The 126671-nt window shown below is 52.9% G+C and overlaps 12 protein-coding genes across 24 annotated transcripts; 3 read left to right on the top strand and 9 right to left on the bottom strand.

Moving 5' to 3' along the window:
• Nucleotides 1-7116: 7116 nt before the first annotated feature.
• Ppt2 (palmitoyl-protein thioesterase 2) lies at nt 7117-26125 on the top strand. 5 transcript variants are annotated; one of them, XM_057751709.1, is made up of 10 exons: nt 16764-16854; nt 17453-17693; nt 17943-18133; nt 18355-18508; nt 18857-18952; nt 19040-19147; nt 20541-20624; nt 20713-20797; nt 25122-25176; nt 25361-26125. In XM_057751709.1, exons 3-10 carry the CDS (start codon nt 17951-17953, stop codon nt 25502-25504), a joined length of 909 nt encoding a protein of 302 aa, XP_057607692.1. In that variant the 5' UTR covers nt 16764-16854; nt 17453-17693; nt 17943-17950; the 3' UTR covers nt 25505-26125. The 5 variants fall into 5 exon arrangements, with proteins under 5 accessions (XP_057607694.1, XP_057607693.1, XP_057607692.1 ...); XM_057751711.1 differs by lacking the exons at nt 16764-16854; nt 17453-17693 and adding an exon at nt 7117-7213; XM_057751710.1 differs by lacking the exon at nt 17453-17693 and having other exon boundaries at nt 16744-16854.
• Prrt1 (proline rich transmembrane protein 1) lies at nt 11869-16334 on the bottom strand. The gene is made up of 6 exons (XM_057751707.1): nt 16203-16334; nt 15741-15842; nt 15266-15348; nt 13797-14335; nt 13033-13218; nt 11869-12902 (listed from the first exon to the last, which is right to left on the bottom strand). The coding sequence occupies exons 3-6, from the start codon at nt 15282-15284 to the stop codon at nt 12726-12728; spliced, it is 921 nt and encodes a 306-aa protein (XP_057607690.1). The 5' UTR covers nt 15285-15348; nt 15741-15842; nt 16203-16334; the 3' UTR covers nt 11869-12725.
• An 821-nt stretch (nt 26126-26946) lies between the features above and the next one.
• On the top strand, nt 26947-29298 carry Egfl8 (EGF like domain multiple 8). The gene is made up of 9 exons (XM_057751713.1): nt 26947-26994; nt 27395-27516; nt 27694-27816; nt 27898-28007; nt 28112-28207; nt 28309-28479; nt 28556-28635; nt 28728-28881; nt 29046-29298. Exons 2-9 carry the CDS (start codon nt 27416-27418, stop codon nt 29087-29089), a joined length of 879 nt encoding a protein of 292 aa, XP_057607696.1. The 5' UTR covers nt 26947-26994; nt 27395-27415; the 3' UTR covers nt 29090-29298.
• Agpat1 (1-acylglycerol-3-phosphate O-acyltransferase 1) lies at nt 29212-37725 on the bottom strand. Of its 2 annotated transcripts, none has more exons than XM_057751716.1 (7): nt 37465-37725; nt 31877-32079; nt 31576-31709; nt 31118-31293; nt 30912-31007; nt 30744-30816; nt 29212-30305 (listed from the first exon to the last, which is right to left on the bottom strand). In XM_057751716.1, exons 2-7 carry the CDS (start codon nt 32068-32070, stop codon nt 30121-30123), a joined length of 858 nt encoding a protein of 285 aa, XP_057607699.1. In that variant the 5' UTR covers nt 32071-32079; nt 37465-37725; the 3' UTR covers nt 29212-30120. The 2 variants fall into 2 exon arrangements, with proteins under 2 accessions (XP_057607699.1, XP_057607697.1); XM_057751714.1 differs by lacking the exon at nt 37465-37725 and adding an exon at nt 35876-36170.
• A 539-nt stretch (nt 37726-38264) lies between these two features.
• Rnf5 (ring finger protein 5) lies at nt 38265-40688 on the top strand. Its single transcript, XM_057751718.1, has 6 exons — nt 38265-38582; nt 39529-39547; nt 39642-39754; nt 39843-39897; nt 39972-40089; nt 40169-40688. The coding sequence occupies exons 1-6, from the start codon at nt 38443-38445 to the stop codon at nt 40264-40266; spliced, it is 543 nt and encodes a 180-aa protein (XP_057607701.1). The 5' UTR covers nt 38265-38442; the 3' UTR covers nt 40267-40688.
• Nucleotides 40689-40862: 174 nt separating this feature from the next.
• Ager (advanced glycosylation end-product specific receptor) lies at nt 40863-44115 on the bottom strand. 2 transcript variants are annotated; one of them, XM_057751694.1, is made up of 11 exons: nt 44000-44110; nt 43706-43812; nt 43408-43600; nt 43169-43233; nt 42984-43071; nt 42730-42912; nt 42488-42618; nt 41691-41832; nt 41440-41466; nt 41195-41318; nt 40863-41103 (listed from the first exon to the last, which is right to left on the bottom strand). In XM_057751694.1, exons 1-11 carry the CDS (start codon nt 44052-44054, stop codon nt 41007-41009), a joined length of 1212 nt encoding a protein of 403 aa, XP_057607677.1. In that variant the 5' UTR covers nt 44055-44110; the 3' UTR covers nt 40863-41006. The 2 variants fall into 2 exon arrangements, with proteins under 2 accessions (XP_057607677.1, XP_057607678.1); XM_057751695.1 differs by lacking the exon at nt 41440-41466 and having other exon boundaries at nt 41195-41288; nt 41816-41832; nt 44000-44115.
• Nucleotides 44116-44526: 411 nt separating this feature from the next.
• Pbx2 (PBX homeobox 2) lies at nt 44527-48974 on the bottom strand. Of its 2 annotated transcripts, none has more exons than XM_057751697.1 (8): nt 48754-48974; nt 47915-47988; nt 47470-47717; nt 47058-47384; nt 46823-46976; nt 46420-46508; nt 46139-46225; nt 44527-46028 (listed from the first exon to the last, which is right to left on the bottom strand). In XM_057751697.1, exons 1-8 carry the CDS (start codon nt 48972-48974, stop codon nt 45936-45938), a joined length of 1293 nt encoding a protein of 430 aa, XP_057607680.1. In that variant the 3' UTR covers nt 44527-45935. The 2 variants fall into 2 exon arrangements, with proteins under 2 accessions (XP_057607680.1, XP_057607681.1); XM_057751698.1 differs by lacking the exon at nt 48754-48974 and adding an exon at nt 48361-48716.
• Nucleotides 48975-49770: 796 nt separating this feature from the next.
• Gpsm3 (G protein signaling modulator 3) lies at nt 49771-51768 on the bottom strand. 3 transcript variants are annotated; one of them, XM_057751721.1, is made up of 5 exons: nt 51715-51768; nt 51112-51160; nt 50817-50919; nt 50453-50652; nt 49771-50319 (listed from the first exon to the last, which is right to left on the bottom strand). In XM_057751721.1, exons 2-5 carry the CDS (start codon nt 51151-51153, stop codon nt 50182-50184), a joined length of 483 nt encoding a protein of 160 aa, XP_057607704.1. In that variant the 5' UTR covers nt 51154-51160; nt 51715-51768; the 3' UTR covers nt 49771-50181. The 3 variants fall into 3 exon arrangements, with proteins under 3 accessions (XP_057607704.1, XP_057607702.1, XP_057607703.1); XM_057751719.1 differs by having other exon boundaries at nt 51112-51243; nt 51715-51733; XM_057751720.1 differs by lacking the exon at nt 51715-51768 and adding an exon at nt 51698-51702 and having other exon boundaries at nt 51112-51243.
• Nucleotides 51769-52553: 785 nt separating this feature from the next.
• Notch4 (notch receptor 4) lies at nt 52554-77740 on the bottom strand. Its single transcript, XM_057751691.1, has 30 exons — nt 77558-77740; nt 76761-76842; nt 76374-76669; nt 74195-74542; nt 73975-74097; nt 73637-73873; nt 73372-73527; nt 72310-72504; nt 70593-70706; nt 69906-70019; nt 69714-69836; nt 67669-67828; nt 66467-66612; nt 66094-66246; nt 65367-65484; nt 65053-65140; nt 64074-64224; nt 63523-63707; nt 59954-60206; nt 59637-59749; nt 58108-58631; nt 57302-57685; nt 57028-57203; nt 56429-56654; nt 56237-56309; nt 55766-55889; nt 54946-55241; nt 54492-54639; nt 53959-54056; nt 52554-53797 (listed from the first exon to the last, which is right to left on the bottom strand). Exons 1-30 carry the CDS (start codon nt 77625-77627, stop codon nt 53186-53188), a joined length of 5886 nt encoding a protein of 1961 aa, XP_057607674.1. The 5' UTR covers nt 77628-77740; the 3' UTR covers nt 52554-53185.
• A 14777-nt stretch (nt 77741-92517) lies between these two features.
• Nucleotides 92518-93418, bottom strand: LOC130862217 (dr1-associated corepressor-like). The gene has a single exon (XM_057751717.1). It carries the CDS (start codon nt 93343-93345, stop codon nt 92713-92715), a length of 633 nt encoding a protein of 210 aa, XP_057607700.1. The 5' UTR covers nt 93346-93418; the 3' UTR covers nt 92518-92712.
• A 2123-nt stretch (nt 93419-95541) lies between these two features.
• Nucleotides 95542-99953, bottom strand: LOC130862209 (H-2 class I histocompatibility antigen, L-D alpha chain-like). Of its 3 annotated transcripts, XM_057751699.1 has the most exons (8): nt 99841-99953; nt 99366-99635; nt 98760-99035; nt 96743-97018; nt 96506-96616; nt 96291-96323; nt 96095-96142; nt 95542-95954 (listed from the first exon to the last, which is right to left on the bottom strand). In XM_057751699.1, the coding sequence occupies exons 1-8, from the start codon at nt 99911-99913 to the stop codon at nt 95950-95952; spliced, it is 1092 nt and encodes a 363-aa protein (XP_057607682.1). In that variant the 5' UTR covers nt 99914-99953; the 3' UTR covers nt 95542-95949. The 3 variants fall into 3 exon arrangements, with proteins under 3 accessions (XP_057607682.1, XP_057607683.1, XP_057607684.1); XM_057751700.1 differs by lacking the exon at nt 96095-96142 and having other exon boundaries at nt 99841-99920; XM_057751701.1 differs by lacking the exons at nt 96095-96142; nt 96506-96616 and having other exon boundaries at nt 95542-95751; nt 99841-99920.
• A 16028-nt stretch (nt 99954-115981) lies between these two features.
• Nucleotides 115982-119870, bottom strand: LOC130862211 (H-2 class I histocompatibility antigen, L-D alpha chain-like). 2 transcript variants are annotated; one of them, XM_057751705.1, is made up of 8 exons: nt 119797-119870; nt 119322-119591; nt 118858-119133; nt 117077-117352; nt 116834-116950; nt 116620-116652; nt 116424-116471; nt 115982-116284 (listed from the first exon to the last, which is right to left on the bottom strand). In XM_057751705.1, the coding sequence occupies exons 1-8, from the start codon at nt 119858-119860 to the stop codon at nt 116280-116282; spliced, it is 1089 nt and encodes a 362-aa protein (XP_057607688.1). In that variant the 5' UTR covers nt 119861-119870; the 3' UTR covers nt 115982-116279. The 2 variants fall into 2 exon arrangements, with proteins under 2 accessions (XP_057607688.1, XP_057607687.1); XM_057751704.1 differs by lacking the exons at nt 116424-116471; nt 119797-119870 and having other exon boundaries at nt 115985-116284; nt 119322-119595.
• Nucleotides 119871-126671: the final 6801 nt, after the last annotated feature.

Below are 126671 nucleotides of genomic sequence, written 5' to 3'. Positions count from 1 at the left end.
TGCCTCTGTGAATCTACCTGGAAAATGTAACCCAGAGGGAACCCAAGCCCGGTTTCTGCTTTTGTAACACTTGCTTCATTACTTAAAAACATAACTTGGGCCGGGCGGTGGTGGCGCACGCCTTTAATCCCAGCACTTGGGAGGCAGAGGCAGGTGGATCTCTGTGAGTTCGAGACCAGCCTGGTCTACAAGAGCTAGTTCCAGGACAGGCTCCAAAACCACAGAGAAACCCTGTCTCGAAAAACAAATCAAAACAAAACAAACAAACAAAAAAAAACCAAAAAAAAAAAAAAAAAAAACATAACTTGGGATGGTAATCTAAAAGACACCTGTAAACCAGGTGTGTCAGCACACGCTTTTAATCCCAGCACACGGGAAGCCAAGGCAGACAGATCTCTGTGAGTTCAAGGCCGGCCTGCTCTACAAATTGAGTTCCAGGGTGACCAGGACTGTTACACAGAGAAACCCTGTCTCGGAAACAAAACAAATGAAACAACAGTGTTGAACAGTGTCACAGACCTGATTCTTTTTTTTTCTCTCTAAAATTCTATTTTTGGCTTTGAGCCAGAGTAACCTTAGTCCATTGCCTGCATGACTAATTCTTGTGGTTCTTGGAATCCCTGGAATCTTACTGAGAATTGATCCATCTTTCCTCTGAGGGATTTCAAGAGAAGTAGGAAGTACAGAATGGTTTTACACTCTAATCCTTGGACAAAGAAACACCACCTCCCAGGAGTATATCCCTTTGTAATATCCTCTTGTTGCTTTGTATGTATATATTTTAGCTCCAATAGATTCCACAGGGAAGTGACTTTTGCGTGTGTCTGTGTGTCTGTGTGCGCATGTGTGTGTAACGCCTCCAGCAGGTATTTATTGAGCAGCTGCTGTATCTAGGCAGCTGCAAAGACTGGGGATATGTGCGTGTGCATGCACACGCGCTTGTGTATGTGTGTGTGTGTGTCTGTCTGTCTGTCTCTGTGTGTGTTTGTCTGTCTGTCTCTGTGTGTGTATGTCTGTCTCTGTGTGTGTCTGTCTCTGTATGTGTGTGTGTCTGTCTCTGTGTGTGTGTGTCTGTCTGTGTGTGTGTGTGTCTGTCTCTGTGTGCGTATGTCTGTCTGTCTCTGTGTGTGTCTGTCTGTCTGTCTCTGTGTGTGTGTCTGTATGTCTGTCTGTCTGTCTGTCTCTGAGTGTGTGCGCATGTGTGTGACTCCTCCAGCAGGTATTAAGTGAGCAGCTGCTGTACCCAGGCAGCATGCTAGGACTGGGGATACAGAGGTGCGGAGACAGACAGACAGATACAGCCTCTGCACTACGGAAAGAAAACACGGAGGTTAAAATGTGCTGTGAGAGTGAGCTGTGGGGCAGAGTGAACAATCCTTGTGATAACAGTTTTGCTGATATCTATCAAGGGAGCTGGAGATGGGCGTGATGACTTCTATAATCCCCACCCCTAGGAAGAGGAATGAGGATCAGGAGTTCAAGATTTTCTCAGCTAAATAGTGAGCGAATTTGAGGGCAGCCTGGGCTATATGCATGACAAGAAAGAGGAGGAGGAACCAAAATGACTTGAAGGTTGAACCTCAAACACACATGTGACATGTATGTCCTGTGGAAACAGTGAGCCCTTAACCACTGTGCCATCTTTCCAGTTCCTTCCTGAAGGTTAGGGCATCCCTCAGAGTACATACATGGTGTACAATCTCCAGCGCCACACCCCAGATCCTTACTAGGTCCTCAGGATTCATCAATGAAGAAAGTAGACAAATGCAGAGATCCCCATGGTGGGGGGAACGTTCTGTTTCAAAATGCCCCAGATGCCAGGGAAAGTGGGCTGGGTGGCCAGGCCTTTGTGATTTGGCTTCTCACATGGGGGCGGTCAGATTGCTGAGCCTTGAAAGGTCGCCATTGTTTTGACATGCAGAGATTTGGGGCATTTATTTCGGCAGATGCAGCAGGAGGCAGCGCCAGCCTTGTGGGCCCAGCCTTGGGCGCTTCTGGCGTCAGTCTCAGCTAGCCCAGGCTGTTCCAGCTGCGCGCATGCTGCCCCATCACAGGGCCTGGAGCCAGCGGCGGTTCTTCACACCGTCAAACACCGCGCATTCCGCACTGCAAGGAACCAAATGCTGTCCTTATGCTTCACTGCTCCGCCGTTTAGCATTGGCATGAGGGACTAAGAGTCTAGCTTCCCAGAGGTTAAGCAAATGTACCCTTCTGTTTAGTTTTGGTGGTTTCTGTGGTTTTGGGTTCTCCTGGAATTTGTGTCAAAAGTGTTCCTCTTTCTTCCCAAAGTTTTTTGACTGGGCTTGTCTTGCAGGCGGGGTTTTCTGGCGGGGGGGGGGGCGACAAAAAAAGCCTTTCTGCAGTGAAACATGTCCTAGGACGTGCCCCTAGTAAGCCTGGTGTGAGTGACGGCCGCGACAGCAGGCTTTGTGCTGACGGACAATAGTCTTTGCTCAGACCCATTAGCTAATATGTATTACCTCATTTCTCCCAGCTTAACTCACGGAGCTATTTATTCATTCGGCCTTGTTTCCCCTTTTGTGATGGCGGGAACCAATTTCCAAATCTCTGTGCCTTGGCTTGCTCTTCATCACTAAGCCACAGCCCCTCCCCAGCGCCTGTCCAACAACTTATCCTTTTGTTTGGCTGGGACTGGAGAATGCACTGGCTGCTTTTGCAGAAAACAGGGTTCAGGGCCCGCCCTCCACATGGTGGCTCACAACCCTTGTTAATTCCAGTTCCAGGGTATCCAACGCCTTCCCCCTCCCCCATCTGTTATGAATGTCATGGACATTTGTTTCTGGTCACCTTCTAGCTAAGCTAGGGTCACAGGCTGAGGAACAGGCAAAACCTCACACCATTACAACAGAAGAGGTCAGGGAATAAAAACCTACTGACAAAATGTCCTACAATGTCAGTTGCTCAGGTGAGATGAGCCAATAAAGCAGGGTAAATAGGTAGGAAGGGTTCTAGGTGTGTGTGTTGTTTTTAATCCAAAGCTGAGGGCAAAGTCTCCTCATGGAGTTGGTCCTGTGTCTAAAAGGATGTATGGTGACCTATGGGGGTGGGGACAGCTCAGTGGGTGGAGTGCTTAACGAGGGGCTGGGTATAATTCGATAGTTGGCTTATACAAGGCCCTGTATTTTTTTTATTGATTTTTATTGAGCTCTACATTTTTCCCTGCTCCCCTCCCTGCCACTCCCCTCCCCTTCAACCCTCCCCCAAAGTCCCCATGTTCCCAATTTACTCAGGAGATCTTGTCTTTCTCTACTTCCCAGTAGATTAGATCTATGTAACTCTCTCTTAGGGCCTCATTGTTGTCTAGGTTCTCTGGGATTGTGATTTGTGGGCTGGTTTTCTTTGTTTTATGTTTAAAAACCACTTATGAGCGAGTACATGTGGTAACTGTCTTTCTGGGTCTGGGTTACCTCATTCAATGCTGTTTTTCAGCTCTACAGTTTGACAAGGCCCTGTATTTAGTGGGAAGAGAGTTGAGGGGAGGAAAAGGAGGGAGAAGAGAGGAGGTCGGGGAAGGGAGATAGAGAACACTGAAATCTTAATCTCCAGAATCCAGATAAGGGCAGAGGTCAAAAACCAACTTCGCAAGGCTGTCCTCTGTCTCTAAAGAGGCACCCGGTGCACACCTAAGCACGCGCACCATACTCCCCTCACAATGATAATATTTATTTTTTGAGGTGTCTCACTGTGCCACCCTAGTTGGCCTGGAGCTCTCAGGCTGCCTCTAACTCATAGAGATCCACCTGCCTCTGCCTCCAAAACTGGGAATAAAGGTGTGCATTGCCACACTTGACAATAATAAAATCTAAAAAATTAAAAACCAGTCAAGCGAACAAAGAAAAGGAAAGTCAAGTCTTGGGTTGAGCTGGACATAATGAGGCAAGACTGTAATCCCAGCCCGTGAGAAGCTAAGGCCGGGGACTCCTGAGTTCAAGGTCAGCATGGGCTATAGAGTGAGACCCTGTATCAGAAAAGGAGAAAGAGGGGCTGGAGAGATGGCTCAGTGATTAAGAGCATTGCCTGCTCTTCCAAAGGTTATGAGTTCAATTCCCAGCAACCACATGGTAGCTCACAACCATCTGTAATGAGGGTTGGTGCCCTCTTCTGGCCTGCAGACACACACACAAACAGAATACTGTATACATAATAAATAAATAAATATTAAAAAAAAAAGAAAAGGAGAAAGAGGAGGGCAGGGGGAGGATGTGGGGGGAGGGGAGGTGCTGCAACTGCAGCAGCTCAGAGGTAGAGGACCTGCCCTGCGTAGTGTGCACAAGACCCCTGGTTTGACCTCTAGCACCGTCAGTGAAGATGAGAAGCCTTTTCGGTACCGTGGCAACAGCCTGCATACTTCTTTCCAAATAGCATCAATCAGAATTCCCTTCCTGACAGAGCGCAGGCACTTTTCACAGTGTCGTGCCCATGCTGACTTCTTCGCGAGGCTCTCTTTACAGAGGTAAATGGTACAATGATGGACGTGCTTCAGTGATGAAGAAAACCCGATGATTCGGGACAAAGGGGATGACTTAGGGAGTCCCCCAGCTCTGGCATGCGAAAGCTCTGGAATCCCTGGGCGCAGAGGAACTGGGCCAGAAGCAAGAAAACCTCTGCAGCAGAAAAGGCCCAGTGCACTGGATGTATGTGGAGAAGCTACGAGGAAGTTCTGTTCTGGGTGGTTCTGTTTTATCGCTCTTTGGAAGGAACATTGTCATCTTGTGGTCTCACGGGGTGGGGTGGGGAAGGGCACTGAAGAGGGAAATGTAGGCTGGCAGCTGTGCAGATGGCTCTCAGGAAGTGAACCATGCAGTATGACTGTGCATTTTCCTGGGCTCTGGTCAGCTGGTGGGTGAAGTGTTAGCAGACAGGGTGAGACCGAGCCAGAGGAAACTGTATAAAGGGAGAGGAGCCAAGAGAACAGGCTAAGGCCTCAAGGTGCTCGCAGTATTCAACTTTGAGAGCTGTACGAGGTAGATTTCTATTGCTGTGATGGAATGACACCATGACCACAGCAACTTGGGGAGGAAAGGGTTATTTCAGCTTACACTTCCAGGTAACAGTCCAGCACTGAGAAGTAAGGACAGGAACTCATACAGGGCAGGGACCTGGAGGCAGGAGCTCCAGCAGAGGCCATGGAGGGGAGCTGCTTACTGCTCACATGGCTTGCTCAGCCTGCTCTCTTATAGAACCCAGGACCATCAGCCCAGCGATGGCACCACCCACCATGAGCTGGGACCTCCCACATCAACCATTAATTAAAAATATGTCCTACAGCTGGGATCTTTCTTTCTTTCTTTGTTTTTTGAGACAGGGTTTCGCTGTGTAGCTTTGGAGCCTGTCCTGGAACTCGCGCTGTAGACCAGGCTGGCCTCAAACTAGCAGGGATCCACCTGCCTCTGCCTCCCAGGTGCTGGGATTAAAGGCGCGTGGCACCGCTGCTGGGCATCCTACAGCTGGACCTCATTCTCTCAATTGAGTTTCCCTCCTTTTAGATGCTAGGTTGTATCAAGTTGACATAAAACTCTCCAGGACAGAAGCTAAAATGAGAAACGAGGAAAATGAGATTTTGTTTTGTTTCTGGAGATAGGGTACCACTGGTCCATCCTGGCCTTGAACTCACGGTAGTGCCCCTGCTTAAACCTCCCAAATTCTTAGGTTACAGGCATGACCCATCATACCTGGCCTGAAAATAGAAAACCGAGAAAATCAAACAACAATAAAAGCGGTGAGAGCTGGAGAGATGGATCAACTGTTAAGAGCACTGGCTGCTCTTCCAGAGGCCCGTGGTTCGATTCCCAGCATCCACATGGCAGCTCACAACCATCTGTAATTCCAGCTCTAGGTGATCTGATGCCCTCTTCTGCCTCCATGGGCACCAGGCAAGTGTCATACAAGCGTACATGTAGGCAAAACACCCATACACATAAAATTAAAAAGAAAAATTAAGTGATGGACAAAGTCAGTGGGTGGGTGGTCCAAATGGAGCTGGGGATTTTTCAAGCTGAAGGATGACGTGAAAAGACTGTAAGTGAGATGTTTGGGGTGGGGGCGGCTACTGGAGGTGAGTGGGCAGGACTGGTGGGTGGTGTGGGTAGGAGAGGGTGGGTGGCTAGATCATTGATATACAGGAATATCAAAGGCATCAAAGGGCTGGAGAGATGGCTCAGTGGTCAGGAGCACTGGCTGCTATTCCAGAGGTCCTGAGTTCAATTCTCAAAAACTGCATGGTAGCTCACAACCATCTGTAATGATATCTGGTGCCTTCCTCTGGACTGCAGACATGCATGCATGCAGAACACTGTATACATTATAAATAAATAAAACTTTTTAAAAAAGATATCAAGGGGCCGGAGAGATAGCTCAGTGGTTAAGAGCACTGGCTGCTCTTCCAAAGGACTTGGGCTCAATTCCTAGCACCCACATAGTAACTCACAACTGTAACTCCAAGATCTGATACCCTCACACAGACATACACGCAGGCAAAACACCAAGACACACAAAATAAAAATAAATAAATTATTTTTTAAAAGATATCAAAAAGCCAGGCGGTGGTGGCGCACGCCTTTAATCCCAGCACTTGGGAGGCAGAGGCAGGCGGATCTCTGTGAGTTCGAGACCAGCCTGGTCTACAAGAGCTAGTTCCAGGACAGGCTCCAAAACCACAGAGAAACCCTGTCTCGAAAAACCAAAAAAAAAAATAAATAAATAATAATAATAATAATAATAATCAGATGAGAGGTTCAGAATGTAGATCCCTGGTACAGCATCCAGTACAGCATTTGTTGGTCACAGTCCTGACTTCAATCCCCAGCACCACAAACAAAAACAGCATAATAAACCATCAGAGAGAGAAGAGGTGGAGGCAGTGAGCCAGAGTGAGGGAGCAGAGTCTCTGCTAGAGGATTCAGGCTGTCACCGCCGGCAGAGGCACAAGAGCTGGGACTCTGTGCACAGGGGAGCTGAGGCCAGCCAGGCAGGGAGGAGGAGAATCACGGGAACATGGGGTCTCTTGCCTCTCGGTGGGGGCAGAATCTGGGTGAGAGGAAGAGACGAGAAGTGGTTTTTACTCACTTCTCCTAATTACTTTCAAAGAGTTCAAATATTAGTGGGAGAGATTTTGCCAGATGAGGATCTGAAAAACAGAAAGGAGTGAGGTTTGACACCAGATTCCAAGCGCGGTGTGCGGCATCAAGACCAGGTGAGAAGCTGGGAAAATGCGGGTGCATGGGCTTCTGATGCAGAAACTCTTTCCTAAACAAAGTTGCTGTAGGGCCTGAAGAGATGGCTCAGGGGTTAGGAGCACTGACTGCTCTTCCAGAGGACCCAGGATCAATTCCCAGCACCCACATGGCAACTCATAACTGTCTGTACAGGATCTAACACCCTCACACAGACATACATACACCAATCAGTGCTCATAAAATAAAAGTAAATTATTTAAAAAAAAAGAAAGAAAGAGGAAAAGAAAAAAGAAAATTACCTTGGCTGAAACATTTTTTAGGTTTTCTTTCTCCTCCTCGGGAGGTCTCTGAGGTGACCCCACCCTTGGGTGCTATTTGGAATCCTCTGGGGATATCAAGTATTGGCACTTGAGTCTCTCCATCCAGAGATTCTGATTTCAAGACCAAGGATGTCACCTGAGCTTTGGGCTTTAAAATTGCTCACCTCCAGCCCCAGGATCCTACCCTAGAGAGTCTTGTGTGGTGGAGTGAAGGGTGAATTGTTTGGGCCTTGAAGGATAGGAACAAAAATAAATACAGGAGCTTCCTGGAGGAAGCCCAGGGGTGGCCTAGAGCCCAGGGGGGTCAGAAACTCACGATGAACTTCAAGGGGTTTGATTCATGCCTGGCCCAGTCTAGAGAAGCGGGCCTGAGATTTCGGTGCTGCTGGTTAAAGTCGTGGAGGGGAGAATGTGGTTGAAACTTGGGAAGAGTGAGCTCTAAATTACAAAGCACAGACAGACTGTAATTTGGTAAACAACTGAATTAGCAATAAGCAATCTTGAAGGATTCCCGACCCTTCAGTGAGGATTGCTGTTGACCTAGTTAATGTTATCACTGGAGGCTCCCGTTCCTGTGGCCCAGGGGATAGGTTTTTCGGCTGGGGTGGTGTTGCAGGCTTTTAATCCGTGTCTTGAAAAGCCAAAAGAACTACAACGACAGAAGCACGCGTGGCCCTTCTGCAGCGGGGGTGAGTGCCCTGCTGATGCCCACTCCTCTCCCCCACTTTTTATTTTGAGCTGGGTTTCGCTAAAGTTGTTTAAGTTGATTTTGAAATGGCTCTGCCGCCCAGATATTGCTATTATGTGTGTGTCGATGTGTTTGCCACGTCACGTGTGTGGAGTTCAGATTTTGAAAGCAGGGTCTCTCTTGAGCCTGCTGTACTGCATATTCCTGGCTGGCTGGTTTGGAACCTTCCAGATGGTTGTTCTGTCTCCCGCAATATGGATCAAACTCAGGTAGTCAGACTTGCTTGGTGAGTGTTTTGCATCCCTGAGCCCCTTCATCAGCCCCCAGACAGGCCTTGAACTTTGTCTGTCTGTCCTTGAACTCATAAGGATAAACCTGGCTCTTCTCCCCAGTGCTTGGGACTAAAGGCATGCACCACCACGCCAGGCTGGTCTTCCTGCCTCAGCCTTCCCAGAAGGTAGAACTACAGGCCCCTACCACCAGGCCTGGTTTCTGAACCCCCTTTATTTCTCTCTCCTCTTTGGCTGGGGATGCAGCTGGGTGGTAGAGCACCTACCTAGCATTCGTGAGGTCTTGGGTTTACTGCTCAGTACAGAGACAGCTGACCAGCCAGATTGGTCTCTTCAAGCAATCTTCCATTTTGAGCAGCAGTTCCCTAAATAACTTTTTAGCTTTTTTGCTATTATTGCTGTTGTTCTGGCTTTCCTGGAACTCACTATGTAGATGAGACTGATCTGCCGCTCAGAGAGATTCCTCTGCCTCTGCCTCCTGAGTGCTGGGACTAAAGGGGTGCACCCCACACGTGGGCCCCTGACTTGAAGATGTTTGAGTTGTGGAGTCATGTAAGAAGCAGGACTAGAGAGGGTTAGCTGACAGTGCTGAGAGAGACAGTGTGTGGAGGAGGTGGGGAGCCCTTTCGGGGAGGCCACTGCAATAATCCAGGATGAGGTAGGTAATCCCAGCAAGGGCTGTTGGGGAAGGGTGGTACCAAAGCATGCTACGGTTGTGGAGCTGATGCAGCTCAACAGCACGCCTTGAGACAGCAGGCATGAGATGGATAATGAGGGTGGCTGGCGCATGCTGTCACCAAAGGGGCCAACAAAACACAATGTGATAGCATTTCACAAAGTTGGTTTAGAGCAAAAGGAGTGAAGAGCCCAGGCACGGTCCCCGTGGCTAGCCGTGTTCCTCCATAGACAGGCTTCCTGTGGTACGGTCCCCGTGGCTGGCCGTGTTCCTCCATAGACAGGCTTCCTGTGGTATGGTCCACGTGGCTGGCTGTGTTCTTCCACAGACAGGCTTTCAGTGGCATGGTCCCGTGGCTGGCCGTGTTCCTCCATAGACAGGCTTCCTATGGTATGGTCCACGTGGCTGGCTGTGTTCTTCCACAGACAGGCTTTCAGTGGCATGGTCCCGTGGCTGGACGTGTTCCTCCATAGACAGGCTTCCTGTGGTATGGTCCCCATGGCTGGCTGTGTTCCTTCACAGACAGGCTTCCTGTGGCATGGTCCCAGTGTGTGAAAGAGCGCAGCCAGCCTCTGGAGGAAGGTCTGCAGGTGCAGTGTTCTCTTGGAAAGGTGTTGGGTCAGTGGTTGGAATGTAACTGTGTGGTGAGGTGTTTGCTTAACACATGAAGATCTGGGCTCAAGATCCATTGCCAGAAAGAATGAACAAGCCCTTCCCAAAACTTTTAATCCCAGCACTCGGGAGGGAGGTACAGGCAGGGGGATCTCTGTGAGTTTGAGGCCAGCCTGGTCTACAGGGTGAGTTCTAGGACAGCCAGGGCTGCAGAGAGAAACCCCCTCTCAAAAAAAAGCAAAGCAAAGCAAACCAAACCAAACCAAAAAATCTAGACACCTGGGGAAGGGGAAAGAGAGGAAGGGGTTATTAGCGGCTTGTGTGGGAAGGAGATAAACACGCCACTGAGCCAGAAGGTTAGGGAATTCCCAGTCAGGAGATAGGTGTGCCTGACCCAAGGTGACACACCTGTAATCCCAGCATTTGGGAAGTGGAAATACTTTTCAGGAGACAAAGGTTATCTTCCGGTAAACAGTGAGTTTAACTTAACTATGTGAGATACTGTCTCAAGATAAGTAAATGAATAAAGGGTGGGGTGGGCAGGCGGACAGACAAGTCAGGCAGGAAAGGGCTGGGGAAGCAGAGTATTTTGAAAACATCACTAATTTTGTGCTGTGCAATCACCGGGTATTTGAGATTCCAGCAGAGTGAGGAATGGAAGTGTATTTCAAGGAGGCAGGAAAGAGCAGGTTTGAAGGAAAGACAGAACCACAGAGACGGTTTCCAACTCAAGAAGAAAGCTGAAGAGGAATGAGGCAGGAGACACTGCACATATGAAATCCTTCAAGAGAGCACTGGTGGCGGCTGCTCAGGGGCTATGATCTTGCTGCTCTTTCAGAGGACCTGGGTTTAGGTCCCAGCACCCACAGTAGGTGTGGCTCACAACCACCTGTAACTCCAGCTGCAGCGTATCGGAGGGTGTTTGTGGGTATCGGCACACATGCTTGTATACATACACAAGCACACGTGTAATACACACATATATAAAAATAAATCTTTTTTTAAGATTTTTATTTATTATGTATATAGGTTTCTTCCTTCATGTATCCTGCAGTACAGAAGAGGACACCAGATCTTATTACAGATGGTTGTGAGCCACCATGTGGTTGCTGGGAATTGAACTCAGGATCTCTGGAAGAGCAGCCAGTGCTCTATTCCTCTGAGCCATCTCTCCAGCCACCATAAAAATAAATCTTTAAGAAAATAACTATCGCTAGGAAAGGCATTAGACCTGAAATGTCTCAAGGGGAACCAGCGATACCTGTGCCTCCCCCCCCTCGGCCTCAGCGCATCCCCCCCTTCCCCCAGTGCAAGGTTTTCTGCCTGGATTCGGTCACAGCCTGGTCTGAACATATGTCACCAGCCATCCTGTGTGTCACCGCCATGCCTCATGAATGAACAGCTGGGACACACCCTGCTTTACTTGTGTGCAGTGAAACCAGGCACCCGCTCTGTTTGGTCCCCATCCCCTCACAGAGGGGTCACTACAGGCTTAGCCCTTTTCCCAGGATTCCCACAGGTCTCCGCTCCTTGTCTGAGCTTGCCTTCCTGCGGGACTCTGGTGCAAGTCGTCCAGCCCCAGGCCAGGAACACTGTGGGCAGATGATGCTCTTTCCCCTGCTCCTGTTGCCCCAGCCTTGACCAGCTTCACTGTGGTCTGCCATCTTCTTCCTTCTTGCCTTCTAGAAGTCTCCCTTCCCCCAAGCCCTAAACCCAACCTAGAAGGGAATGGGAAAGCAGGGCTGGAAAGCCCGGGAGAATGACACTCCAGGTCTTCCTCTGGCTCCATCGCTCTCTCTTGACATAGGGTTTAGTACAGCCCAGAATGATCTCTAACGTGAACACTTGACTCTTCCCCCCAGACGCTAGGTCTATAGACCTACAGCAAGCCTGGCTAGGGAGACCCTCTTTTCTCTGCTGTCGTGGAAAATTATCTCCTCCCACTTTTCTCTTGTGGGGGTCAGCACCCCTTCCCGCCCCCCGCGGAGTGGAAAAAGAAAAACCAAGATGAAAAGTGAAAAGGGAACAGAACGCCAAGGGCCAAGGTGTTCTCCGAACTGTGGTCTTTGGAACTGCGGGTGATAAATCCACTAAAGTGTCTTTAATACCGTCTTTCGGAAGTTCACACACACGCACACACAGATCAAAATAAGTCTAGGGCTGAGGGAGCCGGGGAGCGCAGGCTCCCTCCCTTAACCCTTCTGCCCCGCTGCCCAGGGGTTGGCACAGATAGAAAGAGTATTTACACTGCAGGGACTTGGTTCTTTTTCCAGGGTGAGGGGTACTAAACCGGAAACTTCCCACATCTCACTCCGAAAGCAACAAAACGGGAGTTCTGAAATTAGCAAGAAAATAGGCAGAGAGACCCGGATGGAGAAGGGAAAAATCCGCACTGGCAAAGATCCGAGCCAGAGTAGGGTTGCAGTTCTCCCAGGGCTGAGCCCTTTTAGAGGGGTAAGGGGAAAGGGTGCGTCCGACTGCGGGCTGGGCCTGAATTTACAAACCCAATCAACAGACTGAACTACCCCGCAGGGAAGAAGGCGGAGCCTGCCGACCTGGAGGCGGGGTTTGTGGGAGTTGGGGCGGGGCCTCTAGAGGAGGCGGGGCTTCGAGGATCTGACTCCCTACTGAGGATCTGAGAACTGGGGAGCTCCGCCCCCGCGTTGCACTTGATGGGGTGGAGAACTGGGGCGATTCGGGGCTCGGGGCTTGGCACGGATTCCAGTGTCGCTGGGGATGTGGGTTTTGGATTTGGAGAGGTTCCTGAGGAACTGGATTCGGAGCGTAGTCGCTGGGCCCGAGGTTCCTTGGGGGCGGAGTTTATGTCTGGAAGTCCAGCGGCGCCACAGGAGGATGTGCAGGGCGCGCGTTGGATTGGCGGCAGGACTGCACGACGCGCCTGGGAGGTTGGGGGCACGGAGTGGGGCCGACAGGGGGCTGGTTTTAGGGATCCCAGTAGTTTTCGTGATGCTGGGCGGCGATGATGATGACTACGGTGAGGATGGTACAGAGCACCATGGCTGCGATGCCCACGGCCAGGGAGATGAAGGAGAAGTTCCGGGCCTCGCGTGAAGCGATCTCGGCGGACACCATGTCTCCGCGGGCCAAGGCCGTGCGCACCTACCACCGGGGAGGGATACGGGAAGGCGAGGGTCAGAGAGCCGCTGCTCACCCGTATGTCCAGAATGCCCTGGACTAAGGAAGCCCGGGGCAGCCCGAGCTTTTTCTCTCCTCCCCCCACCCCACACACCTGCACGGCCTTGAAGATGGCGATGATGCCTGTAGGCCAGAAGCAGCAGATGGTGGTCAACACAGCGATGGGCATGTAGTCGTGTGGAGGGCGCCTGGGCTCCAACAGAGCCAGCCCTGGGGCCTGGGGCGGCGGGGGCAGAGTGGAGGTCACTCCCGGGCCCCCAGGGGTCCCGCCTGCGTAGGGCTGTGGGAAGGACAGTGGGGGAAAGGGACGTCACGCCTACACTCTTGCTGCTTGCCAGCGGTTGGCCAGTTGGCAGAGAGGTTTCTACAAACCCGACTCTAAGGTTTGGAGGGGAGGGAATTAATGCCCCATCCTTCCTGATAGTAAAATCGGCCTAGGCTTCCCCTCTTTGTGTTATTAAGCCCCATAGTCGTGCAAGTTCCCACACCGTCTTACAAGGTCTGGGTCTGTCTGCACTTCAGGTCTCGTTTCCACGCTCCTTGGCATCCCCAGGCTCAGGCTTTGCCCTCTTCTACCCTGGCTTCCCAGTTTCCATTTCTTTCTCTCCCTCCAAGCGGTTTCCGTCCTGAGTTTTGAACCACCTTCCAAACCTTGACCTCTGACCCCCAAAGATAGCCCCCTCACCAGGTCCACCACTTTCCCACCCGCAGCCCCTTCCCTCTCCACTCTTCTGTCTTGTCTAGGGTTTGTTACCAGAACACCGCTCGCTCTGGCGCTATTTCGCTCTCTCCCAGCTTCCCGTGTGTCCCTGTTGCACCTGCCTCCCTCCTCCTAGGTCCCGTCAGCCTCACACTCACCGTGCCCACCGGATACACCGGAACATAGGCAGTGCAGGGCTGCAGCTGCAGCGGGTAGCCGGGCGCCACGTAGCCCCCCAGCGGCAGTGTGCCCACCGCCCCCGTGTGCGTGGGCACCACAAAGCCCGGGGCTTGGGCCGTCGGGGCTGGTGCTGGTGGGGGCGGGGCGGCGGCCGCCGGCGGCGGTGGGGGAAGTGGGCCCTCGAAGCGAGTCTCCTGCAGATAAGGGTCGGGTGGCATGCGGGGTAAGGTAGCACAGCCGGGTGGAGGAGCCCCAGCGCCGGGACCGGGTGGGGCATGGTGGGGGGGCCGCGGTAGCGTGGCGGAGGACGAAGGACCACGCTGAGCGCTAGCCGAGGCAGAGGCCAGCCCACCTGCCCCTAAGCGCGGGAGGGTGGCAGTGCCAGACTGGTGGTAGTGGTGGTGGTGGTGATGGTGCGAGGAGGGGGCCGTTTGTGGGGGCGGGATGGGGGGCTCGGCCGGAGGTTGGGGGGCATTGTAGGGCGGCGGCGAAGTGTGGGGAACTGAGTCTGGAAGACCTGGCCACAGAAAGCGGAGGAGAGGATAAGGGGAGAGAGAAGACAGCAGAGATCAGAAGGGTGAGAACCAAGGCAGTCGGAGAAGGAGAAATAGCCAGGGAGAGAGTGGGGTGGCAGATCCCAGTCTGGGGTCAGGGAAGCGGTGGATCTAGGCCACCTGCCCTCCAATCCAGTTCTGCGGTCACAACTGTCACAACTCTCCTCCCGCGCCCGCCCCCCCCCCCCCCCCCCCCCCCCCCCCCCCCCCGTCACCCACAGCTGCCAACCACACATCCTCATCCAGGGCTGCCTCAGAGCTGTCTCCTCTGAACTGCGTGCTCGCTTTAACAGTTTTCATGTGGAAGACATTTCCACTTTCCTCCAGTGGAGAAATGGGCCAGGGGTTACCTGGGAATCTCATGGCCTCAGTTAGGGTCCATGAAAACGTCTCCTGGGACTAGCCATGGTGGCTCAGGCCTGTAATCTTAATACTTGTGAGGCAGAGGCAGGAGGATGAAGAACTAGGGAGTTCAAGGCCAGCCTGGGCTACGTGGAAAATCTTATCTCAAAAAAAAAAAAAAAAAGTCTGCTAAATTCTACTTCCCCAGCAACCCCATCGGATCAAGTCACTGATATTTCTCCACTGGGTGTCTCCAAGCCATCTGTCACTCCCAGGGATGGTGTCCCTGGGTACCTGGCTGTGCCTTCCTCTCCTCCTCAACATGCCCCCCCCTCGTGTTGTTGACATGGCAGAGGCAGACTGACCCAAAGAAAGGAAGAGAAGGATGAGCTACAGGAAGAGGAGGGGGTGGGGGTCTGAGTGCCTGGAAGTGGAATGGGACTGAGTCACACAACACCCCAGAAAGGGTCAAAGAAGGGGGTTAGGGCAAGTGGGGGATGAGACCGGAGAGGATGGAGGGGCTGTGCGGCTATTGGGATTTTTTTTTTTACCTGACTTTTCCGATGACATGTTTGCAGTAGCTGGAGCAGGGTCTCTGAAGCTGGAGTCAGGGCCCCCTGGCCGGTGCAGAAGTCTGGGTCCGGGATGGCGCAGCCGGCAGCAGCAGCGGCGGTGGCAGCGCAGAGATGGAGAGACGAAGACAGTGTCGGAGGGGGGGGGGCGGGCAGACGGAGAGTGGCAGAAGGAGCGTGGCAAGGGGGGGAGCTTAAAGGGACCGAGGCCAGGGAGGGGGAGAGCTTCAGAAGTCCCCCCCCCAACACACACTCGTTCTCGCTCTGCTCTTGGACCACCTCTTCCCTCCTCTCACCCTGGCATTCAAGCCCCCAGTTTAGGCTCCCTTGGAGTTGTCATGGAAACCGGGAGGCAAGACCAGGCAAGGCGGGTGGGACTAAATGAAGGAAAGGAGGGAGAGAGAGAACTCTCTCGAGTCTCTCAAAGACGCGCTGTAGTGATTCACCCACTTACCTCCAGACCCTGTTCACACAGACCCGGCTCACCCAAGGGGTTCTTTCCTCAGTTCCCCTCCAGTTAGAGACAGAATCAGGTGCGAGAGAAAACTGTGCAAAGCTGGGAACCAAGAGAGCCTGAAAAGTCCCCCAGACATACAGCCTGGGCCTGCCCTTGCCTCACGGAGGCAAGAAGCTCAGGCCTGTAATTTGAAGCTGGCTGAGAGAAAGCACCTGTGGGGGTACATGGGCACCTTCTTCCTCTAGGGTTAAGAAGCTGAAATGCTTTAGCAGAGGGGAGCAAAATGTAATTGCTTATTTGTGATGGGCAGGTTTGAAAAAGCCTGCTTGTGGGGTCTCTAGAGTTCTTGGCCCGTCAGCATTCATATCCCTACCCTACAGCACCCCCTGTCCTCCACTCCTCCTGCCCCAAGACGCTGATCCACCCCCGGAGTCAACCCGAGATGCTAGGGTGACTTACAGTCTTTTTATTTGCTTTTTGTGTCTTGGAAAGGCGTGGGTGGGGAGGTGGGGTGAGGATAGGCAGTCTGCAGAGATTACACCAGTTGGGCCTTTTGCAGAAACCCAGCAGGAGAATCAGAAATGCCCTCCCATTTTAGAATTTCCCAGTCTTCGCCTGAGGCAGTCGCCCTAGGACATGGCCCCTCCGGTGGTGTCCTGGAGGGCAGTCCCAGGCCCCGGCTTGAGCCGGTCCCAGGTCTGAGAAATTTTTGCATCACGGCCTCAATACCGGTGATTCTGGTTTTTCAAGCGTGGATGGATCAGAGAGAACCCCGGATCTATTCCTCCCACACCGGCTTCACTACACGCGTCTGGTTTTATTGAGAGTCGAGTTTAGACTAAGCAAAGACCCTGCATACAGTCCGAGCGGCTCAGGCACGCTCAGAAATCCTGGAGCCTTATTTAATTGCTAAGTAAATGCCCTGACGGGTAAAGGCCAGCCAGGAGCACTCGGGCGCGCGCAAGGGTCACGGCTAGGCTGAGTGGTGCCAGCACCCGCAGCGCAGAAGTCTGGCTGCAGTAGCAGGGTCTGTGTCGCTAGCTGCCCGCTGAGATCTGAGGAGCAGATTATTGGGATCGCTCAGGGCTCAAAGACTGGTGGAAATCCGTTGGTGAGTCCCTAAAGCCCCCGGGGCCCTCCGCCCATGGAAGGTGGGTCTTGAAGGGTTGGTCGTGAACGCAGAGATAAAAGTAGGGCCAGAGAAACTGGGCCTGGCTGCACTTCACTCAAGGGGCCTGAAGGACTCTTGGCGTCTCCGGAGACAAGGTCACAACACGCACTTCAAAGTGAAGAGTTGTAAGGCGCTGATCGGGAGCGGGAAGAGGGGCGCTCCGGCTGGGGTCGGCCTGGCACGCTGCCTGCCACTCGCCTGGCGTCCAGCTAGACGCTGGGTTAGCCTTTCGTCCGTCCTACCCCCCCCCCCCCCCTTGGGAACAGAAATTCGGGCTCTGCTGCAAAGCCAGAAAACCTGGCTAGATTGGAAAATTGGGCGCATCAAGGAGGGGAAATCGTACCCCTGGGTGGCTGAATGCAGCCGACTCTACGAAAGCCTTCTTTATATACCCATGATTTGCTATTGCGTCTCCCCTTCCGGTTGAATGGATCGCTCCGCCGCCTGCTTCCTCCCCAGCTCCCTGTGTGCAGTGGAATATTCCATTGCCCCTCCGGTCCGTGGTTCGTGTTGCAGGGGACGCTCTCTCTGTTGTCAGGGAAAGCCCCGGACGTGACGGCTTTGCGCGACCCCGAGCACCCCCCTTCCCATCCGTCATCCTCCTGCGCGCTCTCCTGGTCCCCCTTTCCCTCCTACCCGGTGGATTGCAGACTGGGTACAAGTAAACAGCTGGCGGAGCGAAGCCTCCAGACCCAGGCCAGGTGGGAGTTCCCACTCTCCGTTGGGCCTGGGCTGCTGCTTCGGGGCCCTTGCAGAACCCGCAGTTGTGCATGGCCGAGGTGATGCTTACGGAAGATCCTGGGCCTAGGGACCAAGTCCCTTGGGCGCCAAGTTGGGGGCGGGACTTAGGGTGAGCATTAGTGCGGCGAGGTGGTAGGGGGTGTGTTTGTGCCGAGCCAACTGGAGTAAGTAAAAAGTAGGCTGTTGTGGTTAGGACCGGAGCGGAGGCCGGAGGGTTGCTTGCTGGGAGTCTGTTGGAAGCCGAGGGGTGGGGGTCACTTCCCTTACAGCCCGTCATTCCTTCTCAGGTAGGAGCATGCCGGGGCTATGGAGGCAGAGGCTTCCTTCGGCGTGGGTTTTGCTCCTCCTGCCATTCCTGCGGCTGCTGATGCCCGCAGCTCCCGCACCCCACCGCGGGTCCTACAAGCCAGTGATCGTGGTGCACGGGCTCTTTGACAGTTCCTACAGCTTCCGCCACCTGCTGGACTACATCAATGAGGTCTGTCACGGGACGCCGGATGGAGGGTGTTGGAGCAGCTATAATGGCTGGGGAGGAAGCGTGGACAGCTGAAAGATAACCCCTCTAGGCCAGTTCCTCAGAGTATGGCTACTAGTGTGGGGGAGACTTGGGGGACGGGGGTTCCAGGTTCCAGCAAGCGCATTGAATGCACGTGGCCTTCATAGTCCAACCCCAGTGGCTGCATTGCCCCCTTCCCACAGACACACCCCGGGACTGTGGTGACAGTGCTTGATCTCTTCGATGGCAGAGAGAGCTTGCGGCCCTTGTGGGAGCAGGTGCAAGGGTTCCGAGAGGCTGTTGGCCCCATCATGGAAAAGGCTGCTGAAGGGGTGCATCTCATCTGCTACTCCCAGGGTAGGCAACACACACTCCCAACTCCCAAGCCCTGTAGGGACCTGGCCCTGAAGGTGCTTTCCAGCGGTTGCTTCTCTGCCCTGCATAGCTCTGGTCAGAGGCCTAGTACAGGAGCCTCCACCACACCCATTTTCTGGCTTCCCAAGGGGAGGGAGGCTCCCCTCTGACCTCATTTTCCATGGCTTAGAGTTGACCAGAGACCCAGACTCTTAGCTTGGCTGTCACGTGACCCGCAACTTGTTGGCCTAGGGTGTGCCGTCAGTCTTGGATCCCATTCTTTTAAGTTTTGAGAGACCAGAGGCAAGGGTCACTGGGGTGCCCGTTCCAATGTTGGCGCTCTGCCTCCAGGGGGCCTGGTGTGCCGGGCGTTGCTGTGTGTCATGGATGAGCACAACGTGGATTCTTTCATCTCGCTGTCCTCTCCACAGATGGGGCAGTATGGAGGTGAGTGGGCACTGTGGGGTGCACAGAAGGCGCCATGTCCGGGGCACAGAGGGTTGAGGCTACTTGGCGCTGCTGTTCTTTTCTCAGACACGGACTACTTGAAGTGGCTCTTCCCGACATCCATGCGGTCTAACCTCTATCGGATCTGCTATAGTCCTTGGGGCCAGGAGTTTTCCATCTGCAACTACTGGCATGGTAAGCCAGGGGGAGGGGCCCGCGTGGACACGGCCCTGTGATCGGTGAGGCCCGTGCCCACCTCTTCCATAACCAAAGCAATGGTTTCCATTTATCCACACTTACTAATCGAATAGGTGTTATTCAGAATGTCATTGGCTAGCCAGCCACCCAGGTACCTCAGAGCGTGTGGTCTGGTGCAAAATTTAAAAATAATATTAATGGATGATCATTATTATTCGTCTGTGTGTGCGCGCGTGCAGTGCGCTTGTGTGTTCTCATTCATGAACCATAACACACACATGGAGGTCAGAGGACAACTTTCAGGAGTCCATTCTGTCTGTCTGTACCATTGTTCAGCTGCTGCAGCGTGAACCGTAGCCCACATGAGTGAGTGACTTTATTTACAGTAACAGGCAGCAGGTTTGGTCCTTTGGGGCCAGCCTCTAGTGCAGGGTAGTGTGCCTGGATGCTGGGGCCAGATTAGTATCATTAAATTAGTGAGAGTAAGACACTTTTAACAATCACTGGCTCACACTGGGTGCCAGATAAAAGTACCTTCCAGGCGGGGGGTGCTGGTACGCACATTTAATCCCAGTACTTGGGCGAGAGAGGCAGGAGGATTTCTTGAGTTTGAAACCAGCCTGAATTATATGGGAGTTCCAGGACAGCCAAGACTAAATAGACCCTGTCTCAACAAACAAACGAAACAACAGAAAACCTCAGAAAGTGCCTTTGATTGTACTGACTGTTATTTTTATCCTTCTGTTATATGGCTGGGTGTCTGGCTTCACTGTTAGGTTTATGTATGTATTTTATGTGTATACTTTGCTTGTTCATCTGCATACCAGAAGATGGCATCAGACAGCTGTGAGCTGCCCTGTGGGTGCTGGGAATTGAACTCAGGACCTTCAGAAGAGCAGTGAGAAATCTTAGCCACTGAGCCATCTCTCCAGCTCTGGTCTTCACTGTTACTGCAGTCTCCTGACTGGCCGTCTGCTCTTTCCCATTACACTTTTATTCTTTCTTCCTTTTTTTTTAAAAGTTTTAAATTTTATGTATATAAGGGTTTTTTTGCATATATGTGCAGCACATACATGCCCATTGCCTGTGGAGACCAGAAGATGGCATTGGGTCCCCTGGGACTGTAGTTACAGACAGTTGTGAGCCACCATGTGGGTGCTGGGAATTGAGCCAGAGTCTTGGAAGAGTAGCCAGTGCCCTCAACCACTGAGCCATCCCTGCAGCCCCATTGACTCTCTGTAGCCAAGGATGGTTTTGAACTGATCTCATGGGACATCCTGAGTGCCGGTGTTGCAGGTGTGGGCCACCCATGCCCACTTATGCAGTCCGTGGGGTCAAATCCCATGGCCTCAGGCTCCTGGCTGTCTCCCTAACTGCTTTTTGTACTCAGATCCTCACCACGACGACCTGTACCTCAATGCCAGTAGCTTCCTGGCCCTCATCAACGGGGAAAGAGACCATCCCAATGCCACTGGTAAGGCCCAGCTCCCACCTCTGTCCCTCTTCCGCTTCTACCCTGATTTGCGTCCTGTGACTGACCCCATCTCTCTCCATCTCCACAGCGTGGCGAAAGAACTTTCTCCGCGTGGGCCGTCTGGTGCTGATTGGGGGTCCTGACGATGGAGTCATCACCCCTTGGCAGTCTAGGTAACTTGGCAGTCGGGATTGTAGAGGCTGAAGACCTGGCCTGGTAGTGCCCCTGGCATACAGTAGATGTTCATTGAGAGACAGGGGCCCGGTGTGTAGCCCAGGCTTGACCTCTTGCCTTTGCTTCCTGAGTGACAGGCACTATTACCACATCTGCATCTCCCTCTTCCGTTCTGGGAGTGCTAGGGACCAGCTCCAGGGACTTACACACTCTAGGGAAGTGTTCTGCATACCTGACTCTTGTAGAACATGTTTGAGCCTGAGGCAAGAAGATCACTTGAGCCCAAGAGTTCAGGATGAGCTTGGGCAAGATAATGAGACTGTTTCACCAAACACAAAAGCCTGATAGAAGCCGGGCGGTGGTGGCGCACGCCTTTAATCCCAGCACTCGGGAGGCAGAGGCAGGCGGATCTCTGTGAGTTCGAGACCAGCCTGGTCTACAAGAGCTAGTTCCAGGACAGGCTCCAAAACCACAGAGAAACCCTGTCTCGAAAAACCAAAAAAAAAAAAAAAAGCCTGATAGAGCTAACCCTGGGACTCAGGAGGCAGAAGCAGGTGGGGCTCTGTTTCAGGCCATCCAGGGCTGTTTGTTTGAGACCTTGTGTCAAGAAACAGCACCACCGCCACTGACAAGCAGGAAGCTTGTATAAAAAGTCTGATTCTGGCAGCTGGAGATGTGGCTCAGCTGGCACGGTGCCTACCTAGCGTTCCCCGGGTTTCATCCCAGCACTCAGGACAGAGGAGGAAGATAAGAAGTTCAGGGTACTACATCGTGAATTTGAGGCCAGCCTGAGCTACTGAGACCCTATTTCAAAAACCATGCACGAGCATTCATGCACATATAATTCTGAAGTAATCATGGATTCTTAGGAGGTTGCAGAGATGGTTTATCAAGGTCCTGTGTGTGCGGTTCCAGAGTTTACCGAGTATTCTGAGTGGAACACAGCATCCGACTCAGACCTCTGGGCGTGGTGGCGCACGCCTTTAATCCCAGAACTTGGGAGATAGAGGCAGGTGGATCTTTGAGTTTAAGGCCAGCCTGGTCTACAGGGCTATGTAAAAAACAAACAGACAAACAAACAAACAAAAACCCAAAAAGCAACGCCACTACCTTGTGAGTGTGAGGCTCCAGCCATTTTCTCTACCATTCAGTGCCAGGCCCGGTGAGTGTCCACCTCAGCCCGTCTCCCTCCTCTGGAAAGCGGATGGCTCTGCAGCCCCGCACACCTGCCTCTGTTGCGTCATGAGGTTGACCCAGGAGGGTCACCTGAAATTTACTCAACAGATACTTATTGATCAGTGTGTGCCCGGTGCCGTCCTGGGCCCTGGGGAAGCATCAGCAAAGAAGTCCCTGATGTCGTGTTCTTTACACACTGAATTAGAAATAGTATGGCAGGGACAATGAATAGAGGCAGGGGCCAGTTGTAGCTGGTGGTCAGGGGAGTGGTCCTCGGAGGAGCTGCCATCTGAGCAAGCCTGAGGAAGTAAGGGGAGGCTTGTGCCATGGGAGCCTAGCAGAGCCCTGTGAGGATTGGGGAAGGAGGTAGCTGGGCATGGTCTCCTTGAACTCTCGTAGGTCAGCGTCAGGCCCTTGAGCCGTTTCTTACTGTGACAGACAGTAGCGTGGAGAGGGCACAACTGTAATCCCAGCACATCCGAGAGGAATGTTGTTGTGTTTGTGGCCAGCCTGGGCTACCAAGTGAGACACTTCACAAACAAAGAGCTCATAACTGATAACAGAAAGCCGAGAGGGTGTAGCTCAGAGTTGTTTTTGGAGACGGGTGTAGTCCTGACAAGTCCGGCCTTGAACTCACAGAGATCCTCCGGCCTCCGTCTCTCGAGTGCTGGGATTAAAGGCGTGCCCCTGACTCCTTGGATTCACCCTCAGCACCAGGAGGAAAGAAAGACGGCAGATAGGTGGGTAGGTAGGCAGAAGTTATTTAGCTTTTTGCAGATAGGTGGATAGTTTGGTTTGAGACAGAGTGTCATGTGTTCCGGGCTGGGCTCAGATTTGTTGCATAGCCAAAGACACAGACATTAGTTACCATGATAGTTGATGCAGTGCTGGGGTCAAACCCAGGACTTCATGCATGCTAGGCAGTCACTCTACCAACTCAACTGTGTACCCGATCTTAGAAATTACGTGTTTTTTTTTTTAAGATTTTATTTAGTTTTATGTGCATTGGTGTTTTGTCTGCATTTATGTCTGTGAGGGTGTTGGATCCCCTGGAACTGTCGTTACAGTTATGAGCTGCTACATAGGTGCTGGGAATTGAACCCGGCTCAGCAGTTAAGAGTGCTGTCTGTTCTCAGGGACCCAGATTTGCTCCCCACCCTCCACATGGCAGCTCACCTCCGCTCGTAACTCTCGTCCTAGGGATCTGCCATTGCCTTCCGGCCTCCTCAAGGCACCGGATGCTTGTGGTGCTCATACGGATATGAAGGCAAACCACCCAGACACATGATATAAAAATAAATCAGGCTGGGCGTGGTGGTACCCGTGTCTAATGCCAGCGTGGGGGAGGGAGAAGCAGGTGGAGCTCAGAGTTCAAGGTCAGCTTGGTATACACTGTGAGTTCTAGGACAGCCAAGCAAAGGCTGTGTATAACCTGTTTAAAAAAAATAGCTAATAATAAGTCTAAGTGAGACAGTAGGGTGTTGGGAGGGTTGAGGAAGAGGTGGCACCATCCAAAATAAAAACAGTACAAGACTAGGGGTGTCTTTTATGTACATAATGTCATTTCATATTAGTAACCCATGGCTGTAATAGCTCATGGTTATATCTCGTATGGCATGTCCCAAAGCACTGTTTTAGCCCCCCAGCTTTTTTGTAAGGATTTATTATTTTCAGGTTAGTCACATACTTAGTCTGCACACGTACCACCGCACATACTTGGGGATCTGAGGACAACCTGCAGGGCTTGGATAGCCCCCACTGTATGGGACTGGGGGATTGAACTCAGCGAGTCAGGCTTGGCACCAGGTGTCTCTGCCTGCCGAGCCATCGGCATGATTTAAAGTCATGTGTGACAGTGTGGGTGTGTGAGTTCAGGTCCCTGTGGAGGCCTGAAGAGGGGTTACAGGCAGCTGTGACCAACTGCTCCCATCCCCACCATGCTCTTAACTGACAGCTCTCTAGCTTCTCCCCTTCTATTAGCTCACTCCATCCTTGTAACAACCTAGTTGGGGTGATCACTGTATTAGGACACGTGAGGGCAGACTCCTCCAGCCGCTGCCTCCTGAGCGCTGGAATTAATGCATACACCAACTGCATCTGGCAATATTAATTAAAAAAAGTTGGCTGAGTCTGTAAAGATGCCTGGCCACTTGATCCCTGGATCAAAACAGTGGGAGAACTGAACCCACAGAGCTGGCCTCTGCCCTCCACATCATGTCATGGCATTGCACCCACAGTCAGTTAAATTTTAGCTGGGCATGGCTGGCTGTGCACCTGGAGCCAGAGGCCAAGGCTGCCTCAAAACAAACAAAAAGCCTATCCTCCCTGCACTCACGAGGAGGAGGAGGCAGGAGGATCAGGGTCAGTGTAGGGTTCACAGTGAGACCCTGCAAAAACGACTAGCTGGCTTCTTTGCAGCAGCGAGTGTTGAATCTAGTATCGATGCTAGGCGTGTTTTTCTGTGTTTCAATTGTTTGGTTTTTGAGACAGGGTCTTTCTACATAGCCCTGGCTGTCCTGGAACTCACTATGTAGACCAGGCCAGGCTAGCCTTGAACTCACTGAGAGCCTCCTGCCGCTTGAGTGCACCACCACGCTAGGTTCTCCAATCATGTGTGGGTGTGTCTACATGCGGGTGTGTGCATGCAGGAGTGCATGTGCCCTCAGGGAGACCAAAATGCTGAGCCATCTCTCCAGCCCCCAAACTTATTTTTTTTTTACTGAAAGAAGTATGTATATGAATGGTTTGACTGCATGTACCACGTGCATGCCTGATGTCCAGGGCAGCCATGAGATGGCATTGATTGCCTGGAACTGCAGCTACAAAAGGTTGTGAAACTCCATGTGGATGCTGGGAATTGAACCTGAGTCCTCTGGAAAAGCAGCCAGTGCTCTTAACAGCTGAGCTAGCTCTCCAGCACTTAAATCCTTCAAGTGAGGAATTGTTCTTGGCTTTTTGTTGAGACAGTTCTTACGCAGCCCACTTTGGCCTTGAACACTCCACACTCCCCTCTCTAAGTGTGTCCCTGTGCCCAGCTTCTGTCAAAGATTCCGAGTGTCCACCAGGGGGCCTTAAGTTTCTCTGGGACACTAGCACACATTGGTTTTCCTAGCTCTCCTGATATTCTCCCTGCACATCTTTCTATAGCTTCTTTGGTTTCTACGATGCCAACGAGACGGTCTTGGAGATGGAGGAGCAGCCGGTAAGCCCCTGGGAACAACTTCCTGTCTCCCTCCATTGGGTTTCTGCCTCTGACCCCTGAGCTGAAGGGTCTGCCTCATAGGTCCGGGGCAGCGGGGGCAGTGGGGGTCGGGGGTGATTTGGGCAGCAGCAGTACCTCACTTTATCTTTTTCTGTGTCTCCATGCCCCTCCGCCCACCTTGAAGGTTTATTTGCGAGACTCCTTTGGGTTGAAGACTCTCTTGGCCCGGGGGGCCATAGTGAGGTGTCCGATGGCTGGGATCTCTCATACCACCTGGCACTCCAACCGCACGCTCTATGATACTTGCATCGAACCATGGCTCTCCTGAAGATGCCCTCAGGAATCCCCCAGCCCAGAGACCAAGTGGTGGCCTTGGGAAACAGATGCCAGGCTCCCACACTGCCCCACCCCACCAGGGCTCCCTGAATCCTCCCCTCCCTCCTCTGTGAATGACAAGTCCTGGTCCCCTACCTCATGTCCTCTTCTGGGGTGTCTCCACACTCCTTTTCTCCCACGGCTGAGGTTGGGAAGCGAGCACCAGGTTTTTAACTGGCTTCACCGCGGCTGCTGCTCCTCCGGGTCTGGCTGTACCGGAGGAGAACCCAGCCCCTGCCCACCACAGGGGCCCTTCCAGGCCACTCAGGACATTTTTAGCTTCTGTTTAGTGTCCCACTTTTCTCGACTTCCCTGTCGCCAGCCTCCCCACCAAGAGGGACGCCCGTGAGGGGTTCTGAGGTTCCCCTATGGGGACAGCTCACTTCTGAAGTGTCAGTGTTGGGGAATATCTGTGGCCTGCAAGGCCCATCTCAGGTTTGGGGATCCCCCAGTCCCTATGATCAGTGTTGGGGTACCCCCTGGGAGCCTAGGTTCTTTAAGGCCCCAGCCCCTCTTTTAACGACCCCTGAGTGGGTGTTCCCTGTATTTATAAAAATAAAGTTCCCTTTCCTCAGTGTGGCTTGGCTTATTCCCAGGTGAAGGGGACCTGGGCTCCCCAAAGAGGGTAGGGATGGAAAGCCTGGGGCCTGGGTGCCCAGATGCCTGCTGTGGGGTGGGGACTCCCTTGGTGTTTCCGTCCTCTCAATGCCCATTCTGTTTAGGTTCCTGACTCTGTGTGTTCTTTCCTGCTGAAGACAATTCTCTTCCTGTCCCGGCCTAGGGTTAGGGGGCTGAGCCTCAGCCTCATGGGTAGAATTGGCCTGCCACCCCCGGACTAGACGAGGGGGCTGAGGGGTCAGGGTGGGCATGTGTCGTGCCCTTTGACCTTTGTCGGTCAGGGCTGGGTGAGGGGCTAATACAGTGAGTCTCCCTTTGCCTGGGAGGAGGAATTCACACTGAGACAATAGAGCCCTGTCTGTTCTGGCTTGGGGGTGGTGTCCCCCAACTCCCAATAAATGCCATCAAGTGATGGAGGCAGTTTCTCCTGGTGCCTTGGGCGCCCTTGCCCTTCTGTGACCGCTTTCTTTCCTCAGCTGATATTGCCTGCTTGGCCATGACCTGCCCTTGCTCAGCTCTCCCGTCTCCCCGTCCTCACATTCTCCCACAGTCTGTGTGAGGTTGAAGGGGGTGGGTGCTGGTTGCCACTAGAGCCAGAAACTTCTGATTTGGGGACCTTCAAAGGTTATGTAGGTTCTTCTGAGCAGCTTGGCTGAAGAAAGGGTGAGGGAGGCAGGACTGGCCTGAGACTGAGAGCCTTGTGGGAAGGAGAAGTGGGAGAGCGCTGTCTGGGACCGCCCCCTTGCCTTTTCCAAGCTGGAGAGGCCCACCCACCAGTCTGGGCGGCTGCTGCTGGGGCTGCAGACTCCTTGGACAGGGAAACAGGTAGGGAGCTGGCAGGTAGGGAGCCGGGGAAGTCAGTGGAGGACGGGATTGCTTGGCCTTAGGATGGGTAGGAGCTGGGAAGGAGGCTCCTGAATGAGTGTGTCTGGTGTGTATGCGATGGTGTGGGAGAGGAATGGAGGCAGAGCTGTGTGACATGAAGGTGTAGGCTCTCTACAGTTTGGAGGGAGCACACTGAGAAGGGCTGTGTGGGAAGGCTGGCCATGAGCTCCAGGCTAAGGAGAGCCTGGCTGATGGCAGGACATGTCCGACAAAATGCACTGGCTGTTGCAGACCATGTGAGTGCTCGTTTAGAAGAGTGAATGTCCTGACCTCAGGAGATTGTTTTAGCAGGGCTGAGGCTAGACCAGCCAGAGAGAAGCCTGTAACTGCTTGTCTGCAGCCCACAGAGTCTGGAAGAACCATGGGGCTCAGGGCTGAGCTGGGTGCTTTCCAGATTGGACTCTCGCTCCTCCTGCTACTGATGTCAGGCGAGGGGCGCAAAGGAGGAGCTTTCAAACAAAGGTGACAGCAAAGGGGGAGGGCCAAGGTGAGGACACGGGGGGGGGGGGGGGGGGGGGGGCGCAGACTTGGCTGGACGTAAAACAAAACTGAACATTTAGAATGAGGGCACCGGGCCTCAGCAGCTGCTGAGGGCCGCCACACTCAGTGCCTCCCACCTCCACCCCGACATGGCTGCAGTGTGGGGGTCTGCTCCAACCAGACCCTGGTGGTTCCACTCCGATACAACGAGTCCTACAGCCAACCGGTATACAAGCCCTACCTGACCCTGTGTGCTGGCAGGCGCGTATGCAGCACCTACAGGTGAGAGGTGCCGCCCGAGCACTCCCCCAGAATCAAGCCTAGGATGGGTACCCGGAATCTTGACCCGGTTCTATGTTCTAGGACCACTTACCGCGTGGCCTGGCGGGAGGTGAGGCGGGAGGTTCAGCAGACACACGTGGTGTGCTGCCAGGGCTGGAAGAAGCCACATCCAGGAGCTCTCACCTGTGAAGGTGAGTGAGGCTGGGGCTTGAGGCCTTCATGGGAGGCACTGGGTGGTGCTGGGGCCTGGCACTGAGCCCAGGTCTTAACTCTCTTTCCTTTCAAATGCACCCAGCCATCTGCTCCAAGCCTTGTCTTAATGGAGGTGTCTGCACTGGACCGGACCAGTGCGAGTGTGCCCCAGGCTGGGGAGGGAAACACTGCCACGTGGGTGAGCAGGCAGGTTGCCCCATAATGGGGGCGGGTGCTGGGATGGCCCCACCCACCATGGCGCCCTGCCCCCTTCAGCCCCCTCTGTTTTCTGGTAACTAGATGTCGATGAATGCAGGACCAGCTTCACCCTCTGTTCTCATCATTGTTTGAACACCCTGGGCAGCTTCACGTGCGGCTGTCCGCACCCCCTGGTTCTGGGTTCGGATGGGCGCACCTGTGCAGCAGGGCCTCTGGAATCTTCAACAAGTGCCAGCATCCTCAGTGTGGAGGGTGGGTATGGGATGCCTGTGGGGTGAGCCTGGGTACTCGTAGTGGGCGAGGCCATGCTCAGTCTCCTCTGTCCTAGTACGAGAAGCGGAACGTGAGGAGCAAAACCTGAGGTGGGAGGTCGCAGAGCTGCGGGCCCGGCTGGAGCGGCTGGAGCAGGCGAGCAGTGGGCAGAGGCACGGGGGTGGGGTGGGGGATGCGCATGCACCCGGGACCCCGCCAGAATCCTGAGGTACCACTTTCCTTTGCAGTGGGCCACACAGGCTGGGGCCTGGGTCCGAGCAGTGCTGCCCATGCCGCCCGAGGAGCTGCAGCCAGAACAGGTGGCTGAGCTGTGGGGCCGGGGTGACAGGATCGAGTCCCTCAGTGACCAGGTGCTGCTGCTTGAGGAAAAGCTGGGTGCCTGTGAGTCCCCCCTGCTCCTCCTCCACAACTAAAGACATTGTCAACTCAGCACCTCACCTCAAAACCCTCCACCTCTGTCCTTACCCCAGACCCTTTCCCCGGGGTCACTTGCTTAGTGTTGGGTGACCTGACTACAGCCACCCTGCCTCTCTGCCATTAACCAGGTGCCTGTGAGGACAACAGCCTGGGCCCAAACTTCCACGGCTGACAAGGAACTCCCACAGCAGCCTGGATCCCTAATTTATACAGAAACTGCCTTATCTGGGATTGGTAGATGGGGGATCGACCACCTGACCGCAGAGGTGCAAAGAGCCACAGGAAGCCCCCAGATCTCTCTTTCTCTTTATTTTCAGTTGCTTGCTGTTACCCCATAATAAAAACCAACCACACAAAACTGGATCCCACTCGTTCCTTCTGCCCCCCGCCTACCTCCTGGGTCTTAGGAATGGGTCTAGAGTGGGAGGCAGGGGAGTGGCCAGTGCCACTGGGAGGAAATGAAAACTGGCTCAGAGGGGGAGGCACCTCAAAAGAAAGAGAAATAAATTAAGCGCCCCCCTCTCCCTCTCATCAGGGTCAGGTTCTTCCCAAGGCCCCAGGGAGCAGAGAGCGCAGCTTCTAAGGGCCGCCCCTCCGGAATTTGGTTAGATGGTGCTGGGCCAGGACCCTGGAGACCTCTACCAAAGGGACGGGGAAGCAGGATTGGCATTTGAAGTGTGTTCAGCCCCTGGCATGGGCAGGGATGAGGCCTCCGAGTTAGACGAGCCCAGCCCTGCTGAGGGTGACAGTGCTGAGTTCCCTAGGTGAGCTGGGGAGTCCTCACAGCAGATGGGTCCACTCGATCTGTGGACTTGGCGTGAGGAATGGATTGTTCCACACAACAGATGAGTCCATTGTCCAGTGTGGGGTGGAGAGGAAGAGAAGGCCACAAAGAGACCATTGGGGAAGGATGGGATGGAATGTCCCCACCCTTGTATCTGATGAGCCACTTGAGATGAGGGGAGGCAACTGCCCCACAAGACAAGATGGCAGGTGGGGATCGCAGTGGAGACTGTGCCCACGCGGGAAGAGTCCGTGGGTGGGGTGGGGAAGGACATGGAGTGATGCTGTATCCATATTCACTTCAGAAGTTGAAGACTCAAAAAGGAGAGTAGGGAGTGGGGACCCAGGAAGAGGGCCTGGCCCTGCTTCAGGCTCTGGGTCAGAGGTGTGGGGAGGAAGAGGGGAAGGGTAGGAGGAAGCTCAGAGCCGGGCCTCGCCCGCTCCCCCAGGCTTTTTCAGACAGTCACCGCCACCCAGGCCATCAGTGGAGATCTCCCGGAAGACGGTGAGCATGGAGTGCCGGACTCTGTCCGCCAGAGCTGGGACATCATCCGGTGTCAGCCCTTCTGTGGGCACTGGGGACAGCACCCGCACCTGACATCGTCCTGGGGGGGAAGGAATGAGGAACAGCATCACAGCTGGCACTCCTGGGTCTCGGCCAACTCTCTATGCCATCCCACTACGCCTTTCCTCCACCTTCCTCCACCTTCCTCCACCTTCCGGGTCTCTCCTGTAAACCAGGATGACTGCTGCTCTGCTCGCCAGCTGCTAACCAAATCCCCAGGCCGCTGTCCAGGCCTCTCTCCAGGATTCCAGTGTGTGGTCACAGTGTGCAGAGCTGATATCAGGTACAGCTCTGCACACGCCAGCTTCACCTTCCCTCTTGGAGAGACTGGTCCTTCCTACCTGGCACGCCCAGTGGGTACTTAAGGTCCCCCCCCCCCCCCCCCCCCCCGCCTCAGGGACATTCACCCGCCTCCCGTGAACTTCCTGGCCTAGCCCTCCCCAGACCTGCTCAGAGGCCTCAAGCCAGGTGAGCTTACCCGAGGTGAAGCGGCGTTCCTTTTTGCAGTAGAAGTCTTGATAGGAGGACATGACTATGGGGACAATGGGAACCTGGGGAGAAGAGGCAAAGCCAGGGAAGTGAGTGCATCTGTCCTGGGAAGGACGGAAGGGGGTCTGGATGCTGATGAGCGGACAGTAGTGATCACCTGGGCCTGGACTGCAAGGTGGAAGGCGCCACGTTTGAAGGGCAGCATAGAACCGTTGTGGTTTCTTGTTCCTTCAGGAAAAACCCAGACTCGCACCTGAGGGAAAGAGGAGGGTCAGAGGCTGCCATGAGGACACAGCACTGATTAGCAGGGGTTTGCAGCCATTTGTTCCCTAACCCCCCAATCCCCATCGCAGGAGGACTCACATCCTGGGTGAGCAGGGTCTGGGCCACCTCAGACATGACACTGATGGCATCTCCCGTGCGTTTCCGGTCAATGAAGATGACTCCCGCCAACCAGCAGGCCAGCCCCGCAGAGCCAGCCCACAGTAGCTCCCGCTTGGCAATGGGCACACAGCGATCCGGCAGCACCTCCATCATCCCTTGGCAGGGGTGGGGATGGGGTATGGATGAGGGTATAAGCAGGATCAGAGCAGGTACCACACCCACCCAGGCCACCACCCACACAAACTGAAGAGGTGGATTGGAGGAGCCCTGAGAAATCAAACCTGACTACAGGCGTGTGCGCCTGCTGAGGGCAGACCCACCCCGGGAGAGACCTGAGCAGGGGGGACATTCGAGACGAGGGGAATTAAGGTCTCTAGGGAAGCAGGGTCAGAAGAAAAGGCTCAGCTAGAGGACGGGGCCCTGTGATGAGGCCTCACCGAGCAGGTCGAGGGAGCTCTGGTGGTTGGAGACCACAACGTAGGGCTGCGTGGGAGGGAAGTGCTGAGCCCCCCGCACCTCCACTCGGATCCCATACAGGTATTTGATGTGCAGCAGCATCAGACGCAAGATCCTGTGGGGTTATGGCAAGGGGGCCCGTGGGGTCCACTGATGCCCACCTCCGTGCCTCTGTGTGCCCGCCTGCCTACGACTTCCTGGGCGTCTCTGCAGTCCTTCCCCATCCTTGCCTCACCCATGGGTTCCCTCGGGACCCACCGATTCTCGCCCCCTGGCCCTTACTTCATGTTCTCGACATTGCGCCCTCGCACTGCGCACACAGGGATCGCGAGGATAGCCAGGAAGAGGATCCAGCCGTTGTAGAAGGCCATCTTGAAGAAGTACTTGGCACTGGGGCTGCAGAACCACAGGGTGGACAGCAGGAGGAGCAGCAGCAGCAGCAGCAGCGCCGTCCAGGCCCCGGGCCACAGCTCCATTCTGGTCACCTGCAGGTGAGAGGAGCCAGGTAAACCAGGAGGCAAAGCTGGGACATCTCCAGGAATGGGAGGAACCCAGCCTGAGATAGATAGCTGCCCGCTGCAGCTCAGGCTAAGTGATAAGGGAACAGCAAAGGCACAAGCTAACACTTGTGGCTGGACTTTTTTTGAGGCAAGTTTCATTTTAATCCAAGCTGACCTGGAGCTCCGTAGCCCAGGGTGGTCTCTAGCTCGCAGCGGTCCTCTGACAGGCATGAGGCAGCACGGCCTGCTCTGGACAGGCCATCTATGTCTGTACTGGCCACTCCCGATGGTGAGGGACTGGGAATATTAATTAAATGCACACCAGACTCCTCAGGATTCTGGGTGAAAAGCATGCATGTAAAACACCCCATTAATAACACCCGCTCTGTGCTGGACGCCAGGAAAGAGCACCACTAGTACTGAACCCTCCGGCTCTGATGGGCTCCGTCAAAAATACCAACAAAACGGACTTCACTGCTTCTTTTCACCTTTCCTACTATGGCCATCAGAAGCTTAGACCTAAGTGACTTCCCAGGGGAGGCCTTAACCTCTCTGGAGCAGATGGGGGTGGAGTGGGGGAACGGGGAGGAGTGGGAGGAGCGAATGGAGAGGGAACTGGGATTGGCATATAAAAAAAAATAAGTAAAATTTAAAAATTAAAAACAAAAGAGCGGCTCCATTCTATTTCAGGTAGACGGCGCTGATTTATGCAGTATGTTCAACCCTGCGTGTGGTCACGAGATTGTTTACAAAGTTCTGTCAGCATTACTGGTTCCACAGGAAAGAGCTCACCTGGGGCCACGCAGCTCCTCAGCAGTTCTCTGATAAGCCTAGACATCCTGTGCTCCCGAGCCCTGCTCGTCCTGTCACTGTACATACATGTACATGTACACACACACACACACACACACACAGCAGACATGGAGACAGTGACAGAATACTGTGGAACAAGGAAAAGGCTCATGTCAGAGATCCAGAAAATCCCAGGCATGCAAAGGCTAATATGTTCACACGCATACATAAATTTCTATCATACCTAGTAACAGAGAAAGGAATGCAAACACATGTCTAGAAAAATCTCTTCTCCCCCGTGGAGTCCTTTACGACCCTAACACGACAGACCAATGCCCTTCTGCAGACAGGCAAACCAACCTGATCATTCTCTCCCTCTAGCATGCTCATGGAGGAGGCAATGTGAGCAGGCAGGTCAGCGAGAGGGGGAGCGGGGCTGCAGCAGACACGGAACGGAGAGTATACAGAACCACCTGCTAGGATGGGGAGAGGCTCAGGCATGGGAGACACTTGCCTGCAGAACCCGCCTTCTGGGTGCTTCCTCTTTACTCCACTGCCCATTGCGGGCAGCATGGTCACAGCTGATAAAAAGGGTGTTGTGGACCTGTGTCTCCAGGCAGGTCAAAGGTTCTCTCGTCCTGAACCTGGAAGGGCCGACCCTCCGCTCCCAGCTGTATACCGCACCTCCTTAGTGCTGCCTTTCACAGACAGGCTTCTGCACCCTAAATCTGAGCACTCCTCTCTCCGAAAGGCCATTTTTGAGAAGCCGGCTTTGCTTCTATCTCTGACTCCATCTCCAGAATGATTTTCTTGCCTTCCTCAGGTTCACCACAGGTCCTTCATGAGCTAAGGCTTCGCCACACTGCTCCCTGTGCCTGGCAGGCCCTCCCTCCTCTGGCTCCACACAGCTCAGCGCCTGCTTTCATTACAGATTCCTGGCATATCCCTGACTATCCCCCCGACTGGTCGCGACACTCTTCCTGCAGTCCCTCCTGAATGCTGGGACTAAAGGTGTGGGCCACCACGCCTCACGTCAGAGGTTGTCAAGGTGTACAAATATAACTCCTGGGCCTTACCCAGACATAATGAGCCTGGGCTCCGGGCCAGCCTGTATTTTAACATGCCTTCCAGGTAAGTCTGCTGTTCACTGGGCTTGAGAACTAGTGGTAACACAAAGTGGGTAAGAGTTCACTGGCCGAGCAGTGGTGGCACACTCCTTTAATTCAGCACTCGGGAGGCAGAGGCAGGTGGGTCTCTCTAAGTTCGAGGTCAGCCTGGTCCACAGAGTGAGTTTCAAAACGGGCTCCAAAGCTACATAGAGAAATCTTGTCTTAAAAAAACCAAAAAGAAAAAAAGTTCACTGGCCTCTCCTGCTCACCTCCTCGGGCCGTGAGCAGGGACTGTGTCAGGACTGTCTCATGCCCGTGCCCAGACAGAAGCGGGCTCTGGGAGCGCTCAGTAAACCTTGGTGAAGTTTTCTAAGGCTGTAGACACTCCCATAAATGGATCAGTTAGTAAGGGAATATGGTTCTGTTTGTTTTCTTTCACTTTGCTTTTGCAGTGCTGGGCTGTGCACATGCTGGGCAGTGCTGGGACCCTGAGCTACGCCTGCAGGCCAGAGATGGGCGCTCTGATTGAGGAACATTAGGAAACATCGCCTCCCCCAAATACTGACAACAAGCCTTACAACCCCGTTTACACACGGCCACAGGGAAGCCAGCGTACAGACCATGAAGATGTCACTCTCTCAGCACACAGGGGCACGACAACGGTCCCTATGGACATGGGCACTGGGGGCTGACCACAGGACAGACTTGCACTAAGGGACGACACAGCCGGTGGAGGGACACATGTAAGGGCACAGGCCAGGAGCCAGCAAAGTAAAGCAAATGAATGGTCCCATGGGACCCTGGGTGTGGTGACGTGGAAGGCAGAAGACCAGGAATTCCAGGTCAGCCTGGCTCCCTGTCAAGTTCAAGGCCAGTGTGGGCTATGTCAAACAAACAAACAACTTAGGTTGGCATAGTGGTGTGTGCCTTTAATCCCAGCACTCAGGAGGCAGACACAGGTGGATCTCTGTGACTCTGAGGTCAGCCTAGGCTACACAGAGAGACCCTGTCCCAAAACGAAATAAATGGCAGGTGCAACCAGAAGTACATGTTATGGTTACGCCACACCGACAGGTCACAGCACAGGGCTTGCAGATTTGTGGTGAGAACCACATGAAGGCAAACAAGCCCTTTGATCACAGCAGGGCTAGCCACTGGGTCCCACACAGGAAGATCCTGCACACTCCAGGGCTGTGGATGAGCACCTGTGAAGCCAAACAAGCAAGCATGGGAAAATAAAAGGCCTGTAAGCGCCATGGAAACCCCCACCAGATGCGACACCAAGTCCTCGCATACACTTGGCACTGGAGCATGTCACAAACTTAACACAAGGCATGGGATGAGAAGGATGAGGGCCACTCCGATGGGTGTTTAAACGTCCTTCCCTACAGTGGCAGTCAGCTGAATACAGCAACGCAACCTGTCAAAGGCGCTCAGAGCCTCCCACAAGACGCTCGCGTGTTAGTACGGGTCTATTCCAACGTGGAAGGCCGCTGAGAAATAAGCGCTTCTGTGCCCAGAGAGTAACGGGTGCCTGACAGCATTCCTAGGAAGCAGTCCTGGCCACCCAAAAGTCAAGTGGGGCCAAGGCGCAGCAGAAGGCTGGGGAACCTGAAGGGAATCCCCTCTCCGCGATTCCCTTGTCCACACCCCCGTCCCAAATTTGGAGTTCCCATCTCCCCCCTCACCTGGCTCGGACCCGCTAGTCAAGCCCTCCACCTCGGAGCTTGTCCCCAGCCCTCGCCGCTCCCATTCTTCCGCTCAGGCCCCTCTCCCCAGCCACCCTGCCCCCAGACGGCCCTCCCAACCCCATCTCTCCCCAATCCCGGCCCCTTCCCGCGCCCTCCTCCCGCCTCCTCCCACCCCTTTCCCGCCCACACCTCAATGGGGCGGGGGGCCTGGGGGACGGGCCCCCTCCCCAGCCAGGCTGCGGCAGCGGTGGTGGCGGCTGGCTCTATCTCTGTCTCGGTGTCGGTGCCAAGGGGGCGACAGGATTTGGGGATGTTCTAGCCCCGGCCGATGGAGGGGTGGTGGGAGTGGGAAGCTGGGCCCATATCGGCAGGAATGGTGGGGGGCCGTACCCCCAACACCCTCCCCACTGCCGGCTCTCTGAGGGCCGGGGCTACTGCTGCCGCTATCTCCCCCACCCCTCCCAGCGCGTGCTGGCTTCCGGGGCTGGCCAGGAAGTAGGGTCGATGATGGGCAGCGGGCCTCGCCAATCACCTCTTCCGAGACCAGCATCTCCTCCCCACGCCGGCCAAACCTCTCGCTGGCCCCGCCCCGGGAGAGCTCCGCCGGGCTCGCGGCCGCTGCCAGCTCCAGAGCTCGGTCCAGCACTTCCAGCACCTGTTCCCCCGGGTCCCTGCTCTCCATGTCCTCTGCATCTCAAGCTTCGTTCACATGCTCTCTGACCGTTGCCTTTCTTTGAACGCAGCGCTATGCTCAGCCCCTGTAACTCCAGGTTTCCCAAACACCCCTTTTCTTGTCCCCATAAACACACGTTTATAAAGTACCTTCTAAATTCAAGCATTAAGTTCACCCTTTTCTGCCCAGAACTCTTCTTTCCCTGCCGAGCTCTCCAGCTCTCTGTCCTCTTGCTCTTTGTCCCGGGCCCCCATCTCCTTCCTCCACCCACCTTCGGCCTTTAAGGATAAAGGGCCCTCTCTCCCTTACAAGCTTGTTTGCCCAAGTCCTTTCAGCGTTCCTTCACTCACCCAGTCTGAGCCAACCGACACAATCTAGCTGCAGGCGTTGGTGGAGTGCACTTGAGACCCCGGGGCAGGAGCATCTCTGAGTTTGAGGCCAGCCTGAGCTACAACGGGACTTTGACAATGAAACTCTGCTTCCTAGGGGTAATAGAATGAGAAACTAAGGCAAGTAGCCTGCTGGTCAAGCCTGACGCCCTCTCTCAGAACCGGCTCATCACTCCTACCTCCATATTCGCCTTTTCAGTATCTAACCCTCTTCAGCACTCCGGAATCCTCGCTCCGCCGTACCCTCTACTGAGTCCCAGCTTCTCACCTTCCTTTATTCCTGAGTCACACGGACACTTTTTATCAGTGTTGGACAGTCCTGAGCCTGTCTCTGTCTCCCGCCCCTGGACACCTTTGCCTTGAATGAGTTTACACAGCTTGGTGAAGAGCCCTTGGTAGTGGGAGGACTGTTACCTAATTCTGCGCCTAGGGTCACACTGTGGGTAACTGAGTACTGGACCGGCCCAAGCTCCCAGAGGTCCAGCCAAAAAAAAGACCTGCAGGGCAAATTACAAGGAAGGGGCGGATCTACTCTATCCTGACGCGGGTCACCTTAGGGGTGGGTTGTACTCCTCGGGCGCCCGCTCACAAAGGGGTGGAACCAGACCTTTCCTGCTCTTAGGATTTAAGACGGAGCTGAGGTCCACCTTAGTCTGTTCTGTGTCACGTTACAACGGGGGCGGGTGGGCCTTGGGCTCGGTTCTGCTGAGATTCACCTAGAGAGGCTGAGTCGTCCAACCGAGAGAGTTGGGTTAACACCAGCGCCGCAGACCGATAACCGCACCATCCACACGTCGGGCTAACCCCACTTCTGCTCCCCGCTTCTCCAGGAGGGAGGGGCGGACCCAAGTTCTGCCCTCTACGTCACCCAAGGAGGCCGGAGCCATCTTGAACCCTGCGACCCTGGTACTTCGGCCCTCTTTTCCCGAGCTCAGCACCGGCTCTCCGGTCTCAGCCAATCAGCGGCGAAGCAAACCGCCCAATCAAGCCGAGAGAGTCCCCGGTCCAAAGGCCCGGATGAGGCCGAGCCGAGGCCTTTGAACCACGGGCCCCGCCAATAGCGGAGGGGTTGCCATAGCGACAGGACAGAGTTGGAGGGGTGGGACCGGAGTCGACTCAGCATCCGTCGGGTTGGCCCACGCCGCGTCCCCCCCCCCGCCCCCTATTGCGCATGCTCGCTTCCTGTAGCCACCCCGTGTCGCTCCAGCCAATCGTTTGACTTGGAACCGTACGCTCTAAAGTCCAATAGGAACCCGGACATTCTTCGAAAGCGGAAGCGAAGGAGAGAAGCGGCTCAGAGGGGGCTACTTCTGCCGGCCCGAGCCAGTCCTCAGGGTCTGTGGCTATGACTGGCAGCTGCACAGACGAATCAGAGCCTCCCTAGCTGAGCGCATTATTACCAATCCCTCGGCCCTGCACAGTGACTGACGCTCTCTCAGCCAATCAGCATCGTGCAAGGGTAGGCCACGCACACCTTTTCCCGCCCCCACCCTCTAGCTCCAGCCTGGCTTTTGACTCCAGTATGATTGGCAGGCGTCTCGACCAATAGTCATGAGAAAACCTTGAAGTCTGCCCAACGATCGTGGGCAGTAGGCGGTCCTGGTTTGTTGGGGTGTGTGTGTGCCGAGTGTGAGTGTATATGTGTGTGTGTCTGGGGGTACTGAGGGGTACGTGGGGGCGAAGCAGAACCGGCCATGGCAGCAGCGGAGGAAGAGGACGGGGGCCCCGAAGGGCCAAACCGCGAGCGGGGCGGGGCGGGCGCGACCTTCGAATGTAATATATGTCTGGAGACCGCTCGCGAAGCTGTGGTCAGCGTGTGCGGCCACCTGTATTGGTGAGAATCCGAATCGGGGGCATGGGATGAGGGGTGGGGTTCCTCTGAGATGAGGAGGCCGAGAGCGGGGCCGTGCAGTTAGCCCGATGACTCGAGGGCATGCCCCCCCCCCCCATCAAGGGAAGGCCCGAAGTGGGGACTGGTGTCTTTACTTTACTGGTGTGTGTGCTGTGGGGGAGTGTGGAATCGTTTCTGTGCAGATGAGAAGTCGGGAAAGGAGGGTCTAGGAGCTAGTGCGTGTGTGGCATGGTATAAGGAGGAGGTGGGATGGGGAATGGAAGACCCTGCACGTTCGTGCTGGTGAGGCTTGAGCCAAAGTACCCCGTTAGATCTACCCAGCTGTTGACATAAAAACAGATGAGAGAGACTGTGTTTAGGGGAGGTGCCACTCTCGGAGGAGGGCAAGATCTAGGGACTGTGGGTCCATACTGAGATAGGATGTGTGTGTGTGTGGGGGGTGTCAAACCCAAGGACAAAGGCCTTGTGGAAAGGCAAGATCTCTGGAGAGGTTTAAGGGTCATAGAGATAGGGACTTTACTGAGCTTAAAGTGAGAGGGAAAGGGAACCGTAGGGCTGTAACGGTGGGAATCTGGAGGAATGGGAGCAAGAATGGAATTGGGGCTGAAAGGAAACCTGTTGAATTGGGAAATCAAGTTAAGAGGCAGAAAATGGAGAGGTTGGGGGAGGGGGAGGGGTGGCAGGAGAGAGGGAGGGAGGAGTGTACCAAGTGTATTGAAGACGGAAAAACTTGAGGTACTGAAGATGAGAGAAGCTGGAAAAATTAAGTGAGCAAGTTTGCTGGAAGTTGCAGAAACTCTGGAAAGAAACATAACAATAAAGCAGACAGTACCTGGGAAGAGCGGTGCGGTGCGCTCCTGTCCGGTGCCGGTGGCTCTGCTGCAGTTTGACCTGTTTTCTTGTTTTCTCTTCCTTTTCCTCCATCCAGTTGGCCCTGTCTTCATCAGGTAATGGACTCAGGAGATGAACAGGGAAACGGAAAGGGCTGGGGACCTTGAAAACCCTCTTTGTGTTCGAACACACTTTGTGTTTTCTCTTCAGTGGCTGGAGACACGGCCAGACAGGCAAGAGTGCCCCGTGTGTAAGGCTGGCATCAGCAGGGAGAACGTTGTCCCTCTTTATGGGCGAGGGAGCCAGAAGCCCCAGGATCCCAGGTGAGAGACTCAGACACGGTGCTGATGGACGTTGAAGCTTCGCCCCAAGAAGGGGACAGACGTGCTGATCCCCTCTCTCTTTCCTCAGATTGAAAACTCCACCCCGCCCCCAGGGCCAGCGACCAGCTCCAGAGACCAGAGGGGTGAGTCTCCTTGTCCAGCTGTGTCCCTCCGGTGCCAAAGCCTGTGGTTTCCCTGATCTTCCCTGCCTCCCTAGGGCTTCCAGCCATTCGGTGACACCGGGGGCTTTCACTTCTCATTTGGTGTTGGTGCTTTTCCCTTTGGCTTTTTCACCACCGTGTTCAATGCCCACGAGCCTTTCCGAAGGGGTGCAGGTAAGAGCTGTCCCTTAGTTCCTGCCGGGCCCCCTCCTGGCCTGCAAGCATGCTGCTGATGCTTTCCTTTCTCCTACAGGTGTGGATCTGGGACAGGGTCACCCGGCCTCCAGCTGGCAAGATTCCCTCTTCCTGTTCCTTGCCATCTTCTTCTTTTTCTGGCTGCTCAGTATTTGAGCTGCGTCTCCACCCTGCCCACCTCTAGCTAGAGGAGAATCAGTATTGGGGTCCCTGCTGGCCATTCCTTGCTTTTGGACCACCCTCACTTCCATGACCTGTCTCTGTCGGCGCTGAGGAGGAGTGGCCCGCCCGCTGCGGATGGGAGTATCTGCTGCTCTGTGCTGCTGGCTCAGTAGCAGTCACCCCCACCCGGAGGGGGACGGACTAAAGACAGCCACCCAATTCCCCTTTGTTCCAATCCTTTGCTTCCCCCAGATTTCTTGATTTGATGTTTAAAGGTGGGCTCTCCCCCAATTCTCCACTTGTTGATTTAATTTAATTGTTCTCTCCCACCGTCTAATATGAGTTCTGACTCTTAAGTGTCTCCTCCCCACCCCTCACTACCTCCTTTATTACAGATTCAATTAAAAAAAAAGATGAAATAATCTGTTGGCAAATCTTCCCAATCCTTCCCTTCTTCCAGGATAGGCACCTCTTCCGCCTAGCTCAAACAGATGCTGGGCATGGTGGGAGGCATGGGGTGAGTCCCTCCCCTGCAGGGCTCCCAGGGATGCAGGGGTGAGGTCACTTCTCTCACAAACAGACAACAGGTAGGCAAGTGTGTCAAGTGTTTACTCAGCATGGGTCAGGTGGGCTCTGGTTGTAGAAGAAAGTGTATGAGGTGGAATGGGGCTCGTACGTGGGAGAGGGAGGGCGAGGGCGGCGAAGGAGCTGGTGGACAGTCTGCCTGGGCTCTCCTAAGGTCCCCCTGCCGCGTTCTCTGCTGTTTCGGTGTCCTCTGACTGATTCAGCTCCGCGCGTTCCTCCTCGTCCTCCTCGTTTTCTGGGACCTTCCTGAGAAGGAACGGTATCCTGGCCTTCCGGTGGCCCACTCTGACAGCTCCCCTGGCTGCCTGGAAGCCCGGGTGGAGCGCTTTTCACTCACCTCTCTTCTCTGGGTTGCCGTTTTCGCCACAGGATGACCCCAACGAGCAGGGTGGCCATTCCCAGGCCTCCCAGGATCCCCAGGACCAGGGCTAGCGTCCCCAGCCCAGCCCCACCCACAGAGCCTGTAGGGACATAGGGAAGATTGAGGGCACAGCTCCAGCACACGGCTCCTTCCTTGTTGACTCTGCCCCAGTCACATGCAGCAGTCACACGCTTCCCTCTGACTCTAGTCCAGTCTCTCACCTGCAGCCGGCCCCTCCTGGCCTGTTTCTGGAAGACAGAGTAGTCTGAGGGGGGACTGGAGCTCGGATGGGGCTGTCTGGGGGGAGGCCCAGTGACATCTCCCTTCAGTGAGTGGGCAGGGTGAACTTCTCTCTTGACAGATTGTTGTGGAGCAGAAAAGGCCTGGATGTTGGGTGCACTGAGGGGAGGGGTGGCATGGCTCTTGGGGACCGTGTGAGTAGGGCAGGGAGTTGGATCTAGGGAGGGGTTACCTGTGATACTGATGCTGACAGGGGGGCTCTCCTGAGGCTCGTGGCTGGGATGGGTGGCCACACAACTGTAGATCCCCTCATCCTCATGCCCTGCCTCAGAGAGGAGCAGCACAGGGTTGGAAGCAAGGGGCAGGGGTGTACCCTGGTGGGGAAGGAGGGAGATGGGTAAGAACCCCGGCCACATTCGCGACTCGTGCCTTCATTCCCACAGCCGCACATTGTGCCTTCAGCCCAGCTCTCTGGCTTCCCTCCTCCTGCCACGGTTTCCCAGCTCTCTGGCTTCCCTCCTCCTGCCACGGTTTCCCACCTCTCGGGCTGCCCTCCTCCTGCCACGGTTTCCCAGCTCTCTGGCTTCCCTCCTCCTGCCACGGTTTCCCACCTCTCGGGCTGCCCTCCTCCTGCCACGGTTTCCCACCTCTCAGGCTTCCCTCCTCCTGCCATGGTTTCCCAGCTCTCAGGCTTCCCTCCTCCTGCCACGGTTTCCCACCTCTCAGGCTTCCCTCCTCCTGCCACGGTTTCCCACCTCTCAGGCTTCCCTCCTCCTGCCATGGTTCCCACCTCTCAGGCTTCCCTCCTCCTGCCACGGTTTCCCACCTCTCGGGCTGCCCTCCTCCTGCCACGGTTTCCCACCTCTCAGGCTGCCCTCCGACTGCCACGGTTCCCACCTCTCGGGCTTCCCTCCGCCTGCCACGGTTTCCCACCTCTCAGGCTTCCCTCCTCCTGCCACGGTTTCCCACCTCTCGGGCTGCCCTCCTCCTGCCACGGTTCCCACCTCTCAGGCTTCCTAGGCTACTCACATCCTTTTTCCAGTGGATCTGAGGAGGGGGCTGAGCTGAGCTGACACAGGTCAGGGTCACAGTTCCACCGGGAGCGACTGTTCCACCTTCCGGTTCAACCAACAGCTGGATCCCCTCTGGAGGCACAAGCTCTGGGCGAGGATGGGCATGAGGCCATCAGCTTACCTGGAAGCAGGTCTGATGGCCCTGGGGTTGATCCCTGCCTCCCAGACAGCCAGACCAGGCCCTCCCTCCCTGCTCACCCCTGACATGGGTCTTGATGGGGGTTGCATTCAAGGGCCTGCGTCGGGGAAGGCCCAGGCTGAAGCTGCAAGAGAAGGTACGATGGGCGGTTCCTCCTGGGGCTGGGGTCACTGTCAGCTCTGACTGCAGCATGAAGAGCCCTGTCTCGGGGTGTCTCCTGGTCTCTTCCTTCACGATTGTTCCTGTAGTGGGCAGGACATGTAGGAGCATGTCGGGGAGAAGGCAGTCGGGTACAGGGCGTCCAGGCACTCACCTTTGCCATCAGGGATAAGGAGTTTCCCATCCAAGTGCCAGCTGAGGGTCCCTGCAGGGTAGCTTCCCTCTGACACACAGGTCCCTACCTGGACAAAGAATGGAGAGCCCGTCCTCTAACTCTATGGGAGACCATGCAGGCCCACAGATGCGTTCAAAGAACCCTTCCATTTTCTGTTTCTGTACCTTATTAGGGACACCAGCTGTGAGTTCAGAGGCAGGATCCACAATTTCTGGCTTCCCAGGAATCTCTGGAGGGAAAGTTCCAATCAGAAGCTGCCTCTTGAAGGTTCTCACACTCCAGGCATGGGAACCAGGGCCGTGGAGATCAGAGGTCCACATACGCCAGGGTCAAGGGCCAAGGGGGAAAAAGAAAGCGTTTTCTAAAATGCAGAGTGACTTAGCCAAGGCCATGGAACCCTTACGGTAGACTCGGACACGGTAGTTGGACTTGACCTCCTTTCCGTGCCTGTTTAATGCCCGGCACCGGAAAGTCCCCTCATCCACGATTCCAATAGCTGGAAGAAGGAGGGAACCGTTGGGGAGGATTCGAGCCACGCTGTCCCAGGGTCCTCCCTGGGGAGACAGGACCTTCCACGCTTCGGTCCGGCCTGTGTTCTACAAGAGGAGAGAAACCTAAGCCATCCAGGCGGTTTGGGGAAAGGCTGACCAGACAGGGAGGGGTGCCTGAGGTCAAGAGGCCAAGCGGGGTAGCCTTCTTACCAGTTTCCATTCTAGCTGCTGGGGCGGTTTCTTAGGGGCCCCCTTACAGCTCAGGACAAGTGGCTCTCCAATCCGGGCTGTGATGTTCTGACCACCAACTACGGCTCCTGGGTGGTAGGTATCGGGGTAGAAGGGCAGAAGGGGAGAGGTGGGGCCAGTGGGTAGGACAGGGTGGGTGGGGGGCTCTGGAAAGTGGTGCCCAGATTCTAGGAATTGTCTAGGGAGAAGGGAGGTCCTGGGGAGAAGGGAGCTGGACTCCTAAAAGGAGGGTCAGTGGGACTGGGAGTGACTCACCCCACAGAGCGAGGACCAGCACCCAGGCTCCAGCTGCTGTCCCTGCTGGCATCATGCTTCCTTCCCAGGCTCCTGGTGCTGTCTGCCCCTTTCCCTGCTGTGGCCACTGCCCTAGGTGGAGCTTGTACCCTCTACCCTCCCCCATCTCCCATCTTGTCCGGTCACGGAGAATGCCAGGAATTCATGCCTCTGGGACAAGAGCCCTCCAGGTACTAGATGCGGCGGTCTCACCCCGTCCTGGGGCACTGCCAGCGCCTGGGCACTGCCTCTCCTGGAACAGGGTTGTACCCCATCGAGGGTCTCATTTCCTCCAGCCCACCATGTTCCATCAGTCTGACACAGGGCTCACTAGCGCTGCATCTTGGCTGGGGCAGGTTGCTAGGCAACATGGTTCAGCCTGGTCTGTTGTCATCCTGGGATCTTAGTGAGGACAGGACAGAAACCTGTCGGGGCTTCATTCAGAATCACTCTTTTCGGGAGGGTTTCTAGTGTTGTTGTTTTGAAAAAAATTCTCAACTAAACCCAGGGAAAAAAGAAATCTCTTTATTTAAAACTGCATTTTTTTTCTCTGTGAGTCTACAAGTTTACAGGTGAGGAGAGAACCGCCCGGGCCCTGCCTCCCAACACCCTCCCGCCTGCCTGGGCCTTTGGTGGGAGGGATTCCCCACTGTGACAGTCCTGAAGATCCTGAGGATGTCTGAGGGGGTCAGAAGGGTTCAGGGCTGAGATGAGACCTTGTTTATGCCTTCGTTCATACCTGGCATTCTGCGGCCTCCCTCTTCTCCCCACCCCCTTGATTTTGGCATGACATTAAAAAAATGAACAGAAACACTTATTTCTGGGAAACCGGGGGAGAGAGACACATGTAAGCGCCTGGCCCGTGTTTAGTGAGTTTGGCAAGAACACCCTCCATTCATTCTCCACTCTGCAAAGGGTTTAACAAAAAATTTTTAAAGCCTTTTGACTTTTTCAAAATTACTGAGTTCAGTCCAGCCTTGCCCACAGGTTACTGCGAGAGGGAAGACAGGAGGCTAGAGGGGCATCCATGTCAAACACAGCAGAGATTTGCTGGCACAAGCTAGGAACACCTAAGTGACCAGGGTGAAGACACGGTGTCTTGCAAGATCCACTTCCCCCGTGGGAGGCCTGGAGCAAGTGGCCACCACCAACTGTTTGTTCTCTTTCTAGGCCCCTTTGGCTCTTCTCACATGGGTAAACAAAAATAAATCAGTATGTTTATTTAAAAAAAAAAAACACGCACACACACACACACCAAAATCCCTATTTCTTCCAACTATTAAAAACTAAGGATCACCACTACCAACAAAAACAATAAAAAAAATACAGACAGATCCCAGGTTTTCTAAAAAACAAAACCAACTCCAAAGCCCAGCCAACGATTCTCTAAAGTAGCAGAAGCTCCCTCCGAGGTAGATAACTGAGTCAGACACTCCTGTCCACCGAGCGAGTCTATTGGTTTAAGATGAGCTGCGAATGAGGTAATAAAGCCGTCTGGAGGGGCAGAAGGTGGGGGTGCACGGGGAGGTGTTGGCCCAGGGCCTCTGTCCAGGAGTCCCCATTTTTGGCATCTCTGGGTCGGGCAGGGCTGACGTCTCCAGATTCCAGAGTATTTAAGTGGGGTGGGGAAAAGAAAGCAGGGAACCCAGAGACAAACGGAATAGTCGCTGTAGACTGGGGAGATCTGAGAAACACATCTGTTTCTGTGTGAGAGGGGAAAAGACGGAAAAAAGGGGGACACCCCCTTTCCCTGCCATGTAGTCAGCACACCAGCACTGAATGTCCAGTTGGGGAGAGCACGACCCCATCTGCCCTTCTCTGTGTTGTGCTTCTGTTGGGGTTTGTCCTTTAGATGCCCAAGTCCTCTTCAAGAGTTGCCTGGTGGGAGCCCCCAGCCCTGTGACCTTGAGGGGCAAGGTCAGTTGGAGGTGTCAGAGTGAACACTTCCTGGGCCCTCTGTTGGGGATGTCACTGAGGATGGGGTCACAGCCTCCTGCCAGCCACCATTGGCCTGGAAAAGAGAATGAAAGTCAGAGAAGGGGAAAGAAATCCCGTGTGAGGATCACACTCCATCCTGGTGAGCGTGAAAGCTGGAGGCGCAGGGCCCTGTGATCCACTTACCCGCATTTCTCGAGGGCTGTATATCTGGCCTCCCCCGAGGTTATCCCCATAGCTCCCTGGCCCCATTGAGTGTCGGAGGGATTCCACCTGCAGGGTACAAAGAAAGACGTGACCCACGGACACAGGACACACAGAAGCCTTGTGTGCTTGGTCCCCAGACCCCACCTAAGCAGGAGATGACGCAATCACAGAGCTGCCCTGACTTCAGCACGCGCAGTGGCACATGTACCTGCCGCCCCAGCATGCACATCATCAAAGAGAAAAGAGCTGGGGCTCCTGACCTGAGAGGCAGGGTAGGAATCTCCGTTGAGCCCGGGCATCCCCAGAAACATGTCTCCAGATCCTGAGAGGTTGAAAGAGCCGCCAGAGCCTTGGGAGAGCAGAGAGACGGAATCAGAGAAAAGCACAGAGGATCATCTGACTGCAGACAGGAGGCGAACACAACCCTTAGCTCCCAGAAAGCTAACTCTGGGAATGCACATGGATTGCATACAAATTACCCACAGAACAGCAGTCCCACCCCCGGAACAGGCTATCTGGGAACCTTCCCTGGCTATCCACTGAAGACCCTCCCCTTGACATCAACACCCCTGGTCTCTTTCACCCCAAAACATCCTCTTTGCTGTCATCTTGCATAGACAGGAAGCAGGCAAAGCAGCCAGCTAGAGTGGCCGTGGGCTCCACCTGCAGAGGAAGGAGGCGTTGGGGAGCTGGTGCGGCTGTGGCCCCCCTGGGCGACGGACACGGCTGTCTTCACAGCATAGATATTGGCCTCCTCTTGGAACTTCCCAATATTTTTCTTGTAGCGAATTCGCTTGTTACCAAACCAGTTGGAAACCTGCAGGGTTGGGCAGAGGGGGTCAGGCAGAACCCCTTCTCCAGGACCCCCTGCTCAGGTGTCCCCCCCTCCCCAAAGCACCTGAGAGACAGTGATGCCGCACTTCTTGGCGAGCTCCTCTTTGGCCTCCTCACTAGGGTAAGGGTTACTCAGGTGGGAGTAGAAATACTCATTCAGGACCTCGGTGGCCTGTTTGCTGAAGTTCCGACGTTTGCGTCTGGCATCCAGGAAGCGAGAGCGCAGGATCATGACGGCCTCGCAGGTGCTCTGCTTCAGCTGCATCTGGATGGCGCTGAACTTGCGATGGATGATGCTCACCATCCGCTCCATCTCCTTGGGGGCCACAGGACGAGTGCGGCTCTGCTCCCGCAGCAGGTTCATGACGTGGGTTGTGAACTCATTGCAGGCCTATTGGGGCAGGTGGGCTGCTGAGGAGCTCTGTGGCTTGGGGAGACCTCCAGAGCCTCTCGCTCCCTGGGCCTCCTCTCCTCACCTGCTCGTACTTCTCCAACTCCGAGTGGTAGATGTGGCGGATCTGGGCAAGCTTGCTTCGATAGTCTGAGTGTTCGATGGAGTTGTCGGGGGACACGCCGCCTCCCGAGGCTGCGGCGGCTGCAGCTGCTGCTGCGGAGCCCCCCCCTTTCTCTGGTCCAGCCACACCTTCTGCCAGAAGCATGTTGTCCAGGCGCATCAGCTGCGGGTCCACCGGCTCCTCCTCTTGGGAGCTCCGAATGCTAAGGCCTAGCAGGCAGGCGAGTGGACTTAAGGCCCCAGGAAGCCCCCACCCAGCGTCCCAACCTCCCAGTGTCTGTTCAGGACTCAGTCCCTTCCCCACTCCCTGGGTCTCGCTTTCCTCAGGGTTTCAAGTTGTCAAACTCTGAGCCCTGGAGTGAGCACAGTCCAGTTCTCAGAGGTGAGGAAGGGGGACACCCACGTACCAGTTTTCTCCTTGATTTCACACAGGACACTAAACAGAGCAGGCTTCATTCGGTGACAGTTTAGGGCGTGTTTCCTTAGGAGGAATGGGAGAAGAAAGAGTTCAGGGGCCAGGAGAGAGGAGAGAGGTGCCAGGGAACGAGGAGGGGACGGTCGGAATGGAGGTGGAATGGAGTTGGAGGGGTAGTTCTTGAGAGATCAGCTGCCATGGCTCCGGGAAGCTGCTGGGCCAAAGGAAGCAGAAGACGCAGGCAAAGGGGTTAAGGTCACCATGGGCGGGCTGAGGCTAAGGCTAAGGAAGAAGGTTCAAGCAAAAAGATGGAGAAAGGATCTCGAGATGACAGGAAATTAAGGTGACTAGGTAGGTTTGGGAGTAAGGGAAACAGAGGCTGAGATGGGAGAAAGTCAGTGTGAGGTGGTAGGGGGCCTGGAGGGGGGTGCCCCCTACCTGACACTTCAGTACAGTGTGTGGGAAAGCCTGTGAGGGCTCTTGGAGGCCCCAACCACGGCGGAAGGGAGTGTGTGGAGATCCTGGATCCGAAGAGAATGGGGCAGGCTAGCTCAATAGTTAGGGAAGGCAGCGACGGCTGAGAACAGTTTCTAAGTCTGGGAGTAAGGAGATGGGCCAGCAGAGTGTAGGGGTCAGCAAAAGGTTAGGAGGGAGTGAGACCACCTGGGGCTCCCTCTGTGCGGGTTTTCGGGCCTAGGGGCAAAGCGAGCTTTGAGAGACCACCAGAACTAAGGAGAGAAAAGAGTTGCCAGATCCAGAGAGGGCCCTGGGGAAGGGGGGCTTGCAGAGGACTCAGAGCTGTGAGCAGGGTCCCGGGGTGGGGGCACTCACTTGGCCTGGGCTTCGTCCAGGCTCTGGTCGGTGATGGTCATTATCTGTTGCAGAATGTCCCCGATGTCTTGCTTCCCTCGGCCTCCCGGGACCCCCCCACTTCCCCCACCGGGGTCTCCGGCACCGGGAGGCTCGCCAGGGCCCCCGGGCTCCCCACCCACCAGCCCCAGGCTTCCCCGGCCCCCGCCCGGAGGGGGCGGCCCCAGCAGCCGCTCGTCCATAGCTGGGGGGGGCCCTGAGGCCCCCTCCCTATTCGCCCCTCCCCCCGCCGGTGACTTCCCCCCTCCAAACTCGCCGGGGCCGCTGCTCCCTCCGCCCCAACCCCGCCCGGCAACCCGCCTCCCAGCTCCCTCCGGGGGTTCACCCCGGCACTGAACGGGAGACCCGGGGTGCCGCCTGGGCACCCCCACAGGAGACCCCGGCCCCCGGCGGTGGAGAAAATGGAGCCGGAGAGAGAGAGACAGGAGGCCCAAGCGGGGGTGTGTGTGCGAGAGGAGGGAGGAGGGAGCAGGGGGAGCTAGGGAGGCGGCTGGGGGAGGGGAGCGGGAGGAAGAGGAGGGGAGGAGAGGAGGAACGGGGAGGAGCCGGGGGCGGGGAGACGCAGGCCGGGCGACGGCGGCGGGTGGAGGCGGGGAGCGGCCGGACGGCCCGGGAGACACCGGCCTGGCCCCGGGACTGGCCGGGCCGGCGTGGGGCTGGGGGTGTCGGCCACCTGGGTTCCGAGCCCACCGTCGGGGTGGTGCGGACTCCGGCCGCTGGAATGTTCTCCGACAGCTCGGTTCATATTTCTTGTTCTAATGACTCCCCTCCCTGTTCGACTTAATTAAAACCGGGAGACTGGGGGCTGGGGGAGATGATTAGGGAGGTCTCCAGCCGCTGCTTAATGAGCCAGTAACTAACCAGCCAGGGAGGGGAGTTGGCCTCTGGCCAGATCGCGGAGAGCGGCTGCCCCAGGCGTCACCTACCCACCTTGCACACCCACCCACCCCCAGATACCAGTCTTCAGTCCAGAGGGGAATTATATTTATTCATACAACCAAAACATCAGACAGACTCAGCAGCAGGGGGGTGGGCGGGGCTAAGGTTCGCTAAGGCCTCTGGGCCCCTCTGCCTTCGGACTTGGGGTGCTAGTGGCGGACAGTTGTCTTAATCTTTTTCTTTTTTTCTTACTAGGCAGAAAGGGGCAGGCCTCAGCCCTCACACCCTGTTTAGTAGTTTGATAGCTCAGGATAGCGCTGTGTCCACCCTACCTTGCTTATTTTCAAAGTCAGAGTACTTGCCCCAAGTCCAGTTCCCTGGGGAAGTGGGTGGTGAATACTGCCGGGTCTTCAGTCTCTGGTTTCTGGTACCCCTGCCACACAGGGTTGAAGATATGCCGGGTGGCCCAGCTTTGAGTCCCAGAGAGAAGGGCTGGTTGGGAGTTAGGTCTCAGCAGGTGTGTGGAGGGGGCCGGGATCTCTGCTCCTCCATTCGACCTCCACCCTGAACTCGCAGTAGCAACTCCAGGAGCTCCTGTCCCCCGGGGGGGAGGGGCGGCTCTGACCGCTGGGCTTCCATCCGCTGGCACTAGTGGAGGGAGAGGGCAGTGGTAGCCGGGTGGTGGGTTTGGGTAAGCGGGCTAGGGTTGGTGTGGGGCAGATAGGAAATCTCTGCCGGCGATGAGGGGAGTAGAGTCTGGTCAAGGGACGTAAGACATTACCTGGTGACTAAGGATGGTGCTGTAGAGCTGTTCTTTGTCCTCAAGAAGCCGGGGTGGGGTTGGGGCTAGGCTTGGGGGGACCTCAGGAGTGTGGAAGGTGGCCCTCTGTTCCTCTAGGCGGCGGGACTGGGCCTCAGCCACCAGGTCGAGAAGGAGCTCGGTCTGCAGGGAGAGCAGGGAGCCCGACCGGGGGCCCAGGGCTATGGGAGAGGAGGGAGGTGGGCTAAGACCCAGAGACGGTGGCAGAGTGGAGTAGCAAGGGGTGGGGACAGGTGAGCTGATAGACTGTGGGTTAGGGACTGGCGGGTGAGCAGGAACTCTGGGAAACGGAATGGGTTAGGATCTCCCAGGGTTGGTGGGGTACCTGTGTGGCGGGTTCCTGGAGGAGGAGGGGAGGGAGGAGCAGATCGCCAAGGCCGAGTGGTGGAGTTCACAGGGGGCCAGCCCTGATCATCTTTCGGGGGACCCTGATGCCAAGACATGTCCATACCAGTCAGGGGGAGGTGTGGGCAGAGGGCTAGGCCAGTGACCCATTTCCCGTGTTTCTGTTCCTGCCTCAGTGTGCCCAGGGTTTTCCAAGTCTCCTGTGTCCATCCGTCTCTAGGTCCTCACGGGGCCTTCTCCCTGTGTTGGCCCCCCCACCCCGGCACCCAGCTCACCTGCTCACCATCCTCTTCCTCCTGGGGTCTTTCAGCCTCCATCCCTGGTCTTGGGAAGAGATACTGATGGGGGAGGGGTGACTGGAATTTGGAAGGAGGACCGGAACCCTGGGTTCCTGAGGGGAATGGGGGCTGGAAGGGGTGGGGGGTAAGCTGGGGGCTGGATGCCTGGGTACTGAGTAGGAAGCTGGGTTCCTGGTCAGCCCCCCCCCATGGGCCCCGCCCATCTCTGTCAACTTCCTCCATTCTCTCTTCCCACCCAAACAGCTTGTTTGACCTCTCTTGCCCCAGGGGAGGACAGAGACCGGGAAGAAGTCCAGCTGCAGGAGTGGCGCTGGCTTCCCACAGGGACAGACTCTGGCCTTCTCATTTCCAGAGTCTCAGTAGCCCCTCTAACCTGCCACCCTGCTCCCTCCATCCCCACCTCCCCTGCAGCTCTTCTCTGTCAACACCGGAACTAGCTCTAACACAGGAAGTGGTTTCACTCTTTGGGATCCCCCTCCCCTAGACTAGGCTCCCCCTCCCCCAGGACTAGGCTCCTTCCCTCCCTAAGACTGATCCTGATGTAGGATTTGGCCCTTCTCACCTCCTCTCTCGACTTACTGGGTCAGGGAAAGGTGTGGTTCTAGAAGGAAGCGGAAGGTTTGGATCCAGGGTGCACTGCTCTCAAAAACGTACTTGGGTCCTAACAGTGGCCCTACACACAGGAAGTAGTCAGGGACTGGGAGTTGGTGATCACTGCCCTCCCCTCAGGCATCACAGAGGGGATCCGAGTGTGACCAGTTCACTGGCAGCTGAGCTGGTGGAGACAAAGGCTGGGCGAAGACTTGCCTGGGCTCCTGAGAGTGGAATACAGAACTTAATTTGGCTTTTGACCAGTTCTGGTTAGTCCCAAGAGGGAGCAGGATCAACACCTGGGGTCTTCAAATGGCCACCTGCCGTGTGAATTTAGAGCTGAGTGGCTTGGAGCCCTGCCTTCTTAGGTGAATGACATCTTCGGGCTTCAGTTTGTGAAAGGGTGAAGTGGCCTCAGAAGAATTAGGAAGTGTTAACTGTAATGGGCATGTGGCGGATGCTCTATAAATGGGGGCTGATGCTCTCCCAGAATGGCCTCCTGGCGGCTCATCACAGGCTTATCAGTATTGAGGTAAAGCCTTGAGGCTGCAAGGCAACTTCAAGATCCTCCTGTCCTGTCTCCCTTCATGGAGACCTTAGGCATCTCTGGCTGGAGCTAAATGCCCTTGGATGAGGGACAGTGTATATCACCTTGTATATTTGACTAGTAGAGACTCTCTTTTTTCAGATGATTCCCCCAAATGAACTGGGATCCCCAAGTTGTGTTTGCCCTTAATTTATGGTTGACCTCCGTAGAACCTAGGGTACTAAGTTTCCCAAACGCTATGCACAGTCCAATTCCTCGGACAAACAAAGTAACACTTTAAATCAGCTTTATTATCACGAGTTTGGGGTTCTTAGAGATAGCAGAGGCTAGAGAGCAAAGCCTCATCCCTGCACCATTTTCCTGGGGGGGGGGACAAAGGGAGGTCAAGGAGTCATCAGCTGGGGCGGCCACTGGTTACCGCTCATCATCCACACACCCGGCACATAGTAGGTGCTCAATAAATATTTGCCGGCTACTTGTGGGCAGTGGAGTGCATTAGCTCCCCTTGGGAAGCCATACACAAGACACTTTTTTTTTTTTTTGTAGTTTTTCAAGACAGGGTTTCTCTGTAGCTTTCAAGCCTGTCCTGGAACTAGCTCTTATAGATCCATCTGCCTCTGCCTCCCGAGTGCTGGGATTAAAGGCGTGCGCCACCAACCGCCCGGTCCACAAGACACATTTTACACCCAGTTTGCCCACAGTTTTTGGTTCCAGTTTAGGGATTCTCAAAGTCCACTTTGTTCTCCTGTAGCTGCTCTATTTTCCAGGGAAAGCTCGACGTGTGTTACTCGGAGATCCTAAATCCTCTTCCCGGGGCTGTGCATCTTTTATAGGGAGGACAAGCGAGCACAGCGCTTATTAAGTCTGGAGTCTTCCGGAATGCCCGTCATTCCCTTCCCTCCGTGCAGCTGCCTAGTTTTGACTCTCTCCACCCTGGTTTAAGGGCACCTCTTGGTGGACTGGCAGACCCCAGGCAACTTGAGGTGATCCGTGTTCCGGGGACGGGGTCAGGCTGGGAGGCGGGATCGGCGCACTGCGGGCGGAGCCGCAGGCTTCCAGGGCCACCCAGTCGCGAGGCCAGTCATCCTGTGCTGCCCTGGCCCCGCGTCGCCCACGGGAGCCCGCGGAAAACCGGCGGCCGCGCAAGGGCGGCTCTACGGAGCTTCCAGACCGGCTCCGGCAGCGCGCGTAAGCCGCGCCCCCGCGCCCGCGCGCCCCCAAGTCCACGGACCCAGCGCGAGCCCGCAGGCACGCTCCGCCCCCGCGCGGGCGCACTCCCTCCAACAGCGTCCGGCAGCGCGGCGCGGCCCCGCCCCCGGGCGCGGTGCGTGCGTGCGCTCGGGCCTCCGGCGGCCCCGCCCCCTGCAGCAGCGTCAGCAGGTCCCAGTGGCTTCGCTGCCGGGCCACATCGCCCGGGGCCAGCCCGGCCTGGTCCCGCAGCCCACGGGCCGCCCCGAGCTCCAGCAGCAGCTGCGCCACCTCCACGGCTCCTTCGCGCGCCGCCAGGAACAACGGCGTCTGCTCCTGCGGGGCGGGGACCGGAAAGCCCGGGGACGGGGCGGTCAGGGAGTCCCCGCCCAGCGGGTGCTGTCCCCTCCCGCCAGACGCTGGGCCCGCCCCCCGTGAGCTTGCGGGGTTCCCGTGCTTTCGGCTTGTTCTGCGGGGCGTCTGCGTCGGGGGCTCACCCTGTTGTCTTGGGCATCTTTATCAGCTCCAGCCTGGAGGAGGGCGCGGGCCGCTCGGGCATTGTTCACAGCCGCGGCCCAGTGCAGGGCCGTTTTTCCTAGGGCACCACATGGGAGCCGGTTACCCCGCAGGTGGGGGCCAGACTCCTGCGTTCCAGTTTCCCACGGGTTCTGGCCTTGGTGATGGGGCGGGGGGGGGGGGGACACGACACACAACTACTTGGGTTTCTCAGAGAGGCGGGAAGCGTTGCCTTGGCAACCGACAGTCGGCGGCAAGCGTTGCCCTGGTGACGTCAGCGGCGCGCGGGAGGGACAATGGGTATTGTTCTGAACTGGTGGGACCGGGGTATCCCCATCCCGTTCCCGCAGATACTTTTTCCATCCCGGTTTCACGGACTGAGGCAAGATGTGTAGTTGACGGCGAAGGGGAAACTCACTCGTACCTCTAGTCAACCCTGCTGCGCCTGTTAGCTGAACCTCCCCTCATTCCCGCTCTGCCCAACATTTCGGAGGCACACCAGCTCCAACCATACCCCTTTTATCTCTGGCTCCCACATCCGCTCGGGCTGCGATCAGTTCTTCAACCAGGTCCTCCACTGCCAACCTGGCAGCCAGCATCAGAGGTGTAGTCCCGTCCTCTGTGCGTGCATCCACGGCAGTCCGTCTGTTAGCCAATAGGAGCTGGGGAGACAGAAAGGGCCTGTGACCCCTGGGTTACCATGGACTTCTAGGCCAGGCCCCTCATGCTTTTGTTGTCTGTTTGGTTTTGAGACAAGGTCTCGCTATGCAGCCCAGGCTAGCCCGGGACTCAGATGTGCCTGCCTCTGCCTCCCCGGTGCTGGGATTAAATGGTAGGCCCTTCAACCCTCTCCAGTCGCTGTCAGCTCGTGGGTCTCAGTTTCCTCCCTGTCAGGCCCTAGAGAAGACCTCTCCGTTTTACTTGCAAGCTTACTACTACTTCGTGCAGGGACCCCAGTGAGCGCTGACCTGGCAGACTTCCCGAGCATCAGCAGCCACTGCAGTGTGAAGTGGGGTGCGCCCCGCCTGGTCAGGCTGGTTGGGATTGGCCCCAGCCTCAAGGAGGCGGCGGGCAGCGGTTGGTCGAGAGAATCGGGCAGCCAGGTGCAGGGGTGTCTCTCCAGTGCCCACAGTGTGAGCCTGGGGGCAGGCCCCTCTATCCAGCAGTGGTTTCCAGGGTTTAGGATTTCCCAGCCACGGCCCCTGGACAATCGTGGATTCCACTGGCTCACAGAAGACTGCGGGCATCAGGGGCGCCACCCCATCTGTGGGTGAGAACGAGTGCAAGGCCACATGAAAGAACACAAGAAGAATAACATGGCCGCCAGGAGAACTGAAGCCAGAAGACAAGCTCTGCCTCTTGTTTGGGTGGGGAGGGATTGGGAAGGGGGATTTAGATAGGGTCTCACTATGTAGCTATGACTGTCCTGGAACTCACTCTGTAGATCAGACTGGTCTTAAACTCACAGAGATCTGCCTGCCTCTGCCTCCCCAGTGCTGGGATTAAAGGCATTCGGCAGTGCATCTAGCTCTTGATTTAGCGGTTCAGCAGGAACAAGAGCAGGGTGTTCTCCAGGGCTCTCAGGCCTGGACCTGAGGCGCACTTGTGTAGAGGCCTGGCAGCTTGCTGAGAGTTTGAGTTTATTCCTGACATCTCCACATGGTGCTGTTCTGTCCCAGGTCCCGGCTCTGAGAGCCATTGTTCTAAAGACTCCAGTTTGGATACTAATGGGCTTTGCCTCTAAAAGGGTCACTAGAATTTTTGGGGGGTTCTAGGTTGGTTGTGTACCAGGTCCACACGTGTCCGTTTCACACTCTTGAGGAGGTGTCAGCATGGCTACCTGTGGGAGCTCTCCACAGCCGCTGTTCAGTGGCCAGAGCTGGCGCTTGGAGACCGAGGCTGTTTCTTCAGCCTTGGGGCAAGAGCAAGGGGTAGTGAAGGCCACAGAGTTGTCCTTGCACTGCCAGTGCACCTCCGTGCCCCTCCCACCCCAGCCCTGGCACCTCCGTGCCCCTCCCACCCCAGCCCTGGCACCTCCGTGCCCCTCCCACCCCAGCCTTGGCACCTCCGTGCCCCTCCCACCCCAGCCTTGGCACCTCCGTCCCCCTCCCACCCCAGCCTTGGCATCTCCGTGCCCCTCCCACCCCAGCCTTGGCACCTCCGTGCCCCTCCCACCCCAGCCTTGGCACCTCCGTGCCCCTCGCACCCCAGCCTTGGCACCTCCACGCCATTCCCACCCCAGCCTTTCATCCAGCCCACCTCCTCTCCCTCCTCAGGGCCTGAGCACATGGCTACTCCGTCCTCATCCACTTCTGCCTCTGGCTTCAGCGTCCTGGAGGGGGTGAGTAGGTAGGGGTTAGTTATATAGGCTAGGGCCATCAGCATCTCCAGCATCCGGAAACCCTCCAGGTCTGCAGCAGTATTTCTGAGCATTCCCCTCTCCAGTCTCACTTGAGACCAATGCTGTCCTCCCCTAGCGGGGGCCTCCGCCGGTGGGGTGCCTGCTGTGTCCGAGGCCTTTGAATGAAACCAGGGGGCAGCCACAGGGCCCCATGTTCTCGCCGTTGCCTCCGTCGCCGGATGAGCTGGAGGACAAGGAGAGCCCCAAGGGCCAGGAGAAGCACCCCAGCCACTGGTGAACACAAAACAGGCCAGGGAAGCTGCTCGGTAGGTGGCCCTGGTAGGAGACAGACAGTTACAAAGGGGGCGCACTCTCAGGGAGACAGGGCCAGTGGAGTAGCCTGCCTCAGTTTCCTCACCCGTCTTAGGTAAACGTGTTAACGGTAAAATGCTTAGAGAGCCGTATGATACGATATGTTAGGTATGCTAGCTACTGTTCTTTAATAAACCGGAGCCCTTGGTCGTAGAACTATGCCAGAGGTTAGTAAAAGTTCTTAAGGCAATAGAGAGACCACTGAATGCATGTCCCAGGGGTTTCAGAGGAGGTGTTAGGGAGACCAAGTTCCCCACACAATATTTTGGGTCTCACTTTTTGATCTCTACCAGAGATGGCATGCACAAAGGTCAAGGGGGGTGGTAGGGTCACCTACTGGTCCCTGCTTGAGGGTGAGCGGCCAGCAAGGGTCCAGGCAGCAGGGGCTCCAGGGCCCCCACTGCGGCCATTGCAGCAAGGAAGCGCAGCAGGAGCCCTGAGTCCCAGGGACAGCGTGATGCAGGGTGTTCCGGACCACAGCGGGACAAATCCACTCCCATCACCACCACAAACCTGGAGAAGAGGCACTTCAGGGACCCCCGTTTGTCCCCTGCTCCCCTTCTCCTACTCCATCTAAATAACATTTGGCCCTCGCCTCCATCTCTGCTTACCCGGCACCAAGGGGGTCTGGCTCCTTGCCTGGAGGCTGGGTGTGAGGGGCTTGTCTTTCCCATGAAGTGGAATCCCGAGTTCCGCTCAGCTCCTCCTTGGCCCGGGTCCCCGGATAGGGGAACACCATGTTCCTGCCATGGCTGTCCTTCCTCACCCAGAGCCCGACCCTCAGAGTCAGGGACAACACTCGGGCCAGGACCAGCAGCTGCTGCTCCAGGGCTGGGGGACTCAGCACCACCAGCAGGGCCAGGGAGGGCCCCCACTCTGAGTCTCCGGCTTCTGGCCTGCAGTCGCCCCCGTCCCAGCCGCATTCAGCGCTGTTGCATCCTTTCTCACAGTGGCCATTGTGGAAGTGATCTCGGCAGTATTGGTCGTAGGCTGGGCTGCAGGTAGAGGAGAGATGGACTCAGGGCTCTTCCCAGAGATTCACTGCCTCTCCGTTACCTCTGGCTCTCTAGTGGCTAAGGATGGTGGCCAAACACCATCTCCTGAGACCAACCTTTCATCCTGCCCCTCCCCCAGAAAGAGGGTCCAAGACCCTTTCTCTTGGGAGTGCTGGTTGCCAGGGGAGGTTTTCTGTGGCAGAAGGTCTGGGGAAGGGAAGCTGAGGCCTGAGACCTTAGAGCTCTCAGGGGTCCAGACAAAGGCTGTGCCCCCCACTGTCAGTCATTCCATCCCTGGGTTGGAACCCAGGGTTTTTCTTAGCAAGGACACTCCCTGGAGTCCAGTGTGGTCATCCTGTAGCTCGGGCATGTATGTCTCCCCACCGCCCGTACCCCACCCTGTTCCCAGGCTCCAGGCTCACGTGCAGGTTGGAGGGGTTTCACAGTCATAGCCATCAAACAGACACTCTTCAGAGTCACACTGTGGGTGGCACCGCCCATCCCGGAAAAGAAGCCAGCACTGGGAATGGGGGGGACAGCCCTTCCAGGGGTCAGGGACCCCCAGGGAGCAGTCCCCTCCATCCCAGCCTCCTCCTGGGCCGCTGCAGCCAGCATCACAAGCCCCATCACCACCTCGGCCCTCACACCCCTTCTCCCCTGGCCTTTGACACCGGGGCCCTGGAGAGTCAGGAGGGCAGGAGCACTGAAAGCCAGGATTGCCGGACCTGGGGGTCTCAGAGCAGCTACCATTGTGCAGGCAGGGTGAGGGGGGCCCACAACCTTGTGGAGCTGGGGGTGTCAGGCAGTCAGGGCCCCCAAAGCCACCGAGGCAGGCACAGAGGGGTGGGGAGCCTGGCTTAGGGGAGGGCAGACATAGGCCTCCGTGGTGGCAATGATGGGTGCCACAGGAAGGGGCTTTGTGGCTGCAGGTGGAGCCTTCAAAACCCTGTGGCAGAGAGGAGAGAATACAAAAGAACCTTGTATCAGTCTTCCTGAAGCAGGGCCTGGTGTAACCCTGCACAGAGGGCTCTAGACTGTCATATGCAAGAGGAGCCTCAGAGAGCATGAAGTCAATTTTTTTTGGTTTTTCGAGATAGGGTTACTCTGTGTAACAGTCCTAGCTGTCCTGGAACTAGCTCTTTTAGACCAAGCTGGCCTTGAACTCACAGAGATCTGCCTGCCTCTGCCCGAGTGCTGAGATTAAAGGCATGCAACACCACCGCCTGGCTGCATCAAGTCAATTGTAATGAATGTTGCAGCTACGCCCCTGCTAACTCCACACACGTAGGTGCAACATCCATGGTGGTGGGAATGGGTGAAGTGGGGCTGTGCAGCCATGCTCAGTTTCAGGGCCATGAAGACTAATCGGCTAGTGCAATTGACCACTTGCTGTGTCCCTGGAGAGGTCGCAAGCTCTCCTCTTCCTTCCCAGGGTAAACAGGAGGAAGGCATGAGCAGAGAAAGGGGTTTGGCTCCTGAGTGTTATGTTAGGATAATGAAGGAAGGTACAGCCTATTGTCACAAGGGAGGCTTCAGCCAGTTCCTGCCCTCACTCACGCCTGTCCCCACACACAGAGTTTAAAGAACTTGTCTAAAGCCATTCTAGGAAGGGTTGGTTTTGTTTCATTTTGTTCTTTTGAGATAGTCCTGTGTAGCCCAGACCAACCTCCACTGCATCATAGGCAAGGATGGCCTTGAACTCTTTTAACCTCTGAGTCCTCTCTCCAGCCCCGACCTTGAACTCTTGAGCCTCCTGCCTCACCTCCCAAGTGCAGGGAGGATAAATTGCACCACCGCTGCCCTCTGATATTGCCTTTCCCCTGTTTCTGAGAACCGCGGTGAACTTGGGCCCTCTCCAGTTATCCTATCTCTGGGGTTCCCCTACTCACTGCCCTAGGGTTCTGGCTCTGGCATTCTTACCTTAGAGAGAAACGGGGGTTGCAGCACTTACCTTGGGGCAGTGGCAGGTGAAGCCAGGGGGTGGTCCTGTTGTGACCTCACAGGACCCTCCATTGGAGCAGGGCTGGCTCTGGCAGGGGTCTGTCTCCACCTCACACCTCTGGCCTGTGGTGGGGGCAAGATTGGCGATCACACCTGGCTTCAGTCACTGCCTCTGTCTTGACTTACTCCTGACAGTCGGTTCAGCACACACTATGTGGGCAAGAGGATGCTGGGGCATCTTCTCTGGGGAGAGGTGTGGAGGCAGAGAGCGAGGGACTGTCTGGGTGTTCCCGGTCTTAGCTGTGCCCCGGAGACCCCAGGCCTCACCTGTGTGTCCAGGCAGACACTGGCAATAGAAGGCGTTGGCTAGAGAGTGGCAGACTGCAGTGCCCGTGGGGTGGCAGGGTTGGTCGAGACACTCGTCCACATCCCCCTCACAGCGCAGCCCCACAAATCCTGGAGGGCAGGTGCAGTGGAAGCCTCCAGGCCTGGGGGTGCAGGTTCCGTGGTTGTGGCAGGGCTGAGACTGGCAAGCGTCCTGTTCTTTGGAGCAGTTCTGTCCTTCGTAGCCGGGGGCACACTGGAGACACGGAGATGAGACACTGGATGAGCTGAGCTCGAGTAGTCCGATGGCCTCCCCGTCATCCCTCACAGCCTGCCTTAAACACGACATGCTACTCCTCAGTGACAGAGCTTAGCCCTCGGTCCCAAACAAGTGACACTGAGCACTGCCTCATTCTTTTCCCAGCCTCTCTCATTGATTTGTTAAGCATCCCCTGAATACCTGCTTGTGACATGCGTATGTGTGTGTACATGCATGTGTACACGCGTGTAGGTCAGAGGGCTTTTCAGTGTTGGTCCTCAGGCTTTTCCATCTTTTGTTTGAGACAGGGTCTCTCATTGGCTGGGAGCTTTGTCAGTCAGGTCAGGCTAGCTGGCCCACTAACTCCTCAGGATCTGCCTGTCTCTGCCTCCGTCTCACCGGGATTACAGTCATGTGTTGCTGAGCCCAGCTTTGTACTCGGGTTTTGGGGATCTGAACTCAGATCTTCAGGCTTTTGAGGAGAGTGCTTTCCTGGCTGAGCCACCTCCCCCGCCAGGTAGTGTCTTCTGTAGTACAGAAGAAGGGGAGGGTAGCGCTCATCCTGGTTCAGTGAGGTTTGGTCGACACAGAGATAGTGCTGATTGTGTAATCGGTATCACACGGTTCTCTTAGCAGCTCTAAAGAAACGTCACACTTAATCCTCACTCCCCAGATAACGAAACAGTTGGCCAAAAGGTGAAGATACTTTCGAAAGCCACACGGCCTTGTCAGGGGCGAGGATCAAAGCAAGACTGGCATTGCCCAGAGCCACACTGTGGTTTTTCCTTTGTGAGGGCAAAGTTACAAGTTCTGTGCCAGATGGCATGCCAGAAGGGAGGCTTCGGAGAGGAGTCAGAGAAAATGGACTCACAGAGACTCCAGAGGCTGTGGGAATGCGTGGAGGGGAATAGTGAGTGAGCTTCTCTTCATTTTTGAGACAGGGTCATCCCTAGCCCCACCCTGCTTCTCTTTGTCTGAAAATGTTTGTAAGGGTTAGATATGGCGATGCTAGGAGACATAACTAAGTGGGTAAAGTGTTTGCCTTGTGTGGTGGTTTGAATAAAAATGCTTCCCCCCCCCCCCCCCCCCCCCGCAAAGCCGATAGGGAGTGACCATGTCGGAACAGAAGTGGCTTTGCTGGAGGAAGTGTGTCACTAGGGAGTGGGCTTGGAGGTGTCAGAAACTCAGGCTAGGCCTAGTGGCTCCCTGTCTCTTCCTGCTGCCTGCTGATCATGATGTAAGACTCTCAGCTGTGAGACTGGTGGTGATGGAGCACGCCTTTAATCCCAGCACTCCAGAGGCAGGTGGATCTCTGTGAGTTCAAGGCCAGCCTGGTCTACAGTTCCAGGATAGCCTCCAAAGCTACAGAGAAACCCTGTCTCAAAAAACAAAAACAAAAACAAAAAAAAACTCCAAAAAAAGAGTTGTCTGGACCTGGTGGCTCTCACAGCATCTAGTCCCCCAAGAAAGTCCTTTTTCCAAGGTCGTGCCCTTTCCCTCAGAGGCTGAAGAAAGTTCCTGCCTGCTAAAACAGGCAGGGCAGGTGGTCACTCTCCTTACCTCTGACTAGAACTTGTGGCCCTTCAGTAGACTCTGGTGTCTGTTGTCTGGGTCAGTGCTAGCCTCTGGGTCAGTGCTCCCGCTATCCCTACTCCCAAGCCGGCCCCTCTCAAAGGCCCCCTTCTCAGTTCCCATTTACCCCCTCACTTCTTGCTTCCTGGGAGACAACCTCTGCAGCTTGGAACGAGGTGGTTAATTCGGTTTCTTTATTGCGCCCATTGTCATTCACGTAGAAACAGAAACCCTAACTAAGAATACACATGATCCCGAGTTTGATCCCCATAGCTATAAAGTAGGGTGCACACCTGCCATCCCAGCGCTGACTAGGTGGAGGCAGGAGAGTTAAAGGTCATCCAAAGCAACACAGTGAGTTCAAGGCCAGAAGTGGTGTGGGTGGATAGTAGGGGTGAGGAGCTGGAGAGGTGGCAGAGCAGTTAAGAACACAAAGGCAAATAACACAAACAAAAGTCATTTCTTTGCTGGGCACAGGGTCTCATGCCTTTAATCCCAGCACTCACGAGGCAGAGGCCAGCCTGGTTTACAGACTAGTAGCAGCCAGTTCTGGGCCAGCCAGGGCTACACAGTGAAACGCTGTCTCAAAAAAAAAAAAAAAAAAAAAAAAGCATCTGTGTTTAGAGGCAGGAGAGGTGGTTCAACGATTAGGAGCACTTGTTGCTCTTCCAGAGGCCTGGGTTCAGTTCCCAGCACCGGCATGGCGGCTCACAACTGTCAGCAGCTCCAGTTCCAGGGATCTGAATCTTCTGGCCTCCATAGGTGCTGGGCACGCATGTGGTGAACGCACATACATACAAAGCACTCACACGATTTAAAAACGTTGTGTTTCTGAGCACAGGATTTGGACTGGTTGCTCTTTAGTCCCAGTGTTTCCTCTCCTGGGTAGTGGCCTGGACCAATGAGGAGAAGCCCTCCTCCAACTCTGAGAAACACGGGACATTGTGTGTTGGGGGGAAGGGCCTCCAGGCCACCCTGCGGTGGAAGAGGCGAGGTGGGGGAAAGGCTGCTCTGGGCATAGCAGCAGCAGAGCATGGGGTTCAAAGGCAGGACCCCTGTGGGTGTGTGAGAAGCAGCCAGAGCGGTGAGCAGTGCATGGCCGTGTGTGTGTGTGTGTGTGTGTGTGTGTGTGTGTGTGTGTGTGGTGTGTGTGTGGTGGGGTGGGGGACAGGACACGGACACGGACATGACAAGGACGACGAGCCGGGACGGGAGCAGGTGTGGCCCGAGGACAGCGGGAAGATAGTCCTGTGGGACTTTGGAAGAAGCTGTCCGTGGAGGTGTAATGAGGGAGGGACAGGCCAGCTTCTGTTTTAGTAGATCCCCTTGGCGGTGGGATGAAGACTGAGCCAGCAGAAGAACAAATGCAGAGGCCAGGGTTGTAGGAGTTTGATGTAGATATCAAGGTAGAATTCTAAATAGATAGGTGATAGATAGGCAGACAGACAATAGATAGATGATAGATAGATAGATAGACAGATAGATAGATAGATGATAAATAGATGATAGATAGATGATAGATAGATAGACAGATAGATGAATGATAGATAGATAGATGATAGATAGATAGATAGATAGATAGATAGATAGATAGATAGATAGATAGAAGAAGGGAAAAGAGGTAGCGGGGAATGGCCTGACCTGGTGGGGGTTGGGTGCGTGGGTCGAAGAGGGGACTGGGTAAACTCGGTTCTCACCCACTCTACCGCGCTGTCGCGTTTTACCCCTCTAGACCTCTTACCTGGCAGATGTAGCCGTTGGGCTGAGCCACACAGGTGGCCCCGTGCTGGCACGGCTTGGACTCACAGGGGTTCACTCTGTCCTGGCACGACCTGCCCTGGAATCCAGGAGGACAGTGGCAGAAGTAGGAGGAGCCGCTGTCCATACAGACGCCTCCATTCTGGCACAGGTCAGAGACCTCCACGCCTGGGGAGACAGACAGCAGGGAGGGATCTAAGCTGGGTGGAAGTGGTGGGGCTGACGCAGAGAGGCCGGGAGGAGAGAAGTCGGCGCTGTTGGGTTGTGTTGGTTCATCCCAGGGCATTCTAGCCATGGTGGGACTGCGTGGCTCCGGGTAAGACTCGCTGCTAGTGGCTCTGTTAAACTGTGCCCCCCTCCCCCGGGCTGTTGGTAATGACTGTAGTACCCGTGTGAGGGTGTGCTGTGTGCTGAACTGTGGAATAAATCTCTCTAGCTTCTCTTGGTTGTTTTGGCTGTGACATAGCTCTGTGACTGCCCTGGGGGTTGGGACAGGGGAGCGCTCTGCTCCCCGGTTGGTCCAGGGGCTGGTACCTTGGCTCACCGCAGCTTTCTGGCAGGACACAGGGAGGTCACAGTGAGGTCCTGCCCATCCCTGGAGGCACAGGCACTGGAAGGAAGGGCCGCTCTGGAGGCATTGCGCAGTGTGTGGGCAGGGCTTTTGGGCACACCAGTCAACCAGAGTCTGGGGGTTGGAAGAGACTATGACAGGAAGGCCTGCGCTTCTGAGACCCAGAGAGGAGCCTCTGCCAGCTGTGGCTCCCTCAAGCCCTCTCATTTCTAAGAAGACTTGCTTGCAAATGGGCTGAGCCGATACCCTCTCCGGTACAGTCTCCAGCATCAGAAATCCGTCCAGCTTACCCCCAACACTCAGACTTTTTTTGGGTGTTGGGTGGGAGTGGGGGATAAGGTCTCATCTACTCCAAGATGGCCTCAAACTTGTCATGTAGCTGAGGCTGGTCTTTTTTTTTTGTTTTTGTTTTTTTTTTGGATTTTTTTAAAAATATTTATTTATTTATTTATTATGTACACAATATTCTGTTTGTGTGTATGTCTGCAGGCCAGAAGAGGGCACCAGACCTCATTACCGATGGTTGTGAGCCACCATGTGGTTGCTGGGAATTGAACTCAGGACCTTTGGAAGAGCAGGCAATGCTCTTAACCTCTGAGCCATCTCTCCAGCCCTTTTTTTGGATTTTTGAGACAGGGTTTCTCTGTAGTTTTTGGTTCCTGTCCTGGAAATAGCTCTTCTAGACCAGGCTGGCCTCGAACTCACAGAGATCCGCCTGCCTCTGCCTCCCAAGTGCTGGGATGACAGGTGTGCACCACCCTGCCTGGCTTTCCTGCCTTCACCTCACACCCAAGTGAGAAGCTAATCCCTAGGCTTTCGCACATCCCTTCGTGTGGACATCTGTCCCAGGTTCCCTGTTGCCCGCCCCTTAGTCCCCAAGACCCCACTAGCTGGCACTCTCCTGCCTCTCCCACTTCATACATCTGGCTGATTGCACCTCACCTGGCAGCTGCTTCCTGTATAGCCAGGGTTGCAGAGGCAGCGGGCACCCTGAGGTGTGTCTTGGCAGGTCGCCTTGTTCTTGCAGGGGCTGGAGGAGACAGAGATGGTGCGGTAGGAAGGTCTGGGAGATGGGGAGCGTGTAATGTAGGGTAACAAGTTGGGTTGTGGGGAAATGTAGGTCACCTCCTTGGAGGAGGGGCATCCAGAGGATGGGGAGCCGTGACAGCCTAGAGCTCAAGGAGAGGTGGAGAGGAAATGGGGGGCTGAGGGTTCCTCCGCTCCTCCTGGGGGCCTCACACCCACACCGTGCTCACCTGTCTGCACAGCTGGGCTTGATCTTCCCCTCACAGCGGAGCCCCTGGAAGCCCCTGGCACAGAGGCAGAGGAAAGTGGCAGGCTTGTTCACACAGGTACCCCCGTTGAGGCACGAGGCTGGAGAGAGGAGTCTGTGAGGGGTTGGGTTCCATGCCTGTAACCTGGCCCGTGACCTTGGTCACACAGCACAGAGGTGGTCTGCCGCTCACCAGTACAGCTTAGGGATGTCCAGTTAATTATTTAAAACCAGAGGGTCCTGGGGACTGAACTCCAGGCTTCAGGCTTGGTGGCTAGGGCTTGACCCTCTGAGCCAATTCTCAACTGGACATGTAACCAGGAGTGGACTCCCGATCCTCCACTCCCAGCCTCCACAGCTGGGGTTACAAGTGAACAGGCTTCATGGATGCTAGGCGTGCCCTCTACCGTCTGAACTGTATCCCCAGTCTCCAGTTAAAATATCTTTTTTTTTTTTTTGTTTTTTATTTGGTTTTCCGAGACAGGGTTTCTCTGTAACTTTGGAGCCTGTACTGTGCCATCACCACCACACACACACACACACACATGTATTATGTATTTTTGGGGGGCCCAGTTAAAATTTCAAAGCAATGTCACACACACACACACACACACACATGCACGCACGCACGCACGCACGCACGCACGCACGTGCGCGACCTGCCTGGTCCCTATACCTAGCTGTGGTTCAGAACCCAGGACAGAACTCACCAGACACACAGTGGTCGATAAGGGTTTGGCAGTGGGAGCCTGTGTGACTCCGAGGACAGGTGCAGAAATAGCCCTCAGGGCTGGTGTTGCAGGAGCCACCATTGAGACAGGGCCCTGAGTGACAAGCTGTCACCTCCTCATTACAGGACAGCCCTGAGGGAAGGAACAGGCAACTCTGAGACTCTTGCTTTCTGTTTTTCATCTCCTTTCTCACTGTGCCCTAAAATCCCCTGTCCCACCGACCTCTTCCTTCTACCCAGGAGTCACCTGTGGTGCCCCCCGTAGCCCACACTCACTTCTCCAAAGGGCCTAGCCACAGCGTTGGTTTGTGAGGCAACAGGCTGGAGTGTATACGGTATAGGGAGAGACTCACCTGTGTATCCCGTGGGGCAGGTACAGTTGTAGCCAGAGGGCTGGGGGTGGCAGGTTCCCCCATGGGCACAGGGGGTGGAGATGCAACCCCCAAGCTCTGTCTCGCATTCTGTCCCAGTCCAGCCCGCATCACACACACACGAGGATCTGATCATAAAGAAAAGGGAACGGTCCATCTCTTTCCCTCCTGCCTTGTTGACTGGACCCTAAGACCATCTCCTCTTTGGCTCCTACTCTTGTTTGCCTTCTGTTCCCGTTCTAAGGACCTAGTTTACCTATTGTTTCTATGTGTTTGGGAGTTTGTCTGCATGTAGGTCTGGGCACTACATGTGTGCCTGGTGCCTGTGGAGGCCAGAGAGGCCAGGAGAAGATGCTGGATTCTCTGAACTGGAGGTGTGATAGCTATGAGCCACCATATAGATTCTGGGGATCAAACCCCTGTCCTCTGCAGGAGTGGCCAGTGCTCATAACCACTGAGCCATTTCTACAAGCCCCACTCCTTTTTTTTTTTTTAAGCTTAAAACAAGAGGGGGGGCAGTGGTGGTGCACACCTTTAATCCCAGCACTTGGGAGACAGAGACAGGAGGATCTCTGTGAGTCTGAGGCCAGCCTGGTCTATAAGAGCTAGTTCCAGGACAGGCTCCAAAGCTACAGAGAAACCCTGTCTCAAAAAACAAACAAACAAACAAACAAAAAAGGGGAGGGACCTATCAAGTCCCTCATTCTCTCTCTCCTTCTTTTCCTTTCTTCTCCCTCAACCCTATCCTGTTCTTTCCAGGGTCTCCTGTGGCTCAGGTCAGCCACAAAACCTACTATCTAGCTGCCTGTGGCCTTGGCTGCCTGATCCAGTTGCCTTTTCTTGGATTACCGTGCTGTGATAACACTCCTGGCTTGTTCTGTGTCGGGAAGGGACCACGCAGAGATGCCCAGTAGCTGTTCAGGTAGCAGAGACGAGCAGCCCTGGTAGTCATTCTCTTCCCTGCTCTGCCCTCTAGCCGTCTTCGGCCACCTTCACGATGCTCAGACGGTCCCCTCCATGGGTGCCCCTCATCAGCTGTGCCTCCCTTCCTTTTCCCCAAAGACGCTTGCCATTTCTCTCCTGTTCCCCCACCGGTCACATCCTGCCGGCTTGCACCCCGCCCCCTGCTGTCTTCTGTCCTAGCTGAGGCTGATGGGAAGGAGGGCATGGTGGTAGGCTCTTACCTCTGGCAATGGCCATGGTGGCAGGTGCAGTTGTCCTTGGCAGGGACACAGCCGGGACTTCCATCAGGGCAGAGGCAGTGGGCTCTGTCTTCCTGGTCTTGGCATTGCTGACCAGGTTGGCACAGGTTGGGGGTGCACAAGGGAACGTCACAGAACTGGCCTGTGAGTGTGGGTGGGAGAGGAGTCTGAGAGGAAAGAAAGCCCCTGTTCGTCCTGAGGGTCAAAGGTCACCCCTCATGCTCCTGTCCTTTCTGGGTCTCTGTTGTCCTTGCCCTGGTCCTTCCCCAGCTCTGGGTCTCCTGCAGCTCGGAGCCACTATCTCCCATTCAGTGAGCTGCTCTGCCCTCAGGGTCACTTCGTCTAGGGAGCCTTTCCATTTTCAGTCCGGGCTCCCGTGGAAAGACACGGGGCCTCATAACTGAATGTAGGAGTTGCAAGAATTTTGAAAACAGTAAAATTTTTCTAACATACAATGACCAAAAATTCAAAATTTAAGAGCAGCGTGAGTCTGAGATGCCTGACTGTGCAGTCGCATGCGGCCTTGGTTCAGAATGCACAGAACACCCCACTTTCTACTGCTGGTGTCACTGCTCCACAGTGACAGACAGCTGCAAGGCTGCCCCGACGCCTGGCTCAGATGCGAGATTATTGCGTGTTGTAAACTGCGGTGTTTTTACTGTCCACACGGAGTTTCCCATCCTCTAGTTTCTTATGTCGGTTTAATGGCGGAAGACAAAGGCGGTATTTTCCTGTTGTCAGTCCTCAGCGTGGAGCATCCAGTTCAGTTAGCTCCAGGTTGTCTTGTCTTCGACAAGCAATCAAATCCACCTCAGGCTGCACGTTTTCTATTTGTCTTTAACAAATGGTAAACTTATATGTATATCATAAATGTTTTAAAGTATCTTTATGGCTTGTTATCAAGGCATGCTTGATTTATATATTTCATATATTTATAGGCTTGAGGTTGAATGCAAATTTCTTGAGAGAAAAGGGGTCTCAGTGGAGTAAAGGTTCAAGGGGCCCTGACCTAGGACCCTCTGCATTCTCTCCGACACTCAGCTGTGGTCAGCAGGAAGATGCTCACCCTGCATCGGGTAAAGCCACCTGACAACCACAGCTGTGCCAGTCTTGCATCTGGGTCTGGTGCTGTGACATTTAGTTAATTAATTAAGATGTGTGTGTGTTGGTGTAATGTGTGTGGTGTGTATGTGTGTGGTGTGTGTATGGTGTGAGTGTATGGTGTGTGTGTGTATGGTATATACGGTGTGTGATTGTGTATGGTGTGTGTATATGTGTATGGTATGTGTATGTATATGGTGTGTATGGTGTATGTGTGTATGGTGTGTGTGTGTACGGTGTGTCTGTGTGTGTATGGTGTGTACGGTGTGTGTGTATGATATGTGTGTGTGTATGGTGTGTGTCTGTGTGTGTGTTGGTGTATGTCTGTGTGTGGTGTGTGTGTGTATGGTGTGTATTGTGTGTGGTGTTGGCAGGCATGTGGTGCATGGCCAGATGACCACTTGGCCGGTTGTTGTCTCTGTCCACCTTCATGTGGACTCTGTGTTTTGAACCCAGTTGTCATGTTTAGCCTCTTATTTAATGTACCGTTTCCTGCGGTGCTGGGGATTGGAGCACGGACCATGCATACTTGGCAAGGTCGCTACTGAACCACGTTTGCAGCTCATTGTAAGTGCTTTTTGCCCTGACTAATTTAAGGGTTGCTATTCTCATCCCGTTTTCACTTCTGGACCATCAAACACCCACCAGTGGGCTCACACACCTCCAGTGGGCTCTTCCCCACCTTCAGCGGGCTCACACACCTCCAGCGGGCTCACACACCTCCAGTGGGCTCTTCCCTACCTCCAGTGGGCTCACACACCTAGAGTGGGCTCTTCCTCACCTCCAGTGGGCTCACACACCTCCAGTGGACTCTTCCTCACCTCCAGTGGGCTCACACACCTCCAGCATGCTCACACACCTCCAGTGGGCTCACACACCTCCAGCGGGCTCACACACCCTCCCCGTTCTTTCCGTTGTCTCCTGACCTGTGAAGCCAGGGTGGCAGAGGCAGAAGAAGGCTCCCGGGAGATTGATGCAGCTGGCTCCCGTGGGGCAGGGGTCAGTCAGACACTTGTCCACCTCAGTCTCACAGTGTGGTCCTTCAAAGCCTGTGTCATAGGCGAGGGTCAGAGACTGCACGGATGGCCCCCTCCCCCAGGGTCTGAGCCTCAGTTTACCTGGGAGACACTCGCAGTAGAAGGCTCCAGGCTGGTCTCGGCAGTGCCCCCCATTGGCACAGGGGGCGCTGCTGCACTCATCCATGTCTCCCTCACACCTGGCACCAGTGAATCCTGGCAGGGGAGGGGGTGGGAACGGAGGGTGCTCACGGTCACGCAGGGAGGCACAGCGTGAACAAAAGTGAGTCTTGGAGGAGACTCAGGGTGTTTGCAGGGCAACAGAAGTGATACAGATAGGGTGGAGCTCAGCCCCTGCTGGCTATGATGCAGCTGGGCTGTGGTGTGGGCAAGCTACCCAGCTTCCCTCGGGCTCTCATTTCTCCCTGTGATAGCGCTAGGGAGTAGTAATGGTGCCTGGGCTGGGGTGGCTCAGAGGTAGAGTGCTCACCTCAGGCACTCATGCCCTGCCTCCGTCCCCAGCACGGATAAAGAAAGAAGCTGTCTCGTGTTAGCATGGGGAGGAGACATTCTCTGTGTCTGTGGAGGCCCAGCCAAAGCCAGCCCCAGGTGCAGAGGGGTACACAGAGGGAAGGAGAGTGACTTGTCAGGGCAGGGGTGAGGGTGGAGAGTGAGCAAGGGAGGATTTAGGGCTGTGATGGAAGAGTCCGGGGAGCTGAAAAAGAGAGGGAGGAGCCTTCAAAGAGATGCTGGCCTCTGGAGGTTCCCTGGACCGGACTCTTCACCTACCAGGGAGGCAGATGCACAGGAAACCATTGAGCAGGTCGTGACAGTCAGCTTGGTTCAGGCAAGGGTTAGAGGCACACTCATTGGTCTCCACCTCACAGAATCTCCCTTCCAAGCCTGAGGACACAGACGTGGTGAGAAGGGGGATCAGCCAGGCTCAGCCAGCAGCAGCCAGGCTTTCTGCCTGGGCTACCTGGGCTCTGCAGCAACTCTCCTAGGACTTGAGTACCACTGTCCCCCAGGGCTGTCCCCAGGGCTGTCCCCAGGGCTGTCCCCAGTGCTGTCCCCAGTGCTGCCCGGAGGCTTAGCTGCTCTGGGGGTGTGACTGCTTCCCTCAGGTCTGAAGGCTCAGGGAGCAGGGTACCTGTAGAGGGCTGAGGGGAACTGCTGTCTGAAGCCCTTTCTGTGTACCTAGAGGGTGGGGCTGTCCTGGTGGACTGCCCAGCCTGAGATTCTCAAAGTACAGCAGAAAAGTGGGCATCTCTCTGGAGGATGATTTAGCCCTTGTGTACTATCTAGGCCTCTGTGCCAGGGGAGCAGGGATCCAGACATGGGTGTGGTGATGGTGGTGGTGATGGTTGTGATTGTAGTGGTGGTCATTGTGGTAGTGCTGGTGATGATGGTGGTGGTTGTGGTGCTGTTGGTGATGATGGTATTGATGGTCATGACAGTGGTTGTGGTGCTGTTGGTGATGATGGTATTGGTGGTCATGACGGTGGTTGTGGTGCTGTTGGTGATGATGGTCATGACGGTGGTTGTGGTGCTGTTGGTGATGATGGTATTGATGGTCATGATGGTGGTTGTGGTGGTGGTAGCTGTGGTAGTGACGGTGATGGTGGTGTTATTGCAGGTCTCATGGTGATGGTGGTGGAGGAGGAGGATCGGAATAAAGATGTTACAGAGGCAGAGTTGCCTCGTTTTTCACCTTCAAGTTCACCCTCATCTCAACGGTCTCATGGTCAGCCTTCTGACCTCTGTACCCTCTCCTCTTTCCTGGGGAGTCTGTCGTGACCCCTCTTGCTACCTGTAACTTGTCCCTTGGATGCAGTTTTTCTGCTTCTCTGTGCATGGTCTGTGTGTGGCCCGAGCCATGATGCTCGGGGGCTGCTCGGCTTTCTGTAGGGGGTGGGGTGGTTGAAGCCCAGGGTTTGAATCTTGGCTCTGCTCCTCACTGACAGTGTGACCTTGGAGAGGTCTCACTCCACCTCTCGGTGTCCAGCTTTTTAATTTATGAGCTGGAGATGCAATGAGCATTTTTTTCTCCTCCTCGCACGGAGGCACAAGTGTGGGCAGCTGTGCGCATTCCTTTCCTATCGCACCGGCTCCAGCGCTCCACCCGTGTGGAATGCCAAGGGTTCACGCTCCACCTCTCTGAGGGAGAGTGTGTAATTAAGGGGGGGTTCTGGGCTGGTATGACAGGCAAATGCGCTGTCATTCTGTCCTCTTTGGCCAGGCCGCTATGTACAGCGGACCAGGATACACGCTCCTTGATGACTGTGAAACCGGTGGCACACCCTGCCCCTGGATTATGCAGTGCACAGTCTCATTACAGGGCTGCCCGCCCTTCTCCTAGGGGCCTTGGGTTCCTAGTTTTAGCTGGGACATGGCGAGAGAAAGAAGCATGCTGGGGAAACTGATGCCAGTCACTCTGGCTAGGCGATCCCCCACGGTCCTAATTTCCTTCACCATCTCTCCCATCCACGGTCCCGCCCAGCTGTACCTGGTGGGCAGATGCAGTGGAAGGTGGCAAGTAGGTCCAGGCAGGTGCTGCCTGGGTGGCAGGGCTGGGACAGGCACTCATTGTGATCGGCCTCACAGCGGGAGCCCGTGTAACCAGGTGGGCAGAGGCAGTTGAAGGAGCCAGGGGTGTTGAGGCAGGAGCCGCCATGTTCACAGGGACTGGGTCCTTGATGGGCTGAGAGGAGAGCAGAGCTGAGATCCACGGAGGCCAGGGGTGGAAGGACAAGGAGGCCAAGGTGTCAGGGGAGGTGTGGGGGTCTGATGGGGAAGGGGGCTGTGTGTTTATAATGGAGCAGGCAGGGACAACCTGTGGGGTCCGGAGGGTTGAGCACTGGGCTAAGAGCTGAACCTAGTCGAGACTCCTCCAAAGAAAATAAGCCTTTCATGGTTTTGCTGTCTGTCTGTCTGTCTGTCTGTCTGTCTGTCTGTCTGCCTGCCTGCCTACCTACCTATCTATCTATCTTTTCCATTTGTGTGTATGTGGTATGCATTTGTGTGACGACGTGTTTGCACGTGTGGGCACACAGTGTGGGTGAGCCCCAATGTGTGGATGTGAGGGTGCAGGCTGGGAATCCTCGACTGCTCCCCACTCCTGCTCACTGAAGCAGGGTCTATCAGACCCGGACGTTGTAGGTGTGGCTAATCTGTCAGCTTCTTCTGGGGGAGCCCCTGTCTTTGCCTTCGGAGGCTGGAATTACAGATGGGCCCTCATGCCCACCTGGCGTTTGCCGCCTGTGTGGGTTCTGGGGATCTGAATTCCAGTCCTCAGGCTTGTGTGGCAAGTCCCTTAACCACGGACACCTCACCAGCTTTGCCTGTTGTTCTTCTGAATCAGTCTCACGCACCCCAGGATGCCCTGGAACTCAGTGTGTAGTTGAGGCTCCTCCTGCTTCAGTGCCCTGAATTCTGGGTTACAGGCACGTGGGATTACATCACACTAAGTCATGCCTGGTTTAGTTTTTCAACTTGATAAACCATCTGCTGTGTCTTCTGTTGAGCACAGAGGCCTGGCCTCAGAGGGACTCTGCGGGGGAACCCTCACCCATTTGACACTCATCCAGGTCCTGGTGGCAGGTGGGTCCTGAGTAGCCAGGCTGGCATAAGCAGAGGAAAGAGCCTGTCAGAGGGTTGGTGCTGCACTGGGCATTGCCATGGCATGGCTGGCTCAAACACCTGTCTTCCTGGTGGCACAGGAGGCCTGTGGGAGACCGAGGGGCAAGGCTCTTGCAGGCTGCTTGGGACTCTGTGTTGCCTTCCAGGAACTTTCTCCCCTTCCATGTCCCCACCCCCGCATCCTCTGCCTGCACCTGTGCGTCCAGGTGGGCAGATGCAGGAAAAGGAGCCCACGCGGTCAATGCAGGTGGCTCCCAGGGCACAGGTGGCAAGTGCACAGTCATCCAAGTTCTCGTCACAGCCTGGGCCACCCCAGCCACTCACACACACGCAGTGGAAGCCCCCAGCTGAGTTCTGGCAGGTGCCACCGTTTCTGCAGCGAGGGGGACCCTGGGCTTCACATTCATCTACGTCTTCAGAGCAGTCCCAGCCTGCAGGGGACAGGAGAGGGGACGGGGGCTGGCACTGGGAGCCTCGCGAGGATGGAGGGAGGGGGCGCTGCCGCCGCCCGCACTTGCTCTGAACGACTCACCCTTCCAGGTCTTTGGGCAGAGGCAGGTGTATGTGCCCAGCCCATCCAGGCAGGTGGCCCCGTTCTGACATTGGTGCCTGACACAGTCATCTGGATTCACCTCGCAGTCCAGGCCCGTGAAACCTGACAGGATCGTGGAATCAGCCATGGAGCCCACCCAGGGGTGAGGAACCTCCCTGCTCAGGGAGAGGGGTACAGGAGAGCCGCCGGAAGGCTCTACCTGGGGGACAGAGGCAGAGATGGAAGGTGGCGTCTCCCTCTGGCACCAGCTGGCAGGTGCCCCCATTGAGACAGCTTCCAGGAGAGCAGGGTCCCTTCTTGAGCTGGCACTGCGGCCCCTCCTGCCCCACGGGGCAGAGACACTGGAAGGAGCCCAAGGTGTTATGGCAGGAAGTTCCCTTAGGGCAGGGTCCTGGCTCCAGGAAGCACTCGTTGACGTCACGTTCACAGGTGTGACCCTCGAAGCCAGGCGGACAGCGACACTGGATCTGGGGGTATGTGGCCAGGCACACACCTCCATTGGCACAGGGCTTGGCTGAGCAGAAGTCTCGGAGCTGGCACTGTTCACCTGCAGCAGGGCACAGGGGTGGTGTGGGCAGGGGCTGTTTCGGGCGCAGCTGGGTGTAGTTTATGCAGCTAAGCTTGCTAGGCGGTCCGTGTGCATGCGCTCCGTGTGCATGCGCTCCACGCTCTGCCTTTTCCTGTCTTTCTCCCGTTACTCTCTTGTTCTCTTCATCTTGGTGCTCCATGCCCTGCCTCAGTTTTGCTGTACACCACAAGGGTTGTAATTATACTGTTCATATCTTCTACTTTGGAAAGTACACATAGTTAACAGTGCTGGAGAGATGGCTCAGCGGTTAAGAGCTTTGCCCGCTCTTCCAAAGGTTCTGAGTTCAATTCCCAGCAACCACATGGTGACTCACAATGATCTGTAATGAGGTCTGGTGCCCTCTTCTGGCCTGCAGGCATACACACAGACAGAATATTGTGTATATAATAAATAAATAAATATAAAAAAAATTGGAGTTTTACAAATTGGCATACTTTGGGAAACTTGGGTTCCCTGCAGTGACCTTCTTGGGGGCGGTGAAAAGCCTCAGAGCCACCCTGCTGGGTCACTTTGCCTCTCTGAGTGGATTTCTTGTTATTTAGTTTTTGGTTTTCTTTAAGGCAAGGACTCACGTCACCACGAATCTGAAGATGACTTTGAACTTCTCTTCCTCCTTTTTTGACAAAGGGTCTCTCTAAATGGTCTTGGCTGTCCTAGAACTTGCTGTGTCCTGGAACCAGGCTGGCCTCGAACTCATAGAGATCCTTGTGCCACTGCCTTCTGAGTGCTGGGATTAAAGGTGTGCCAGCGTGTCTGCTCTGACTTTGAACTTCTGATCCTGCCTCTACGTGCAGCCACAGCTGAAGCATGCACCGTTGCAACAACACAGCGATCCATGCACGCCAGGCAAGCTGTTCTGTGTACAACTGAACTGTTCTCTCCAGCTCTATTTTCTGTTGGTTTTCTTTTTCCACTGTGTGGTGTGGATCCCAGGGACTGAACCCAGGCTGGCAGCACTGGCAGCAGGTGCTACCCACTGAACTATGACTCAACTGTCCCCACCCAGCTTCTTTTCTTTTTTCCATTTTACATATAATTTTTTTGTGTGTGTACGGGTGTTTTGTTTGTATGTCTGTGCACCATGTGTGTGCCTGATACCCATAGAGGCCAGAAGAAGATGTGTAGCGAGATGGTTTCTCAGTTGGGTTAAGTGGGGTTGGAAGACCTATTCTAAAAGTGGGCAGCGCCGCTCCCTGGACTGGGGTCCTGGACTGCATAAGAAAAAGAAAACAAGCCGCACATCAGCGTTCATCTCCATCTGTACGCTGACTGCTTTTGTCTACCGACTTGCCACAGTCTAGGATCACCTGAGAAGAAAGCCTCTGCTGAGGAACTGCCTGGATCAGTTTGGCCTGTGGGCATGTCTGTCATTGATGTAGGCGGACTCAGCCCACTGTGGGCAGCGCCATTCCCTAGGTGAGGACCTGAGCTATAAGACAGGAGGGAGCTAGGTGAGAAGAAGCCGGCAAGGATGCTTTGTGTGACTGACAGCTCTGGGTTCCTGCCTTGACTTCTCCATAAGGGCTGTCACATGGAAACGTCGGCCACACAAACCCTTTCCTCCCCATGCTGCTCTTTGTCAGGTGTTTATCAGGGCAACAGACATGAAACAAGAGCACCCCGCTTCCTGTCTGTTCCGTCACATGGCTCCCCCACCATGATGCAGAACCAGCAGGCTGAACCGGAACAAACACTTCGGAAGCTTTTGCCTGGTGTTTGTCGCGGCATCCGGAAGACTAACTGATGCAACCCTCCTTAGGTGCTGGCCTAAATACCCCTGGGTGCTTACCTGTCCACCCGGGCTCGCAGGAACACCGTGGGCGGCCCGAGGCCTGGACATGGCAGTGGCCCCCGTTGAAACAGAAAGAAGGTGGACAGAGGTCTTCCAGATGGATTTGGCATCGCTCTCCGGTGAAGCCGGAGGGGCAGGTGCAGGAAAAGCTGGGGGCCGGTGGAGAAGCAGGGCTAGGGGAGCTTGGGGGCGTGGGAAGCAGGGCTTGGCAGCTGCCCCCATTCTTGCAGAGTTGGGTATCCCGGCAGGGGTCAGGGAACTGGCAAGTCTCACCCAGAAATCCAGGGGCACACCTGGGGTAGAGGGACATTTCAGGCCAGCCGTCCCTCTTCCTGCTCTCCCTCCTCCTCCTCTGCGGCTCCCACTCCCGTGAACCACACTCACTGGCAGGTTCCTTGTCCCTGAGGTAGCCTCAGGCAGGTGCCTCCGTTGGCGCAGGGTTCTGGGGAACCTCCACACAGAAGCTCTGGGGAGGATACAAGACGAGGAGAGGCGGCACTAGGCCCTTCTCCCTCGGGGTGCTCCTTAGAGGCCAGTGACCAGCAGCCCCCACGTGGCCCACGTGTGGGTGCGCGGAGCGTGGTGCACGGTGCGCGGTGCTCTCTGCCATCCTCTCCATGACACCACACCCCAGTCCCAGGCTCCACATGGTCCCCGTCCCAGCTCTTCCATTCACGACTCTGTTATTACTCCAGCCCCCTTCCTGTTTATTCTCCATTGCCCGGAAGCAGGACAACTGGGCTTAGGAGGACAAGGGCGCTTCTGGGAGGTGAATGGCTGAGACGCCTAAGGGATTTCCTTCAGGAAAGGCCAGCAATGAGCCCCTGGGGGTGGGGACAGCTGGACAGAAAGGGACCTTGTGGTTCCTTCTATGTCTCCGTGTCCCTTCTTGCTCCTCTATCCCCTGTAGCAGGCGGTCAGCTTTTTCTCTTGTCTGTCCCACACCAAGAGCCCTCTCTCTGGGGGTGGGCACCCTCCTTTCCACTCCACAACAGCACCACCCCTGGCACCAGGCCCAAAGCCTGGGTCTCAGCAGCCCCTGGGGCAGTCAGCGCTCCCCGCAGGTGGCTCCTACAGAATCTCCCCGCTCCAGTGTTCCTTCAGAGCCCGGGCCTTGGCCGGCCCTCTTCCCTGACCTCACTAAGCATCTCCCCACCCCTTCACCTCTAGCCTTGCCTCACCTCTGGTCAGGATGACTGAGAAACTGGGCAGCAAGAGCAGCAAGAGCAGCAGCAGGGACCGGGACTGCATTCCAGGCGCCTGCCCCTGGTCCGGATCTCCCCCTCTTCAGGCAAAGACCCTCAGAGCCCTTGTGGTCAAGCAAGGCCACCTTCTCGGGCTCCACCGCCCCTCCTTCCTTCTGGGCCTGCTGCAAGCCTCAGTCTGAGCTGTTTCCTGAGTCACACAATGTCCTGGACACCCTACTGATGGGGGGGTGGGGTGTTGGTGTATGAAGGAACACTAAGGGAGGGTGAGGGAGGGGCCTCTGTCTGCTGACAGGCCCTGAGAAGAGGACAGTGCGGCTGGTGGACAGGTGAGAGGAGGGGGGACTGGTTTGCTCCTAGGGCCCAGGGCAGGGCACATGGAGGAGTCCCTGTCTTCTTCATTGTCTCTGTGATTTCTCTTTTACAGGACTGGGAGTGGCGGGTGGCTGCCTCTGTGTCCCAGGAGGGACAGGATGTGGAGACAGAGGTGTTGGGAGCATCCACTTCTCACAGATCCAGGCACTTGGCTTGAATTGAAGCAAGGCACTTTGGCAGAGGGAACCCAGGGATCGTCTAGGTCTTTCCTCGGCCTTTCTGGAGGATATTCTTTTTAAAAAGGTGTTTTGAGACAGGATCTCACTGTGTATGTGGTCTCGGCTGGCCTGGAACGTGTGGGACTCCTTCTGCATCTGCCTCCTGGGTGCTGGGGTTAAAGGCATGTGACTCCATGCCTGGTGTCTTTCCGGGCAATGGACACGATGCTGGGCCCACCCCCCAGTGGAGCTGGAACCCAGGCCTCCCGTGTTCCACACAGATGCTCCATCTGTGAGTCACACCCGTAGTCTGCCCAGCTGCTTTTAGTACAGACTTGGGGGAATCTTGGCTTTTCTTCAGAGAAGAATGTAAAACATTGCCATTACCAATAACCAAAGGACACTATACTTCATCCACCTCTGTCTTCCTTCCTGACAGCGGATGCTGGGGTAGTCAGGATGCCAGTCAAGACGTACAATTTAAGTTAAACAACAACACAACAGAGAATTTGTTGCCGTGAAAAGCTCATTCTGCCTCCTTTTATTTTTATAAAAAAAACAAGAAACAAAAACAAAAAAAACCTTTGGATAAGGTCTCAATCTGCGTTAGTCCAGGTGGCCTGGAACTTGCCATGTAGTGGAGGCTAGCCTCAAACTTCCAAGTCTTCCAGTCTCTCAAACGCTGGGATTGCAGCATGCCCTGCAATGCCTGGCGTCATCCCTTCCTGAGGACGCAGTACAGCTTCAGAACCAGTCACGGGCGGATTCCTCTAGTAACACTGGGAACCGAGCCCATGTGGTGGAGTGTCTGCAGGTGCCGGTCATGCAGCTTTGAGGAATCCTGGATGCTGCCTGCAATACTGACATTGTGCCCCACCTCTGCCAGGATAGCTGGACTGGCCTTGAACTTGCTACGTAGACGAGGATGACCTTGAACTCCTGACCCTCTTGCTTCTGTCTCCTAATTGCTAGGCTCACAGGTGTGCACTTCAGGCCCGTTTACACTGGAGGAGATCAGACCCTGAGTTTTGGGCATGCTGACCCAGTGACGCTGTCCACCGGGTCACATCCATAGCCCTGTAATGACATTTTAGCCAGTTATTTGGTTTTGTAGATTGTTCTAAACTTTGATTATATCTGCTGTTTAAAGGTGTTTGGGGAGTGCTCAGTCCTGAGCCTAGGGTCTCACATGGTAAGCGTGTGCCCCACGACTGAGCTCCCCTGCACCCCCAGTGCCCATCATCAGTCTTTTTTTGGTTTTGTTTGTTTGTTTTGTTTTGTTTTTCGAGACAGGGTTTCTCTGTAGCTTTGGAGCCTGTCCTGGAACTAGCTCTTGTAGGCCAGGCTGGCCTCACAGAGATCCGCCTGCCTCTGCCTCCTGAGTGCTGGGATTAAAAGCGTGCACCACCTCCGCCCGGCCTCCATCATCAGTCTTAAATGATTGCCCAGGGTTCAGCTGTATGAGTCCTGGGTTATTTCAATGATTGTTCCCTTGAGGCACGAGACACATCAAGCAGGGTCTCAGCTTTTAAGAACACGATGATAAACTATTGTGCAGCAAATGTTGTAGAGTTCACACGTGTGTGTGTCTGGCTGCTTTCTTAGGCTAACTGCTAGGATTAAAACTCCTGAGTCTGCAGGTGACCACGGAATCAAACTGTGGTCACTGAAGCCTGGCTGTTGCCCTCCAGCATCCGGTGCAGGACTCTGTTCCAGTCAGCAGAGTCTCCGTTTCTGCTCCCCCAGCCCTTGATATTCCACAGCCTTACAATTCCATTTGTGCTAAGCGTGGGGGCAGGCACCCGGAGTCCCAGCATTTAGAAGGTTAAAGCAAGAGAATTGGAGTTCAAGGCCAGCCTGGGAAGACTCCACTTCAAACAGACAGCTTTTTATTTCAGACACCAGACAATTCCCACCACATTTTATTGTGAGAATTAGCATTATTTTCACACATGTGATTACGTTCGTGTTTCTTTTGTGCGTTTCCTGCCAGTGTTTTCAGCCCATTGTCCCATTGATGTGTCATTTTCCCATAACCGTCCCCACTTGAGGAGGCCGCTGAGATCTGGGAAATCTGAGTTCTGAAATCGGTGTGCAGAGTCCCGGCATCCTCGGCTGGTTTGCTGATGGGGCGCCTGATGTTGGTGACCCGCAAAGGGAAAGGAGGAAGGGGCACCTGGTTCCTGGCGGGACCGCAGAGGCCTTGCTGCCAGTTTCACGTCGCTCAGGACGGAGCCTGGGGCACCCGGCTGGAGCTTGTGAGAAAGGAGAAATGGCGCTGGAGACAGGGAAGTGGTGAGACGGAGGGGAACCAAGAGTGTGTGGGGGGGGGAGGGGGAGGGCAGCGTGGGCGGCTGCTCTGGGTACCTTTCGCTTTCTCCGCCTGGGGTCTAGGCACTGCTCAGGGTACCCTGTGCTGCTCCTGGGTCCCCGATAGCCTCTCACTTCTAGGACCTTACTCCTCAGACTTCACCGAGGCTTCCTTCTGTTTCCCAGTGGCTCCCCAGGTGTGGATGCAGATGCCTGGAACATCATCGTCGTTGCAGGGAGGATACCATTTGAGGGTACAGTGGTGTGAAGCCACCCCCTCCTTACGCCATCATACAATTGATTTTTCTTACATTGTATAGCCCTGGAGAAGGATAAATGCCAATCATTCACGCTTCAGTTATAGGAACCTTCCACATTAAGAAGGGCAGCGTTGGTGTGGGCGTTTCCTGCCGCGAGCCTGGCTCCTTCTCTGGAACGCCCTTTGCTGCCACCGTGTTCGGAAACCAGAAGCTCTCTCCGGTGCTTCCCGTCCCTAGTTTGCTTGTTTTTCATATTATGATTATTTTTAACCACCTAACTCCCAGGTTATACATTTTATTTTATCCTCCTTGTGATCTGGTTGATAGTTCTACAATCAGCAGCGTCTCTAAGGGTGGGGGTTTGAATGACGGAAAAATAGAATTGTAAAACCCGCTCGGGCTGGAGAGAGGGCTCAGCGAGCAGCACTGACTGCAACCAGGCAGTGGTGATGCACGCCTTTAATCCCATCACTCAGGAGGTGGAGATAGGAGGATCTCTAGGAGTCTGAGGCCAGCCTGGTCCACAGGGAGAGTTCCAGGACAGCCAAGGCTACACAGAGGGACCTTGTCTCAAAAAAAAAAAAAAAAAAAAGACAAAAACCAAACTAATCAACCAACCAACTAAACAAACAAAAAGAAAAGCAAAAAAGACTCTCTCTCTCTCTCTCTCTGCTCTTCTCCTTCTCCCCCTTCCCTTCCATAATCCACTAAATAAATATCCAACCTCAAAAAAAAAATTAAACAAGAAAGAAAGAAAGAACAAAAGAAAAAGGGAGCGAGCACTGGCTGCTCTTCAGAGGGCCCGAGTTTGGTTCCCAGCACCTGCTTCCCACAGCTCACAACAGCCTGTCACCTTAACATCAGGCATCAAACTCTCTGTTGACTTGTACACACACACACACACACACACACACACACACACAGAGCCTCCTCAAATATTTAAATATAAATCCTGCAACAAACAAACTAATTCGGCTCTGTCGGGAGGGAGGAAGGGGGAAGTCCAGGGTCCTATTTAGACGTGCTGTTTGGAACCACAAGAATTTCTGTCTAGTTAGCTTGCTTTTGAGCTGGACCATGCTCTGCTGTGAAGCAGCCCCACCGAGCACATCCTACTCCGACAAACACCCACAGGAGGGCAGCACCTGTGATGCAGAGCCCAGGACGCTGAGCCCCTTGCTATCTTCTTGTGATAGTTCAACACGTCTCCAAACCTGGCCTGCATTTCCAGGCTATTATTTTCTTTCTGTTGTTCAGCTCAAGTTGGCTCGTGTCTTTAGTTTCCCTGTACTCTTTCCTTGTTATCTTTATTCTGCTGAAGAGTCGACCTATGGGGTTTTAAACTGTGGCTATTGCATTTTTAAGATTTATTTCCTGTTTTTATGTGTTTATGGGCGTGTGTCTGTGTGTAAGTATGTGCACATGTGTGTAAGCGGGTGCACATGTGTGTAAGCGGGTGCACATGTGTGTAAGCAGGTGCACATGTGTGTAAACGGGTGCACATGTGTAAGCGGGTGCCTGAGGTGTTCAGAAAAGGGTGTTGGGTCCCCTAGGGCTGGACAGTTATACGCAGTTGTGAGTGGCTGGGCATAGGTTCCAGTATTCGAACTCCAGTCTTCATTATGGAACAGCAAGCCCTGTTAACCACTGAGTCATCTCTCTAACCGTTTTTTGACAGGGTTGCCCAAAGCCCAGGCTAGCCTCAAATTCCCTCCGCGGTGAAGCATGGCCTTGAACTCACGACCCTCCTGATTCTGATTTGGTCTTTCTTTGCAAGCCTAACCCCCCACTTTGGGCCTCTTGAGATGGAGGTTCCTTCCCACCAAAGCGAGTTTGGTGGGGCTCCCTGACCACCCCAGTGCTCCACCTGTGTCCCAGGAATTCTACTGAAGTATTTTCAATGCATCAAACGTTATCGGGGCTCTTCAGAAAAGTCCATTCAGTTTTTCCAGAAGCAGAACAGGAAGTGGCACGAAACAAAAGCTGGCATTTCCGTACCTTTCCCCCAGGACCCAGAGCTGCCTCAGCTCCCCCTGCTGCCCAGTGAGTCTTTCTGTCCAGGGAACGGAAATCTTTCCTGGTCAGGACGACTGTGACGGGTGCTTGCAGACTGAGGAACCTAAGTTTTGAATTTTAATTTGTCTGAGATGGGGTCTCTTGTATCTCATCTCAAACTTGCTAAATACCCGAGGATGACCTGGAACTAATCCTCCTGCCTCTGCCTCTCAGTTCCTGAGACTCCAGGTCTACACAAGGTTCCTGGGTTGTTAGGTGCCTGGGAATCAAACCTAAGGCTTTGGGTCCACAAGGTGAGCCCTCCAACTCAGCTGCATTTCCAGCCCACACTTACTTAATTCATCAGGTTTTTGTTTTTGTTTTTTGATACAGGGTTTCTCTGTGTAAACTTCCCTGACTATTGTGGAACTCACTCTGTAGACCAGGCTGACCTTGAACTCATAGCTCTGACTGCCTCTGCCTCCGAGTGCTGGGACTAATGGCGTGCACCACTACAGCCCAGCCACATTAATTTTTTTAGAATTTAATTTTATGTGTATGGTGTTTGCCTGATGTATGCCTAGCACCCGCAGAGGCCAGAGGAACTGGAGCTGCAGATGGTCGTGAGTCACCACGCGTGTGCTGGGAAGTGCACCTAGGTCTTCTGGAAGAGCAGCTGACACTCTGAGGCATTTTTCCAACCCCCTTTAATTTCCTTTTGAGACAGGATCTCACGTGGCTCAGGCTGGCCTTGAACTCACCGTCTAGCCTACGTGGTGATGTAGTATTTCAGACGCTCTGTTTCCTTCTTCCCTAGTCCCCGTATCACGGGTGTGCATTGCCATCCCTGTTTTATGCCGTGCTAAGGTTTGAACCCATGACCTTGTGCTTGTGAGGCAAGCCCTTTACCTCAGGCTTCCTTGGTTTGTTTCAGTGCTGGGAATATAGAATCCAGGGTACTTACCACCCATAGCGACCTAGCTGCTCTACCCCTGACTTAGATCCCCTCTTCCATTTCCTCTAATTTAAATGGATTTAAGGAGAATCATCTGGGCAATGGTGGCTGCTGTATGAACAGCTCAATGTCATCTCTTCCCTTGGGACAAAAGTGGCTTACGGTGGCCTGTCCTGATACACATGGAGTCTAAGCTATGCCTCTCTTTCTGGGCTGCTGCAGGCTTGTGCATTTGAAGAGACTGGATTAAGGGGCTGGGGAGATGGCCCAGTGGTTAAGAGCACTGACTGCTCTTGCAGAGGGTACATGTTTAGTTCCCAGCACCTACATGGCAGTTCTCAACCATCTGCAACTCCAGTTCCAGAGGGTGTGGCGCCCTCTGCTGGCAACTATGGGCACTGCATGCAAAGGGCTGACATCTCTGCTTTTCTTGACTGTTTTTCAACCACTCTGTTGAGTCTTTGCAAACACTTGCTGAGTGCAGGGAGCGGTGGAACCAGAGATCTCTCTGGGCCTCTGGAGGAAGCAAGTCCTCTGCAGTCAAAGCCACGACTCAGGGCGACTGAGTGGGTTTGGTCAGGGGGCTGGGGGTTAAGACAGGAAGGGAGGAAGTGGGAGGTAACAGAGCCGAGGTGTGACATGGGGGATAGCAGGTGGGGGCCTGTTCAGGGCCCGCTGTGGCTGAAGAAGTGGACTCAGGGAGGGCTGGGGGAGCCCATGGTGCGTGGTGCGGGTGGATCCAGGCTGCAGTGTGCCGCGAAGACGGCTGACTGGTCTGTCTCTTCACGGTCTACTCTCCTAGGTTGTCTCTAGTCTGTGGCTGGTGCGGCGGTGAGGCTGGGTGGTCTCCCATCGCCTTGGGTCATAGGCAGGAGGAGAATCTGTCTGCTAGAAAGGATCTCTGGTCACAACGTCACGTCCTCCAACTTTCCCAAGCACGGTGGGAAAGACAGTTTTAACAGGTCCAAATGGACTTCTTGGATCCGTGACCTGGTCACACCACTGCCGTTCCTCTGCAAAGTGTGTAACGGGGAAATCCATGGGCACCTACAAGCCCGGCTGGGAACTGGCCGTTCTGTCACATTCTGACCACACGGGGGCAGCAGAGGCCGAGGAAATGCAATTGGGATTTCCTGAGTGACTCATGAAAAGCAAACCTATATATAGATTTATTTTTACTTTACTTATGTGTACGTGTGTACATCTTTGTGAACCTATGCCTCATGTATGCAGTGTCCAGCTGAGGCCTCGAGAGCATCGGATCCCTGGAGCTGGAGTTACAGGTGTTTGAACATGAGGGTGCTGGGAACTGACCTGGATCCTCGGAAAGAGCACCCTACCAGCTGAGCCATCTCCCCAGCACCTGAACTAGCATTTCACACACCCGTGGGGTAGGGTACCGAGGGGTCCTCTCAGGCTCTGGTCCCACTGTGAGATACACGGTTCTTCCAAGCCCCTTAGATGCTTTTACCACTAAGACGTTCAGAACTCAGAGCTCACAAACCTGCACCACAGCAGAGATTATACAAGAGAAATTCAGAAACACAAGAGAAGCGAGAGTGACCTCTTCAGTAGAAGTTCTAATGTATCCCTACTCCCAGTTCTCCCCAGATCAGTAGAGTGCTCCCCACATTAATGTCCCAGTCTGGTGGTCTCCTGTTGAGTTCACCTGACTCTCTCTCTCTCTTTCTCTCTTTCCTACAGAGCTGTCTGGAACTCAATATTTAGACCAGCCTGGACTCAAACTGACAGAGATCCATCTCCTTGTCTGTGCTGGTATTAAAGGTGTGTGCCACCTCACTCAGTTCCCCATTTTGAGACAGGGTTCACATAGCTCAGGCTGACTTTGAACACTCCTTGTAGCTGCAGATGTCCCTGAGTTCCTGATCACCCGGCCTCTCCCTTCTGAGCACTGCGAGGGCAGGCCTGCCTCACTCCACAGCCTCAGGATCATGTGTCCACCAGCACAGCCAGCTGTGGCTTCTGTACCAGTGTGTGTGGTCACTGCAGCCGGATGTGACCACAGTGCCCTGGGAGAGGGCACAGTGGACAAGCAGTTAAGTCTCTTAATGTCCTCTCAGGCTGTCTGATCTGCTCTTGGCCATTGCCCCCCCCTCCTGCTCCCCATGGACAGCAGAGGCTGGGGCCTCAGGAGGAGATAAGGTTTATAACATCAAGGCACCTGGAGTCCAAGGTTCCTTGCAGCTTCCTGCTGAGTCTGTGAAGCCTGGGGTGGGGGTTGAGCAGGGCTGGGGATGAGGGGGAGTGCAGGGTGGGCACAGGGAAGAGAGATTTCTGGAAGACTGACTTCCCTTCTTCCTAGTTACTGGAGCTGGAACAGGGCCCCTGGTGTCAGCTCTATCTGCGGTCCTGACAGGAGCTGACATCACTCAGATGAGTCCAGCCAGCTCCTGATGCGCCACAGAGATCCAGTGAGGTCTCCTTTACGTCTTTCTGTCACCCCACAGCCTTTCCGTAACAAGTGTGACCCCAGGAGTCTCCACAGCAGGCAGTGTTGGTGGTGACCGGGGTGAGGGTGAGGTGGGGTGGTGAGGTGAACTTCCACCTCTTCCTGATAGAGAAACACGCCCTGTTCCCATGGCTTCAGCTTCCAGTTCTGATGGATGAAGCTCCCAGTGTTCTGTGGGCCGGGAGCGCTCTGCTGGAGCAGGCTGGGACAGTCTCTGCAGAGGGGGGATGACTTAGGTCACGTCTTCCTATCATGCCCATTTTGTCAAGTAGACTGAAAAACACCTCTTCCCCAGGCAACCTCCTAAATTACCATAGAAGGAGCAGAACGACATTAGCATATCCTGACCACTTGTTAGAATGGCATCAGGTTGTCTCACTATCAAAAGGACAGGTGACCACTGTCTGGGTAGGAGGTGCAAATTGTGCCTTGCAGGTCACTCAGAACTCTGACTGCCATACAATGTAGGAATAGGGGTCTGTGTAACCCGGCCCCTACAAGTAAGATCTGCCAAGTCCTCAGCTGCTCAGATGTGTGCAAACTCATTTATACCTGGGATCTTGGTTTTTCATAGTGTTCCCTTTTCAGTAAATTAGTAATAAAAATCTAGGCTGAGCATGCCTGCAAAAACATTGAGAGGCTTGAGACTGGAGCATTGCATTTCCTGGGCCAGCCTGAGCACAGCAGCCACACCCTACCTGGGGAGCACAGCTGGGAACACAGCCTTGGAGCTGGCAGTGTGCCAGGGTGTGAGGAGCTGTGGAGGCCATGGTTGGCTGAAGCAGAGTGAGCCAGGGAGGGAGAATCAGGAGCTGAGGGTGGGTGGTCCTGCAGGGACTGAGGGTAGGAGGTCCTGCAGGGCTGAGGGTGGGAGGTCCTGCAGGGGTGAGGGTGGGAGATCCTGCAGGGGCTAAGGGTGGGAGGTCCTGCAGGGGTGAGGGTGGGAGGTCCTGCAGGGCTGAGGGTGGGAGGTCCTGCAGGGGTGAGGGTGGGAGGTCCTGCAGGGCTGAGGGTGGGAGGTCCTGCAGGGCTGAGGGTGGGAGGTCCTGCAGGGGTGAGGGTGGGAGGTCCTGCAGGGCTGAGGGTGGGAGGTCCTGCAGGGCTGAGGGTGGGAGGTCCTGAGGTGGGAGCAGTCCTGTAGGGCCTGGTGTCCCCTGGTGGGGAATGCAGAGTGAGGACTGAGCTATGAGCATGGCAGGGATGTGACTTTGACCTATGTAGGAGGGTCGCAGATTTGGAGACAACAGGCAGGAATCCTGGTCTACTGAGTGGCAACAGTGGGTTAGACCCAGGTGAAGCAGCACAGAGAGAAGTGAAGGGGGACAGCCATGCTGTAGCGATGTGTGGTTTACACGCGTTCACTCATGTCTGCTAACAGAAGGGGACAACCATGCTGTAGCAATGTGTGGTTTACACGCGTTCACTCATGCAGACGTGAGACAGGAAGAGCAAGGGGACTATCTGGGGGAGGGGCAGCAGGAGAGGTGGAACTGGGAGACTGTTGATTATAAAACGACCAAGGTGCCATGACACACTTGTGGGCAAACACCACAAACCAGCTGAGCACAGAGGTGCAGCCTCTGATCCCAGGGCTGCAGAGGTGGAGGCAGGATGTCAGGAGGTCAAAGCAGTCTCGATGACATAGTGAGTCTGAAAGCAGCCTGAGATCCATGGACCCCATCTCAATACCTCATCTCCAGTGCTGACTGCAGAGGGTGACTGAGCCTGGAGTGGGAGGAGCCGACATCCTTTGTCAGTCCCTGCTGTGTGATGGAGAAGATGCTGGGGCACATGGAGCTGCTGTGGACAGAGAAGGAGCATCGTGCTGCTGATGAACCCACACATACCACAGCCCTGGCCAAAGATGCCACAGGCCTGCTGGTATTCACAGCCTCCCCTCTGATCCCCCTCCTGCTGCTGGTGTTCATGGCTTCCCTGCTGGTCTCCCTCCTGCTCAGGTGTGTGCTGGGTTTTTTGTGCAGCACCTACTTCTGTCTAAATTTTGATTTCCACAGGAACTGCTGGAGACACAGCATCCCAGGAAGGAGGCCATGAGCCTTTGGGTCTGAAACTGGAGAGCACCCTGTAGTCTCCACACAGCACAGGATCCCTTTGTCAGTCAAGGACACCCGCTGAGGAAGGACACTGAGCCCAGACACAGCCTTTATCAGGAAACAGGGTTAGGACATCAGGAGCCTCTGCCTTTAGTGACTTGGCTTTGAAATTTCCCAAGACCTTGATGAACGTTTATAATTACAATTATAATCACATCAAAAATTACTCCCGAGCTGGGTGGTGGTGGTACACACATTTAATCCCAGCACTTGGGAGGCAGAGAGTTCGAGACCAGCCTGGTCTACAGAGCTAGTTCCAGGACAGGCTCCAAAGCTACAGAGAAACCCTGTCTCAAAAACCAAAACCAAAACCAAACCAAAATAAAACAGGATAGAGAAAACTTTGGCTTCGTGGTGCCTACGTATTATAATGCTCAATGTGTTGAAGGTGTCAATGGAAAATTCTTCCATAAGGAATATTAAACAGCCCCACCTTGTGTCAATATTTTGTACAACAGTCATGAGAACTAAATCATAAACAGTTTCCTCAATCTAAAAATTATTATTATATGGATGATATCTTACTGGATGTTTCAGATGCAGATACCTTAGAAAAAGTGTTTGATGAAGTAAAGAGAATTTTGCTTTGCTAGGGATTACAAATTGTTACTGAAAAAAAATACAAAGAAGAGATTCTATCAATTATCTAGGATATAAGATAGGTTTACAGAAAATTCAGCCACAGGAAGTACAAATCAGGAGAGATCAATTACAAACTCTTAATGATCTTCAGAATTGCTAGGGGATATTAACTGGCTACAGCCCATAATTGGATTAATTACTCAAGATCTAAGTAATTTATCTCAAACCTTATGAGGTTATAAGGATTTAAATAATCCAAAAAAATTATCACCTGAGGCTGAGAGAGAATAGGCTTTCATAGAAAAAGGATTACAGGTGTTAGGAATATACGCTCCCAACTTGCTTGGATCCAGACTTTTCTCCTCCTCCTCCTCCTCCTCCTCCTCCTCCTCCTCCTCCTCCTCCTCCTCCTCCTTCTCATTTGTATTTTGTTTTGTTAGACCAGGCTGGCCTTGAACTCACAAAGATTCACCTGCCTTTGCCTCCCTAGTGCTGGAATTAAAGGTGTGTGCCACTACCACCAGGCTATAAAGGAATTCTTAAGCAGAAGATAATATTTTAGTGTGGATATTTTTAGCACTCAAATTAAGTAAATAAATAAAGATCTATGTAGACAAGGTTTCTGAATTGATTCAGAAAGGAAAAGTGAAACTCCATCAATCAGTAGAAAGAGACATAGCAGAAATTGTGGTACCTTTTACTGATGGTGAAATTGCCTCAGTATGGGCAGAAAATGGGCATTGGCAAAGAGCTTGCAGTAATTTTTTGGGAGAGATTAACAACAAATATCCCCAAAGTAGGAGACTTCAGTTTATAAGAAGAACTAATTGGATTCTCCCTCATATATTAAAAAGGACACCAGTTTCTGGGGCCCTTACATTCTATACTGATGCAAATAAATCAGGAAAGGCATATATGTCTGGAAAAATAGGTAAAGTTGCTCAGAGCCCTTGTGATTCAGTTAAAAAGTCAGAGCGGTATTCCCTGAATCTCTTAATATAGTTACTAACTCTCACTATACAGAAGGAGTAGTTTTACATATTGAAACCACTGCGCTTATTCCAGATAATTCAAAATTATCTTTGCTATTTATTCAGTTACAACAAGTAATCAGAAATAGAAATCATCCCTTGTATGTAACACACATCAGATCCCATAAGAGTCTTCCAGGCCCTCTAGCACAGGTAATGATGAAACTGATCAGCAATTAACAGGGAATGTGCTAGAAGCCTCAGAATTTCATAAAAACACCATGTTACAAGAAGATGTTTAAAAAAGTATTTTTTTCCTGTCACTTGGCAACAAGCCAAGAAAATTATAAAGAAAGGTCCTACTTGTTCTTTGTATAACCAAACTCCATTACCTACAGGAAGTAACCCAAAAGGTACCCAAAGAACTGAAATTTGGCAAATGGTTGTGTTTCATTTTGCAAGGTTTGGAAAATGGCCGTATGTGCACCATATCATAAACATATTCAGCGTTGAAATGGGGAACTGGTCTGAGTTCCGACAAGGCTGGTTCTGTAATTACGCTTACATCATGGGGATATCTGCACAAATCAAGACAGACAGTGCTTCAGCAGATGTCTCCCGTAAGGCGAAACAGGGTTTCACGTATTACAACCTAAAGCATATTGCAGGTGTACCACACAACCCTACAGGACAAACAGTTATAGAAAGGTCTAATCACACTTTAAGAGCTATGCTTAATAAACAGAAAGGAGTGATAAAGACCCAGAGACAGATAACACAATGCTCTGTTACCTGTAACATTTTAAATGCTAACGAGAAAGTGATGTCAGCTGCGGAGAGACAGCGGGTAATAGAAACAACTGCCGAGTTAAGTCAGGCTGAATAAAGATGTGTTGACCTCAGAATGGAAACCAGGGTATGTGTTAGGTGGGGGAAGGGGTTCTGCGTTTGTTTCCACAGGGGAAGAAAGCTGTGGATTCCATCAAGAAGGACAAAGTTTTGATTTGAGCAGGAGAAACCTCTTGAGTAAGAGAGGTGATAGTTCACCAAACATTGTGGCCATTGAGTCTAAACTAACTTATAAGACTGACAAACGCCTTTCATTTGATCAGACAAAATCTGCCAAAAATGGGAACTCCCCAAGGTACAGTTGGGGAAGGGTTTTGGTTTTTCTTTCCAGGAGAATAAAAGCAAGCATCCAGTTAAGGAATCTGAAGACCACCGGACAAAAGAGACATCTGAAGAAGAAGGATGAGTCCTCAGAGGAGAGAGTAATTGACCTGATGGGATAGCACAAACCCAATAGAACAAATTCTCATAAATCTTCCCAGATGTTTGTCTTTGTATTCTCTACAGACATATAAGGCAAATGGTGTTTTTGTAGTTCCAGTTCAATTAAAAATTAAAGCTGTCTTTTGAGTTGGAGTGTGTCTCTCTTCTTCTCTAAACCCAAGCATGCTTGTTAAAGGGAAATCCAAATCTCTGTCTCATGTCAGAAGAGTCACCTGCTGTGGGACAGAAGTCAAGGCCAGCCTGGTCTACAAAGTGAGTTCCAGGACAGCCTGGTCTACAAAGTGAGTTCCAGGACAGCCTGGTCTACAAAGTGAGTTCCAGGACAGCCTGGTCTACAAAGGGAGTTCCAGGATAGCCTGGTCTACAAAGGGAGTTTCAGGACAGCCTGGGCTCTTACACAGAGCAACCCTGTCTCAAAAAACAAAACAAAACAACAACAAAAACAAAAGGAAGTTGTTTGTGCCACACTTCCTGAATATTCAGGCAATGTTTATTCTTTTCATGTCTCTAATGGGGTTAAAAACTAGATAGTTAAACCGTTTTTTTTTTTTTTTACCAAATTCAGAAAAGAAACTTAGAAAAGAAATGTAAAGTTTATAAGGTTGAAAGACATATAAGCTTAAGATATTTATCTTAGAAATGTCTAAAGTCTAAAAAGATAGTTTTAGGATAGTAATACAAGTTATATTAGAAAGTGATTTATGGGGGCTGGAGAGATGGCTTGGAGGTTAAGAGCACTGGCTGCTCTTCCTGAGGTCCTGAGTTCAATTCCCAGCAACTACATGGTGGCTCACAACCATCTATAGTGAGATCTGGTGCCCTCTTCTGGCCTGCAGGCACACATGCAGGCAGAACACAGTATACATAATAAATAAATAAATAAACCTTATTTAAAAAAACTGGTTTATGTACAAAATTTTGGGGTCATCAAGGTATCGTAGATAATAGAGTAATTTTTTTTTAGAATTTTTCAAATACAAATGGATTGGACATTGTAAATGTAATTCTGTTTTTTGTTTTGTTTGCTTTGTTTTGAGACAGGATTTCTCTGTAGCTTTGGAGGCTGCCCTGGAACTTACTCTGTAGATCAGATTGGCCTCAAACTCACAGAGATCTGCCAGCCTCTGCCTCCTGAGTGCTGGGAGTAAAGATTTGCGCCACCACCACCACATGTACATGTAATTCCTATCTGATAATTGTTCTTATTGTGCATAGTTTCACTATGTTAGAGTTAAAACTTTTCCTTTTTATTTATTTAGACAAAGGGGAAATGTCGAGGGATATTTGATTGTACTGTGAAACTCAAGACTGTTACTAAAGTTATCCTTAAATCAGGCTGTGCAGTCAACAACCAGCTGTCTGGAATTAGCCATAGAGGTTTTGGAGGACCCAGGATACAATAAGATAGAGAGGCAGAGAAAAGAGTAGGGCAGAACCTATAAAGATTCATGGGGATATCAATGTGGGAAGCATGGAGAGAGAGGATCAGCTGGTTTTTCTTCCATTGCTTTCTTGACCTATCAGGTTTTTTTTTCCTTTTTTAATAAATGTATTTAATAAATTTAATAACAATTCCATCTTTCTTTTCTCCCCAGAGCAGCTAATACTAACTAAAGGGGCACATAGCCTGGGGTCAGGGCAGTGAGCGCTAGGAGTCATAGTCTTCTTCATCCTCTGCATCAGGTGCTGAGGGGCCAGGGGGCGCTGGGGGCAAAGGCAGAGGAGAGGCGAAGGGCATGAAGGGGGTTGGAGGGCTCTGAAAGTGGGCAGGGGGGTGACTGGCTTGGGGTGGAGGCTGTGGTGCCTCTTCTCCATCAGTGTCTGTGTCCTCAGACTCATCCTCCTGTTCCGAGTCTGTCCCAGACAGCTTCTTGTCTTTGCCTTTGCTTCCAGTGCCTCCGTTCTTCCTGCCACTGCTGCCTGGTTTCCGGCCCCTTCGGGAAGGCACAGTCCATCTTCTAGGACCCTTGTCTCCATCCAAGTGGTTGTCTTCCCCATCCCCCTGCATGTCGGGCACGGATGCCACCAAGTCTTTCAAGAAGTCAAACTGCTGCTCCAGCTCAATGCACTGTTTCAGGTGGGACGTGGTCATGGTTTTGGCATTTCGAGACTGGGTCACCTGACAAGCCTTCTTCAACAGGGACTCCAGGAAGAGCTTGAGCGCCCGGGAGATGATGACAGGCACAGCTGCTGCCACCTTCCCAATCTCTTCGTCCGTCTGCATGATCTTCTTGATCCGCGCCGGCGGAAACCGCGCGTTGTACTTCTTCTTGCTTGGCATCTCGGAGCCTCTCTCGCCGAGCCGGGCCCAGCGCCGCCGCCCGCAGCCTCCCGGCTCCGGGCCTGTTCGCCGCCCGACCTATCAGGTTTTTACCCCAATATCTGACTTCTGAGGTTTATTAATGATAGAACAATTCACATAAACAATTCACATACCTGTGTCCCCTGGTTGAGGAGTGGATTTCCTCCTCCACCCAGATGGAGACAGTGACAGCAGACCAAGGAAAACATCGATCCGTGGTCAGCCGGGTGAGCCCTGAGCCCACTGGTCCCTCACAGGAGCCTGGGTGAGTCGGGGATAACCACTGACAGCCACCCCAGTGCGCATGTCCGCTCACACAGCTGCACCACGGCAGTCCCCTGCACAGCTCCCGGCAGCTCCACTCCACATCTCCTCTCCCTCAGGGACTGCAGCTGGTTTAACCCTGAGAGGGAAGCGCTACATTGTGTCAGCTCCGAGAACCTGTAGCTTCTTGTGTTTCCTGAGCCTCATCAGCTCCTCCTGGCTCCAGCAGGGATGTTTCAGACCAGAGGAAAATTCACAGTCACCTCTGTGTTCTACAGAAGCTCCCTTGGTTAACACAACCTCAGGTCAAGTACTGTGGTGTCACGTGCAGCCCCAGGTCCCCTCACACTGAGGTCAGTTACCTGAGGTTTCTCCTCAGAAAGGCCCCCCATTTCTCTGTTCATCTCTCTTCTGTCTTTGACAAGCAATCTTATATTTTATTTTTTTATTCCTCATTTATTTATTGTGTATGAATGTTATCTCTGGTCAGCTCACAAGATAAAGATGGCAGCATCGATGAAGGCGAAGGCGTAAGTCACAAACAATCCCACGCTAGTTTGGAATTATGATTAATATAATGGTTATTTATTTAAAGGGGAAAAACTTACAGATCACCGGCCCAGACAACAGCCCTCTGCGCAATCAGGGAGTCTAGTAGCTGGAAGCGGAGCAGGAAGAGAGAGCAAGGAGGGAAGTAGCCGCTTTTTGAAAGGGAGAGAGACCACGCCCCAATGGGCTGGTATCTCAGCGGCTATTGGCTGAAGGAGCAGAAGGACCTCCTGCAACACATCATAAAGGAGATTGTCACCCTTTTAATCATCAGACATCTCTGCTAAGGCTCCTGGAGCTCCTGACTCAAAGTCACAAAATTAGAAGAGAAAATTGCAGAAGCCGGAACCTGGAGCAGGGGATGAAGGAATTTCCATTTCTGGTGTTCCCACAATCTTTTTAATTTATGAATGTTGCATCTATGAGTGTGGTTTTTTATTTTATTTTATTTTTTTTGCTAGTAGTGTTTGCACCATGAATCTGCATAGTGTTCACAGAGGCATTGGATGTCATGGAACAGGAGTTAAGGATGGCTATGAGCCATCAGGTGATGCTGGGATCTGAACCTGGGTCCTCTGCAAGAGCAGCAAGTGCTCTCAAGCCCTGAGCCATCTCTTCAGTCCCTGGATCATGTTTTTTAATAAACATAAATCTAGACTCAGCCTGTAATTCCTTGAGTCTCCACTGGAGGCAGCACCAGGATTCCCAGAGGCAGAGAGGGAGAGGGGAGTTGGGCAGAAAACATCCAAAACACAGATCTGAGATGAGACCCTATGGGTCCCTTCTCTCTGCCCATCCTACAACCCGGGTTAGATTCTGATAGATGGGAAAGAAGGAGAGAACCTCCAGGGAGGGGCCAGAAGGGAGGCAGGAGCTCAGGAGACTGAAGCTCATGTTCTCATCCCACAGTCTCCTGAGCGCAGGGGCCGAGTTGGGCCTTGAGGGGACAGGGATGGAAAACACCTCTTACTGCTGTCACTCAGGGACCCCACAGGGTGATGAGGCCGACACCACTCACAGGAGCAGGAACAGGCCTAGGCCTCCATACTAACTAAACAGACAAGAAATCAACACTGAAGACAGGGGAAAGAGCCACAGCCAGGACAGCAGCCCTGAGTGTCACAGCAGCCCTGGTGGCTCATAATCCTGGGGACAGGACAAGGCTCTGGCCATCCCAGTGTCCCTGTGATCACAGATGTCAGCATTTGGTTCTAAGTGATGAAGAGAACAGAGCCAGGAGGGGACAGAGTTGACCAGTGACCTTTTCAATGCCAACAACGCACAGCCCTGTTCTCACTCAGCTCCCACAGCCTCATCCTGCCCCACCAGACGCACACAGCATAATGAACACAGATTCTGGGAGGTTCTCCATGCTGCCATTTATTTCCTCCATAAACTCTAGTACAATCCTTTATTTGACCACCAATCAACCTTTGAGATCAAGGGCATTAACAATCAAGTTCACATTCAGATTCTTATTTTCAGTGGGGAAATCAGGGGCTACAGCTCAGGACAGCATGGAGGAGACAGGATGGAGATGTCCCCTCCTGTCTGCAGGAACAGGAAGGTTGGCTGTGGAAGGGAACAGGGCAGTGCAGGGACAGGGTCAGGGTGTAGGGGTGGGCTGGGCTCCCCAATTCTTCACATTGAGCCCATAGGATCACAGGGAACATCAGACACTATTGCTGAGAGTGAACTGAGGGGCTCTGGATGTCACAGGAGAGACCTGAACACATCGTCTGTCACTCCATCCACACCAGGCAGCTGTCTTCACACTACAGAACAAGAGTCATGAACAATCACTGTGAAGACAACATCCCAACAACCCACCACTCACTCAAAGGTGATTCTGGGAGTCCCTGAAATCCAATCATGTCCACTCTGCCCCTCCCCAAGTCAGGTCCTAGACAGTCACCTTTACAGTCTGGGAGAGACACATCGGAGCTCTGGGAACTGTCCCTGCCTGGGGTAAAAATATATGTATTCATGGGAAGGTAAAAATTTGGCCCCTAGAAGATTTACTGGAGGAGCTATTATGTATTGCCAGAGCTCCCCAAATACATCAGCTTCTCCCCACAGGCCTCAGGGACAATCCTGCCCCTCACTCTTACCTGGAGCTGGAGCATAGTTCCCTCCTTTTCCACCTGTGAGAAGAAAAGCTCTGAGAGACCAGGGAAGACCCTGACCCTTCGGAAGTTTCCAGAACTGACAGCAGACCCAGGGTAGAGACAGCAGCAATGAGGGATGTAGATGTGTTTCCCATTAATGAGGCAGAGCACACGTCTAAAAGGGGCTGAGAGAGAACTCAGACCCTGCCCTTTCCTACCTGTGTTTCTCCTCCTCTTCCTCACAACGGCCACCACAGCTCCAATGATCACTCCAAGGAGAACCAGACCAGCAATGACTGCTATGATGAGGACCGTGGACTGAGGAGGCTCTGGGAAGGGAAGGACAGGAGGGAAGATGAGGGTCATGACCCCAGTTCTCTGCCCTGACCCTGCTCAGGGTCTGCAGAAGGCTCCAACTTTCCCTGGCCCCAGCTCTGCACCCACTCCCTCCTTACCCCATCTCAGGGTGAGGGGCTCAGGTAGCCCCTCATGGTACACATGGCATGTGTATTTGTGCTCCTCCCCAGAAGGCACCACCAGAGATGCCCACTTCTGGAAGGTTCCGTCCCCAGAAGGTCTGGTCTCCACCAGCTCCATGTCCTGAGTCTGTTCCTCCTCCTCCCTCTGCCAGGTCAGGGTGATGGAGGCAGGGTAGAAGCCCAGGGCCCTGCACCTCAAGGTGACATCACCTTTAGACCCAGGATGATGGGTCACATGTGCCTTTGGGGGATCTGTGTGGAAGATTCAAGAAATCCCACAATTAACAAGGTAAACTGAAATCTGCAAAGACAAAGTTAAATCAATGATGACACTGAACTATGTCACTATTTGAACACTTCTGTCATCACACTAGTGACCTGCAGGTAGAGCTGGTCCCCCCATCACAGAACTGCACAGTTTCCTGGGAAACCCAGAAGCTAAGAGGGAATTCACATGAGCCAGCAGATCAACATGGTCTTCTTTTTTTTTTTTTTTTGGTTTTTCAAGACAGGGTTTCTCTGTAGCTTTGGTGCCCGTTCTGGAACTAGCTCTTGTAGACCAGGCTGGTCTCGAACTCCCAGAGATCTGCCTGTCTCTGCCTCCCAAATGCTGGGATTAAAGGCGTGTGCCACCACCGCCAGGCTCAACATGTTCTTCCTTATGTGATGTTCTATAGCATAAGTTAGGTAGGAAAAGGATGAAGGAATGGGAAATAATTGATTTATATATGTGATTAAACTCCTACAGGAATAAGAAATTAAGATGATCGGGCTACATGAAGGGCGCCACCAACTCCTGCTGCCACCATTGGGGAACAAGCACTGTGCACATCTTGCTGACCAGTTTAACTGTGAATCCAAGTGAACAGCCATCACCAAACTGTGTGGAACAATTGTTGTGAACCTGTGACACTCAGCCGGAGAAAATGACTTCTAACCCCTGCCTCTGGAGGATTAGATAGCAGGTATTGTCACCCAGGACCCCTGAAGTGTGCTGTGGAGCCCAGTGCAGCACTCACTGGGACACAGCGGTGCTCACAGGGTGTGCGGATCTTCCCTGTCACTCCAGTCCTGGAGGTGCAGAAGACCCTGTCTCTGAGGAAGCTCAGTTCCTAAGTATCTAGGGCTACACTGTAACTTGTTGGGGCTGAAGGAGAGCAGGGGGCTCTGGATAGTTAATTCTGGCAGGAAATAATCTTAAACTCCCAGGAATCTTTCTCATTTAAAGGGAACACTAATTTAACTTGTCTAATTATCCAGAGTGTCAGTCCCCATGGTACCTGTGGAGACTGATACACAAGATAACACAGGGGAGGGAGAGAAGGAATACCATCCTAGTGAGGAAAAAAAATCTCACATAAAGCAAAATGACAACAAGAAGGAAAAGAGAGAGAGAGGCAGAAAAGAAAATAAAAGAAAGAAAAAAGAAGAAAAAAACACCCCAAAATTTAGTATTTTTCCAGGGGGCATCCCATACGTTCTTATGTGACTATTCCAGGAAGAGATAGAATTGGGGTGTGGGATGGATGCAAACCTCACATAGGAATCTGGGAGAATGTTTTCTTTGGAAAGTTCTAGAAACAGGGAAAACAGCCTAGGGTAGGAGAGTCCACGTCTTCTATCAGGGAAAGGAGACTTCAGTCCTGGTGTGTAAGGGCTGACACACTCAGCTGACAGGACTCAGTGTCCACAGACACTGGGTGTGGGCAGAGACCCGGCCTGGGAGAGGCCATGGCTGACAGGGGCTGCAGACTGAAGGAGCCACTGTTGGTGATGTCGGGATCCTCTCTCCTCCCTCCTGAGACAGATGTGGAACTGTCCAGGGAGAAGGCTGAGCCCTGGGAGGTCAGTGCAGTCCCTGGATGCTGGATCAGGAGACCCAGGGACCCTGTCTGCCCTCAGAGACAGGGGCATGACCCCAGTGAGGGTTTCCTCTTCCTCAGGACTGAGCCCAGCCCGAGGGCGGAGGGAGGAGCTGCCCGCGGCCCCGCACCTGAGCGCAGCAGCGCGGCCTTCCCGTTCTCCAGGTATCTGCGCAGGTACTGCAGGCACAGGCCCTCCACGTAGGCCTTCTGTCTCTCTGCATAACCATCCCGCTCCCACTTCCGCTTGGTGATCTGCGCCGCCGTGTCCGCCGCCGTCCACGTCGTCAGGTCCTCGTTCAGGGCGATGTAATCGTGGCCGTCGTAGGCGGCCTGACTGTACCCGCGGAGGAGGCGCCCGTCCGACCCCACCTCACAGCCGTACATCCACTGGAAGGTGTGAGAGCCTGCCGGGACCCCGCCGTCAGCCCCGCCCACCTGTTCGGCCCCGGGGTCACCTGCGGCCCCGCCCACCAGAGGTCAGCCCCACCCACCTGTCTGACCCGGGGTCACCCGCGGCCCCGCCCACCAGAGGTCAGCCTCGGCAACAGCCCTGCCCCGCGGCCCCGCCCCCGTCATCCACGCCCGCGGCCCCGCCCACCCGCGGACTCTAAACCGAAAGGGAAACCGGGTCCGGTCCCCGCTCTCTTCCCGAACCTCGGACCTGGGACCCGGGGCGACTCCGGCCCGCGCGTGGGGACTTGGAGGGGCCGTGACCTCCGACCGCTGTCACTCACCGCCCTCGCTCTGGTTGTAATAGCCGAGCGCGGTCTTCAGGTTCACTCGGAAATTCTGCTCGGCGTTCTTGACGTTCCGTGTGTTCAGCTCCCAATACTCCGGCCCCTCCTTCTCGATCCACGGCGCCCGCGGCTCCATCCTCGGAGTCTCCGCGTCGCTGTCGTAGCGCACGAACTGCGTGTCGTCCACGTAGCCGACAGAGATGAACCGGGGCTCCCCGAGGCCGGGCCGGGACACGGCGGTGTAGAAATACCGCAGCGAGTGCGAGCCTGGGGGCGGCGCGCGGTGAGACCCCGACCCTGCTCCCGGGACCCCGGGCAGGAGCGCGGGCCGGGAGGGGAGCGGGGCGCGGGGCTCGGGACGCGGGTGGGGAAGGGGCGGGAGGGTCCGGCTGGGCCACGCGGGGACGCGGCTTCCCCGGTGCCGCCCCCGCCCTCCCCGCAGAGCCCGTTTCCCTCCCGACCCCGCACTCACCCGCGCGGGTCTGGGTCGGGGCCAGGGCGGCCGCCAGCAGCAGGAGCAGCGTGCGCGGCGCCATCGCCCCCATCTTAGGTCCGGGGCTACTGTGAGTTCCGCGGTCTGCGTGGACTTTATAACCGGTGACCGCGGCGACGCTGGTTGGTTCCCCGGGATCTCGTCACCCAATGGGGGTGAGAACCGCCGAGTTGTCATCAGTGTCCGGGCAGAAGGACCTGACCCAGGTTAGGAGCTGGAGAAGTGAAACTGGGCACAGGGGAATCCCCAGCCCTGGGCTTCCCCACCCAGACCTCACCCTCCTGTGCTGCGGGATGGAGCGCTGTGCGTCGTGGCGTCTCTGAGCCGCCTAAGGCCAAAGGCTCCTCAGGTTCGGAGCGCTGTGTGTCATGGCGTCTCTGAGCCGCCTAAGACCAAAGGCTCCTCAGGTTCGTCAGGGTGAAACCTGAGAGCATGAAGTTTCCAGCAAAAATACACACAGCACTTAAAATGGATGTTCACGGAAACAGGTGCTGTCGGAGTCCTGGAGGGTGCGGGGCTGCTGTGGACACCTGCATCGGGAGGTGACTGGGGATTTTACAGCTCTGATTAAGCACTTTTGACACACTGTCATATGTGACTCTCCCTGCAGGAAGGAGGCCCTGCTCACCTCTGCTTTCACTTTCTACTTCAGTTGTGTGTGTAAAGAAATCCAGAGAAACAAAAAATAAATTTAATTTTTCTCCACACTACTGAACCATATGCAGCCTAGAATCCCCTGTGTGTACCCCTGCCGTGAGAATCACCCTCTGTCCACACTGCACAGGACTGAGGAACTCAGAAGCCAACTGTTATCAAGTCCAGTGTCCCACAAACCTGTGACGTTCATCTCCCTATCTCATCATCTCATAAAGTGAGAGCGAAGGTCAGAGAGAGGGAGAGAGAGGGAGGGGGAGAGAGAGAGAGAGAGAGAGAGAGAGAGAGAGAGAGAGAGAGAGAGAGAGAGAGAGAGAGAGAGAGAGAGGAGAGAGAGATATGGCCCCGTGTTATGTAACTTCTACCACACTATCATTTTATTCTGCTTTATATTTAGTTACTCTTAACTCTGACTGTGGTTTATTCCCTAAAGCAACTGTACCATGGAAGTGCATGGACCCGGGAAACGTGGAGTGTAGACAGGGTCAGTGCCCTGCTGTATTTGGCTCCACAGGGGTCTCTTCCCATGGAGAAGGGGTTCTACTGTGCTGAGACAATGACCCAGGTCCACACGGACAATCTCAGGACCATGGAATGAAGATCCGTGTGAAACACAAGCACCTGGAGCCACAGATGATCATCTGGGAAGAAACACTAGGAGTCTGGGTGTAAGCACCAGGCTGTGAAGAGGCGAAGTCTCTGTTTACACGTGAGATCCTGAGCATCAGGCTTTGTTGTAAGGAGGCTGCTTGTTTGTTTCCCAGCCACCCAGACTCCTGAAATAATCACACAGAAATCACATTGTTGGCAATACTGTTTGGCCAATAGCTTAAGTGTATTTCTGCCTAACTTTTATATCCTAAACTAACCCATCTCCATTAATCTGTGAATTGCCATGTGATTTTGCCTTACTGGCAGAGTTTCGGCATGTCTCTCTCTGGTGGTGGCTCCATGGCTTCTCCAAACTCCCCCTTTTTTTCTCCCAGTATTCAGTTTAGTTTTCCCTGCCTAGCTAAGTTCTGCCTTGCTATAGGCCAAAGCAGTTTCTTTATTGACTAACCAATAAAAGCAACACATAGACAAAAGGACTTCCCACAACATTTCACCTTTTCTGTTTAAATAAAAAGGAAGGTTTCAAGTTTAACATAGTAAAATTAAATATAACAAAACAGCAAGCCAGATTTACAGTTATAGTATTTTTATCTCCTTTATCTTTTATCATAACTAAGGAAAACTATATCTATTACTCAACTCCATTAAAGATTCCAGAAGGATATAATATTACCTAAGCAACAGGAAGTGCATTGTAAGCAACTTCCAAAACTGTAGAATTGACAGAGACATCTCATGCCTGGACGAAGTCACCCAAAGGTCTTCTGTATCACGGGGGCATCCATCTTCAGCCCACAGGCTCATAGTATCCAGCAGACTTTCCCGTGAAGCAGGAAATTTCCAAAACAGTTTTGCCTGTTAGCAGTTTGCCAGTCACTTTCTTCTGTGTCCTGCAGAATGTCTGGCAGACTCTTTCATGAAGCAGGAACCCCGAAGGATCATCTCACCTTCCTTAGGCAGCTTTAGCATCATTTTTCTGTGGGTTCTGCATGTCCAGTTCATACAGCATAACATCAAGCAGTCCAGACAAGAGCAATCTCTTGCCCAAATGGCTAGCAAACTCCATATGGAGCCTCTTTGGTGCCAATCTTCCTCTTGAAGCTTTTTGTGCTTCCAAGTGCAGATGTGTCTCATTCTCATGAAAAGTCCTAAGCTTTTAAAACATTTTAAATGTCATATTCTAAAGGTTTCTGAAAGATCTGAAGAATTCCTATCTAACTGAAATATATCTCTATATATTTAGAAAACCTAACTAACATGACTACCAGCTTGACTATTATAGATGACTATCTACTAACCTATATGTCTTAATTATACACTACGTTTTAAAATGAGCTGTACAAACACAATACCTTAACCAAGAGCAGAAATGTAACAAAATTAACCTTAAATTTGTATCAATAGATCAAGATCCATAGCAATGCAGAGTATCCATCTCCATAGCATATCCCCCTTTAAATGTAAAGAAACATTTATAGACAATATTTGGGAAACTGGGCATAGTTCTCTCAAAACTGCTTCCTGCTTTTTGTCAACTGCCAGCTGTGCCAACAGTCCCTGTGTGGATTTGGTAATGCGTGAGCGTCACCTAGGTGGTGCTGGTTTTGAGGGCATGAAGGGGTCATGGAGGGCAGATGAGGTTCCACACTGTGAGAGGCCAGGGGAGGCCATTGGTGAAGGTGCAGCCCCAGTGGCAGTTGAGGCCCAGGACTGAAGGGCTCACGACAAGGATTTGAGGCTTGGCACCATGAGACCCTATGAGAGGCCATTGGTGGAAGTGCAGCCCAGGTGTTTTGGAGACACCAGCACCATGGAAGATCACCAAGAACAGCAGCAGCAGTGAGTGGAGCAGCCGGAGCCTGGAAGAGGAGCTGTGTGAGCTGCAGAGGGCAGAGCTGGAGAAGAGACCATAGTCCTTCGCAGGGGTCCAGGAGGTCGTGAGTGAGTCCCAGACAACTCGACAGTGAGTTTTTATACTGTTGAGTTTGGCTTTGCTTGGATTAGATTGGGACAGTGCTCAGGTTCGTGTTCTCTCTCTCTCTCCTCTCTCTCTCTCTCTCTCTCTCTCTCTCTCTCTCTCCTTTTTCAAGACAGAATTTCTCTATGTAACAGGGATACACCTACTTCTACCTCCCAAGTACTGGGATTAAAGGTGTGCACCACCATCTGGTCTACTTTTGAATTTTAAAGAATCCCATTTTAAATGTTTAAAGAGAATTGATATTCTAAAGAGACTGAACTTTTATTATGTTATATTTGTAAAGTCTGGACTTTTAAAATTATCATTTCCATGTGAGATCTTGGGGAGGAATAAGAACGGGAGGGTTGTGGCTGAATAGTGATGGTTTTTGTGTCAGGTTGACAAGGGGTCAGCAGCACTGGCTGGTTTTGTGTGTCAGGTTGATATAAGCTAGAGTCTTCAGAGAGGAAGGAACCTCAGTTTAGGAAATGCTTCCTTGAGATCCAGCTGTAAGGCACATTCTCAATAGTGACTAGTGAGGGAGAACCCAGTCCACAGCGGCTAGGGACAGCCCTGGGCTGGTGTCCTGGGTTCTCTCAGACAGCAGGCTGAGTCAGGAAGCGGCTCCCGTCCATGACCTCTGCGTCAGCTCCTGCCTCTGGGATCCTGCCCTGTGTGAGCTCCTGTCCCGACTTCCTTCAGTGCTGAACAGCAGTGCTGAAGTGTGAGCCTGATAAACCCTTTCCTCCTCAACTTGTGTTTGGGTCATGGTGTTCATCACAGCAATAGAAACCCTAACTAAGACAGCACTAATACATAAAATGTAAATAAATAAATTTTTAAAGAATTTCCTTTATTATGTTTTCAGTTCATTAATAATTTTGTTTCTTCAAGTGGGAGTTTGAAAAAATAACTGTGAGACAAATTGAATTTGACTGTTTCTCTGTGGCCTGTGAGCTCATGTTTATATTTAATGTAAAATGTCAAATAGCACTTTGTGCTATGTGAAAATATGAAATTCCAATTGCAGTAATCTACAACTAAAGTTTTTTTTTTGGAAACCCATGTTCACTGATTTGTATAGTGCATATGGCTGCCTTGGTACCAACAAGACAGCACTGAGTTATGATGGGTATAAGTGGACTAGAATTTGTATTTGTTGTTACAGAAAAATTTAACTGTCCTGGACAAAGTAGTAATTTTATTTAGTAATTCTACTGACCCTTGTAGAATAAAACCTGGTGCTGAGGGAAAGCTGGATTCCTGGTCGCACAGAGTAAGGTGTGCACAGCATCTGGACCACCGTCTCCTCCTACAGATGCTCAGGCTGGGCACAGTGTCCAGCCTTCCTCCCCATCAGTCCTTTCGGGAGCCGTGGGAGGGAGGGGACTGCAGGGTGAGGGGACAATGGAGGACAAGATGGAGGGGTGGAGAGGGTGGGGAGGTGAGGGTTGGGGGAGGGAAGAGCTTTGTGGGGAGTGGATGAGGAGTGGGTGGAGGTCGTCTGGGTCAGAATGAGGCTGTCTGTGCAGAAAAGGACGTGGGAGTGAGGAGAGGGGAGGCCTGGTCACACCTCTGCCAAAGCTCTGCAAAGGGTGTAACAGGGAAATCAATGGGCAGGTGCGCAGATGGGAACCGCTGTGTCACGTTTTGGCCACAAGGGGGCAGAAGAGACTGGGGAAATTCAGGTGAGACTTCCTGAGCTGCACACACACAATAAAAACAAACCCATATAGAGATTTATTTTAACTTCACTTATGTGTGTGTATGTGTCTGTATCTTTGTGAGCCTATGCCTCATGTGTGCAGTTTCCAGCAGAGGCCCCAAGGGCATCGGATCCCTGGAGCTGGAGTTACAGGTGATTGAAAACACCCAATGAGGGTGTTGGGAACTGAACTCAGATCCTCTGAAAGAACACCCTACCAGCTAAGCCATCTCCTCAGCACCTGGACTAGCATTTCACACACCCTTGGGGTTAGGGTACTGAGGGGTCCTCTCAGGCTCTGGTCCCACGGTGAGATGCACGGTTCTTCCAAGCTCTTTAGATGCTTTTACCACTAAGACATTTAGAACTCAGGGCTCACAAACCTGCACCACAGCACAGAGATTATACAAGAGAAATCCAGAAACACAAGAGAAGGGAGAGTGACCTCTTCAGTAGAAGTTTTAGTGAACCCCAGTCTCCACTTCACCCCAGATCAGTGGAGCGCTCCCCACATCGATGTTTCAGTCTGGGGGTCTCCTGTTGAGTTCACCTGGCTTTAGGGGCAGACTTAACTCCTGCCAGGGTTTGTCTCTGTGATTCTGTGACCTTGGGAAAGTTTCTACCCGTCGCTAACCCTACAAATATCAGTTTTACACCAGAAAGCCTTGGGAATGAAGAAGAAGCTGTTCAGAACGCGTGACTGTGAGCACGGGCCTGGGAATTTGTGGTCACTTCTTCTGGGAGACCCTGTGGTGATAGGGCCCAAGCTGTCCAGCATGCTAGGACAGTTAAAAATTCCCTGCCTGGAATTATTTGTAATAGCCAGAACCTGGAAACAGCCTAGATGCCCTTCAATGGAAGAATGGATGAAGAAAGTGTGGAATATATACATATTAGAGTACTACTCAGCGGTAAAAAACAATGACATCTTGAATTTTGCATGCAAATGGATGGAAATAGAAAACACTATCCTGAGTGAGGTAACCCAGACCCAAGAAGATGAACATGGGATGTACTCACTCATATTTGGTTTCTAGCCATAAATAAAGGACATTGAGCCTATAATTTGTGATCCTAGAGAAGCTAAATAAAGTGAACCCAAAGAAAAACATATAGTCAGCCTCCTGGATATTGGAAGTGGACAAGATTGCCAGGCAAAAATTGGGAACTTAGGGGGTGGGGTGGGATGGGGGTAAGGGGAGATGGGGAGAGAAAAGTGAGAAGGGGAGGATGGGGGGAGCTTGGGGGAATGGGATGATTGGGATAAAGGAAGGGTGGATATGAGAGCAGGGAAGTATATATCCTAATTAAGGGAGCCATTTTAGGGTTGGCAAGAGACTTGACTCTAGAGGGGCTCGCAGGTGTCCAGGGAGATGTCCCCAGTTAGTTCCTTGGGCATCTGAGGAGAGGGAACCTGAAATGGCCCTATCCTATAGCCATACTGATAAATATCTTGCATATCACCTTAGAACCTTCATCTGGCGATGGATGGAGATAGAGACAGAGACACACATTGGAGCACCGGACTGAGCTCTCAAGGTCCAAAAGAGGAGCAGAAAGAGGGAGAACATGAGCAAGGAAGTCAGGACCGCGAGGGGTGCACCCACCCACTGAGACAGTGGGGCTGATCGATTGGGAGCTCACCAAGGCCAGCTGGACTGGGACTGAAAAAGCATGGGATCAAACCGGACTTTCTGAATATGGTGAACAATGAGGGCTGATGAGAAGCCAAGGACAATGGCACTGGGTTTTGGTCCTACTGCATGAACTGGCTTTGTGGGAGCCTAGCCTGTTTGGATGCTCACCTTCCTAGACCTGGATGAAGGGGGGAGGACCTTGGACTTCCCACAGGGCAGGGAACCCTGACTGCTCTTTAGACTGGAGAGGGAGGGGGAAAGGAGTGGGGGGAGGGGGAGAGGAGTGGGAGGAGGGGGAGGGAAATGGGAGGAGGGGAGGGGAGGAGGTGGAATTTTTTTTTTTCAATAAAAAAAATAATAATAAAAAAATTCCCTGCCTGGCTGCACAAGGCCTTACACTCCCTGCAGCTGAGGCTGACATGGATTCTCCTCTCCTTTCTCTGTCTCTGCACTGAGTCCTGGGATCACAGCTGTACATACCTCACCTTGGCTCTGGGCATCAGCTGACAGAAGCTCCAGCACCTGACAGCCGTGAGATGCTCAGCTTCCAGCAGGAGTGATTGACAGCAGCCACAGATAACATGCTGCTGTTAGAGTCCTGAGGAGGGCTCTGGGTGTTTGCATCCTCAGCTGCAGCCATGGTCAGGGTCACACTGTGACACATGCAGGGGTTGCAGCTGTGGTGTTTGCATCCTCAGCTGCAGCCATGGTCAGGGTCACACTGTGACACATGCAGGGGTTGCAGCTCTGGTGTCTGCATCCTCAGCTGCAGCCATGGTCAGGGTCACACTGTGACACATGCAGGGGTTGCAGCTCTGGTGTTTGCATCCTTAGCTGCAGCCATTGTTGGGGTCACACTGCAGAAGCACATTTGCATATCCTGACCACCTGCCAGGATGGTATGTAGCTATCTTAATTTCAAAAGAACCACTCCATCACCTCTCCGACCCTCAGAGGATTATGGGAGAAAAATACGTTGGCCTCTGTATCTCTGAGCCAATTCTTTGTCAGGAGAGTTTATTTTCAGTGTTGGGAAGGTTCTCTTCAGTTCGTCTAGAGCAGTTTTTCACAATTTTTATCAAATATGTCTAATTTAAGTATTCATAGGAAATTTCAAACCTTTTTTTATTTTATGGTGAACTAATGCAGTTACAAACATTAATTGGTTAATATCATAATTTTAGAATGAAAATTAACAATAAACTTATAAGACTAGCAAATGTCTTTCATTTGATCACACAAAACCTGCCAAAAATGGGACTTTCAGGAAGCAAGGGTAGGGGAAGGGTTTTGTTTTTGTCCTTCTAGGAGAATAAAAGCAAGAATCCAACTAAGGAATCTGAAGACCACTGGACAAATGAGACATCTGAAGAAGAAGGATGAATCCTCAAGGGAGAGAATAATTGACCTGATTGGATAGCACAAATCCAATAGAACAAATTCTCATAAATCTTCCCAGATGTTTGTCTTTATATTCTCTACAGACATGTAAGGCAAATGGTCTTTTTTTTTTTTTTTTTTTTTTAGTTCATATTCAATTAAAAACTAAAACTGTCTTCGGAGTTGGAGTGTATCTCTGCTCTTCACTAATCCCAAGCATGCTTGTTAAAGGAAAATCCAAAATCTCTGTTTCATGTCAGAAGAGTCAGCTGATACTGGACAGAAGAAACCCAAATTAAGGAACTATTATATTGTCTATAATATCATAATGCTTTGGTTTTATTTTGACTCCTTAAATTTTTTTCTTGATTTTTTGAGACAGGGTTTCTTTGTGGCTTTGGAGCCTTTCCTAGAACTAGCTCTTGTAGACCAGGCTGGCTTTAACCTCACAAAAATCCACCTGCCTCTGCCTTCAGTGCTGGGATTAAAGGCTTATGCCACCACCACCTGTCTTAAAAACATTTATTAAGGATTAAGTACTATCTCAAAATTTAAAAGATTATTATATATTTATATTTAAGCTTTCTGTCATGATATTAATGGTCATATAGAGTACTAACTAATTCTAGAAATAAGCTTCATCTAGCTTCCTGTACAAGTTTTTGGTTTTAGTCTGAGGCAGGTAACCGGGAACTAAGTTTGTGTATCCCGAATGTATTTAACAGACTGTGGTCCTTTAACCCAGAGACCTGCTGCATATGTGTTGGAGCCTGCGCTGGCAGGAATCAGCAAGAGGTACCCGGGAGGGTGTGCAAGGTTACAGGAAATGGCAGATTGAGAGAAATGAGGACTGAGGCGTAGGGTAGACCGGGAGGACAGAAGGTGAACACCAAACAGTCCAAAGTTTACTTCTCAGCCAGCTCACAGACGAATCACAGGCAAAAGGCAGTACAAAGGGCAGTCCAGTCTGCTAGGCACCTCCCTGCTCTGTCCTTGGGAGGAAGCTCAAGCAGGTGCATATCTCTATACAAGAATTCAGCTAGTAGCAAGCAGCTACCAATCACTAAGGAGGAGTGCCTTCAGCTGGCATACACCAGTCCAAATCTTTTTTTTTTTTTTTTTTTTTTTTTTGGTTTTTTCGAGACAGGGTTTCTCTGTGGCTTTGGAGCCTGTCCTGGAACTAGCTCTGTAGACCAGGCTGGTCTCGAACTCACATAGATCCGCCTGCCTCTGCCTCCCGAGTGCTGGGATTAAAGGCGTGCGCCACCATCGCCCGGCTTACCAGTCCAAATCTTAATAGGTAATGCGTGCTTTCTTATGTGCAGAAATGCTCTTCCCCATGGACTTAATTAGAACTTTTTCACAGCCCTCAAGGATATTGGAAAAGACAGAACAGGCGAGCTTGAACTAAAATGACTTCTTTAAGTCAGAATGACTCCAGATGGCAACTGAGTCACATGTGGACCTCACACATATGACATTTCAAATGGTTAGGTTTTCTGCAGTGAACTGTGACCATTCCTAGCAGTGACCTTTGAGTTCTTCAAGAAGATGATGGCAAAAACAAAAAACAAAAACAAAAACAAAAACAAAAAACAACAAAAAAAAAAAAACAAAAACAGGCCGGGTGGTGGTGGCGCACGCCTTTAATCCCAGCACTCGGGAGGCAGAGGCAGGCGGATCTCTGGGAGTTCGAGGCCAGCCTGGTCTACAAGAGCTAGTTCCAGGACAGGCACCAAAGCTACAGAGAAACCCTGTCTCGAAAAACCAAAAAAAAAAAAAAAAAAAAAAAAGAAGATGATGGGCCCTGCAATGATAAATCCGCCTGGATTGCGGTAATACCACTAAGCTTACAAACACCACCCAAAGTGCAGCTTTGAGTTACAAACTACTCAGGACAACTTCAAAGTGGTTAGCTGAGATGGTCCAGCCTCCCAGACTCTCCCAGCCAGGACTTAAGATAAGCCCTGCACTTTCTCATCACACTGAGACTGGACAACAAATGATACAGCTGATATCCCAGGATTTGACCCTTATTTTAAGTTTCTCAGGGTCCCCTAAAGATGCCATTGCCCCCAGGCAACAGGAAGTAATTTTAAGAACATGATGCCCACATTTCCGAGAGATGGGGTAGATAATATTTGGTCAGTCAATGGGTTATGGATGTTCGTTGTTGCTTAGAGAGTTAGTTGCAAGTTGTTATGTGTCATGGGCAGGGAGGAAACTAAGAAAAGGAGATTATATTGATGGATCTTTCTTGGAAAAGATAAAAGAGGGAGATATAGAAATGACAGGGTAAAAGGGTGGATTGCTGGATCTACTTTTAAACTGAAAAGGAACTATTACCTTAAAATATTTTACATTGGTATGGATTTGTGTATACTGAATAAATTTGTTATTTTTGTTATAACATACTGCATATTTTTTTACTCTTGTGTAAGGTATTGCAACTATGCAGCTCATTTTAAAATGTAATGCAAAGTCCTAGTCCTTGAAAGCTATTATTATAAATATTTAGAATAATTAAGAAATGCAGGTTAGTAGTTAGTCACCCATACCAGTCAAACTTGTAGTCATGTTAGGTATGTTTTCAAGGTTGAACAGATAGATGTCTTAGATAGATGTCTTAGATAGACAGATGTCTTAGATAGACAGATAGTCTTAGATAGATAGATGTCTTAGATAGATAGATGTCTTAGATAGATAGATGTCTTAGATAGACAGATGTCTTAGATAGACAGATGTCTTAGATAGACAGATGTCTTAGATAGATAGATGTCTTAGATAGATAGATGTCTTAGATAGACAGATGTCTTAGATAGACAGATGTCTTAGATAGACAGATGTCTTAGATAGACAGATGTCTTAGATAGACAGATGTCTTACATAGACAGATGTCTTAGATAGACAGATGTCTTAGATAGATAGATGTCTTAGATAGATGTCTTAGGTAGATAGATGTCTTAGATAGATAGATGTCTTAGATAGATAGATGTCTTAGATAGTCGTCTTCAAACACTTCAGAGAGGTGTAGGCTATGGCATTTCAGATGTTTTAATAACATGAAGCTTTTCATGAGAGTGAGACACATTTGCTCCGGAAAGCACAAATTTCCTTCAGAGAAGCTGATGGGCACTGGGGAACTTCACATGGACTTTGCTCTCTATGTGGAAAAGCTAACCATTGGCAAGAAACTTCCCTTGCCTCAACTGCTGAGGGTAAGATGAGCAAACGGGAGAAGCAGGACACAAAGAAAGGCGACTGCTGAACTTTCCTAAAACAGGACATGACAGTCCTTCACATTCCTCTCCACAGACAAGTCAGACATTCTAGGTTTGTAGGCCAAAGCTGAATGCCACAACATTGCGAAGAAACCTTGGGTGACTGTCTAGGCAGCCAGTTGGCTCTATCATTCCTATAGTTGTGAAAGTAGTTTGAATCCCGGCGGTGGTGATGCATGCCTCTATTCCCAGCACTCAAGAAGTAGAGGCAGGTGGATGTCTGTGAGTTCAAGGCCAGGCTGGTCTAGAAAATGAGTTCCAGGACAGCCAGTGCTGTCACACCAAGAAACCCTGTCTCGAACCCCCAAAAGAAAGTTGTTTGTGCCACACTTCCTGAACATTTCCTAAACATTTAGACAGTATTTATCCTTCTCAGGTCTCTGATGTGGTTGAAAATTAGATAGTTTCACCATTTTCTTTTTCTACAAAATTCAGAAAAGAAACTTACAAAGAGATGTAAGGTTTAGAGGGTTGAGAGACATAAAAGCTTAAGATGTTTATCTCAGAAATATCTGAGGTCTAAAACAGTAGTTTTAGGATAGTAATAGAAGTTACGTTGGAAAGGGCTTAGGCTTAAAGCATTGAATTCACTAAGGTATGACAGATAATAGAATAATTTCTACCAATTTGTCAAATACAAATGGATTGAACATTGTAGATGTATTTTTTTTTTTTTTTGAGAAAGGTTTTTTTTCTGTAACTTTGGAGCCTGCCCTGGAACTAACTATGTAGACCAGGCTGCCCTTGAACTCACAGAAATCTGCCTGCCTCTGCCTCCCGAGTGCTGGCATTAAAGGTGTGCATCTCCAGCGCCCTCTACTGCTGCATAAGTGTAATTTCTACCTGACAATTGTTCTTATTGTACATAGTTTTACTATGTTAGAGTTAAAACTTTTCCTTTTTATTAGACAAGGGGGAAATCTAGAGGGATAGTTGATTGTACCGTGAAACTCAAGACTGTTAATAAAGTTATCCTTGAGTCAGGGGGCAGAGTCAACAACCAGCTGTCTGGAATTAGCCATTGACATTGTGGAGGACCCAGGATACAATTTGATAAAGGTAGAGGAAAGAGAAGGGTGGGCCTGGAAAGATTCATGGGCCTCTTCAATGTGGGAAGCATGAAGAGACAGGGTCAGCTGGTTGCTTCTCCACTCCTTTCTTGATCTATCAGGTTTTTACCCCAATATCTGACTCCTGAGTTTTATTAATAATAGAAAAAATTACATAAACAATTCATATAGTGGTGCCCCCTGCGTGAGGACTGGATTTTTCCCACTCCAGATAGAGACAGTGACAGCAGACCAAGGAAAACATCCATCCATGGTCAGCTGAGTAAACCCTCAGCTCACTGGTCATAACAGGAATTATGGATGGTTATGAGCCATCAGGTGGGTGCTGGGATCTGAACCTGGGTCCTCTGCAAGAGCAGCAAGTGCTCTCAAGCCCTGAGCCATCTCTTCAGCCTATGAATCATGTTTTTGTGGATTGATTTTTATTGAGCTCTACATTTTTCTCTGCTCCCCTACTTGCCTCTCCCCTCCCCTTCCCCCCTTGCCCAAGGTCTCCATGCTCCCAATTTACTCAGGAGATCTTGTCTTTTTCTACTTTCCATGTAGATTAGATCTATGTAAGTCTCTCTTAGTGTCCTCATTGTTGTCTAAGTTCTATGGGATTGTGGTTTGTAGGCTGATTTTCCTTGCTTTCTGTTTAAAAACCACTTATGAGTGAGTACATGTGATAATTGTCTTTCTGGGTCTGGGTTACCTCACTCAAAATAATGTTTTCTAGCTCCACCCATTTTCCTTCAAAATTCAAGATGTCGTTATTTTTTCTGCTGTGTAATACTCCATTGTGTAAATGTACCATGTTTTCCTTATCCATTCCTCGGTCGAGGGCCATTTAGGTTATTTCTTGGTTCTGGTTATCACAAGCAATGCTTTTAAAAACATAGTTGAACACATGTCCTTGTGGTATGATTGAGCACCCTTTGGATATGTACCCAAAAGTGGTATTACTGGGTCTTGAGGAAGGTTGTTTCCTAATTTTCTGAGAAATTGCCATATTGCCACCCAAAAAGGCTGTACAGGCTTGAATTCCCACTAGCAATATAGGAGTGTCCCCTTTACCCAACATTCTCTCCATCATAAGTTGTTATCAGTATTTTTGATCTTGGCCATTTTTATAGGTGTAAGATGAAATCTCAAAGTTGTTTTGATTTGCATTTCTCTAAGGATGCAACTATCCTTCAACTACGTTGAAGATGTTGAGTATTTCCTTAAGACATTTTAGATTCCTCTGTTGAGAGTTCTCTGTTTAGGTCTGTACTCCATTTTTTTTGTTGGAATATTTATTCTTTTGATGACCAATTTCTTGAGTTCTTTGTATCTTTTGGAGATCAGACCTCTGTCTGATGTGGGGTTGGTGAAGATCTTCTCCCATTCTGTAGGCTGTTGTTTTGTCTTGTTGACTATGTCCTTTGCTTTACAGAAGCTTTTCTGTTTCAGGAGGTCCCATTTATTAATTATTTCTCTCAGTGTCTGTGCTGCTGGGGTTCTATTTAGGAAGTGGTTCCCTGTGCCAATGCATTCAGGTGTACTTCCCATTTCTCTTCTATAAGGTTCAGTGTGGCTGGCTTTATGATGAGGTCTTGATCCATTTGAATTTGAGTTTTGTTCATGGTGATAGAAATGGATCTATTTTCACTCTTCCACAAGTTGATAGTTAATTATGCCAGCACCACTTGTTAACTGTTTTCTTTTTTCCAGTTTTTTTTTTTTTTTTTTTTTTTTTGTTGCTTCTTTGTCAAAAATCAGGTGTTTGAAGGTTTGTGAATTAATATCTGGGTCTTCAAATCGGAGTTTTCTGTTCAGGCTTGTTCTAGCCTACGTTGTCAGCTCAGACCTGTTTCTGTAAAAGTCCCTGGTCTGGATCCACTCCTGCAGAGGTCCCTGGCTTCTGGGTTGGCCCTTTAATGGACTCTGGCTCTGATCTACTCCTTGGAGTTCCTAGGCTCAGGTGAGCCCAATTCCATAGGAGACCTGGCTCAGGCTTACTCCCTCTGAGGTCCCTGACTCAAACCCAGACCCACAGGGTTCCTTGCTCAGGTCTATTCCCTGAAGGTCCCAGTTTCACGTCTGGATCTACAGAAGTCTCCGTCTCTGGCCTACTGCTCAGTGGTTGCTCCCCTGTAACTATTCTTGTGGAGTTGCTGTCTCAGGCCTGCTCCGGCCCAGGTTGCTGGCTCAGTCCTGCTCTTTTGGAGATTGCTGCCTCAGACCTGCTCTGGCCTAGGCTGCTGACTCAGTCCTGTCCTTATCTGCAACATGTTTTTTAATAAACACAAATCTAAGTAGACTCAGCCTGTTCTGCAACACGTGGGCAGCATTCTGTAACATGAGGGCCTGCTTGTTGGGTTTCTGTCCCACCCGGTCCCCCAGCCGTTTAATCCCAGAGAAAACCACACAGAGAGTCTACATTAATTATAAACTGATTGACCCATTAGCTCAGGCTACTTATTAGCTCTTGTAGTTTATATCAATCCATTAATCCTATCTATGTTAGCCACAAGGCAGGTCACATCCTGCTTCTTCAGTAGCCTGGGCAGGAATGGCTGAGGGAGCTTCCTCCTTCCCAGAATACTCCTGTTCTCTTTGCTCCACCTCTACTTCCTGTCTGGTTTTCCCACCTATACTTCCTGCCTGGCCAATCAGCATTTATTTAAAACATGATTGACAGAATACAGACAATTATCCCACACCAGTCTCCACTTGAGGAAACACCCAGGATTCCCAGAGGTAGAGAGGGAGAGGGGACTTGGGCAGAACACAGGACAGATCTGAGATGAGACCCTGTGAATCCCTCCTCTCTGCCCATCCTACAACCCAGGTTAGATTCTGATAGATGGGAAAGAAGGAGAGAAACTCCAGGGAGGGGCCAGAAGGGAGGCAGGAGCTCAGGAGACTGAAGCTCATGTTCTCATCCCACAGTCTCCTGAGCGCAGGGGCCGAGCTGGGCCTTGAGGGGACAGGGATGGAAAACACCTCTTACTGCTGTCACTCAGGGACCCCACAGGAGAGTGAGGCCGACACCACTCACAGGAACAGGAACAGACCTAGTCCTCCATACTAACTAAAAAGACAAGAATTAAACACTGAAGACAGGGGAAAGAGCCACAGCCAGGACAGCAGCCCTAACTGTCACACAGCCCTGGTGGCTCATAATCCCAGGGACAGGACAAGGCTCTGGCCATCCCAGTGTCCCTGTGATCACAGATGTCAGCATTTGGTTCTAAGTGATAAGGAGAACTGAGCCAGGAGGGGACAGAGCTGAGGAGTGACCTTGTCACAGCCTACAACAGACTGAGCTCCACCTGGGCACAGCCCTGTTCTCACTCAGCTCCCACAGCCTCATCCTGTTCCACCAGATGAACACAGCATAGTGAACACAGATTCTGGGAGGTTCTCCACGCTGCCATTTATTTCCTCCATAAACTCTATCTTAATCCTTTATTTTACGCCAATCAACATTTGAGATCAAGGACATGAACAATCAAGTTCACATTCAGATTCTTATTTTCAGTGGGGAAGTCAGGGGCTGCAGCTCAGGACAGCATGGAGGAGACAGGATGGAGATGTCCCCTCCTGTCTGCAGGAACAGGGCAGTGCACGGACAGGGTCAGGTGTGCAGGGTGGGCTGGGCTCCCCAGTTCTTCACATTGAGCCCATAGGTTCATAGGGAACTGTGGCGAACTCCCTGACCAGCAGGAAAAGACGACCACCAGACGAGGATTCTTCCCAAATCACGCTTTATTGGAGTCTCTTGGTTGAAGGGAGAGCAGGAAGCAAGGGGCCCCGAGCGCCAAGCGGCGGCTGCTTATATAGGGGGTAAGGGAACGAGTCGTGCCTGGATTGGCCGATGCGCGCCTGCCGATGCTCCTGGCCACAGGATTGGCCCTAAACACATCATCGCCACTGCGCATGCGAGAGGCACGGTTCCACAGCATTGCCTAATATGGGATTGTTCACCAAGCGAGGCCGGGGCAAGCGCCATCTTGTAATGGCAGCCACTCAAATCGGCTCCCAGCAGGGAACACCAGACACTATTGCTGAGGGTGAACTGAGGGGCTCTGGATGTCACTGGAGAGACCTGAACACATCATCTGTCACTCCATCCACACCAGGCAGCTGTCTTCACGCTACAGAACAAGAGTCATGAACAATCACTGTGAAGACAACATCCCAAAAACCCACCACTCACTTAAACATGATTCTGGGAGTTCTGAAATCCAATCATGTTCAATTTGTTCCTCCCCAAATCAGTCCCAAGAGTTTCACCTTTACAGTCTGGGAGAGACACATCAGAGCTCTGGTCACTGTCCGTGTCTAGGGTAAAAATATATGTATTCATGGAAAGGTAAAAATTTGGTGCCTAGAAGATTTGCTGGAGGAGCTATTATGTGTTACCAGAGCTCCCCAAATATGCCAGCTTCACCCCACAGGCCTCAGGGACAATCCTGCCCACCACTCTTACCTGAAGCTGGAGCATAGTTGCCTCCTTTTCCACCTGTGAGAAGAAAAGCTCTGAGAGACCAGGGAAGTCCCTGACCATTCGGAAGTTTCCAGAACTGACTGCAGACCCAGCTTAGAGACAGCAGCAATGAGGGGTGTGGATGTGTTTCCCATTAATGAGGCAGAGATTCTTCTAAAAGGGGCTGAGAGAGAACTCAGACCCTGCCCTTTCCTACCTGTGTTTCTCCTCCTCTTCCTCACAACGGCCACCACAGCTACAATGATGGTCACAGCTCCAAGGAGAACCAGAACAGCAATGACTGCCATGATGGCGACCGTGGACTGAGGAGGCTCTGGGAAGGGAAGGACAGGAAGGGAAGATGAGGGTCATGACCCAGCTCTCAGCCCTGACCCAGCTCAGGGTCTGCAGAAGGCTCCAGCTTTCCCTGACCCCAGCTCTGCACCCACTCCCTCCTTACCCCATCTCAGGGTGAGGGGCTCAGGCAGCCCCTCATGGTGCACATGGCATGTGTATTTGTGCTCCTCCCCAGAAGGAACCACCAGAGATGCCCACTTCTGGAAGGTTCCATCTCCAGAAGGTCTGGTCTCCACCATCTCCATGTCCTGAGTCTGTTCCTCCTCCTCCCTCTGCCAGGTCAGGGTGATGGAGGCAGGGTAGAAGCCCAGGGCCCAGCACCTCAGGGTGACATCACCTTTAGGTCCAGGATGATGGGTCACATGTGCCTTTGGGGGATCTGTGTGGAAGATTTAAGAAATCCCACAATTAACAAGATAAACTGAAATCTGCAAAGACAAAGTTAAATCATGATGACACTGAACTATGTCACTATTTGAACACTTCTGTCATCACACTAGTGACCTGCAGGTAGAGCTGGTCCCCTCATCAAGAACTGCACATTTCTCTGAGGGGCCTAGAAACTAAGAGGGAATTTATATAAGCCAGCAGGTCAGCATGATCTTATGTGACTTTCAATAGAATAAGTGAGGTACAAAAAGGATGAAGGAATGGAAAATAATTGATTTATATATGTGATTAAACTCCTACAGGAATAAGAAATTAAGATGATTGGGCTACATGAAGGGCGCCACCAACTCCTGCTGCCACCATTGGGGAACAAGCACTGTGTCCATCTTGCTGACCAGTTTAACTGTGAATCCAAGTGAACAGCCATCACCAAACTGTGTGCAACAAATGTGGTGAACCTGTGACACTCAGCCGGAGAAAATGACTCCTAACCCCTGCCTCTGGGGGACAACATACCAGGTATTGTCACCCAGGATCCCTGAAGTGTGCTGTGGAGCCCACTGCAGCACTCACTGGGACACAGCGGTGCTCACAGGGTGTGCGGATCTTCCCTGTCACTCCAGATCTGGAGGTGCAGAAGACCCTGTCTCTGAGGAAGTTCAGTTCCTAGTTCACTAGGGCGACACTGTGACTTGTTGGGGTTGAAGGAGAGCAGGGGGCTCTGGATAGTTAATTCTGGCAGGAAATAGTCTAAATTCACAGGAATTTTTCTCTTCTAAAGGGAACCCTGTCTTAACTTGTCTCATTATCCAGAGTGTCAGTCCCGAATGGCACCTGTGGAGTCTGATACACTTGATAATAAAAGGGGACAGAGAAACAAGACCTCCCCAGTGAGGAAGAGAAACTCACTAAAACCAAAATGACAACTTAAAAAAAAGCAAGAAAGAAAAGGAAAAAAACCCTACAATTTAGTATTTGTCTAAGGCACCCTATAAGTTCCCACTTGACCATTCTAGGAAAAGATAGAATTGGGGTGTTGGAGGCATGTAAACCTCACACAGGCGTCTATGAGAATTTAGTCTTTGAAATGTTCTAGACACCAGGGGAACCAGCCTAGGTATGACGCCCAGTCTCCCATCAGGTAAAGATACTGCTATGTCCTGGTGTGTAAGGGCGGACACACTCAGATGACAGAACTGGGTGTGGGCAGAGAACCCGGCCTGGGAGAGGCCATGGCTGACAGAGGCTGCAGACTGAAGGAGCCACTGTTGGTGATGTCGGGATCCTCTCTCCTCCCTCCTGAGACAGATGTGGAACTGTCCAGGGAGAAGGCTGAGTCCTGGGAGGTCAGTGCAGTCCCTGGATGCTGGATCAGGAGACCCAGAGACCCTGTCTGCCCTCAGAGACAGGGGCATGACCCCAGTGAGGGTTTCCTCTTCCTCAGGACTGAGCCCAGCCCGAGGGCAGAGGGAGGAGCTGCCCGCGGCCCCGCACCTGAGCGCAGCAGCGCGGCCTTCCCGTTCTCCAGGTGTCTGCGCAGTGACTCCACGCACTCGCCTTCCAGGTAGGCCCTGTGTATCTCTGCAACACCAGCCTGCTCCCACTTGCGCTGGGTGATCTGCGCCGCCGTGTCCGCTGCTGTCCACGTTTTAAGATCGTCGTTCAGGGCGATGTAATCGCGGCCATCGTAGGCGGCCTGATGATAACCTCGGAGGAGGCGCCCGTCCGACCCCATCTCACAGCCGTACATCCGCTGGATGGTGTGAGAGCCTGCGGGGACCCTGCGGTCAGCCCAGACCACCCGCCCCGCCCCTTTCACCCGCGCCCTCCTCTAAACTGAAAGCAAAACCGGGTCCGGTCCCCGCTCTCCTCTCAAATCTCGGACCTGGGACCCGGGGCGACTCCGGCCCGTGCGTGGGGACGTGGAGGGGTCGTGACCTCCGACCGCGGTCACTCACCGCCCTCGCTCTGGTTGTAGTAGCGGAGCAGGATTTTCAGGCTCACTCGGTAAATCTGCTCGCTGTTCTTGGCGTTCTGTGTCTGCCTCTCCCAAAACTCTGGCCCCTCCTGCTCCACCCACGGTGCCCGTGGCTCCTCTCGTGGAGTCTCCGCGTCGCTGTCGTAGCGCACGAACTGCGTGTCGTCCACGTAGCCGACAGAGATGAACCGGGGCTCCCCGAGGCCGGGCCGGGACACGATGGTGGAGAAATATCGCATGGAGTGCGAGCCTGAGGGCGGCGCGCGGTGAGACCCCGACCCTGCTGCCCGGACCCCGGGCAGGAGCTCGGGCCGGGAGGGGAGCAGGGCGCGGGGCTCAGGACGCGGGTGGAGAAGGGGCGGGAGGGTCCGGATGGGCCACGCGGGGACGCGGCTTCCCCGGTGCCGCCCCCGCCCTCCCCGCAGAGCCCGTTTCCCTCCCGACCCCGTACTCACCCGCGCGGGTCTGGGTCGGGGCCAGGGCGGCCGCCAGCAGCAGGAGCAGCCTGTGCGGTGCCATCGCCCCATCTCAGATCTGGGGCGACTCTGAGTTCCGCGGACTCCGTGGACTTTAGAACCATTGCCCACGGCGACGCTGGTTGGTTCCTTGGTATCTCGTCACCCAAAGTCGGTGAGAACCACCAAGTGGTCATCCGAGTCCGGCCAGAATGACCTGAGCCAGGTTAGGAGCTGGAGAAGTGAAACTGGTACCAGAGGAGTCCCCAGTCTTGCGCTTCCCCACCCAGACCTCAGCGGCCTGGGGACTAAGACTTTGTTTGAGCCCTGTACTGTGGGATGGAGCACTGTTTTTCATGGTGTCTCTGAGCCGCCTAAGGACAACTGCTCCTCAGGTTCGTCAGGATGAAACCTAAGAGCATGAAGTTTCCAGGTGAAATACACAAATCACTAAAAATGAATGTTCACGGAAACAGGTGCTGCCAAAATCCTGGAGGATGCGGGGCTGCTGTGGACACCTGCATCGGGAGGTGACTGGGGATTTTACAGCTCTGATTAAGCACTTTTGACACACTGTGTTACAGGTGACTCTCCCTGCAGGAAGGAGGCCCTGCTCACCTCTGCTTTCACTTTCTACTGCAGTTGTGTTTGGTTGAGTTTTGAAGACATCAAGTCAAAATCCACAGAAAAAAATTATAAATTTAATTATTCTCCACACTACTGAAGAATGATGAAACCTAGAATCTCCAGTGTGCACTCTGCCGTGAGAATCACCCACTGTCCACACTGTACAGGACCGAGGAACTCAGGAGTCAACGGTTATCAGATCTAAGGTCCCATATGTCTGCAACATCATCTCCCAGGCTCAGCAGTTCATAAAGTGAGAGTGAAGGTCAGAGGGGGGAGGGGAGAGAGGGAGAGAGAGAGAGAGATGTTATGTATCTTCTACCACACTGTCATCATTATTCTCTTTATTATTAGTTCCAATTCCTCTCTGACTGTGGTTTATTCACTAAAGCAGCTGTACCATGGAAGTGTGTGCACACAGGGAAACGTGGAGTGTAGACAGGGTCAGTGCCCTGTTGTATTTGTCTCCACAGGGGTCTCTTCCCATGGAGAAGGGGTCTACTGGGTGAGACAATGACCCAGGTCCACACGGACAATCTCAGGACTATGGAATGAAGATCCGTGTAAAACACAAGCACTGGAGCCACAGATGATCATCTGGGAAGAAACACTAAGAGTCTGGGTGTAAGCACAGGCTGTGAAGACACGATCCTGAGTGAAGAGGCAAAGTCTCTGTTTACAGGTGAGATCCCTGAGCATCAGGCTTGGCAGTGGGTGCTGCCCACTGCAGGTGAACACAGGAGCCTGGTCTTTGTGGGAGTCTGTGTGGTGCTGGCTCTGCTTTAAAGAGAAGCATCTCTCCACTGCATCCCAACCTGCTGTTGATGTTATTGTGTTCCTGGAAGTGACTTTTCTCCTAGGAGATCCAGGGTCTGACTACTGGAGAGAAGAAGGAAGAGAAAGGGTGGGGAGAGGATGAAGTGAGTTGGCCTTCAGGTTTCTTCCGGTTTTTGTTTTGTTTTGTTTTGAGACAAGGTCTGTCTCCACAGCTCTAGCTGTCCTTGATCTCACAGAAACCCACCTGCCTTTGCATCCCTCATCCTGGGATTAGAGGCTGTGTCACCACACCTGGCTTTAGTTACTTTTCTATGGCTGTGAAGACATTATGACACCAGCATCTTATAAAAGGCCTTGTTAGATTTGGGTTTAAGTTTTCAGAGGGTTTGAGTCCATGAGGGCAGGGGAAGGTGTGGTGGCAGGAACAGCTGAGAGCTCACATTGTGATCCACAGGCGAGTGTCAGAGACACTGGGAATAGTGGGAGTCTCTAAAACCTCTGTGCCCAGCCCCAGTGACACACCACCTCCTCCAACAAGACCACACCTCCTGATCCTTCCCAAACATTCCATCAGCTGGAGCTGAAGTATTCAAGCCTTTGAGCCTGTGTGGCCGTTCTCATTCAAACCCCCACAGTATTCAGTATGGGATGTCAGATGCCCTGCAGGGTTCTGCAGATGTGTCCACTATGATCTGTAGACAAAGACCCTCAAATAGGAGGACCCCACTGCACTAGGATCTCCCCCTTTGCCTCTGTCCCCTCCTGCTCAGTCCTCTGCCTTCTCCCTCAGGCCTCACCCCAGCAGTGCCCAGCACCCCTGACTCCAGAGCTCTGCACTAGCACTGTCTCTTCCTTTGCATCTAGTTTCTCTCCGTGGTCAGCCATCTTGCTGTGAGCCAGGCTGTGTGGTTTCCTTCTGTAAAAGCTGCAATAGGGGCTGGAGAGGTGGCTCAAGGTAAGGAGCACCTGTTGCTTTCCCATAGGATCCAGGTTCAGTTCCCAGCACCCACGTGGTCCTTCGCTACCATCAGTGACTCCAGTTCCAGGGGATCCAGTGCCTGGTGCACCTGCATACTCATAAGCTTAAAATATACAATCTAATAAACACAAAATTAAAATTTAAAAAATGCTCTAGCATGTCCCTCTCCCTCTCCTACCCATCTAGAGTGTGGGTCCCAGGGGCTGAGGGCACAGGGCTGTTGAGTCAACATTGAACCTCCAGCCAAATGAGCCAGAGCTGGAGCAGGATAGGGGCTGGTGACTGAAATAGACTGTGCTGAAATGGTAATTTGCAAAGCAGCATAAAATAAAAAATACAAAAAGATTTCATTCTATAGACCTACTGTGCGCAGTGGATCACAGCCTCTTTAAAGAAGACACTGTGTGTGCTCATCTGTGCACGTGTACCATGTGTTAGTTTTTAATTGCTGCTGAACAAGAAAAATTTTAGTCACTTAAATAGTGACTTGTGACAGACCATGACATCCGGGGGTTGCAGCTCTGGTGTTTCCATTCTCAGCTGCAGCCATTGTTAGTGTCAACTGTTACACATGCGGGGGTCACACTGTCACACATGCGGGGGTGCAGCTCTGGTGTTTGCATCCTCAGCTGCAGCTATTGTCAGGCTCACCTGTCACACATGCAGGGGTTGCAGCTGTCAGGCCTAGAGTGCCAGGACCCTTGTATCTTTAAGGAAGATTTATTTTGCTTTGTTTTTAATTAAGTATAAATGTTTGTGTCCATGTGTGTTTGTGCATTTGTGAGAGCCGTTACACGTGGAGGACAAAGAGGGCTCCAGAGGTCCAGGAGCTGGAGTTGCGGTCAGCTGAAGAGCTGTGGCTCCTCTGCAAGAGCAGTGTGCCTCTTACCCACTGCGCTGCCTCTCCAGCCCCAGGAGCCCTGACTCTGGAAGCTTGGTGGCGTCCAGATCTCATCTGGGGTCTGCTGTTTCTTTCTTGTTATTGGCTCTTCATGTCCGTCTGTCTTTCTTTTGCACAGTTTTCTGTCTACTGTCTTCCTCCCTCTGCTTTAGCTGTCCCTCGGTGTCTCTGTCCTTGTGGTCTGCCCTGGGCACACCCCTTTGTCCGCCCCTTGTTACTTCTGCTGCTGTTGGTGTCTGTATTCATCAAGGTTCTCTAGGGAGCTGGGTGATGATGGCTCACGCCTTTAATCCCAGCACTCGGGAGGTAGAGGCAGGCAGATCTCTGTGAGTTCGAGACCAGCCTGGTCTACAAGAGCTAGTTCCAGGACAGGCTCCAAAACCAGAGAGAAACCCTGTCTCGAAAAACCAAAAAAAAAAAAAAACCAAAAAACAAAAAAACGTTCTCTAGGGAAACAGAATTTATAGACTGAGAGTTAGAGAGAGAAACAGAGTCAGAGAGACAGAGGGAAAGAGGGAAACAGAGGCAGAGAGGGACCTAGAGAGAAAGAGACACAGAGAAATATAGATAGGGAAAAAAAAAAGGTATTTCTTTGAATAACTTACAGGCTGTGGTCCAGCTAATACAACAACAGCTGACTCTGAAGAAAAAACCCAAGAGTCCAGAAGTTGCTCAGTCCCCGAGGCTGGTCTTCAGTCGTGATGGAATCCCCTGGAGAAGAAGACTCTAATGCCGGGGAGGAATGGACTTACTCGCAAGCGGAAAACCAGCAGGCAAAGTTCAGAAGCTTCCTTCTTCCCTGTCTTTACCCAGGTTTCCAACATAAGGTGGGGCCCAGATTAGAGGGGGGCTTTTCCAGCTCAAATGATTTGGGTTAAAGGTTTGTCTTCCCACCTCAAGACCAAGATGAGAAGTGAAGGCACACACCCTTAATCCTAGAACTCCGGGCGGAGTCAGGCAGATCTCTGAGTTCAGGGCATTTCTGGTCTATAGAGTGAATTCCAGAGCAGCCAGGGCTACACAGAGTCCTGTCTTGAGAAAGAAAACAAACACAACCAAAGAAACAAAAAAATAACGATGAGGATCTTTCTTCTTACTTCAAATTAACCAAAAATCCCTTAGAGGTGTACCCTCAATGTTTCGGTTTTGCTTAATTCCAGATGTAGTCAAGTTGAGAAACAAAACTAGGCACCGTAGTGTCCCTGCCACCAGGCTGATGCAGACTTCATCACCGCTGCCTCCACTGCTGGTCCCCGTCTCCTCCTCATGCTACACATGATGGTGATCAGGAGCAGTGAGGAGAGAGCACGTGAGAGAAGCCTGTGTGTCCCAACCAGTAAACTTCTCTATGTGGCTGGAGAGACGGCTCAGTGGTTAGGAATGCTCACAGAGGACGTGGGGTCAGTTCCCAGCCCCACCCAGGAGGACGTGGGGTCAGTTCCCAGCCCCACACAGGAGGACGTGGTGTCAGTTCCCAGCCCCACACAGGAGGACGTGGGGTCAGTTCCCAGCCCCACACAGCTGCTCACATTTTTAGCTTCTGATTCTGTGACAACCAGGCACACGTGAGACACACATGCACAAACATAAGAAGATATGAATGCATATTGAATAAAAATAAAGATTTAAGAAACCGTTCTTCATCTAATATGTTTTAGATGTGTGTGCGTGGGTGTGAGTGCAGGAACATGAGACCTGCTGTGCCCGTGTCATGGCTGACACTCGGGAGTCATAGGGTGGTGGACTCAGTGCTGAAACTCAGGTTGTCGGAGTTGGTGGCCAGGGCGTTTATAATCTGCTAAATCATATCCACCCCTTCTTTTGCTTTGTTGTGGTTTCTTTTCTCTATTTCTTTCTTTTTCTTTTCTCTCTACAGAGCTGTTCTGAAATTCAATATTTAGACCAGGCTGGACTCAGGCAGACAGAGGTCCATCTGCTCTGTCTGTGCTGGTGTTAAAGTGTCAGCCACCTCACAGCCTCTCACCTTCTGAGACTGCATTCACACAGCTCAGGCTGGTTTTGAACTCTCTGTCAAGGACTAGCCTCAACTAAAACACTTTTTAGAAGATAAGGGCATGGGAATTGAAGAAATATAAGCAAAGAATTTGAAGACGAATTAAAATAATATGACAGAAAACATAGTGTTGGGAGGACATTTCAGTTAAAAATCCTGAAGTTTTACCAGCATTTATTTTTTATAGCTTTTATATTTAATATAAATGGGGGCAGAAGGTAACAAAAGGCTTTATTAACGTGATACAAAGGATAACTCACACAGTCGACAGCTTCATCGCTCTGAGACATCAAATCATCAGCATTTTGTTGTCTAGGTAGCAAAGGAGCTCTGGTCACATATGCTGAAGACTTCCCTTCCCTAGCTGACCTCATAGTTACTGAAGAAGGAGCAGAAGCACATTTGCATATCCCGACCACATGTAAAGATGGTATGCAACTATCTTAATTTCAAAAGAACCAGGCAATCACCTCGTGAGTTAGGATGTGCAACTATGCCTGTCAAATCTCCAAACTCTCTGACCCTCAGACAAGGTGGAAATGAGCCTGTATTTTTATGGGCTCCACAGCTCTCTGTGTAGCTGCAGATGTCCCTGAGTTCCTGATCACCTGGCCTCTCCCTTCTGAGCACTGCGAGGGCAGGCCTGCCTCACTCCACAGCATCAGGATCACGTGTCCACCAGCACAGCCAGCTGTGGTTTCTGTACCAGTGCTTACGGTCAGTGCAGCTGATGTGACCACGATGCCCTGGGAGAGGACAGAGTGGACAAGCAGTCAGGTCAGTTAGTGTCCTCTCAGGCTGTCTGATCTGCTCCTGGTCATAGTCTCTCCTCCCCTCCCCCAGGGAAGGTATAGACTGGGGACCCAGGAGGAGATAAGGTTTATAACATCAAGGCACCTGGAGTCTAAGGTTCCTTGCAGGTTCCTGCTGAATCTGTGCTGTGTGGAGTGGGGGTTGGGTAGGGCTGGGAATGACTGAAGGTGAGGCTGCGAGGATTCTGTACCAGCTTTGCTTTCTTTCTCCAAATCTGAAGTTGTTTTCAAGGGCCTGGAGAGATGCCTCCATGGTTATGAGTCCTTGTTGACCCAGTAGCCACATGGTGTCCCAGAACCCTCTGTAGCTCTAGTTCAAGCAGATGGGATGGGCACAGGGAGGACAGGTTTCTGAAAGACCTACCTTCCCCTCATGTTAGTAGTTCCTGGAGCTGTAACAGAACCCACGACATTGTCTCTGTTTGCAGTTGTGATCGGGGCTGACATAACTCTGGTGGGCCCAGCCCCGCTCCTGATGCTGAACAGAGAGTCAGTGAGGATTCCTTTCCCCCTTCTCTCACCCAGAGCATTTCCTTACAACGTGTCCGCCTCTGGTGTCAGCATTTCATCTGCATTTTAATAAAGAAAGCTTGCCTGAAGATCAGAGAATAAAACAGCCCCACTGGTCAGCCTTCCAGCCTTACAGACCAGGCAGTGGTAACACACCTTTAGCTGCCATAGAGACCGGGAGGTGCATGCCTTTAATACCAGTGGTGCACGTCTTTACTCCTAGAACGAGAGAGGATTATCAAACAGGAGGAGACA

Source organism: Chionomys nivalis, chromosome 19 (assembly GCF_950005125.1).
Source record: "Chionomys nivalis chromosome 19, mChiNiv1.1, whole genome shotgun sequence".
Taxonomy (NCBI): domain Eukaryota; kingdom Metazoa; phylum Chordata; class Mammalia; order Rodentia; family Cricetidae; genus Chionomys; species Chionomys nivalis.
The sequence above is the reverse complement of the archived record's forward strand: the minus strand, read 5'-3'. Positions and strand labels throughout refer to the sequence as shown.

Bases quoted from the DNA above. Each gene is read 5' to 3' on its own strand.
- Prrt1 (XM_057751707.1), bottom strand. The intron at 13,219-13,796 runs GTGAGTGTGAGG...TCCTTCCCACAG, and splicing joins CGGTGTATCCGGTGGGCACG to CCCTACGCAGGCGGGACCCC. The intron at 12,903-13,032 runs GTGTGTGGGGTG...CCCCGGTGGTAG, and splicing joins CCATCTTCAAGGCCGTGCAG to GTGCGCACGGCCTTGGCCCG.
- Ppt2 (XM_057751711.1), top strand. From the start codon at position 17,951: ATGCCGGGGCTATGGAGGCAGAGGCTTCCTTCGGCGTGGGTTTTGCTC. The intron at 19,148-20,540 runs GTAAGCCAGGGG...TTTTGTACTCAG, and splicing joins CATCTGCAACTACTGGCATG to ATCCTCACCACGACGACCTG. The intron at 20,625-20,712 runs GTAAGGCCCAGC...CCATCTCCACAG, and splicing joins AGACCATCCCAATGCCACTG to CGTGGCGAAAGAACTTTCTC.
- Egfl8 (XM_057751713.1), top strand. From the start codon at position 27,416: ATGGGGCTCAGGGCTGAGCTGGGTGCTTTCCAGATTGGACTCTCGCTC. The intron at 28,480-28,555 runs GTGGGTATGGGA...CCTCTGTCCTAG, and splicing joins CAGCATCCTCAGTGTGGAGG to TACGAGAAGCGGAACGTGAG. The intron at 28,882-29,045 runs GTGAGTCCCCCC...GCCATTAACCAG, and splicing joins TGAGGAAAAGCTGGGTGCCT to GTGCCTGTGAGGACAACAGC.
- Agpat1 (XM_057751716.1), bottom strand. From the start codon at position 32,070: ATGGAGCTGTGGCCCGGGGCCTGGACGGCGCTGCTGCTGCTGCTGCTG. The intron at 31,294-31,575 runs GTGAGGCCTCAT...ACCCCTGCCAAG, and splicing joins GAGCTCCCTCGACCTGCTCG to GGATGATGGAGGTGCTGCCG. The intron at 30,306-30,743 runs GTAAGCTCACCT...CTTCCCCCCCAG, and splicing joins GGAACGCCGCTTCACCTCGG to GACGATGTCAGGTGCGGGTG.
- Rnf5 (XM_057751718.1), top strand. From the start codon at position 38,443: ATGGCAGCAGCGGAGGAAGAGGACGGGGGCCCCGAAGGGCCAAACCGC. The intron at 39,755-39,842 runs GTGAGAGACTCA...CTCTTTCCTCAG, and splicing joins CAGAAGCCCCAGGATCCCAG to ATTGAAAACTCCACCCCGCC. The intron at 39,898-39,971 runs GTGAGTCTCCTT...CTGCCTCCCTAG, and splicing joins CAGCTCCAGAGACCAGAGGG to GGCTTCCAGCCATTCGGTGA.
- Ager (XM_057751694.1), bottom strand. From the start codon at position 44,054: ATGATGCCAGCAGGGACAGCAGCTGGAGCCTGGGTGCTGGTCCTCGCT. The intron at 42,619-42,729 runs GTGAGCAGGGAG...ATCCTCGCCCAG, and splicing joins CATCAAGACCCATGTCAGGG to AGCTTGTGCCTCCAGAGGGG. The intron at 41,104-41,194 runs GTGAGTGAAAAG...GTTCCTTCTCAG, and splicing joins CGGCAACCCAGAGAAGAGAG to GAAGGTCCCAGAAAACGAGG.
- Pbx2 (XM_057751697.1), bottom strand. From the start codon at position 48,974: ATGGACGAGCGGCTGCTGGGGCCGCCCCCTCCGGGCGGGGGCCGGGGA. The intron at 47,718-47,914 runs GTACGTGGGTGT...CCTGCCTGCTAG, and splicing joins TGAAATCAAGGAGAAAACTG to GCCTTAGCATTCGGAGCTCC. The intron at 46,977-47,057 runs GTGCTTTGGGGA...CCAACCCTGCAG, and splicing joins GCGGCATCACTGTCTCTCAG to GTTTCCAACTGGTTTGGTAA.
- Gpsm3 (XM_057751721.1), bottom strand. From the start codon at position 51,153: ATGGAGGCTGAAAGACCCCAGGAGGAAGAGGATGGTGAGCAG. The intron at 50,653-50,816 runs GTACCCCACCAA...CCTCTCCCATAG, and splicing joins TCCAGGAACCCGCCACACAG to CCCTGGGCCCCCGGTCGGGC. The intron at 50,320-50,452 runs GTAATGTCTTAC...TCCCTCCACTAG, and splicing joins GCACCATCCTTAGTCACCAG to TGCCAGCGGATGGAAGCCCA.
- Notch4 (XM_057751691.1), bottom strand. From the start codon at position 77,627: ATGCAGTCCCGGTCCCTGCTGCTGCTCTTGCTGCTCTTGCTGCCCAGT. The intron at 66,247-66,466 runs GTGAGTCTCTCC...TCCTTCCCTCAG, and splicing joins CTGCCCCACGGGATACACAG to GGCTGTCCTGTAATGAGGAG. The intron at 56,310-56,428 runs GTGAGACTGGAG...CACCCCCTCCAG, and splicing joins GAGGACAGCATTGGTCTCAA to GACGCTGAAGCCAGAGGCAG.
- LOC130862217 (XM_057751717.1), bottom strand. From the start codon at position 93,345: ATGCCAAGCAAGAAGAAGTACAACGCGCGGTTTCCGCCGGCGCGGATC.
- LOC130862209 (XM_057751699.1), bottom strand. From the start codon at position 99,913: ATGGGGGCGATGGCGCCGCGCACGCTGCTCCTGCTGCTGGCGGCCGCC. The intron at 97,019-98,759 runs GTGCGGGGCCGC...TCTTCCACACAG, and splicing joins GGCCGCGCTGCTGCGCTCAG to ATCCCCCAAAGGCACATGTG. The intron at 96,617-96,742 runs GTAAGGAGGGAG...TTCCCTTCCCAG, and splicing joins GCCCCTCACCCTGAGATGGG to AGCCTCCTCAGTCCACGGTC.
- LOC130862211 (XM_057751705.1), bottom strand. From the start codon at position 119,860: ATGGCACCGCACAGGCTGCTCCTGCTGCTGGCGGCCGCCCTGGCCCCG. The intron at 119,592-119,796 runs GTGAGTACGGGG...CGCCGCCCTCAG, and splicing joins CCCGACCCAGACCCGCGCGG to GCTCGCACTCCATGCGATAT. The intron at 116,951-117,076 runs GTAAGGAGGGAG...TTCCCTTCCCAG, and splicing joins GCCCCTCACCCTGAGATGGG to AGCCTCCTCAGTCCACGGTC.